General features: G+C 41.6%; 1 protein-coding gene across 1 annotated transcript; it reads left to right on the top strand.

Annotated features, from left to right (window-relative positions):
* Window positions 1-54,819: 54,819 nt before the first annotated feature.
* On the top strand, window positions 54,820-140,895 carry lepr (leptin receptor). Its single transcript, XM_078408014.1, has 18 exons — window positions 54,820-54,879; window positions 65,562-65,843; window positions 79,027-79,150; window positions 82,335-82,516; window positions 88,527-88,672; window positions 97,560-97,701; window positions 105,461-105,748; window positions 107,750-107,867; window positions 109,187-109,386; window positions 112,064-112,212; window positions 122,025-122,178; window positions 123,369-123,451; window positions 125,521-125,737; window positions 125,938-126,129; window positions 131,118-131,219; window positions 133,590-133,695; window positions 136,382-136,457; window positions 139,605-140,895. The coding sequence occupies exons 1-18, from the start codon at window positions 54,840-54,842 to the stop codon at window positions 140,463-140,465; spliced, it is 3,462 nt and encodes a 1,153-aa protein (XP_078264140.1). The 5' UTR covers window positions 54,820-54,839; the 3' UTR covers window positions 140,466-140,895.
* Window positions 140,896-144,179: the final 3,284 nt, after the last annotated feature.

Here is a 144,179-nt window from a genome sequence, read left to right as displayed (position 1 = left end):
ATGTAGATGCTGAAATCTGTAACAAACAAAGAGTGGGGAACTCAGTAATCAGGCATCACCTGTGGTGGGAAATGAAAAGTTGGGGTTTTAGGTTGAAACTCTTCATCTGGACCAAATGAAGGGTTTCAACCTGAAATATTCACTGTCTACTCCCCTCCACAGTTGTCTGACACACTGACTTCCTCCAGTAGTTTGCCTTTTGCTCTAGATTTCAGCATCTGCATCTCACTCCCTCCATGAGTTAACCAGGGTTTGGTGCTCAAAGAATTTCTGATCTAAAACATTAACTATGTTCCTCTTGCCACTGATGCTGTGTTTTCCAAGTATATTCAGATTTTATTTCAGATATTATACCTAATATCAATATCACATTTTAAAAAGTATTCAAGAAATCTCTTAAACTTCTGAGCAGATTCCCATTGCAATCTGACGTTGGTGACACATCTCCAAGTGTCTGATGGATGCATTGGTGATCATTTTCCAGTGTTCAATAGATTCAGGATCAGTTCCTGTGGATTGGAGGGTAGCTAATGTTATCCCACTTTTCCCACAGAAAGGAGCGAGAGAGAAAATGGGGAATTATAGACCAGTTAGCCTGACATCAGTGGTGGGGAAGATACCTGAGTCAATTATTAAAGAGTAATAACGGCGCATTTGAATAGCGGTAAAAGGATTGGCCCAAGTCAGCATGGATTTATGAAGGGGAAATCCTGCTTGACTAATCTTCTGGAATTTTTTGAAGATGTGACAAGTAAAATGAATGAAGGAGAGCCAGTGGATGTGGTGTATCTAGACTTTCAGGAAGCCTTTGATAAGGTCCAACACGGGAGGTTGGTGAGCAAAATTTGGGCACATGGTATTGGGGGTAGGGTATTGACATGGCTAGAGAATTGGTTTTTGCAGACAGGAAGCAAAGAGTAGGAATAAACAGGTCCTTTTCAGAATTGCAGGCAGTGGCGAGTGGAGTGCCGCAAGGCTCGGTGCTAGGGCTGCAACTATTTACAATATATATTAATGATTTGGATGATGGAATTAGAAGTAACACTAGCAAGTTTGCAGATGACACAAAGCTGGGTGGCAGTGTGAATTGCGAAGAAGATGTTAGGAGGTTGCAGGGTGACTTGGACAGATTGAGTGAGTGGGCAGATGCATGGCAGATGCAGTATAATGTAGATAAATTTGAGGTTATCCACTTTGGTGGCAAAAACAAGGAGGCAGATTATTATCTCATTGGTGTCAGATTAGGTAAAGGGGATGTGCAACGAGACCTTGTTGTCCTTGTACACCAGGCACTGAAAGTAAGCGTGCAGGCACAGCAGGCAGTGAAGAAAGCTAATGGCATGTTGGCCTTCATAACGAGAGGATTTGAGTATAGGAGCAAAGAGGTCCTGCAGTTATATAGGGCCCTGGTGAGACCACATCTGGAGTATTGTGTGCAGTTTTGGTCTCCTAATTTGAGGAAGGACATCCTTGTAATTGAGGCAGTAGGTCCACGAGATTGATCCCTGGGATGGCGGGACTGTCATATGAGGAAAGATTGAAAAGACTAGGCTTGTATTCACTGGAGTTTAGAAGGATGAGAGGGGATCTTATAGAGACATATAAAATTATAAAAGGACTGGACAAGCTAGATGCAGGAAAAATGTTCCCATTGTTGGTGGAGTTCAGAAGCAGGGGCCACAGTCTTAAGAATAAAGGGGAGGCCATTTAAAACTGAGGTGAGGAGAAACTTTTTCATCCAGAGAGTTGTGAATTTGTGGAATTCTCTGCCACGGAAGGCAGTGGAGGTCAATTCACGGGATGAATTTAAAAGAGAGTTAGATAGAGCTCTAGGGGCTAGTGGAATCAAGGGATATGGGTAGAAGGCAGTCGCGGGTTACTGATTGTAGATGATCAGCCATGATCACAATGAATGGCGGTGCTGGCTCGATGGGCCAAATGGCCTCCTGCACCTATTTTCTATGTTTCTATATTCAGCAATTTTTCAGATTTTTTTGATATTCAACATTTACACTTGCTTCTGTACTCTTTAACCTTTTTATACAATGCTGTATATTCACCTGTATATCATTATAGTACTCTGCATTTGACAGAATTAATGCTAGATAGTGCAGATGTTTGCTGAACAGAGGCACGTTCACTGGCACATTAGCTGAGGAGCTCTATAATGGTGAAGAAACATTGATTGAAAGGTGGAAATCTCTATTCTATTAAAAAACAAACTCGAAAAAGTTAATCTCACACCATTCACAATTTGAGATTGGGAAAGAAAAATGTTCAGTATTGAAAGAGGGTCTAAACCCAAAACTTCACTTCTCCATGATTATACTCAAGTATGTTGTAGGAAGGAACTGCAGATGCTGGTTTAAACTGAAGATAGACACAAAACGCTGGAGTAACTCAGCGGGACATGCAGCATATCTGGATAGAAGGAAAGGGTGACATTTCGGGTCTGAAGAAAGGTCTCGACCCGAAACATAACCCATTCCTTCTAACCAGAGATGCTGCCTGTCCCACTGAGTTTTACTGCAGCATTTTGTGCCAATACTCAAGTATGGTTGATTTGCCTAGTTTTTCACTCTATCTTGGCACATGTGACAATAATAATAAACTAAATAATTAGGTTCCTTTCCTCATCCATGAACCTCCAGGACACTGAAGGCATAGAAAACCTCAAGAGATTATGGCTTCTTAGTTAAGTAGTAAAATTGGCATAATTTGTGACATGTGGATTAATTGTCACATTCTGGCTGTCAGCACCTGGCTTGCTCTGTTTAAAAACCCAATGGGGTTAAAATTAACATGATTAGTGAATATGTGCTTTTTCACTTCGATTGTGTTTAGTGTGATTAAGGTGGAAACCAAAGTTACAGTTCAGTATAATAACTTAAGTATAGCTTTCAGCTCACCCGTGGATGAATATGGCCATTCTCTGTCAATTAGAACACCGGGAAACTGCAGTGCTGATTATAAACCACATGAACCCTTTGAATGTTGTTGGAGAAAGAATGTTCCAAAGGAAAATAAGATTAGACTCCACAGAAAACCATTAAGTCATTTGAAATTTCACATAATCATGAGTGTACATTAGTCAAAATTGAATATGACAAATTGAAGATAATTTATATTCAGATATGTTTATTAAAGTTACAATGTTTGATTATGATTGTGCATGAACTGGACTGAACATGGCCTTGGGCTGAAGTAATATTTGGTTCCTTTGGCATGCAGGTGAAGAAATACATTTTGTTTTTTGTCTGACACAATGTTAGAGTTTTTATGCTCAGTATTTCTTCATGTTCAGAGACATTGGAAGCTCCCATTAAGAGTTTTTAAATCGCCTATGAATTCAGTGCACATTTTACTGATTAAAGGTAATCAAATGATACATTTTGTATAGTGTAAATCATTTTAACAGTAATTAAATAATAACTAATAATGCGTATTGTAATAAAAATCTGGGTACTTTCTACTGAATAATGCCCCATTTGTGATCTTTGTGCAAAGTAGATTGAAGTCACTGTGGTCCTGATCCCTCTCAAATCCTCCATTATTTACAAGGTACATTAACAAAGATAAACATTCTAAGATGCATCACAGCGAAAGAATAAAAGCACTAAACAAATTGTGCGTATCTGTTACTTTAAACAGAATACAAAATTAAGGGGCCCACTTTAAATTTTGACAAGGGCATTATACATGTATGGAAGTTTAATGAATGAATTTTAGACTTCAGCCCTTATCACGATGGATGGGTTAAATTAATGGATGTGAAAGAATTATGAATTTGAGTACAGTATATATAAATAGTTATGGGTCTCACATAGCGAGATACAGGGGTAAAGCGATGGAAGTATTAAAAGCAACAATGAGCTTTTTAATTTTATTTGCTACTCGTATTCTTGCTGCCAGAATGGGTCACTTCTCAATTCTGTTACAAAACCTATCTTTCATGTGTATGGAGCAGAAAGTGCGGAAATGTGAGGTTATCCGTATTAGTAGGAAGGATAGCAAAAAAGAATATTGCTTAAATGTAGAGAGACTAGAACGTTGCAGGATAGAGAGAGATATGTGCTCCTGCGTGGAGCAAAGAAAAGTAGCATGTTTAGGGTGTTTGGCACATGAATGGAAATGCAAATTGAATATTGGTGTTTATTGTACAAAGGCAGAGAAAGCTTACTACATCTATAGATGGGATTAGACAATAGGTGCAGGAGTAGGCCGTTCGGCCCTTTGCACCAGCACCGCCATTCAATGTGATCATGGCTGATCTTCCGCAATCAGAACCCCATTCCTGCCTTCTCCCCATATCCCCTGACTGCTATCTTTAAGAGCTCTAACTAACTCTCTTGAATGCATCCAGAGAATTGGTCTCCACTGCCTTCTGAGGCAGAGAATTCCACAGATTCACAACTCTGGGTGAAAAAGATTTTCCTCGTCTCCGTTCTAAATGGCCTAACCCTTATTCTTAAACTGTGGCCCCTGGTTCTGGACTCCCCCAACATTGGGAACATGTTTCCTGCCTCAAGCCTGCCCAATCCCTTAATAATCCCTCAATTTGATCCCCTCTCATCCTTCTAAATTCCAGTGTATACAAGCCCAGTCGCTCCATTCTTTCAACATATGACAGTCCTGCGATCCCAGGAATTAACCTTGTGAACCTACACTGCACTACCTCAATAGCAAGAATTTCCGACTTCAAATTTGGAGACCAAAACTGCAGATTGGTGAAATCACACCCTCGAGTACTGCGTATAGGTTCGTGTCCTTGGTCGAGGAGAATACATTTGCATTGGAATTGGCTCAGATAAGATTTATTTGCTCAAAACCAGGTGCTGGAAGAATTCAGCAGTTCAGGCAGCATCTATGGAAGTAATGGACGGGTGGCATTTTGTTGTCGGGATCCTTCTTCAGACTTGAGTCTGAGGAAGAGTCCCGATCAAAATGTTGTCTGTCCATTCCCTCCACAGATGCTACTTGACTCACTGAGTTCCTCCAACACTGTATTGCTCAAGATTCCAGTATCTGAAGTTCTGTGTGTCTCTAAGATTTAGTTGATTCCTGGGATGTCTTTTGAAGCAATTTTGATCTGATTGGGCTTCTACTCTCTGAACATGAGAAAGACGAAAGATGATCTTATTGAAACTTAAAAGATTCTGAAGGTTGGCAAGTTAGATGCTGAGGGAGTGTTCCCCTTGTGGAATAATGTAAAACTAGGGAGCAGAGTTTCAGATTAAGGGGTCACCCATTTAAGACAGAGAACAGGAGTAATTTATTTTCCTAGAGGGTCATGAATCTCCCCAGAGAACTGTTAATGCTGAATCAATGGATGTATGAGATTTTGCTGTAAAAGATAATCACAGGATATGGGGTATAGGCAAAAAAGTAGAGTTGAGGCCCACATCAGATCAACCAGGGTCTTTTTGAATGGTAGACCAGACATGAGGGGTCATACTCCAGTTCCTATTTCTTACGTTACATTCTGACCATTTCATCGATCTAAGCGATCCTGATGTTACTATTCACCTTATGCCAGAACACATGAAATATGAGACAAGCAGATTTTGTTGTCCCATTCAAAAAGATCACGGCCGTTCTGATGTTAGTTTAATTTAGTCTCAACGATACAATAAAAGAAACAAGTGTTTCAATCATGTAATGCGATTCAGGATTATTATTAATGGTGGAAATAGAGTTTTGAAATGTTACATTCAGATGTAACATTTAAATGGAGGAAGGAGAGAAACAGGAGCAGGAACAATGCGATGCTGGTGAGTTTAGTTTGCCAGGATAGAAACGGCCGTCCATTACTTCCCTTTTGGATTCAGCCTTCATCATTGTTTCAGTAGCAAAAGTTGCACTCTTATAACCTGCTGCAAAACTGTTTTACTTTCCATTTTCTTTGTTTCTTTAACTACTTAAAAAATCCCATTTAACAATTAACAGTAGAACTAGTACTTTTCTTCTTTTACTATAAAAGTAAAAATAGGGCGGCACAGTGGAAAAGCTGGTACATCTGCTGCTTCATAGCACTGGAGACCCAGGTTAGATCAGGACCTCGAGTGTTGCCCGCATTGAGTTTGCACCTTCTCCCCGTGACTGTGTGAGCTTCCTCCACATGCTCCAGTTTCCTCATACGTCCCAAAGACGTGTGGGTTTGTAGGTTAATTGGTCTCTGTAAAATTCCCCCGTGGTGGAAGTGGGTGCCAAAGTGGAACAACAAAGAACTAGTGTGAAAGGATGATCGATAGTTAGCATGGATGGTGGGCTGAAGCGCCCGTTTCCATGCTGTATCTTACAATAAATCATTCGAAAGGCACTTATAATTTGAGTATGAATTAGATCTCTGATTATCGTTTTTGTAATTGGAGGCTAATATTTCCTCTTTCTCTTTATTCCCATTACCATTCACAATCTCTTGTACCATTATGGCCACATTTATATTTAAATACAGTGGGGACAACTGCACCTTTGCAAGGCCTCTCAGTTGGAGAGTAGATCAGTGGGAGAGTATTTTTTAAATTGGAGTAAAGAAGAAATTGTACGAATGGGTGATTGAATGATGTGCAATGTCATTTGGAACCTGATGTGTCATGAAAAATCAAGATCAACTCAAGTAACATGAGGTTTGAAAGAAGGAATAATTTGGATCATCCCGAGCTGAAGTAATTCACTTTATTCTGAAATTATCTTTCTATATTTCTCTCCTAAATCCCCCACTCTCTTTTGCCATGACAAGTGGATATGTAAACTAGCCTCATGGTATTTGCTTCCACTTAGTGCTGGATGGTGTGCATTGCCTCATTTAGTGGAAGATCGAATTGTAGTTTGACAACCACTTATGGCTGTGTGAACATTATGGCTGAATCAGGTGTGGTTCATTTGGATGTTAAGGTGAAATGCCGTTCCTCTGAAATTGTTTAATTCAGTCATGAATCTGAATGGTTTTAAAATACTCACACAGGAAGATGAGATTCTGTTCCATGAGCTTACATTTGGACAAAGGGGACACATAGACACATGGGCCAGTGTAGAATGTCAAAGACAGAGGTCAGAATGAGGGTGGAATGGCGAATTGAAACGACAGAAAACTGAAAACTTGCAGAGTCAGACTTGCAGATTAAACATAGGCCTTTCTGCAAAACTATTTCTCAACATGCATTTGGTATCCTCATAATGACCACCTAGTGAAGTTTCCTAGTTGGAAAACATACAAGTGAATCATTTCTTTGCTTGGAAAGAGTTTGATTAGATACCTGCAGGAAGAATTAAAGACTCAAGCATTGCATCTCTGATGGAGGTTTGACAAGAGCAATAAGAATGAGAGTGTATCCAGATAGAGATGGAACAGTTCAAATGGAAAGCTGAAAGGGAAGCGTAGGGAAGATGGATCTTGTGGTAGCATTGGAGGTGTTAGGAATTACAGGTTGCATAGAAAGAGAGGACAAGGGGAACTTTCTGTTGGGTGGGAGGTCTGGTTTAATTTATATTTTAATATTGCTATGAAATTCTTGATGAGTTTAACTCCTAGAGTGAGGTAATCTACCTAGAAAATTAGGTCAAGGAACATTACTTGAAATATTTGATGAATTTGCTCATTTCATGGGATATGTATTTGATAAACCAGCAGTTCTAGCATCTTTAATGTTGGAAGTATTTGCTTCTAGATGTGTTCAATGGTGGGAGAAGAGATTGACCAATTAGACAATGTGGTCATCATAGAGTTCACATCAAAATTGAATATTTTTAAGATTGTTTTTTTTTTAGCAAATCAGCAAGCCAATCTTTAACAAAATTGCGAGCAGGGGAGTAGTCAGCCTTTCTCTGCTTTTCTCCACATAAAATAGTTGGCAGCGTGAGACAGGAAGATCTTGTTTTCTTAGTTTGGTCCCTGTTGGTGAAAAGATTATTAATATGCTCCCAGAATGACAGTAGTTTGCAGTGATTGTTAATTCAATGATGCACGGAACAATAAACAGAAGATTTATTTGACCAAGGGCTGGAATCACTCCATTTATATATTTTATTTCAAATAAATCCATTTGCTGGCTGATGATTCAGTCTACCTACTGAGAAGATAGGATAAATCACACAGTGGCAAAGACAAAATTATACCATCATCGTCCATAATGGAGAAATGTTACAGTCTTCCTTACACTTGTTAAATAGATTTCGGGTAGTTAAAAAAAAAAAAATCCAGTTTATAAGGATTGTGAACTGTTCAGGGAGTGACTGACAAAGGAGGTGCAGTCCTCCTTTTAAGCTGAAACGGTTCTTTAGTAATTTGTCAGTTTCTTTGTTGAACTAAATTAAGGAGCATGTTGCAATCAAAAGCACTTGAACAATTGGTTGGGCAGAAAGCCAAACTGTAAGAACGAGGACTGCGCCTCCTTTTAAGCTGAGAAACTGTCTGTGCAAATCTAAAATTTTTAATAATGTTCAGTCTTCCATTTGCTATATTTGACCTATTCAATTGTAGACTCTCTTGAGGAAAGATATTATAATTTCACTTCAAGGCAAAAAAAATAACATTATTCACATTTTGACGGTTTCTTTCTATGCGTGACATTTCCTTGGATCACAAAATATTTTTCTTCTGATGCTCCACATTTAACCTTTAGGTCAGGAAAAAAAATAATTCTTTAGGTCTTTTTCAAAAGAATTAATCATCATCCACATCTTTTGAATGGGATTTAGCTCCAATCTACAAATGTCTCTGCAACACAAGATTTTTCACATGGTATTAGGGTAGCAATAGATAATTAAAAAATGAAATTTTGAGACTGAAATATGCAGTTTTTAGCAAAATACCTCTTAAGCACGTACTTGTAATCTTTATTACCAGTTAATATAACTTACTCTGATGACTGAGCAAAATGAACAGACTATTTTCTGTTCCATGAGGTGCGATAAAAGCCAACGAAAATACTATACTAGACTATAATCAGTAAAGTGTTTAAGTTGTTCAAGAACAACTTTTTGTAGCAGTTTAGACTTTAAGGATTCTTAGCAGAGCTCATTTAAAAAAAATAAGTATAATTGTAAAACATAATTAAAATACAAATAATAAATAAACAAGAAAAGACCCAAAGTACTGGAGTAACTTGGTGGGTGAGGCAGCATCTCTGGAGAACATGGATACTTAATGTTTTGAGTTGATCCTTCAGCACTTATCTGACCCGTGTTCAAGAATAGTGGGGCAGGCAAATATGTCAGAACTAGGATGCAACCATCACTTAGTTCGGATGTCATAATTACGGACATTTTTGAAGTCTTTGAACCCTGCTTTTTGTAGCACTTTTTCTCCGTTTCTCTAAATTTTCTCTCACTCTGCCTTTGTCTTTCACTTTTTTTTCTCTGTTTCATCACTCTGACTCCTTAAGTTTTTCATTTAAATTTTTTCATTTCATTCATTTATGTTAGTCTTTCACTTCTGCATTTAACTGACTACCTCTCTCTCTCTCTCTCTCTCTCTCTCTCTCTCTCTCTCTCTCTCTCTCTCTCTCTCTCTCTCTCTCTCTCTCTCTCTCTCTCTCTCTCTCTCTCCCTCTCTCCCTCTCCCCCTCTCCCCCTCTCCCCCTCTCCCCCTCTCCCCCTCTCCCCCTCTCCCCCTCTCCCCCTCTCCCCCTCTCCCCCTCTCCCCCTCTCCCCCTCCCCCCCTCTCCCCCTCTCCCCCTCTCCCCCTCTCCCCCTCTCCCCCTCTCCCCCTCTCCCCCTCTCCCCCTCTCCCTCTCCCCCTCTCCCTCTCCCCCTCTCCCTCTCTCTCCCCCCCTCTCCCCCCTCCCCCCCCCTCTCCCCCCCTCTCCCCCCCTCCCCCTCTCTCTCCCTCCCCCTCTCTCTCCCTCCCCCTCTCTCTCCCTCCCCCTCTCTCTCCCTCCCGCTCTCTCTCCCTCCCCCTCTCTCTCCCTCCCCATCTCTCTCCCTCCCCATCTCTCTCCCTCCCCATCTCTCTCCCTCCCCATCTCTCTCCCTCCCCATCTCTCTCCCTCCCCATCTCTCTCCCTCCCCATCTCTCCCCCTCCCCATCTCTCCCCCTCCCCATCTCTCCCCCTCCCCATCTCTCCCCCTCCCCATCTCTCTCCCTCCCCATCTCTCTCCCTCCCCCATCTCTCTCCCTCCCCCATCTCTCTCCCCCCCCCCCTCATCTCTCCCCCCCCCCCCCATAGGTCCTGATAAGAATTGCATGGCACCATCAGATATTAGTGCAGCTCTTAACATTTCTCAGTAGCCTCTTGATATTCAAACAGGGATATTGTTTCACAAAATTTACAGCCATAATTTTGAAAGTTTGTTATAAAAATAATCATCTGCTGCATATCTGGCATTACTATTCCAACTAGAAGGTATGTCAGGACTTGGAGCAAACAATCTATTTTACAGAAAAGTATACATATTCACCAGACTGAAAAGCAAACATTTAGACTATACAGAGTTTATTTAGAAGGAAACCAAAAAGGTCTGTGAACTGCAGCAAATAGGTCTTGAGACCAAAGTTGTAATAAAAATAGTAAAACATAGTAAATGAAGGGAAATTGCATATTATGTTGCACATTTTGCATAGATTTATTATGGAGGGGGAATTGCTGAATTAATTTTGGCCTAGAAAAATGGAGTCACTGGTGACAACTATTATTGTTATCCTGCTTGTGCATAATCACAACACTGCAATGTATGATGTGTTCGATTCTCTAAGCCATGAAGATCATCAATCCCTTTAGACTACAGTTCATATCTAGCATTGGACAGCAAATTCTGCAAGGCTCCAGACCTTCATTGCATATCAAAGTTTTCCGTGAAGTGAAAAATCTAATCTTAAAGACGGTGGAGATTTAGATCAAAGTAGGAAATTAAAATAAATTGTCAGTGATTTTGTATTTCAGTTTGCTCATTTTAACTTTTCCAAACTTTTTGGCTGTGTTAATGGTCTAGTAATCCAGATAAATGAAATAAAAAATGAGAGTTGCTTATTTAAATCCCACCACAGCAACTGTGGAATTTAAATTCACGTAATAATCTGGAAATTGGGATTAACCACAAAAATGATGAGGACTAAAAAAATGCCAGATAGCCATAACAATCTATTTGTTCACTAATACCCTTTAGGGAAGGAAGCTCTCCATCCTTGTCCAGTCAGCCCGATGTGTACATGCAGAACCCCATGTGGTTAACTCTTCAATGCCTGATGAAAGGCACTCAGCAAGCCAAGCAGGCCACTCCATTGCATCATTATTGTTGCATTCAAACAGAGAAAGAACAAAACCCAGCAGACCACTTGATACTGAGCTAGGCACTGAATTCCAACATGGCAAACTTGCTCTTTACATGAAGACCTTCCAAAGTTTTCCTCGCAATACAGGTGAGAATAAGTAAGCCTTAGAGCCCTCAATATTGACTCTAGACTCCATGCAATGCCCTGGCATCAGGTCAAATGAGCAAGGATTTGTCCTCTTGATTCCTCAACGATATCCCAACTGTAGGGCTGAAGACTAGTGCTCCAGAACTTGTAATATCGATAACTTTACCATTTTAGTATATTACAATGCTGGCAGCTACCGATTATTGTGGGAAAATTGCACGGATTTGGCCTTATCACAAAAAGCAACACAAATTAAATCTGGCTAATTAGTACCCGAACAATTTTTCTTTCATTCATCAGCGAAATGATAGAGGTGCCATTGACAGTGATAGCAAGTGGCATTGACTCAGCAGTAATCTGTCACTTGTACCCATTTTGGGTTTTGCTAGGGCCTTTGGCTTTAGTCCTCGTTACTACTTTGGTTTTAGGATGGACCAAAGAATGTAAGACATGTGGCGAGAGTGACCGCACTTAGTAACAGGGTGGTATCTGCCTAGGTGTGACATCAAGGAGACTGTTAAAATGAATGTTGATGATCACGAAGAGGAACACTCCAATAGTTGGAGTCATACCTTGGTGGAAAAGAATGATCTTCCCTCCACAGAAGTGGAGATTTTCTCTAGATATTGCATGATGTTCAATTCCATTCACAATTCCAAAGTAATTCCCTTGACTGCCTGCAACAAAATCTAGACAATGTTCAAGTATGATCTGATGAATGGCAAGTGACACTTGTATCACAGAAAGTTGAAGACTACAATTGCCTGCAACTAGAAAAGATCTGATCACTTCTTTCTTGACATTCAATGGCGTAACCCATTTCAAGATCCTCACTGGGGCCATCCCGTCAATTTTGGGCATCTCAGTCCCCAGCTTAAAATCTTTATTGCTCTTGCATTTAAGAAATTATTTGATAAATATATGAATGACAAAGAAACAGAATTAAATGTTTGGGGATCATTTAGAGTATAAATGGAAGCAATGACCAGTTGGGTTGAATGGCCATTTTCTGTTCTGTAAATATTTTATAATTTGTTTCACTTATTAAGTGGAATGTTATTAATTTTCCTACTCCCTTTTCACCTTCAGATTAGTTTCTTCACATTTTCCAGTGATCCCCAGTCTCTGAAAATGTTTGGCTCGAATATTGTTCATGTTCCATAATTCCTTCATGTGAAACGATAAAAAAAGTTAAGGACAGATTTAAAAGGGCGTGGGGAATTATGAGGGATTTTTGTGAATAACAAGAAGCAGTTTCCAGGGCAGGAGTATTATCCATCAATTTAAAATAGAAGATAAAGGAGTCAGAAGGGAGATGAGAATTTTGCAGTGAAAACTTGCAGTGGTTTTCCTGAAAGGATAGTGAAAGCTGGATTCTATCAGATTTTGAGAGAATTGCATCTGCACTTGAGCAAATTCATCCTGGGTGATTTTAATCACTGCTCAGCTGACAAATCGTTTAAAGGTCTTTATCAGTATGTCACATGCACCACCCGCCTGAGAAAGACACTGGATAAATGCTATGGTTCAGTCCCAGATGCATACAGATCCGTCACTCTCTCCCCCCCTCCCCCTCCTTTCACTAAACTCTCTTAGTTTGAAACAAACATCAACATTTCTATTTTCAAATTAGAATGTTGAATGATAGAAATCCTGTTTGTTTTGTTGCGCATTGGCTGGTGTGTAGAGAGGTCATTATTGCAGTATTGCACTGTAAGGAGTTTGTACGTTCTCCCCGTGACCTGCGTGGGTTTTCTCCGAGATCTTCGGTTTCCTCCCACACTCCAAAGACGTACAGGTATGTAGGTTAATTGGCTGGGTAAATGTAAAAAATTGTCCCTAGTGGGTGTAGGATAGTGTTAATGTATGGGGATCACTGGGCGGCACGGACTTGGAGGGCCGAAAAGGCCTGTTTCCGGCTGTATATATATGATATGATATGATATATATGAATTAAGTCAGGCAAGAACAGCTTTTTATGTATCATTCTATGTGATAATTGATACTTGTGCAATGACCTTGGTATTGTGTCATTGTTAATAATTTTAGACTATGATTATTCAACAGAGCACAAAGTGCATAAGACCATTCAGGAGTAGGAAAATGAAAATTTGAACCCCATAGACTAATGTCAGAAAAATTATTATAATCTGATCTAGATGCATTGGGAAATGGTTCCTCATCTGGTGGATGAGATTCAAAGTGAATAAATGTATTGTTACATGGGCAGGATTAACAAGGATGCGTTTATGATACTGCACAGTAAATTGTCATGAATAAAGGAGACTAATTTTATGGTAGAAATGGAAATACATTTCTTAAAGACTCTAAACCTTGTATTTCTCTATCTGAGGCACCGGATACTCAGTAAATGACTATGTGTTGGGTGGACAGTTTGTGTAACTGGTAGAGCTGCTGTCTCACAGTGCTGGAGACCCAGTTTTGGTCATCACCTCAGGTACTGTCGGTATGGAGTTTGCACGTTCTCCCTGTGACCTTGTTGGCTACTTCCATGTGCTCCGGTTTTCTCCCAAATCACCAACACATGCGGGTTTGTAGGTTAATTGGTCTCTGTAAATTGCTCCTAGTGTGTAGTGAGTGGATGAGGAAGTGGGATAACATAGAACTAGTGTGATTGATAGTCGACGTGGACTTGGTGAGTTGAAGGGCCTGTTACCATGCTGTACTCTAAACTAAACTAAATATGAGGGAATCAGAACAAATGGCGATATGGTGGGAAAGTGGATGGAGCACAGAATCGACTATAGTCATTTGAATACCGAAGCAACTTGAAAAGCTGTGTGACTTCCTGCTAATTCAGTCTCTTAATGGCAGCTCTGTCATTAGATGAATCTTTAAAGACCCAGAGCCTGTATTTAGAAAAAAAATATTATGATGCATTGCTAAGACAATTAAAGATCACACAAAAAAAGCACTTCTGCCAGTGTTGATACCTAGTTTTGGGTTACTGATAGTTTGCCTTTGTTTGGGCATTGTTTTTATATTTGCACAATATTGATTTTGTTTTTATATTTTTGTTGTTTTTTGTGATGTCTATAAAGTACTATGTTTACTTATCTGATGTTTTGCTGCAAGTAAGAATTTCATTGTTCCATTTTGGGACATAAAACAATTACACTCTTGACATCAGTTGTAATCTCCGTCCATTGCCGGTTTGAAAGAGTACCATTGAAATATATCAGGAATTGGATTTTTTTATTCCAGTAAACAATTATACTTCAGATAAAAAAATTAAAGTGATGAGTAATTAGGTTTAATCCATGTGAAAAGATTATTTCAACATAAAGATTTACATTATATATGTAATTATATAACTAGAACCACGTTAGATAACATTGATCTTTGGAACAAGTTGCTGGCTCGTGCAATGAGTGCATATTTGCTGAAACTGTTCATAGAAAAACTGGATGAGTTCCTGGAGAAGACTGTTATAGTGTGAAATAAAACAGGCAGAATATAGGGCGAGGTGCTTTGTAGTCATTGTTATATTTTGAACTTGTTTTTGATTTGCTTCAAATACAATAAGAATGTGTTTTTTTTCCTCTCCAGAATTCCCCAACATTGTTAGATCTGTTTTATTTGCCTGCTGGTGGGTAGACAGCATTAGAGCTCATGTTGCAAGTTGTAACATGACACAAGCTGGGTGGCAATGTGAACTGCGAAGAGGATGTTAGGAGGTTGCAGGGTGACCTGGACAGGTTGAGTGAGTGGGCAGATGCGTGGCAGATGCAGTATAATGTAGTGGGTGCGGTCACCGCGGAAATCAGGCCAGACGCCAGGTGAGTAGTAGATATACTTTATTTCCTAAGGCACACAAACACCGCACTCAAGAACTCGTGAGTCGACACACCCAAAACCTTTTATAGTCCCAGACCACCTGACCCAAGGGAACTGACCCAGGAAGTGACCTAATCCCTCCCGTCCACTGAGTGCCGAGTGGAATGACCAAGGGAGTGGCCTAGCCCCCGGGCGCCGCCACAATAATATAGATAAATGTGAGGTTATCCACTTTGGTGGCAAAAACAAGGAGGCAGATTATTATCTCAATGGTGTCAGGTTATGCAAGGGGGAAGTGCAGCGAGACCTGGGTTCCTTGTGCACCAGTCACTGAAAGTTGGCGTGCAGGTACAGCAGGCAGTGAAGAAAGCTAATGGCATGTTGGCCTTCATAACGAGAGGATTTCAGTATAGGAGTAAAGAGGTTCTTCTGCAGTTGTATAGGGCCCTGGTAAGACCACATCTGGAGTATTGTGTACAGTTTTGGTCTCCTAATTTGAGGAAGGACATCCTTGTAATTGAGGCAGTGCAGCGTAGGTCCACGAGATTGATCCCTGGGATGGCGGGACTGTCATATGAGGAAAGATTGAAAAGACTAGGCTTGTATTCACTGGAGTTTAGAAGGATGAGAGGGGATCTTATAGAGACATATAAAATTATAAAAAGACTGGAGAAGCTAGATGCAGGAAAAATGTTCCCAATGTTGGGCGAGTCCAGAACCAGGGGCCACAGTCTTAGAATAAAGGGGAGGCTATTTAAAACTGAGGTGAGAAGGAGCTTTTTCACCCAGAGAGTTGTGAATTTGTGTAATTATCTGCCACAGAGGGCAGTGGAAGCCAAATCACTGGATGAATTTAAGAGAGAGTTAGATAGAGCTCTGGGGGCTAGCGGAATCAATGGATATGGGGAGTAGTTGTGCACCGGTTACTGATTGTGGATGATCAGCCATGATCACAATGAATGGCGGTGCTGGCTCGAAGGGCCGAATGGTCTCCTCCACCTATTTTCTATGTTTCTATGTAAATGAAGTAAACTCAACAGATCACCCTCTTTTTTGCCTAATTACAAATGCCAAACATAAAAACTACACATCTGGAAACTTGTCTCTGCGTCACATTGCATTTCATTGTTCAGGTACTGAATTGGTTCCAGTTGTGATGACGGACATTTGGGTGTATATTTGTTGAATAGACGTAAAGCCGCTTATGTTTGCTGTAAGTATAAAGTGTAAGCAGACAAAGACGTCTAGGATCCATTTGTGTTTACCAGCTGTCTTAGCATATATTATTTTGTATCCTGCTGTATTATTTTTGGGCACTTGGGGGTTGTTGTGAGATGAATACTGGGCACATATATATGGGCATATGTGCATATATGGACTGGAAGTAGCCAGGGGAACAGCCAGAATTATGAGTATAATAATTGGGAAGACAGTGACGTTATGCGTTAGACACGAGAGGAGCTGTGGTGGGATACAATTCTTACCAAGTCAATGACTAGAGATATACTAATTTGTTTGTATTACTACTTCAATAAACGACTAATTAAACTGAAACATCATGAAGATCTCTCTGCTGTTTGCATAAAGAATGTTCACTCCACTCCTTTTGTGAAAATGGTAAGCTTAAGGAATTTATTGGGAAGGACTAAGTTGCCGCTACATTGTAAGAACTTACCTCAGCCGGAGTGAATAGATCAAGAGCTATCCTTGGTGAGTGAAGATAAACTAAACCTGTCTCTAAGAGTCATTTAAAGTTATAACTGGTTCTATGAGTGGAACTGGAGCTTGTGTAGCGACTGACGGAACAAGGATTGTTTTATTACAAAAGCCTTGAAGTCGAAACAGACTGATAAGAGTCACCATCTGCGTTAATCTGACTACGGAGACTGGAAACTTCAAAAGCCAATGAATAGCATTAAGCTTTATTGGAAAAGCTGTTTTTCAGAAGTTGTATTGGAAAGCTACGACTGGAAAACTTAGGAATGCTGAGAACAAAGAAACGACCTTGATCGTTGCAAGATATCAGTTTTGTTTTGAATACCTTTGAAGATATGACTTTACGTCCACACGTCTTAAAGGGATAGCCAGCAGTATGTCTGTGGTTAAATCTGATGTTCAGTCACAAGGTGGCGACATCAGAAAAGATTCTGAGAAGGTGGAAAAAAGGATTAGCAAGCTCACATCCAAAGGCTGTGAATTGCTCTTTGAGAAGCACGAGAAGAAAAAGAAAAGAAGATATAAACAAGCTGGCATGTTAATGGAAGACACAAAAGAGCTAATGAAATCAAGTGAAAATGTAGATGAGGTACGATTCAACTTGATTCATTTTAACCATTTCAATGATGAAATCAATGAAGAATATGAAGCATTGAAAGAGTTATCACTGCCTGGAGATGAACTTGAAAAGCAAGATCAATGGATGCACCGAACAAGGGACGCTTTCAATGAGTTCACACTAGATACTGATGCGTGGTCATCAAACTATACATTCCATTGCAGGAGTGCTTCACAACAGAGTAGTGTAAACGTAGATACCATTAGACCTGAAGATAGTGCTACTCACCAGCCAAGAGATTTTGGAGACTAAGGGTTTCATCCAGATCTTAATTGAAAGCAGAAATTGGTTAGTGAAAGTATTGAGTCTTTGTGGCTTTGCCAGCATACACCTTGGGTCTTTAATGCAAATGGCTGGTTTATCACCCAGAACAATCAGAAGAAAGTATGTGACCCAGAGGACAAGTTTGCGGTGTAATTTGACGTCGTACTGCTACTGGGCACTGGGTACCTATGGAGTGCACTTTCACATTCAGGTAAGGATCAGGATCCAGTGAAGCTAGAACAAAGGAAGTCTAAGCTCCACATGTGAGGCTTGCAGAAGAACTCCTGTTTTTCACATCCCATTTTAGCCTTGACTCTTCTTTCCATTGATGATCTGGTGAGAAAACCCATGGACAATATTCTCTTCGAGCCCACAGTTAAAGCAGCATTGGGTTGCTAATGAAAAAACTAGAGGCTGATCCAATATTTAAAGAAGAATCTCTTTAAATAATTGTAGGTCAATTATTAAGAAGAACAGGTTGTTTGGAGTGGGACATTAATGGGTGAGTCCCACAAGAAATTTTATCTGATTTACTAATTTTAACTATCCATTCACCTACTCTCTGGACGAGTGAAAATTGCACATGTTATCTTGCTTTGACCAAGTGTAGAAAATATAGTGTACAGTTGGCATTCATTATGTACAGATGTTTTCCAGATGTATTTCTTAATTTAAAATTGAGTGAGAGAAAGATAAGCCAGAAGATTTGTTTTTTTTAAGACATTATAGGCAATGGATATGGGTCAAGAGTTGGTTTGCCTTTTATTATGTGGCCCATATTTGGATGAGTGCTTTTGGAACAAATATTATGAGCACAATTTCAGAATTTATTGGCTTATGTTTATCTTAAAGAAAAGTCACCGTCTTGCAATACTATCATCAGCTTAAAGTTTCCTCTGAGGTCCCTCTTAAATTGCTCCCATCTTACGTTAAGCCTGTGCCCTTTAGTTTTAGAATCCTCTACCCTGGGAAAGGGACTAAAAGCATTCATTTTATCCATGTTTCTCATGATGTCCAGACTCAGTAATAACTTCTTCCCAACAACTATCGGGCTATTGAACACTATGAACCACAACTAGACTCCAAAATACGAACTGCCTTGGTTTCACTCGGGTTGTGAGATGAACTGACCAAGAGTGCTTCTGTTTTGTGTGTTTAACCTGACTCGCCAATTTCAGGGAACCATACACAAGTGCTTTTGTGTCCTACACTAATATTCATAATGAATATTACCACCCTCTTTACTTACTGCTATGCTAATCTACTGTGCCACCTTTCAGAATTTGTGCATTTCCTCTTTCCCCAGGTTTGTTATTTTACTTGCACCCCTTCAAAATGGTTCCATTCATCTTGTATTGTCCCTCCTCACTCTTTCCATCCCAATATGTTTTGCATTGAACCTCAACTGCTAAATGTCTGCACATTTCACAGACAGTCTATTTCCATTTAAAGTTTCTCATCGTCTTTCTTTATTATTGAATTTGTTGTCTTAAGGCTTATAAAGGAAAAGGTTATGGAATTAGTGTGCACATGAAGAGCTTTTATAGAGTTTTGTACACTTGCCCAAATTCTTGGAATCTTTTCCACCTTCCTCGCCCTTCTTATTGACAAAGAATATCCTCTAAATTATTAAATTATAAATATAAATTTTAAAATTTAAGCTGTAATTTTAAACGAACAGAATAGATTTAGAGACACAAGACACTGCAGATGCTGAAATCTAGCGCAAAAAAACAAACCGTTAGAGGAACTCAGTGGGTCAGGCAGCGCCTGTGAAGGGAAGACAACATTTTGGGTCGAGACCCTTTTACAGACTGATGTGGCGATAGAAAACTGGAAAAGAGAGGCAAAGTCGGGCAAATGATTGGTGGATGAGGGGATGAGGGGAGATTAGCTGATAGATTTGGATATAGTTTAGAAAAGTAGTTTATTAAGTGCATCAGGGAAAGTTACTCCCCTGTTCTTTTGAGTCTGAAGAAGGCTCCCGACACAAAACCTCGTCTGTCCAATTCCCTCCACAGCTGCTGCCTGACCTGTTGAGTTCCTCCAGCACATTGTTCTTTGTTCAAGATTCTAGCATCTGCAGTTTCTTGTGTCCCCTGTCCTTCCATATACGGGGCCTGATTTTGAAACTAGATTATACTGATCAGACATGAGGTTAAATGAAAACCACATCTTCTCTTAAAGTTTAAAAATTCTGACTATGTAAATGGCTGAGTGTTCTGCCAATATTTATCCATCAACTAATATTGCTTAAATAAATTTGCTGAACACTTTCACACAACTGGGTTTTCTCCGAGATCTTCGGTTTCCTCCCACACTCCAAAGACGTACAGGTATGTAGGTTAATTGGCTGGGTAAATGTAAAAATTGTCCCTAGTGGGTGTAGGATAGTGTTAATGTACGGGGATCGCTGGGCGGCACGGACTTGGTGGGCCGAAAAGGCCTGTTTCCGGCTGTATATATATGATATATGATATAACTAATTGGGGAATTTTGCTGTGTGCCGTTTGGTTGCTGCAGATCCAACACAACAACCCTTCTTGTGTCAATATTTATGTCAATCGGTCAATTGAGTCTAAAATACTTTGAAGAATGCTAAAAGGGACATAGAAGACACTGTAAAAGGCAACTCTTCTCTCTATAATGTAGGGAAATATTTTAAGTTCAGTCCCCTTCTGAGTAGGTATGTCTCCTCAGCACAAAGCTTCTATAAGTATTGTTGTGTGTCTTGTCTTTTATGTAGTTGTGTGTCTTGTTGTTTTTTTGGTATGACAGTATGGCAAATCAAATTCCTTGTTTGTTTTTACATACTTGGCTGATAAATTAATTACAATGCAATACGTTGGAGCTTAGTGTGGCTATTATGAACATTTTCAAGATTCTGACAGTAATATTGAACCACACCTCGAAAGGTCTTAAAATAATAAACGACAAATAATAATCATAAATCATTTAAAATGATGAGTAAGAAGAGGAAGTGCCTTGGAGTTTTTTTATTCACAGGGAAGGTAGTTTTGTTGCATAAATGTCTTTAAATTATGTCTCCTATATTTGTGTGATCTTTTTGACTTTTATATTAGCCCCTGTATACAAATGCTTGTCCTTTAGAGATACAGCGTGGAAACAGGCCCTTCGGCCCACCGAGTCCGCGCCGCCCAGCGATCCCCGCACACTAACACTATCCTACACACACTAGGGACAATTTTTCCATTTACCCAGTCAATTAACCTACATACGTCTTTGGAGTGTGGGAAGAAACCGAAGATCTCGGAGAAAACCCACGCAGGTCACGGGGGAGAACGTCCAAACTCCGTACAGACGGCGCCCGTAGTCAGAATCGAACCTGAGTCTCCGGCGCTGCATTCGCTGTAAGGCAGCAACTCTACCACTGCGCCACCGTGCCGCCGGATCATCAATGGTACATAGGTAGGTGTTGTGGATGGAATTAAGCATTACAATTAGGCCAGACATGATGTTCTGCACACACAAGTTTGTACTGGCCTTGGAGGGAGTGCACCTTGCCCTATCTGAATAATAGCTGAACTCTTTAAGATAAATTATGAGAACAAATCATACAAACTCGGTTGTTTATTTGGAATTTAAATGTTAAGGAATTTGATCAAAGCTTTCAAAGATGTTAACGGGAACCGAAGCTCTAGGTTTAAGGTGAGAGAAAAGAGTTTCAGGATGTTTTTCAAATCATTTATTTATTTATTTATGTATTCTGTGTTTTTTTACACAATCGTTTCTATCTTGAACTCACAGTCAGAGTAGGTGATGAGGTCATGTAAATTACAGTGTTTAAGAGACCCTGAGGTAGACATTTAAATGGGCAAGCATAAAAGGATACGGACAAAAGGCATTTGTGTAGATGGGCAAAATGGTCAACATGGAAGTGGTGGCCTGAGGGGTCCTATTTCTGTGCTGTACAGCACTGCAATGTATAAATGCACATGTAAGAACATTTAGCTGAACCTCCTGAGTTCTGGCATCTGCCAATTTTCTCAGTGTGTGACATAATTAAGCCCATGGTTAAAATGAAATGCTCAATTCAATGTCAGTAAATTCTTTACTTTAAGAAGCATGTGCTAAGGATTTGTGTAAAATAACAAAAATTAACACATCTGTTTGTTATTTAATTAAGTAGTAAGGATTCAAAGTATTAATACCACAAATTTATTCAATCAGTCAGGAATGTCTTAGTCTGACTCTTACTCAGCTATTTTACATTCCTTCCCCATACATGCTCATTATGTTGAAGTGACACCTATCTCACTCTCCAAAATCCAAACTCTTTTTTGTCATTCTCCTGACCCCATAATTCCAAAATAAAATGCGTGCTGTGGTTGAAAATGGGCTTAACTCGGGGTGGAGCGATTTTGTACACCTTTCTGGGAGACATTGACCCAGCAGCAAATGGTTTTCCTGATTTTTCATCAACATTTTTCCTTGCCCAGCCCTTAAATCTTCTTTCTTACATGGAACTCCCTCAAATGCTGTCAAATGTAGTGCAATACCCAAGCTCCAGTGCATTTCATACATGTGTTCATCTGAAAAAGTTTATTTTATTTTCATAACAATACCACCAGGTTTTACTGAAACTGTTTTCCTCAAAATCATGCCAGTTAATAGGCAGGCACTCAGGTTCCAGTCTTTGCACTCACTGAGATCTATGCCCTCTTGCTGCCTTGAATACAACTTCATACTGTCCTTTCCAATGGAGGTGCAGGCCAAGTGTCACTCTGACACCATGCTCAGCCCCCTAGCTTCAGGTTATTTCCAGACTGTTACTGCTCATCACTGCTGCATCTCACACTTCCGCTGCACTTTGCTGTAAGAGGAATTCATTTCTAGTACTCCGAGAGAAGACTTTATTTCCCTTTCCTTCAGCCAAAAGGGGCAGATGGATCAAATAGGAGAATTGCCTGAATTGGACTTCCCCAAGTTGTGAATATTTGTACGATCACATTTCCTCGTAACGCAAAAGGAGGGTCTTTAGCTCACCAATTTCTGTTTTAAGTTCCCACATTCACATGAACTTCTTCCAGATTCTATACACTTGGGACAATTTGCAGTAGCCAATTAACTTACCAACTCATCCATCTTTGGGATCTGGGTGAAAACTGGAGCATCCGGAGGAAACCCAGGGGTTTAAAGGGAGAAAGTGCAAACTCCTCTCTGACACCATTGGAGGTGAGAATTAAACCTAGATTACTGGAACTACGAGGCAGTAGCTGCATCGCTATGACTCATCAAATAGACTGTATTTACATAATATTAGTTCTTCAACACCCACCCCTGGCAGTCTCCTGCCAGGAGTTTTCAGTTGCAGTCCTGGAGGGTCTCCATCACCCCAAGCATCCTGCAATCACAGTTCACCAGCATGGCCCAGTACGTTTTACCCCTGTGAGCACTCTCTTAGTGCCTATTTCATTACTGACACATCCATTCATTCAGTCGCAATAGTGCCCTATAACTGGAGGAGCGGTAGGATACTGTGATATACTGGAAACCTAAGGAAATGCAGATGCTGGAATCATGAGTAAAGCACCGTGCTGCAGTAACCCAGCAGGTCGGGCAGCATATGTGGAGGATATGGATCAGTCTGAAGAAGGGTTCCAATTTGAAATGTCGTGTATCCATGTTCTCCAGAGATGCTGCCTGACTCACTGAGTTAATCCAGCATTTTGTGTTTTACTTTATATTGTGGTGTGTCCCTTTAAGAGTTAGCTGCGGAGATCATAACTGTGAGGCTAAACACTGGCGGTTGTGAATGCTTGCATTGGAGCAATGGAATGCACAGCACTAACACAGTGAATGTGAAATGCAACAGCACTGCTCTGTGGAGGATCCCAATCATTTTAGGACATTCGCAATTAGCTTTACGGTGTCCGATAACATTGTTTTACCACCATTCAGCAATTTTGCAGCTTTAAACTTGAGATGGCCTGCTGAGCACTATTGCCAGCTCTCACAGAGTAACTGCCCAACTCAACACATTTTACCAGCTACTCCTATTGTAAAAATGTATTTGTTAATATTTTTTATTGACATTTTGCATGGAGATTCAAAGAAGCAGCAAGTTAATCAGGCATTTTCGACACATTTTTATGTTTAGAACCACATGATGAAGATGTAATGCATGATGAGGATGAGGATGGAATACAGTTCTTCACTTGTATTAATGTCATTCTGAAAAGATAAATAGCCTTGGCTTCGTGAATGAATGAGTCATGCGAGTCATTTGAGTTAGAATAAGGCAGATTCAGGTTCAAGCAGCAATCTAGTGTTGTCAGATGATCTGATCTAAAATATGCTTCAATGTCCTGAGGCCACAGTTTCTATTTGCTTTGGTTACCCAGCCACCTCCATGTAAAACCATGAGTAAAGATAGGAATCTACTCAACCGCGATGTCGCAGTAGAAGGACCAGGCTGCTAATGCTCAGCTTGTTGGCAGCTTTATTGCAGTGGAATTTTCCCTTGTTTGACTGATGTGGTGCTGATTCCAGCTAATTCCAGGAATTAACCTATTTTTAATTTTACTGATGGGCATCCAGCAAAGTTTCTGATGGAAAATTCCTGCTGCTGGCCTTTGACATCTCCCACAGCTGTCTTGCTTGAATACACATTTTCCATAATGTGCCAGTAAAGAAGTGAAAATTGTCAATCTTGCGATCAAATGAATATCTTGGATGTAATTTTAATTATTTTTAAAAATGTCATTTCTGCTGTGCTAATTCATAACACATTTTTTGCATACAGGTATTCTTTGCATTGAGCATTGGGTGATAATAAATATCATTGTGCTGTAATGATATCTTGTAGTGTACGTTTCCTGGATCTTGGAAATAATGATCAAAAATGGATATATTAAATCAAATGTCATAATGACATTTGATTCTTTCAGTTTATTTGATTTAATAATCTCATATTGGATAGTTATTTCCATAATCTAGGAAAATGACACCAGAAGATTGCTTTGGGAGCGGAAATATGCAGAACTCTGGCATGGTGAGTCCTTCGTCAGCTTGCTGCCCCCACCCCACTGCACAGAAACCAATAGGGAAGAACGTCCACCCTTGAATCTTGAGGCTTCGACGTGAAGAATGCACATTTGGGCAAGGTCCAGGAAGCCTTCTGGCAATTCAGAAAACATATTCCAGCAAGCATCACAGCCTTCAAAAACAGAAAAGATAAATTTCTAAGAAGAAAATGTACTCTATTTTTATTCTCATGGTACAAACATGAATACGATGCATTTAGTTTGTGGACCAATTACAATAAATCTGCTTATGATAATTAACTCTTTTACAATGTAAATGAGAATTTAATCTTACTTGAGTGTAAAATCGTGAGAAATAGGAGCAGAACTAGGGCACTTGGCCCATCGTTCATTAAGATTGTGGCTGATTGTTTACCTCAGTAATACCACTTTCCTGAACTAATCCTTTGGTTCCCCTAATATTCAGACATTTGTGCATTTTGGATGGAACATGTTTTGTGACTAAAACTCTGCAGGCCTTTTGAATGAAGAATTCCAAAGATTTATCTGTCTTTGGGTGAAGAAATTTCCTCTCATTTCAGCCCTGAATAGCTGACTTCTTATTTTGAGCTTATGCTTTGTAGTTCCAGACATCTGAACCAGGGGAAACATCATCTCTGAATCTACCCTTTTGGTAAGATATTTTTTCTTTCAAACTCAGATCCTCTTGCACAACTGTGACAGGTTTATCAGACACAATTATTTTCTAACTGGCCATAACTAAACCTCTCTGTTATCATGCTCTAGATAATAGATTTTACCAATTTTCCATTACCAATACCAGGCTAGCTATTGAAATAGTTCACTATTTCCACACTCTCTCCTTTCTTAAATTGTGGGGTTGTGTTTACTGATTCTAATTTATGGGAAATGTTCAAGAACTGGTGGAATTTTAGAAGACGACAACTAGCACATCCACTAGTGTTTCAAAACCTTCTGATGCAGGACATTGTGCCCAGGGGATTGATGGGATTTTAAACCTAAATAATTTCTTCAATATTTCTTCAATATTATTTTTATAGTTATTAATTATTTCAGCTCCTCGTTCTACATTTGCCGTTCACAATTTCTCAGATTTTTTATGTCTTCTGTCAAGACTGATGGGCTACGAAAAGGAAATAGCATAGAAATGAATGATTGCCACTTTTTACAGTTTGTTTTTATGTTTATAGATTACTTTGGTATTCTACCTTCTCTTTCTGCATCAAAATCTTGGTTCCCCTCGCTTAAATCTAGTTTTTTCAATCCACTTATTTATAAGCCTTCACCTTTGATCTAATACTCTCTAACTTCTCTTGTTACCCATGATTGGGCTGCATTTTGTGTTTGAGTTTTTATGCCGAGATATATACATATGTTATAAACAACGTATTTTTAAAATGTCAGCCTTTACGTATTTACTGTAGATTCCTAACGTATCTTAACTAACTTAAGCCTTTTGTCTTTGTGGCTGACTTTGTTTATATGCCGAGATTACTTTGGATCAGTTCCTGTGGACTGGAGGGTAGCCAATGTAACTCCACTTTTTAAGAAAGGAGGGAGAGGGAAAACGGGGAATTATAGACCACTTAGCCTTACATTGGTAGTGGGGAGATGCTTGAGTCGATTGTTAAAGATGTTATGGCAGTGCATTTGGAAAGCAGTGACAGGATCGGTCAAAGCCCACATGAATTTATGAAGGGGAAGTTATGCTTGACTAATCTGGAATTTTTCGAGGATGTGACAAGTAGAATGGATAAGGGAGAGGTAGAGGATGTGGTGTATCTGGACTTTCGAAAAGCCTTTGACAAGGTCCAACACAAGAGATTAGTGTGCAAAATTAGAGCACATGGTATTGACGGTAGGGTATTGAGTAGAAAGCAAAGAGTAGGAATTAACAGGCCCTTTTCAGAATGGCAGCCAGTGACTGGTGAGGTGCCGCAAGGCTTGGTGCTGGGACCCCAGTTATTTCCAATATATATTAACGATTTAGACGAGGGAATTAAATGTGACACCTCCAAGTTTGTGGATGACACAAAGCTGGGTGACAGTGTGACCTGCGAGGAGCAGAAACGGGGTCCTGATTTTAGATGATCAGCCATGATCATATTGAATGGCGGTGCTGGCTCGAAGGGCTGAATGGCCTACTCCGGCACCTATTCTTCAATGTTTATATGTTTATACTTAAGATCGGTTTCAAATTTATATAAATCTCAGTCTTTGTGTGCAATTTAATCCAGCCAAACTGATTTGACCTACTGAGTTTCGGGGTGGAGATCGTTTCTCTCCAGCCTTTATTCCATACTTTATTGATAGGACTACTCATTCTCCTCTTCCATTTTGTCTATCTCTGGTAAAAGTGAAGTATTCTTGGATATTTGGTAATTTTGTAACCAAGACACAACCGTAGTGGGATGGATACCAAATAATGATGAGATAGAGTACAGAAAGAAGATTGAGAACCTCGTAACCTGGTGCCAAGATGACAACCTCTCCCTCAATGTCAGCAAGACAAAGGAGATTGTGATTGACTTCAGGAAGTGAAGCAATATCCACACCCAGGTATACATTGAGCGCGCCAAAGTAAAGATGATTGAAATGAAAGCTTAAAAATAAATCTAACAATAAATCTACCTAAGACTAATTGTGATCGTTCCTTATGGTAAGTAGTGATGCCCTGGATTAGTGATGGGAACTGGAAACCTGGACTGTTAGTCTTTCATTTAAAAAAACTAAAGTATTTACTGATTGTATTGTGGACTATTTGACATTAGGAAATGCAGTTCAAAATGCAGGTCAAAGTTTCAACCTTTTGATTAGTATGGCTTGATATAGCTCTTGTTTCTATCTATCAGTTAAAAAATGGAAATCATGAGGGTCCTGGTTGTTGCAAAGGTAAATTTAATTCCTTCGAGTTTTTGTTTTATTTTACAAATATTAATGAGATCAAACACAAACTGGACATTTGTGTAAAATAAATGTGTAGGTTAGCACCATGTAATGCAGCAGTTTCTGCCTCAACGGAAACCATGTCACCTTTTGTGGTAATTTCAAAGATGGACAAAAGAAAGGTATAATTTTTAAATAAGACAGCAGGAGATAATTAGATGTTGGCCTGCACTTGCTGGGAGAAGCCAAGAGGTCTACATCAAACAGATGACATTTACGTACAATTCCCCTGTCAAACATCAGCAAGTTCAAGACTCACCCAGGAACGCAAATGTCCCAAACGTGCTGGTCAGGTTCCTCCAGTGGTTTCCCGGTTGCACTCCCAGAGTCCCTCAGTGAGGCACAAACATACTAAATTCCTCAAAACACGCTGGGAATCCAGCTGCTGAACATGAGCTTCAATAGACATTGAACAAGAACAATGAGTCCATTTATGAAGTCCATTTATATTTATTAAGAATGAGGAGGAGATAAGACTTTTCTTTGCCTTCCATCATAGTGAGGGTGTGCCTGGAGCAATCACTGTGATGGTTGTTTGTGTTCAATTGTAATTGTGTGTCTTGTGTTCTTTATTGTTTACTGCCGGACCCTGACGTGAGAGGACGCTGGCGCTATTTGTTCGCCGCTTCTCCGTCAGGACAAATCCTTTGTTTGTTTGTTTGTTTTTATGTCTTGTTTGCTTTGTAAAGTGTCTGAGTATCTTGAAAAGCGTTATATAAAATAAATGTATTATTATTATTATTATTATTATTTATGTGAATGAACAGGATCAGGTGTGAGGCAGAAGGGTTGATTTAAGCTTCAGACTTTACTTTGGACTTTAGAGATACAGCACAGAAACAGGCCCTTCGGCTTACAGAGTCTGCGCCGACCATCCTAACACTATCCTGTGCACAAGTGAAAATTTACAATTTTAGCCAATTAACCTAGAAACCTGTACTTCTTTGGAGTGTGGGAGGAAGCCTGAAGAAAACCCACATGGTCACAGGGAGAATGTACAAACTCCATACAGACAGCACCCATAGTCAAGATTGAACTTGGGTCTGTTGCGCTGTGAGGCAGCAGCTCTACCGCTATGCCACTGTGCGCTAATTTAAATGTAAACATTTTTAATGTTTTTCATTATTAAGAACTATTTCAAATGATTTGTGGTCACAAATGCAAGATGTCAATAATGTTGTATGTATACTGTAAATACCAGTTTAAAATTGCTTCTTGTTTTGGTGAGAAGTCAGTACTCAAAATTATATTATTCACAAAATGCTGGAGTAACTCAGCAGGTCAGGCAGCATCTCGGGAGAGAAGGAATGGAGATGCTGCCCGACCTGCTGAGTTACTCCAGCATTTTGTGAATAAATCGATTTGTACCAGCATCTGCAGTTATTTTCTTATACTCAAAATTATATTGCTGGGTTGCTTTACAAAACCCTTACTTGGGTGAAGCAGCGATTCTGTGTGCGCATTTAAATGTCTTCTTTGGAAACCCCTTGGGATTGAGGATGATTCGCCTTCATTTAGGAGTGCTTTCTTTTAATAGGATAGCTATTCCACATCAGTTATCACAGTGGATGTTTTCTTGGGCAGCTCACAACCCAGCGGTATGAATCTTGATTTCTCTAACTTCAAGTAACCCTTGCTTTCCCTCTCTCTCCGTCCCTCCCCACCCTAGTTCTCCGACTAGTTTTACTGTCCTCCTGATTAATTTTACTGTTTGTCTGCCTCGTTGTCACCTTCCCCTCAGCCAACAATGAACCATTGTACATTTCTTTGTTCACTGTCTGCTTTGATCTGTCCTTTTCACACATAGAAACATAGAAAATAGGTGCAGGAGGAGGCCATTTGGCCCTTTGTGCCAGTACTGCCATTCATTGTGATCATGGCTGATCATCTACAATCAGTAACCTGTGCCTGCCTTCTCCCCATATTCCTTGATTCCACTAGCCCCGAGAGCTCCATCTAACTCAAGTTCATCCAGTGAATTGGCTTCCACAGCCTTCTGAGGCAGAGAATTCCACAGCTTCACAACTCTCTGAGTGAAAAGGTTTTTCCTCATCTCCGTTCTAAATGGCCGACCCTTTATTCTTAAACTGTGGCCCCTGGTTCGGGACTCCCCCAACATCGGGAACATGTTTCTTGTCTCTAGCGTGTCCAATCCCTTAATAATCTTGTATGTTTCAATAAGATCCCCTCTCATCCTTCTAAATCCCAGAGTATACAAGCCCAGTCGCTCCAGTCTTTCAACATACGACAGTCCCGCCATTCCGGGAATTAACCTTGTGAACCTATGCTGCACTCCCTCAATAGCAAGAATTTCCTTCCTCAAATTAGGAGACCAAAACTGTACACAATACTCCAGACTCCAGAGTCTCACCAAGGCCCCATTCAACTGCAGAAGGACTTCTTTGTTCCTGTACTCAAATCCTCTCATTTTTGAAGGCCAACATGCCATTAGCTTTCTTCACTGCCTGCTGTACCTGCACGCTTACTTTCAATGACTGGTGTACAAGGACACCTTACATTTTCTTTGTACCCCTCCGTATTTCTAGTTTCCCTCTCCCCTGACTCACAGTCTGAAGAAGGGTTTCGACCCGAAACATCACCCATTCCTCTTCCGAGATACTGCCTGTCCCGCTGAGTTACTCCAGTACTTTGTATCTATCTTTGGTTTAAACCAGCATCTGCAGTTCCTTCCTACTCATTTGATTCAATCACTTTTTCTCTCCTCTCTGACCCAGGTTCACTGATATTAGCCAATGGACTCTTTAGAATTTGGTTCTAACATTGAAGATAAAGGGATTCAATCTTTCATAGCCAACTAGGCTATTATTTTTTTTTTAAAGATGTAAAGTGCTGGAGTAACTCAGTGGGTCAGGCAGCAACTCTGGAGAGCATGAATAGGTGATGTTCAGGTTGGGACCCTTCTTCAGACTGATTGTGATGGTGGGTGGGGGGGTGGTGGGGGATGCTATAAGAGAGAAAGGGTGGGACAAAGCCTGGCAAGCTAGAGATGATACAGGTGTGGGAGGTTGGGAGATACAGCTGTGCAAGTTGTAGGTGAGACTGCAGTTGGACTATTGCAGTTCTGGTCACCCAGCAATAGAAAGGATGTCATTAAGTAGAAAAGGGTGCAGAACTTGGTGGTCATGGACAAGGTGTATAAAGGGGCCTGTTCCTTTGCAGAACTGCTCTACAAATCTATACTTTTTAACTCTACATTGAATTATGGAAGTTTTTGCTTTATGGATTTTTAAACAGATTGAAAAGGAAACTCTTCAAAAATCCATGACTCTGGGTGCAGTCTGTACGGAGTTTGTACGTTCTCCCTGTGACCTCATGGATTTTCTCTGGGTGTTCCTCCAACACTCCAAAAAGATGTACAGATTTGTAAGTTAATTGGCTTTGGCAAAATTGTAAAGTGTCCCTAGTGTGTAGGATAGTGTTAGTGTACAGGGTGATCGCTGGTCGGCGTAGACTCGGTGGGTTGAAAGGCCTGTTTTCATGCTATCGCTAAAGTCTAAAATCTTTTGAATATGGGTCGATAGATTGCCACAGATGCAAGCCATCCTACTAAAAGAAGAACTGCTTGGCATGAAATATTAAATAGTATTTAACCATGAAATAAATAATTGTTCATCTAAGATTTTGGTAGGTGATGAAATAATGGTTGATACCCAAAATAAAGCAATTGCAATCATGTGTAAAAAAAACCTGAAGTCCATTGAATAATTGTCTCGTTGTGATTTGCTACGATTATCCCTCCAGGAGATTAGGGAAATTATTATGTTTTATGAACCCTTGTTGCAAGAGGGTAGCATGGGGAACCTAGGCAGATTGGTGGGCGATCTTGGTTTTGTGAACCTTGAGTATAAGGCTTCTCCTCTTCTCCTATGCTTCTGTGTGTGAGTTGGCAACACAGTTTATTGGAGCTTTGACTCCCACTCCCTTGAGACACAAACACAAGTGCTATCCGCAGTCTGCGGTTCAACCACTGACGTTTGGGTGATCTTGGTTCTGGAGTGCTGCTCTCATCAGATGAACAATTTACCATCATTTCTGAAACTACTTCAACTCCCCCAGGACATTTACTGATGGGGCAATATTGTGGTGAGGAAGATTGAGGGAATCGTTTGACTGGACCCCTCTCCACTTTAAGAAGTGACAACATTTTAACTGCATCCTCTTTATTGTGTAAATAGGTATATTCATATGATTGTAGGGGTGTGAGTATATATGTAGTTATATATGTATTTTAGGTATTAGTTATTATAGATAATACTTGATAAATATTTATTATGAATGGGGGTAGGATTAAATAAATTCACACTTCTTCCTACTCCTTTTCGCACATGTAAAGACGTTAAGTAATGGATGAAATTCTTTGTATTTCTTTTGTTTTTTTTGTTTATTTTGTTTTTTAATTGATGTCTTTTAACATGTACGAAATAAAATGATAGATAAGATTAAGATTAAGATTTTATATGTGATAATCTTAACTTACTTTTTTACTGCCTCCACTCTACTTGTACATTGACAAGAGAGACTTGTACTTGTACATTGTTTCAGAGAGACCAAATGCACATACTTATATAGCTTCACTGCTGCACTATCTGCCCCCACAAGATAACTCCTTTTTGGTTCCTATTGCCGATAATGGATTGAAGATTTTCTCTAAAATATATGTTACAGACTTGCAAAATCTAATCTGCACAAAAGCATTAATGATCTTAATCACATTGCAAACAGGATGTTCTCTTCTCTGAACATTAATTACATGTGAGGCTCCAGTAACATTGTCCTCATATTTCTTTGGCATTAATTTCATGATTCTGCAGAATAGTGGAAAAATTAAATAAAATAAATTACTTTCTTATGTGGAATTAATTTAATTCTTCCAGCCATCTTGATTGTGGTTTTACCTTGAAACATTGACAGTCCTTGCCAAGTTTAAAGCTAATCTCTAACTAATTTAAAGCCATTTAAAAACGTTGTTCACATTTCTAAAATCATGATAGAAAGCAGAGGGACGCAAAAATAATATAAGCAAATGATTAAAAAGTTAATTCTTGCAGAGATTGGGAGTCGGCCTAGGTTGGATTTGATCAGATGCAGCAATGAAGAAAGGCTCCAACGTAAATGGGAGAAATTTGATTAACCTGGCAAATAAAATTAAAGTTTAGTTTTTGTCAGGTTTAGTTTGGTTTATTATTGTCATGTGGTACAGTGGTACAGTGCAAATCTTTTGTTTACATGCTAGTTAAATGTGATTAATCTTTTAAAATGTACAAAGGAGGAAGCTATAATTTTATGTCCCAGATGCTGAAGTGTGTGGTGAATGAGCAGCAATTGTTGTTAAGTTTACTAACATGTTTTACAAAAAGATATGTTGTTCTCTTGGTCCTTTTTGTTAAAAGTCTGAAGAACGGTTCAACCCGAAACGTCACCCATTCCTTTTCTCCAGTGATGCTGTCTGACCCGCTGAGTTATGCCAGCTTTCTGTGTCTAACTGCAGTTTTAGAATTTTTGATTTCCTACAATATGCTGAGGACCCTGACCAAGACTGGGTTCTGGTGCTGGAATTCCCGTGGAAGCAGAGCAACTGAGAGATCTGGGAGTTCACCGTGCGTGTGTGGAAGTCAGGATATGCAGGATAATGCAAGGGACAATGGACGGGTAGTGGCAATATTGATTACATGCTGAGAGAAAAAGGATGTCTTGGAATGATCAAGGACAAATTATTTGTGCTTAATGCCTCCTCTAATTTCACAATGGGGAAGACTTGAACTAGAAATGGTTGCCTTCATGTTAAGGTGTGCATCCATTGATTTTCAAATGCATCTTACTCATATAATTCAGATGCAAATAAGTTTAGATTTTACGCAAAGGTGGCTTTGAGCAAGATGTAACTTTGAGCAAGATCCAGCAACTAATTCCGGACTGTTCTATGGATAGAGTATATTTAGTCTGTGAAGTTTCTTGAACATAGGTTTAAGGTAAGGGGAGAAATTGAATAATATTCATTTAGACGTGCAACATTATCAAGTACCTGTTTGACTGAGTTTAACTGTAAAATAAATTTTTATTCAATTTACACACACACACACACACACACACACACACACACACACACACACACACACACACACACACACACACACACACACACACACACACACACACACACACACACACACACACACACACACACACACACACACACAAAAAAATATATGTGTGTACAAATACACTAAGCAAGAAATTCTCCATACTATGGAGACCATAAGAGCTAGGTATAAATTGGAATCGCATATATGCACACAAAGAAGAAAGAAATTAAGAGTGTCAGGGCGGCACAGTTCAGCAGTGGTAGAGTTGCTGCACTACAGTACCAGAGACCCAGTTTTGATCCTGACTACAGTTGCTGTTTGTATGGAGTTTGTATATTCTACCTGTGACTGCGTGGGTTTTCTCTGGGTGCTCATGTTTCCTCCAACACTCCAAAGACACAGGTTTGTAGGCTTCAATAAAAATTGTAAATTGTCCCTAGTGTATCTGCTCGTGTACGGGGATAGCTGGTTGGCGGGGACTAGGTGGGCCGAAGGGCCTATTTCCATGCTGTATCTCTAAACTAAACTAATCTCTTGGATTGCCTCATGGCCTAGATTTTACTGCAGTAGGGCATGTGTTGTCCATTGAACGTTGGTATTTTCACAATATATTGTGACTGATTACGGAAAGTGTGAGTTGATAATGGTGTAGTTGGGGTCGGCAAATGTTTATCTCTTAATTTTATTGGATTGCAGGTTTGAGAAATGCACTGAAAGAATTGTAAACCAGAGTGGGTGGATTCAATATCAAATCAGATGCTGAAAAAATAAAAGGAAAATACTAATTTAAGCAAAAGAATAAAAGAACACAAGAAAAAATGAAGATTTAAAAAAAAATCTAAAGCGCAGCACTAATTAATAACTGAAGAAACAAGCCTCCAATCTATTTAATTTGCAGTGATGAGGATTTTGATTGCCAATAATTAACAATCATCTCTTCATTAAAAGATACTTTTGTGCAGTGAGTTTTGTTCAAATGCAAATAACAGCAACCACATGATTGAAAGCATTTCCACAGCAAGACAAGTAAGATATTGTTTCACAGAGGTAATCATGGAATGGTGTAATTTGATAGCAGATTTCATATGTTGGCATTTAGCCACACATATGCCCTTCAGTTGAAGCTGCTGTACAATTTTTCCATACATTTTAAAGAGTGCCATTGTTGCCACTGATATCAGCACAGCAAATGCTGAATCAATGGAACACGTACCTTCCAGCCTCAGTAAATGTTTGCAGATAATTTCATTAAAGTGATAACAACAATTTGTTGTGTGCAAAATGTAACTCTGATAGAAGGGAGTAAATGTAGAACACTTTGATGGGGAAATGCTGGGGGAACACAACAGGCCTGGCTACATTGGGGAAAGAGAAATAGAATTAATGTTTCGGATTGAAGACCCTACCTCAGAACTTAAAGATTATCTGGTTGTATTTCAGATTTTCAGAATCTAGTTTTCCCCCCCCCAATTCTTTGGAAGGGAGTTGCAGGAGTGGGGGAGGGGGGTGGTGGCTGTGGAAGCAGAAAGGCAGACTGGTGCACATAATATATTTTACTGCTGTGCTCCTTATGCGGGCCTTTGTTCTAATTAAAACTAATACAGTATTCAGGCAGATGGAAGAGTGTTTCGTCTCCATCCGATTATTGGGTGTCACACTTTGAACATATCAGGATAACTAAAATGCTCAAGCATCGTTCCATCGACACGGCGAACAATGGAAAAGTAAAACCTTTAGGAGAAGTATATGGAAATGAATTGTTGATAGCGTTAAGGGGACACAAGAGAATCCAGATGTTGAAACGCGGAACAAAAACAAAACTGCTGGAAGAACTCAATAGGTCGAACAACATCAGTGGAGATAAAGGGACGATCGATATTTCAGGTCAAGATCCTATATCAGGACTGGGTATTCGGAGTTGATATTGTTAAGATGTAAGCGAAGGTTTTCAGCAGCACATTTTATTTTCACGTTTCAACATTTATACTTTCCTTCCATTGCCTCCCAGTACATCTGCTGTCTGACTACTTTAACAGCTGCTTTTATGATTTAAATATCCTCGCTGGGATACGGCACACATTCTCCAAAAGTGTTATGTTCTTTCTAACTTTCTTCCTAATTCACGCGCAGAGTTCCATGGAAGAGTCGCTTGTCCTCCGCCTTCTAGTTTTGATGAAGAATCTACACGTCCAAACTTCAACCCGCCTTCTCGTAAAAATACTGCGACAGCTGTTGTCTATTCCCAGCAGTTTGTTTTAGTTTCACATTTCCAGTACTCGTAGTTTATTTATTTTACCTGAATGTGTTTTGAAATAAGACCAGGAAAGTTGTTAATGCATCAGTGGAGTAAATCCCTCAAGGAAAACAACGTCTGATTCCGCATATTTTGAACAGATTTAAGACATTATGGATATTTCAGCATATGGCACATCTGCCACTCATACCCAAATATCCCTGTATCCCGGCCCAAATGCCATGGATTGCATTGACTGCAAAACAGGCAGGGGTAAGACTGGCTGTTCCAACAGTGAATACCTAAGGTTAATGATTTTTACTCTAACAGCCTGTAGTTTCTGACATTTCTTGTAACGTCAGCGTGATGAACTTTTTCTTTGAGGAGAAAATATTTGGGAATAAGAATAGAGCGAGAGATTACGGTGGTGTACGTTAACCCTTAAGTAATGGTTGTTAAACAGCTGCACAGTGGATTTTTCTTTCTCTGTTACTTCAAAGTTCGCCAAAGTTGCATTTATGTCGCACGCCTTTTGAGAAGCCGTGGTAAGTCTGCAGATATATAAAAATTATATAAAATGATTATAATCTGTATTTAGTTCTTCTCGAAACAATAAGTAAAGGATACTGCCTCGATGTTGGTATTTACGTGTTATTCCGTTGCTCGCTCTCGACCAGTGGGATGAGCAGCCGTGTATCGATTGTTATTGAGTGTGATAGATGAGGGTATGAATGTCGGTGTGATCTCTGGAGACGATTAGTTTCTTACAAGCTTGAGTTTCATTTCAGAACCTGGCTCGTCAGCTTCTATTTTTTTTTTGGAAGATAGACACAAAAAGTTGGAGTAACTCAGCGGGACAGGTAGCATCTCTGGAGAGAAGGAATGGGTGACATTTCGGGTCGAGACCCTTCAGACTAGTTAGGGTAAAGGGAAACGAGAGATACAGACGATGATGTGGAGAGATAAAGAACAATGAAGGAAAGATATGCAAAAAAAAGTAACGATGGTAAAAGAAACAGGCCATTGTTGACTGTTTTTTGGGGTGAAAACGAGAAGCTGGTACGATTTGGGTGGGGGAGGGATCGAGAGAGAGAGGGAATGCCGGGGTTACTTGAAATTAGAGATATCAATATTCAAACTTCTATTTTATTTTGTTCCGCTAATACTTGCTATGTACTTCTCTGGATCTAGGGAATTTCGCTTTGCAAACATGCACCATTCCGGCAAAATTTCGAGTGCATTTGGAATGTAAGTTTTAATTAGATTTGCTCAAACCAATACATCTGATCACACGGGTATAGCTGTTCATTTAATAGGTACTTTAACATGAATATTTATTCTCCTCCATGTTTTTCGAGCCTTGTTTTAGATACTAATTTGTTTACTTTTTTTAGCCTTGGCCTTTATCAGGTGAATTATATACGTGATATTTATTAGTGGAGGTATTGTTCAAAAATAAGTCTATTTCAGTCAGGATTTGTGGGTTGGTTGATCTTTTTGATTGTTATGAGTCAATCTCAGTTGTACTTGTAAATATAATTAACTTGTTGCCAAACGCTCTTTTTATTCTCCGTTCCGAAGAGAGTTTCTATACCCCCCCCATCGTTTTGGGAGATTAGCTATCTGCTAAATTATTTTGCACCAAGAAAATTGACGAGTATTGCAATTAGTGAAACAATTGCCACTGAGCTATATCGTTTCATTTAACTCAGTGGGCCAGACAGAATCTGTGGAAGGAATGGACAGGTGATCTATCGAGTCTGAAGAAGGGTCCCGACCGAAACGTCTTACATCCATTCCCTCCGCAGATGCTGCTTGACCCGCTGAGTTCCTCCAGCACTTTGTGTTTTGCACACATGATGTTAGACTGGCTTCAGGCCTTGGGAAGATGGTTGATGGCACACTTGTTGGCACTTCTACATACACAAGTCGGGAGCTCAAGTGGAGATCGATCCTATTCAGAGATGCAGCTAACGGTAGAAATATGAACTTGGATTATTAACTGGAAGCCAGGGCTCTTGGAGTTCTCTTTGCTGCTCCCATCGTTAGGCCTAGGTTTTAGTGGCCTCGGTTTTAGTGGCTGGATGGGAGAACTTACTTTTGCCAAACCTCGAATCTTAATATTTCCTTCCTTAACACCCCGACCTTCCTCTCTTTCACTCACTTTTAAAATACACTTTGAAACTTACATCTAAGAAAGCTTAACAATATGTTTGTATGATATGGGAAACCATATCAGCCACTGGAGACTATGCTGGTTGATGGAACATTGTGGACAGATTGCTATACAGGACTGCCACGGTGCCGAGGGCTTAGATGGTGTGGAATTGGCCAAGTATATTCAGGAAAGTTCACTCAGGCGAATGTAGAGGGCCCAATAAAGGAGAAGGCAAAGCTTGACCTATTATTTGGGACTGCAGTATCAAATCGAGGCCGGTGAGTGGGCTTACTTCCTGTGACTATTTACCGAATAGTGAAAGGAATTTCACCGCATTGCCCATCAATAGTCGCCTTGGAGCCTTTTACAGCCAGGAGACTTTGATGAGGTCATGAGAGTCATAGTGTCAATGGTAAATTTCATCCACTGTCACCGCGTTATATAGAAGAAATTAATATACGGTGCAGCAAATTGCTCTCCTATGATGGCGTTTAGTGGCTCAGTGGTGACAGAGTATTCCCAAGGTTTTTGGAACTGTGCTTTGAAATGTGGATATTGATGACTGAGAATGACTGGGGTCTGTGAAAGAACTTTGTGATACCCAATAGCCATGGAAGCTTCCTGTTTTGAACTGACCGGAGCCAGCATGTTGTAGAAAGAGAGTCATCGAGTCATACAGCATGGAAACAGGACCTTCGGCCCAACTTGCCCATGCTGACCAACATGATCAACTACACGTTTGCGATTGGCCCATATCCCTCTAAACTTATCCTATCCAAGTACTTACCTGAATGTTTATTAAACATTGTGATAGTACCTGCCTCAAATATCTCCTCTGGTAGTTCATTCCATACACCAACTACCCTTTGTGTGAAAAATGTATCCTCGAGTTCATATTAAATTCCCCCCTCCCCCCTCCCCGCCCCCGCACTTTAAACCTATGTCCTCTGGTACTCGACCGTACTCTAGGTAAAAGACTGTGCATTTATTTACCCTATCAATTCCTCACATGATCTTATACACCTCTATATGATTCCTCCTGCATTCCAAGTAATAATTTCCTGGACCTGCTCAACCTCTCCCTATAGCTCAGGCCCTCTAGTACTGGCAACATCCTCATCAATCTTTTCTGCACTTTTTCCAGCTAAACAATATCTTTCCTATACCAGGGTGACAAAAGCTGAACACAATACTCTAAATATGGCCTCACCAATGTCTCATACAATGATCTCAACGTTAAAGTTCAACGCAAAGGGAAGCAAAGCTGTAATTTACAAAGCTATGATCCAGGGCTCGAATTAAAGCTGCAATAGTTCAAACCTGGTCATTTCCCATCAGCTTGTGCAGCTCTCAAATTGAGTCAAACTTGAAGAATGGAATTTCTAAGGAACATGAATGTGCATAAGTTTGCATTGCTACAAGAACAGTGTTGTAGAAGATTCATAGATTTCCACCAAGAGCTCTGTTGAAAATCTGTTTGCTAACAGTGGTGATGCAGCCCCAAAATCTTCCACAAGTGGAACTTGTCAACTCCAGACTAATAAAGTTTTGAAACAAGTACAATGGTGATTTGATTGCATTCACCAAGCACCACCCAAGTGACAAGTTTTCATGTGTTAAAAAATCGTATGGGGCTTCTTTACCTTGTTTGGCAGCATGTGGATTTGTGAACAGGTATTTTCACAGTTGAGGTTTGAAAAAATCAGGAGTTTCTGAGTACCTTGACTGTGCATTGCTTTCTCCAATAGACACCAGCCACTTGGTCAATGAAAAGCAAGCATGTAAATTGCACTGTCAAAGAATCATTCCCCCATCAGAAGAAGGAGGGTGAGTACATTTTTGTTAATAGCACTTTTTAAAAAAAGTTTGGGAATCCCTGTTGTAAATGGCAGGTTTGCTTACTGAGGTAGATTACAGCCATGTGTATAATATATCTTTCAGATCTGTCTCAAAGGTGTTAGATATTTGTAAATGATCAGGCTCCATCTAAATATGACAAGGTGAATATATAATTGCCAACAGCAAAACAGCTCATATCTAATAACATTACCTAGATGGAAAGTAACAGTGAAATCCCTTTGTTGCTTAAGATAAATGCTGATCTTTCCAAAGGAAGCACCAGGCACTTTGTATTCAGAGAACAGGCATTAAACTGTGTAGGAAAGAACTGCAGATGCTGGTTTAAATCGAAGGTACAAACAAACTGCTGGAGTAACTCAGCGGGACAGGCATCATCTCTGGAGAGAAGGAATGGGTGACGTTTTGGGTCGAGACCCTTCTTCAGACTGATGTCAGGGGAGTGGGTGGTACAAAGATAAAATAGTTGGAGACAATAAGACTGGTAGGAGAACTGGGAAGGAGAGGGGATGGAGAGTGAGGGAAAACAAGGGCTACTTGAAGTTAGAGGTCAATGTTCATACTGCTGGGATGCAAACTGCCCAAGCGAAATATGAGGTGCTGTTGGCATTAAACCTTTCAACTTTACACAAAAAGGGTGAAATCACTGAGAAATGATTGTAATCAATATTTTTTAAATGCAGAAAAATGTATGCTTTAAATGCCATGTTGATCTCTGGTTAGCTTTTTTTTAAATCATGACTGACTTTCCAATTGAGTTAATCTAATGAAATTCCCCTCAACAGACCAGATATCTTTCCAAACATTGGCCTCCTATTGCAGCAAGAGCAGGTCATAGAGTCATACAGCACGGAAACAGGCCGTTCAGCCCAACTAACCCATGCCGACCATATACCCCATCCAAGCTAGTCCCATTTCACTACATTGAAATATATAGATTTTGAGCTGAAGTTTAAATAGGGCGTCTTTTGTTGTTGTGTTAAGGATGAATGAGAACCATTCTGGCTCATGAATCCATGATGTCACAGCTGACACAATGCAGAAATTCCATTCATCATTTTGGCTCCTTTTACTTCATTAAACATAAATAAAACTTGTCATTTGTCTTGCAACTATTTATTTTAAAATGAGTATGGCTGAGACTCAATATGCAATCCTGCTGTTGAATGAAGTAATGTTGAAAAATCATGAATGGATTAATGCATTTGACTACTCTTTCACTGGCTACCCTAGTAATGCCACGAAATATATCCAGTACACAGGTGGCATGGATAAAGTAGACAATTTCTATTTGAATGAAATAGACAGTGACTAAACGGTTTGCCTCTCATGCTATTATTTTCTTTGTAGAATCATCTCTTCCCTTGTACACATTTATTAAGAAGCACAACTACTACAGTGAAGTAGGCAGTTCAATCTCTTGTAAGTCCAATGTTATTGATTTTGTTTTCAAGGTGTAATTCTTTTAAGCTAAATGATAACAAGCTTCAATCTCTATTTTTTTAAGGTTTCTCAGAGAATATGTAACAGGATGGGTCAGCCTATATTTGTTTGAAATTTTGCTAAATGGAAAATTTAGGCCACTATCTCTACTTTCTACTGTATCCCATTGCACACATCAGCAGATTCACATTATTGAAAGAAAATTCATTGGGTTGTGAATGGTGCCATATTAATGCAATATCTTTCATTCGTGTTTCCTACTTGTAGATTATTATGTCAATCCCTTGATTCTTTTGGCAAACCCTGGTCTTAAGTGAAAGAAGACTGATTGGAGAAAAATCTAGAGTGAAATCAGTACTTATGAATTGTGATAAAAAGAAATGTTAAGTCTGATTATGGGAAAATATTTACAAGTCCCTCTGCAATAGATTCAAGAGGATCGGCCACCAACAATAACTGATTTTAAATTTGTGTTTTCATGGTTAACTAAGAACAAAGCAACTATTTTTTGTATTTTTAAGAGTATTCAAATCATTAAACTAATATCCTATTCCTATTTTCCAGAAAGTTAAAAGTGATTTACATGGTGTGTTTCAATGGTTTGGATGGTGCTCTTCCACTTTGAAGAGATGCTTTTCTTGAAGCTCTTAATGTCTTGAAGAGTGGAAGGGAGAAAAATCAGCATACAAACTATATAAAAACAAAACGTCATTCATGTAGTGCCTTTTATGACCTTGACAGAAAATTCAGAAATATTCAATGGCTCAAGCAGTAGCTATGAAAAGGAAAACAGAGTTAGCATTTCATCAGAACTGAAAAAGAATGATAAACAAGGTACTTTTGTCTGTTCATGTGTCTGTCCAAATGCCTTTTAAATGTCACTCGCATATCTGCATCAATGACCTCCCTTGGCAGTGCGTACTGACAACTTACGATTTATATGTTTGCAAATCTCCTTTAATCCTTTGCCCTTTCATCTCAAAGCCATGCCTTCTAGTACATGACCTTTCTGCACCAGGAAAAGGCTTTGACTATTCACCCCATCTACAGCTCTCGTACTTTTATATATTTCTTTTAGGTCGCCCCTCAATCTTCAATGATAAGTCTGGCCTCATTCATTGACTGATATTTACTCAGTCCTTTCAATCCCAACCACCAATTCTCTGTGACTTAAATCCACATTTAAAAAAAATCTTTCCGCATTCTGAATAGGGTCTCTTGCCTGAAATGCTAATTATTTTTCTCTTTCCACAATTGCGGTCTGATCTGTTAAGTATTTCCACTATATTCTGTTTTTATTTCAGATTTCCAGCATCTGCATTTAAAAACAAAAACATTTTATGACGAATGGCTGCTCTGAAGTAATTTAAAAACTTGAAAAGTGTAATTACTATTAAAATATAGGAAACATGATAGCCTGGTTGTGCCCAGCAAGGTCCAAAAACCACAGAGTGATTGAATGACAAATATTATAATTATAAAAACATTTTATTATTGAAAGAATAGGATGATATGATAAATCTTGATAACGTATTGGCTAAGTCGAGGTAGTGTTCAATTTTGGACACCACAATACAGGAAAAAAGAGTGTCAAAAGAGAGTGCAAATATCTTCCAAGATTGGTATCAAGTTATGAAACAATCATCAGTGAAGAGGAAAGACTGGACAAGTCTCAATAGTTGTTGTTAAAATAGGGTAGGTTTAGAGATTTCAAGTCACGAATGGATTTATTAAAGCAACAAGAATCTCCAGCATGCTTGGAAGCTAAAAGACAAAATCTTGCAATGTTTAAATTAAATGCAATAGTTCTGATTTTGGATGGTGTACCTTAAAGGCCAATGAAAACAACCTTATTAATGTAAGGGAAAGGTTTGCAGTTAATGGCAAAATCCTTAACAGCAGTGATGTGCAGAGGGATGACTGGGCCCAATTCCATAACAACCTGAAGGTGGCAACATAAGGAGTTGGAGTTGTAAAGAAAGCGCATGGTCTGCTTGCCTTCATCGGTCAGGAGGTCAGGTTGCAGTTGCAGAGCTTTAGTTAGGCTGCATTTGGAGTATTGTGTGCAGTTCTGGTCGCCCCATTACAGGAAGGATGCGGAGGCTTTGGAGGCAGTGCAGAAGTGGCTTACCAGAATGGTGCCTGGATTGGAGGGTATCAGCTATAAGGAGAGGTTGGACAAATGTGGATTGTTTTCTCAGGAGAGTCGGAGGCTGAATGGAGACTTGATAGAAGTAGATAAAATTATGAGGGGCATAGATGGGGTAGACAATCAGAAGCTTCTTCCCAGAGTGGAAATGCCAAAGAGTGGGCCTAGTTTTAAAGACTGAGGGGGGAACTTATTGAAACATATAAAATTCTTAAGGGGGTTGGAGAGGCTAGATGCGGGAAGATTGTTCCCGATGTTGGGGAAGTCCAGAACCAGGGGTCACAGCTTAAGGATAAGGGGAAAGTCTTTTAGGACCGAGATGAGAAAACATTTCTTCACACAGAGTGGTGAGTCTGTGGAATTCTCTGCCACAGAAGGTAGTTGAGGCCAGTTCATTGGCTATATTTAAGAGGGAGTTAGATGTGGCCCTTGTGGCTAAAGGGATCAGGGGGTATGGAGAGAAGGCAGGTACAGGTTACTGAGCTGGATGATCAGCCATGATCATATTGAATGGCGGTGCAGGCTCGAAGGGCCGAATGGCCTACTCCTGCACCTATTTTCTATGTTCTATGTTCTAAAGAAAGAAGCTGTGTATGGCAGGTTTTTTTACACAGAGTGGTGGGTGTCTAGAACACACTGTCAGGGGTGGTCGTGGAGGCAGATATGATAGTGGTATCTAAGAGGTTTTTTAGATAGGCAAATGAATATGCAGGGAATGGAGGGATATTATTCATATGCAGGCAGAGGAGATTAATTCAATCAGACATCAGGTTTGGCAGAAACATTGTGGGCTGAAGGGCCTGTTCCTGTGCTGTACTGTTTTAAGTGCTATGTTCTACTAATGCTCAATACTTTGCAGGGAAAACAAATACTGGGCTCTGGGAGAAAGAGCATAGGAGTGGGATTATACAGATGTTTTTTTTTACATAACAGGCACAATGGCCTTCTCTTGTGCCCATATCATTTTGTAATTCGATGGCACAGTACCAACTGAGGGAGGCCCCCTTTTCCTTTTTTTTAATAACTAAGATTGCATTCAGACTCTTGAAAGGAGATGGAAAGTGCCAATTTCTTCATATTCCTGAAACTTGTCAGCACTAAATCCTTGTTTCATGATGTATCAGTATTGTGTCAATGAAAAGTAGCAATTTTCTGAACGCTACATACAAAGAAATTAGAAAAGATTATTGCCATGTCTTGGGGACATTTAGCAACGTGAAAATTGCAAATGATTGTGGAAGAAAGTTTTGGTAATTGGAATCAGATGTGTGTCTAACATGAATATAAACAGCATTTATCAAACTAGTATTTTTCAAATAAGTGGACCAAAGTACCTACTGATATTAATAAATATATTTAAAAGTGCCGAATGTAAAATAAAACGCTCCGTTGGGAATCGTGGTGGAAACGTTGTTCCTGTAATAAACTCGGGTTTATTCGGGTGAGCTTTTGCTATTAGAAAATTGTCTCACAAACATAAGCTTTTTGAAAGTGCTCAAAACTCCTGATGTCAGAATTTTGTGCAACCTTCTGATCCGTTATGTAGTCATTTTGCTCCGAATCCGAGCTATAACTGGTTGCACAAAATGCTGGAGAAACTCAACGGGATAGGCAGCATCTCTGGAGAGAAGGAATGGGTGACGTTTCGTGTCGAGACCCTTCAGCCTGATGTCAGGGAAGTCTTGTCTATAACTAGTTGCATTTGTGTCTTTTCCACCCCATTTTATGGGCGAATGCTGACCAAATTACTCGCAGGATTTCTGTGATCTCTTTACTTCTGCACCTGCAATATTTATGACTTGTGTCTGTTGCGCTTCACTGCGTAAATTCATTCTTTTGACGATTTTCTAAAATAATTAAGTTCAATATCGGTTGTGTGAATATCCCAGGCGCAGGTGCCCAATTGATGCTTGCGATCAAGGCAGGCTCAAAATGCTGCAGTAACTCAGCGGGTCGGGCAGCATCTCTGGAGAGAAGGAACAGGTGACGTTTCGGATCCAGGACCTTCTTCAGCCTCAAAGAAGGGTCTGTTTGAAGAAGGGTATGTCACTTCCAGTCTGAAGAAGGGTCTCGACCCGAAACGTCTCCCATTCCTTTTCTGCTGCCTGACCCACTGAGTTACTCCAGCTTTTTTGGGGTCTATCTTCGGTGTAAACCAGCATCTGAAGTTCCTTCCTACACACGGATTACAGAAAATTCTGTCATCAGGAGTTTTGAGCACTTTCTAAAAGCCTATGTGTTTTTGTGACACAATTTTCTTTCTTACACGCTCGTTGAGTTTCTTGCCTTGACACTGACAGACTTTGGTTGACCAGCTCCTGCCTATTTCTTCTCATCCCTTCCAAGTTGGTCTCCTTCATCCTTTGACTCACCCTGTTATCTGCCCGAGGACGTCTCAGTGCCCCAATGCCAGCTGCTCGCCTGTGCCCCGAATGTCTGCGCTTGTTTGCACGTCGTCCTTCCCAAAGGGGGTGTTGGACTCACGCACTTGCCCACCTCTGGCCCCTCTGTGTGACGCCGCCGCTGCCCTCCCCCCTCGCTATATTACTCAGCGCCCACCTTCCCATCCCTGTGATAACCGAGGCTGCTTGGTGCGTGGGATGAGGTTATCGTGGAGCAGCAGCAGCAGCAGCAGCAGCAGCCACGTGTGAAGTAACGTCAGTGAGCAGGCACCACGGGCAGGCAGGCAGGCTGCGGGCGGCCAGTGGCCAGTCACGGGCTGGGCTGGGCTGCCGTGAGGTAAGAGCAAAGGCTCACTGCCTTTCTCCACAGTCCAGGGGCAGAGTAACGCCAGCCGCCCGGACCAGACCAGACCAGACCAGACCAGACCAGACCATCCGACACTTGCAGAGCCAGTGCCAGGCATGGGCATCTGGCACAGATGTCATTATGTTTGCAGAGTGACTCTTGCAATGAAACTGCCTGTAAAGCTTTGACAGAAGTTGGGATAAGGGCTGCGGCATGTAAGTTTGTTTAGAGACTGCTCCCCGTTTACATTCGGAGAGAGTTGTATCGGTAGGGAGGGAGCGAGTGGACGAAATCTGCTCAGACGTGTGAAATTGTGAAATACCATTAGCCGGTGCTTGAAGGGAAAGGTGAAATCGGAAAGTTTACTTGTTGCGAAACTAGCCGGGATTACATTGAGCTGATTAATCCGGTGAGGATTCTGGTTTAGACACAAAATGCTGGAGTTTTGCCGGAGCGGGGCCGGGCAGCATCTCTGGAGAGAAGGAATGGGTGACGTTTCGGAGAATCTAGTTTGGTCTTCCAAAATAAAAAAGAAAGTCGGCGCGGCTTTCTGTCTGTTAATGCCAAAATGTAAGTACGTGCGGTGTTTGGAGAAGTTTACATTTCGAGGAACACCGATTGCAGGGAAATGGATGGCACAACCCGCTTGTTTCTCTGCCCACGGGGCAAGGGCCAAGACATCTGCTAGCCACTGCAAGGTTGCCCCTTCCACGCTCCCCATGGCATGCCAGTCCCGCTATTGTATGTTCGCAGACACAAGTTTAGCCGAATACTTTGACTAATAGATCCCGCCCGCTTTAAATGGAAACATCATTAGCAGGGCACAAGCGGTCAAAACAAACTCGAGACTAAAGCACACACGTGGTTTTAATTTATTTGCAGTAGTTGAAAATCAGTTTTAGTGCATTTTCAGCGGTAGATGACCGAATGCAAATCCGGATCTTGAAGGAGACGAAACGCCTGACTGGGAGTGTTGCAGAAGATAGCACGTACATGCCAACTCCCAACGCTGGAAAAAGTTGAGCAAATATTTCCAAGCAAGTTGATAACTCGGCCTGCCTTCACAACGAAGAAAGAATGACCCCGAGAGTGATGGGGAGAGGAGTTCAAGTGTAGAGTGTGCTTTCAGATTGAAGTTTGGGCATACTTAAGCGAGAGAAATTGGTTCTTATCAGTACTACCCTTTTGTTGAGGGTATTTCATTGGTATTAACATATAAAGTTATTGTCAGATTGAAAGTCAATGAATTCCCTGTCTCCTGCAGTTGGACAGAAACGCAAGAAGTTGTCCTTGGACTGATCCTTGGAGTCTTTTATATATTAATCCCTGTGCTCCTGGCCACTGTTGGCCCTCTCCTCATCCCATCACTCTCCCAAAGACCTCCCTGGTTCGGGCTGGGTTTAGCTGAATTTTCCAATGGGAATGGCCGTGAATAGCGTATTGATGTTATGTTAATAAGGTCTAAGGCTGGATGTTCAGTAAACCATGGGCTGGCTGAAATCTTGAGGATTGCAATCCAGCCCCTATACTACTTTTCATTTTTGCATAAATTTCTTGCCACGTCCTTCCCATCTTCGCTGGATAAACTGCGAGAGCTTGAAGATGGAGTTTATCTGTTAAATGATGCGGTAGGTGAGGGGGGTTACATTAGATACCGATTTTGATACGTGTTGCAATTTTCAGCTGTTTGGAATCTATTATGAAGATATTTTTCCACCAGTAACATGAGATGATCAGTTACTGAGGCTGGGGCAGTTAAGAGTGGCGTTCAAACAATCCATCTAGGTGTGTAAAAGTTCTTAATCATGGACATTCTAATTTTCAATTTTACCCACTGCTTCTATACAACTCCCATGTCAAATCATGATGTGCTTGTCCTTAATTTCCATCTGAACGCACAAAAAATGGTACATCTGTTTCTACTTGATTTTCAATTTCATTGGAAATATTTACATTGAATGAGATTTGGTTTTCAGACAAACCACGAGATCGTTGCTTCCCTAAAATACATTAGAACAGTTGCTCCCAGTTTTTAACTTTTCTTTCTTTCTGGTGGTACTTCATTTCCTTCACATTCTGCAAGTAATGGCATGGAACCTCTCCAGTTCTCCACACAATTGGCTTCTGTCAGTCTGTCTGTCTGCCTCGCTCCTCAACTGCCTATCCCATTCTTAAAACATCTCTCTGATCACAACCTCTCTCGTTCCCCCAAACAACCATTCCATCCTCAAAACGTATTTCTCTCCTCTCTATCCTCAAAATATTTATCTCATAACATTCTTGCTTTGTTCTCCCACTTCTCTTTGATGAAGCTGCCAATACTTTCCCTGAAATCCAGACACTCCTTCCTTCATATCTCCCTCTTTTTCAGTTTTATTACTATCCTAAGTTTTCAACTAGATGAGTTTCAGTCCCTGAAAATCCAGCTGGGGGCACACCCCACTTCTTCCTTCTTTTATGTCTGCTTTTGGGGGAAGTCTATCTGAAGTTTTACGCAGCAAATCTTCTCTTGTGTTCTGATTAATGTGCCTATCTAATTTTGAAACTTTCATCACTGGTACTGTCCCATAATCTTGTGAATGTGGGATATACGCCACCGAATATCATGCATGTGCTGTGTACGAGTATGTTTTGTAAATGTAGAAATGGATTGGAAGTAATGTTTTATAAAGCCTGAAGAATAATAATTATTATTAAATACTTAGAGACTGAAATCAAGAACTAGAAAATTAAAGTTTGCTTGGACATTTATTTGCTTCAAAATCCTAGTCATCAGGTTTCAATGATTTCAGTATTAGCAGCAATGTTTTAGTGTGAGCTGTTTAATGTCAAACTTTGAATATATACTTGACAATGCAATAATAATTAAATTGTTACTCAATGTAACACAACATCTGGTTCAGCGAAAATGTTGTTCACGATCGTGCTTTTGTTTGCAGGAGAAACAAAAGACTGTTGGTCTTGACCTTGATTTTCTTTTCACATAAAGCATAGTGATTAGGGAAGTTATGTAGTTATAAGAGATTTTATAAGAATAGAATGTCAATCAGTCATGATGATTACACATTGGACGTGAGAAATAACAGTAGACTTCAGGTTCTACACTTTCACCACCTACTGATTCTTCGATGAGATTGTAACTAGCTACATGCAAATTTATTCGCACTGAGGCAGTAAAAAGGTAGTGACCCACAAGAGTCAAAACAAATACATATCACAAACCCTGCAGCGATTTTTGTCGCACTCTCAAATATACCCTGACCCAGAACTTCTTTCAGAAAAATCGTATCAACTGGTTCCTGAAGGCGCATTGGGCGGATACTTTAAAATTAGACAATATATAATGTATTGGACACAGGACTGCTTCAAAATAGCCACGTTGGAATGTTTGAAGTTGATTCCTGGGAATAATGCAGAGGTTGCAGGATCAATTTATTCCAAAGAGGTGGAAAGACTCTAAGGGGAGTAAGAGACACCTGTGGCTGACAAGGGAAGTCAGGGACAGCATAAAAATTAAGGAGAGGAAGTATAACATAGCAAAGAAGAGTGGGAAGACAGAGGATTGGGACTCTTTTAAAGAGCAACAAAAGTTAACTAAAAAGGCAATACGGGGAGAAAAGATGAGGTACGAGGGTAAACTAGCCAATAATATAAAGGAGGATAGCAAAAGTTTTTTTAGGTACGTGAAGAGGAAAAAAATAGTCAAGACAAATGTGGGTCCCTTGAAGACAGAAGCAGGGGAATTTATTATGGGGAACAAAGAAATGGCAGACGAGTTAAACCGTTACTTTGGATCTGTCTTCACTGAGGAAGATACACACAATCTCCCAAATGTTCTAGGGGCCGGAGAACCTAGGGTGATGGAGGAACTGAAGGAAATCCACATTAGGCAGGAAATGGTTTTGGGTAGACTGATGGGACTGAAGGCTGATAAATCCCCAGGGCCTGATGGTCTGCATCCCAGGGTACTTAAGGAGGTGGCTCTAGAAATAGTGGAAGCATTGGAGATCATTTTTCAATGTTCTATAGATTCAGGATCAGTTCCTGTGGATTGGAGGATAGAAAATGTTATCCCACTTTTTAAGAAAGGAGGGAGAGAGAAAACGGGTAATTATAGACCAGTTAGTCTGACATCAGTGGTGGGGAAGATGCTGGAGTCAATTATAAAAGATGAAATTGCTGAGCATTTGGATAGCAGTAACAGGATCATTCCGAGTCAGCATGGATTTACGAAGGGGAAATCATGCTTGACAAATCTACTGGAATTTTTTGAGGATGTAACTAGGAAAATTGACAGGGGAGAGTCAGTGGATGTGGTGTACCTCGACTTTCAGAAAGCCTTCGACAAGGTCCCACATAGGAGATTAGTGGGCAAAATTAGGGCACATGGTATTGGGGGTAGGGTACTGACATGGATAGAAAATTGGTTGACAGACAGAAAGCAAAGAGTGGGGATAAATGGGTCCCTTTCGGAATGGCAGGCAGTGACCAGTGGGGTACCGCAAGGTTTGGTGCTGGGACCCCAGCTATTTATGATATACATTAATGACTTAGACGAAGGGATTAAAAGTACCATTAGCAAATTTGCAGATGATACAAAGCTGGGGGGTAGTGTGAATTGTGAGGAAGATGCAATAAGGCTGCAGGGTGACTTGGACAGGTTGTGTGAGTGGGCGGATACATGGCAGATGCAGTTTAATGTAGATAAGTGTGAGGTTATTCACTTTGGAAGTAAGAATAGAAAGGCAGATTATTATCTGAATGGTGTCAAGTTAGGAGGGGGAGTTCAACGAGATCTGGGTGTCCTAGTGCATCAGTCAATGAAAGGAAGCATGCAGGTACAGCAGGCAGTGAAGAAAGCCAATGGAATGTTGGCCTTCATAACAAGAGGAGTTGAGTATAGGAGCAAAGAGGTCCTTCTACAGTTGTACCGGGCCCTGGTGAGACCGCACCTGGAGTATTGCGTGCAGTTTTGGTCTCCAAATTTGAGGAAGGATATTCTTGCTATGGAGGGCGTGCAGCGTAGGTTCACTAGGTTAATTCCCGGAATGGCGGGACTGTCGTACGTTGAAAGGCTGGAGTGATTGGGCTTGTGTACACTGGAATTTAGAAGGATGAGGGGGGATCTTATTGAAACATATAAGATAATTAGGGGATTGGACACATTAGAGGCAGGAAACATGTTCCCAATGTTGGGGGAGTCCAGAACAAGGGGCCACAGTTTAAGAATAAGGGGTAGGCCATTTAGAACGGAGATGAGGAAGAACTTTTTCAGTCAGAGAGTGGAGAAGGTGTGGAATTCTCTGCCTCAGAAGGCAGTGGAGGCCAGTTCGTTAGATGCTTTCAAGAGAGAGCTGGATAGAGCTCTTAAGGATAGCGGAGTGAGGGGGTATGGGGAGAAGGCAGGAACGGGGTACTGATTGAGAGTGATCAGCCATGATCGCATTGAATGGCGGTGCTGGCTCGAAGGGCTGAATGGCCTACTCCTGCACCTATTGTCTATTGTCTATTGATTCAACAGCCAAACAATGTGTGCTTAAAATAATTTGTTGAAGGTATTAAATATTGTAAATTATGTTACTTTGCGAGCAATTCAAATGGTGCAACTGTGCTGTTACTTTCAGCTGGTAATTTCTGTGCAGTTTGATAATGGAGAAAAATGTTTGTTACAAAATCGTACTGCCAAAATTTGACAGGTAGAGAGCCAGCATTATTATCGAATGGAGGTACACATTTTTTGTGTTATTTTGCTTGGTTGCTTGCAGTCTCTAATCATACTCTGCACTCATGAACTAGAGATAATTGCACTAACAACAGATAAGGGTTTCAAACCAGAAAAATAAAATTGTGAGCTTGTGTCCAATTACTATATGCAAATGCTTGTATAAAATATTATAATGAATGTTGTAAAAAGATGTTAGGACATTTCTAAACTCTTTAGCTTAGAATTGTAGCTCGAGACCAGAATTTAAATCGGTGGTGATGGTTTAATGCAAAACGTAAAACCTCGGAAAGGCACTCCTGTGGTGAAGAATTCTTTGAGTTGACTTGTTCTATTGAGTCCAGCTCTAAGATGCAGCATCGGGGGTGGGGTGTGGGGTGATGTAGTTAGGCAGATCTTGTTTGTTATCTGATTATGGCCAGCAGACCTCCTCAGTAATCACTTGTTTTACACTGCACTGGCAGAGATCTTGCACGAGCGTGTCAACCCTCACAAAACCGATATTTTTAGAATTACCATAGATAATTAGAGGAAATGATGCATGTCTTTTCTCTCTGCTTCAGTTGTCAACAGACAGAGATCACAGCAACACCTATGGAGCAAACGGGAATTCTGTTTGTTAACTAAGGCTTAAAGAATTAATAATAATAATAATAATCCATTTATTTTATATAGCGCCTTATCGCATGCTCAAAGCGCTTTACAAAAACAATTAACATAGAAACAAACAGACAAACTATCCTGACGGAAAAGCGGCGAATACACAACGCCAGCGTCCTCTCACGTCAGGGTCCGGCAGTAGACATTAAAAAACACAAGACACACAGATATAATTTTTTACACAAAACAGCCATCACAGTGATTGCTCCAGGCATACCCTCACTGTGATGGAAGGCAAAGTCTTATCTCCTCCTCATTCTTCTCCCGTGGTGCCACGAGGTGATCGAGGCTCCCAACTTTTTGAAGCCCCCACCGGGCGATGGAAAGTCCCAGGGCCGAGCCGAGCCGAGCAGGCCGATGAAAGTCCTGAGCCCCCAGTGGGCGATGGAAAGTCCTGAGCTCCCACCGGGCGATGGAAAGTGCTGCGGCCAGGCCACGCAGGGCGATGAAGGGCCTGCGAGCGGGTTGATCGTACCTCGCGCTTCGGGGCGGTCGAAGCTGCTACGGCTGGAGCTCCCGAAAGCCGGTCGCCAGCCAGGGACCTGCGAACTCCCGATGTTGCGGTCTGCAGGGCCCACGGCCGAAGCCTCCGAGATGGTAAGTCCAGGCCCTGCGAACGGAGTCTTTGAGGTCGATCCCAGCTGGAGGCCGCCGACTCCACGATGTTAGGCCGTAGCGCGAACGGAGATACGACACGGTGAAGGTCGCATCTCCGTTGAGGAGGAGATTTGAAAAAAGGTTTCCCCCAACCCCCCCACCACCCCCCTACATACACAGAATTAAAAATAAAACAAAACGTACATTTAACAACGACAATGACAAAAAACCCCAAAAAAACAGAGAGACTGCCGGTGAGCCGCAGCTGCAGAACACAGCCACGCCCCCTTTTGCATATAATACTGGGTCCCCTGCAATTTTAAAATTATTGGACAGAAAATCTCGCTTTAGTACTTCTGGCTGAATTGTCCTATCTATTTTACACTGAGGCAATTCCTGGAAACATAATTACATTCCCCTAGGATTATTTTGAAGCTGGTAAGAATAATAAGGTACAGGTTGTCCCCAGCATATGAATGGTCGACTTACGTCCAGCCTGTACGTATGAGTGAGTGTTTGATAGACTGCTGGATGGAGGCAACCTCTCTTGACACTTGCTGGAATGTTGCCACATTGAACCCAGGAAGAATACATTCTTGTTAACATGTTAATGTCCATCCTGCAAACCCTATCCAGAGTCCAGACCAGCAGCAGTGTATTTTTTAAAGCAGTCACTAGTATTTAAAACCTCATCTGCAGTAACATCTTTCAAAGGAATATCATTATAAGCCCAAAAGAGACTCGGGCTAAATTTGTTTACATTAGCTTTTCCATTAAAAAGGGCCAAACAAAATTTTAAATGTTTCTCCAGGCTATCTATTCCTTTGCAACAACCCATCTCTACAGACATCCTCTTCCATGTGGTAACTCGGTTTGTGACTACATTTCCAAAATGTAAACTGTTCTGGATACAGAAGTTCTCTGGACCTGAACCCTGCCATAACCCAGGGAGAACTAGTGTTGACATCAGCACTGGATTTGCAGTGACTTTGTTTGATGTGCTTGAAGGTCAGATCTTTGCCCACTGATTTCGGTGTCCAAGGAATATCAACCATTACAACTCAACATAATTGAGGAAGAGACAACAACATTGAGCAGCATCTATGGGTGGGGAGGAATGGGGGGGGGGGGAAGGAAAGGAATTGTTGAAGTTTTGGGTCAACACTCTGCATCAGGGCTCATTGTCGGCTTATTGACATAGTGCAGAAAATGAAACAGCTCTGCAGATTGGTCAAAAATCAATGGAGAAAGATGTAAGAGGCTTTGAGTGAATCCGTTCACCATCTTTGCTGATTTTCTTTTCTGGTTGTACATATTATTCCCCCTTCTAGTACATTATATTATTCAGCTGAATTTTACTGACATTTATTTTTTAATTAATAGCAGCATGCAAACTGAACTGTCTTTTTTTTGTCCATTTTAGGCTCCCTCCAGCTAAGAAATGATGTTGCTACAACTTGTGACTGCAGCCTTGTGCCTGGGTAAGTCAAAGGTTAAACTACTTGCAGTAGCCCTTTCAACACATGGGAGATTAGTCTACAAATAGTCCACAAATATTTCTATTCTTGGCTGCTATGTCAACAAAACAAACAGCTGTGGTAGCAAGGAAACATGTCTGGCCTGTGATGATATCCATGCTAGTTTGTTATTCATGTTGTCTGGTACAGAACATAGAATTTTATTTCTAGGTGACTATTTCAAAGCAAATTGTTCATCTTCTCCTCCATTGAAAGGAAAATTGTTCATTTATTTTTCCTCACTACTTTTGGAAGATGACACAAACTTGCTGCACTGTGTAGCACTATGATCATTATATACAATGCACCCCCATTCAAAAGTCAAGAGTGTTTTAATGTCATATGTCCCAGATAGAACAATGAAATTCTTACATGCTGCAGCACAACTGAATATGTAAACATAGAACACTGTAAACAATATAATAAACAAGAAAAAAACGTTGGTGTGGATATATACACATCCTCGCACACACACGTATATACATGTTCCTCCAAGCTCCCATCCCCTTCCCCGTTCACCCTTTCCCATCCTCTTCCACCTATATCCCTTTCTCTATCCTCACATTTTACCTCTTTTCTCTCCTTAACTGACAACTCCCCCCATTACCTCTATCCACCTATCACTTTGCCAGGTTTTGTCTCATCCTGACCTATTTTCCTTTCTCTACAGTCATACCTAATTCCTCTATGATCCTGAAATAGGGTCCCAACCCAAAAATCAACACTCCATATCCTACAGAGATGCTGCCTGTCCTGCTGAGTTACTTTGGCCCTTTGTGCTTTTTTTTGTAAACCAGCATCGTTATTGTGGGGTCAATGGTAGAGTCGAGAGGTGCTCCGACAGCAGGAAGGCCTTGGTTTGTGTTGGTGACCCAAACACAAATACTCAATGGTTATTGTAAAATAGAAACATCAGTAAAGCTGCATGGACTTGGAGCTACCTACTGTAGCGCATATGGTCACACACCAGGTGGACATTGAAGGAATGGATTTGGACAGCTAGATGAACATGTGCCACAGAATGATATGCAGCCGTTTGGAAGCATAATGCAGAAGCCTTAACTCCTCACAAAGACTGTATGTGTGGCTCAAGACACAAGAGACTGGAGATGCTGGAATCTTGAACAAAAACCTGTTGAAGGAATTCAGCATCTATGGAAGAAAATAGACAGACAAGGATTCGGGTCAGGACACTTCTACAGCAGTGTAGAGATGCTTCCTGACCCTCTCTGCTCCTCCAGCAGTTTGTGTTTTGCAGTGTGTGGTGGGCCTCTCTCAATAGGGGTAATCATCGACCACATCTTTGTAATAGTTAATGGCAAAAAGCCAGATGTCTGCAGCTCCAACCTGTTGGATGCCAGATTTATGGAAGGTAATGGCCAACATCTCATTGAGTGCAAATGGCACTGTTGTCCTCATCTTGCCCCTGCCCCTGTGACTGGAGCAGATGTTAGACTTTAGTGAGGACCTCGTAATTGAACTGCCATCCTGACTGAGGTGCAGCATGGAAAACTGCTTCTTGAGCAACTCTTGTGGATGTGGCCTATTGCTAGAAGTTTTGCCCCCCCCTCCCCCTCCCCCTCCCCCTCCCCCTCCCCCTCCCCCTCCCCCTCCCCCTCCCCCTCCCCCCATCCCTCCCCCCATCCCTCCCCCTCCTCCTGCCTCCTCCCCACAATCTCCCCTACCCTGACTGGTATCTGCTCATTCCCATTTACACTGTACTGGGGAATCTTTACTAATGAACTACTGTCTTGGATAAATTAGCTGTGTAGACGGCTTTAAGTCAACCTTAAAGCTTCCAGCACTTGGCACTCAAGCCGTTGTATACCTTGGCAGCCGTAAAACAATTTTAGCACAATTTAAATACTTCTGGAATCAGAGTAGAAACTGGTAACTTTCAATCAGCCACCAGCTGCAATTAAGTTTGCTACTTTAAACAGGATTGGTAGGATTGGGGTGGGGGAGGGAGATCCTTGGTGTGCAGAAACAAGTTTTGAACAGTGTCAGGTCAAGGGAGGTCATTAGCGGAAGCGCGGAACTCTAATTTGCCAGTGTTGGCATCAAGTCAGCATTGAATGCTGATTTATTTGATGATCTGCCATTCTGGATACCTCTGGCAGGCATTGACTGCCCTGAACAACATAGCACCAGGTGTGACTTGTGCCACAAGTATGCATGGTTACATTGATCAGCATGTTGGAATTAATTTAACACCCATAGCCCCCCTAAGCAGGGGCTGGGGAGCCACATGTTGCTGTAATGAAATTCTTTAAATATTTTTCTTTTGAATAAGTGCACATTGTAAATTTTACTGTGCAAGGAAGAAAAATATTTTTAATATTTTAAGCTGTTAGTTGACCACCACCTTTGTAAAATATACAAATATATAAAATATACACTTTCAGTGATACAACGTTTAAGGTAAGATTATATACAATTTTATGTACAAGAAATAAGCAAAATATAGTGCTTTGATAAGATAATGGCAGGAAAGTGCCAGCTTCTGTGGTGTACTGTCATCTTAACTATCCTACGTTGCTTTCTGTGAATTTGTTGACATGTGGTTAGTCACTTTTCACTTAAAAATTGGCACATATCTGAGACTTGTGTCGTGCACGAGACCACAAACTTTAGCAAAGGAGGAAAAATAAAAAATACTTTTTGATATTGTCTTACTGCAAACCAAATTTTCTTTCTTTACCTTATTGGTTGCTTGGAATTTTTGGATTTAGACTAATGTTCCCCTTTGCAATCTTTCTCTTCTCGAACCTCTTTTATTCTTTTCAAACCTTTTTCCTCTCCTTAATAGTGATTACATTTCTGAGTTTTATCCTGGTATTTTCTTCATTCTCGTCTGTTAAAATGTTTTACTCCTTTTTCTTTTAATCCACAGGCATTTTCCCCATGCAATAGGGTTATCTGCCTGTTAAAGCATTAGGCTTTTTGAGCAAGGGGTGTACGTCCAAAGTGTAAGCTGCTGTATTCTATCCAGACATGCTGCTGGATTGTGTTTCCAATATTTTTTTTATCTGTGGTGCCTATTAGTTTATCCAGGGATTCTATTTTGAAGGGTTTCAGTTATTTCTGTCATGTTGAGAGAAAAATAAATGTGCTGCCTCCTCTTTACAATTAATTGCTTGAATCTTCAACACATTGACTGTTGTACTTGAGCTGAAAAGGGACGAATGTCTTGTTAAAAAATGCCAATTGGGAAGATTTAAGCAAAAGCATCTGTTAGAGAAAAGTCCTGCTGACAATATTGAGCTAGACATCTTGAGAACATAACAGGAATCAAATTGTCTTTCTTTAATGCAATGAGATCTAAATTTATAAAAAGGACCATTTGTCAATATTGTCAATGTATCGGGATGGTTCCGACAAGGATGGTTTCAGAGGAACAAAGGGAGTTAATCTTATTCGTTAGCAAACATGCTTAGTAGAGAAATGGGCTTTTGCATGCCAAACAGGGCAAGCATGGTGCAAAGCAATTGGTGATGTCTTCATGGGAAAAGCTGGGGCCTCAATTTACACCAATTTTATAATTATCTGGCATCAAACAATGTAGAGTGATATGACAGAGTTTGGCACAAATCTAATTGGCAGAGTAAAAGGGAGCAAACAGTTTAGTTTTAGTTTAGAGATACAGCGCGGAAATAGGCCCTTTGGCCCACTGAGACCGCATCGACTAATCCCTGCACATTAACACTACCTACACACACTAGGGACAATTTACACTTACACCAAGCCAATTAACCTGCAAACCTGCATGTCTTTGGAGTGTGGGAGGAAACCGAAGATCTCGGCGAAAACCCACGCGGTCACGGGGAGAACACACAAATTCTGTACAGACAGCACCCGTAGTCAGGATTGGACCTGGGTCTCCGGTGCTGCAAGCGCTGTAAGGCAGCAACTCTATCGCTGTGCCACGTGGCTGCCCTTACAAAGGAATTTTGGATGAATGGTAAAACTATGGTTTCTGGGAGTTGAGTTTGGAGAAGTGTTTGAGATCCTGGAAATTCCACATTTGTTCATGAGGTCATAAGTGATAAGAGCAGAATTAGGCCATTCGGCCCATCAAATCTACTCTGCCATTCAATCATGGCTGATCTATCTCTCCCGCTTAACCCCATTCTCCTGCCTTCTCCCCATAATCCCTGACACCCGTACTAATCAAGAATCTATCTATTTCTGCCTTAAGTAAATCCACTGACTTGGCCTCCACAGCCTTCTGTGGCAAAGAATCCCATAGAATCACCACCCTCTGACTAAAGAAATTCCTCCTCATCTCATTCCTAAAAGACGTCCTGTAATTCTGAGGCTATGACCTCTAGTCCTCGACTCTCCCACTGGTGGAAACATCCTCTCCACAACCACTCTATCCAAGCCTTTCACTATTCTGTACATTTTAACGAGGTCCCCCCTCATTCTTCTAAACTTCAGCGAGTACAGACCCAGTGCCGACAAATGCTCATAATATGTTAACCTACCTATTTAATATGTTAAATGTCTGAGTGTTGTATGATTTGCTACATGAAAATTCCTGGAAATTCTTGTACGATTTGCTACATGATGCAGGACTGGATTGACTAGAGAAACTCTAAAGTTACACCATTCATTAAAAGCGCAAAATATAATTTAAAAGTAAATATTAATAGGAGGAGCATGGCCATTTATTTCAGGTGTGTTGGATGACAATGGATGGAAGGTGCACAAGATTCTGATTAGTCCTCATCTGCTTTTATTTATTTTATTTATTTATTTATTTTTATATTTTATTTTTATTAGCAAGGAAGAAAGAGAATTACAAATATAAATATAAAGGGAAAGAGAATTACAAATATAAAGGTTATGGGGATAGATCTGCTTTTAAGTCTGGGTATTCTGCCCTGGGAAAGATATATAGATTTTTTTTTTTAGATTTAGATTTAGAGATACAGCGCAGAAACAGGCCCTTTGGCCCACCGGGTCCGCGCCGCCCAGCGATCCCCACACACTAACACTATCCTACACCCACTAGGGACAATTTTTACATTTGCCCAGCCAATTAGCCTACAAACCTGTACGTCTTTGGAGTGTGGGAGGAAACCGAAGATCTCGGAGAAAACCCACGCAGGTCACGGGGAGAACATACAAACTCCGTACAGACGGCGCCCGTAGTCAGGATCGAACCTGAGTCTCCGGCGCTGCATTCGCTGTAAGGCAGCAACTCTACTGCTGCGCCACCGTGCCACCCTATTAACTTAGGTGGAATGTAGCACAGAAGAACTTGAGTGATAACAGGCTAATAAGATTAACTTACAGGCAGTTGTCATTGCTATGTTTTCCTGGGCGAGGTATTTAATGTGGGAGGGATTTAGGCTGATGATGTAGGTCGATAATGTAGATAAAAAGATCTTTCCATCTGAAAGTGTAGTCGAGAACAAGGGGACATGAACTTAAAAGTAAAACTTGCTATTCAGACATGTGGTTAGAGGAAACATACTTTTTAATATTGCCTTTCCCAGAAAAAGTGGTTGTAGCTGGCATACGTAAAACAAATCCACTACGGATATTGATTTTGGAGGGCTTTTATATTAATGATCACAGAAGTAAGGCAGACGGATGTTAAAAAACATAGATATGTCTTTTTCAAAAAGATGAATGCCATAGAGGTTTAAATGGCTGAACCAACTAATCTTGTTACTTTCACGAAGAACTAAATGATTCAGTCTATTGGAGATTAAGGTATTTCATAGTAACTATTTCTTGTTTTATTGCATAGATGACGGTAGTTTTTGATGAAATGATTGTTCATTTACTTCATAAAATGATTAGTCAAAGTCATCTGTCTGCAGTTTTCCAAATGACCTTTGAAATAATGGGAGATTTCCTCAGACACTCAAATTGGCAGTGGGTGAATAATGACCTGGGAAGAGTTCACAATCGAGGATAGTCCATTTCTTTTGTAGGTTTCTGTCAATCTCCTGCTGAGAGTGTGGCAGATGGTTGGTACATCTTCCCCGACAGCTGTTGTGTGAATGACTATATAAAATATTGATTGGTTCTTTTCATTGCATTCTACTGGAACACTCACTTGGAATTGATGAAGAAAGAGCAGTACAAATAAACACATGCCATACCCAGGGTTTGTGGTGCGAAATCCGAGGTTTATGTTATTGAGCTATTCATATTGGAATAACTCGATTCTTTGAGACAACTGGAAAAGTGTTTCTAGTTCAAGCAGCAAAGTCAAATATTTTGACCTATTGTGTTCGAAGGCTGAGAAAGAAACTAACAACTCAATTTCCACCATGTTAATCTTGAAAGTTTCAATTGATTGATTGAAAGATTTATTATCCAAAGAAAATAAATCTAATTATTGTGTAGTGATCCAGAGATTAAGAAATTTAATCTATCCGCAAGGCTTTTTTTCCCCAAAATGAAAATTCCTGTAACCTAGAACCATCTGTATAGAGTGTTTTCCAGAGAGAGTTAGTTTTAACTCTTAGGGCTAAGGGAATCAAGGGATATGGGGAAAAAGCCGGAACGGGGGACTAATTTTGGAATGATCAGCCATGATCATATTGAATGGCGCTGCTGGCTCGAAGGGCCGAATGGCCTACTCCTGCACCTATTTTCTATGTTTATTTACTTTGAGGTAAGATTTTGGAACTGGTTTTATATATGAATAAGTTTGAAATATTTTGCACTTTTCTCACTTTTTGTTTTCCTGCAAAGATTTCAGTGGATTTTTGGAGAAGGATAAAGAGAGATCTTGTTCACAAAATGCTGGAGAAGGGTCTCGACCCGAAACGTCGCCCATTCCTTCTCTCCTGAAATGCTGCCTGACCTGCTGAGTTACTCCAGCATTTTGTGAACAAGATCTCTCTTTATCCTTCTCCAAAAATCCACTGAAATCTTTGCAGGAAAACAAAAAGTGAGAAATGTGCAAAATATTTCAAACTTATTCATATATAAAACCAGTTCCAAAATCTTACCTCAAAGTAATATGCCAGACTGAAGAAGGGTCTCGACCCGAAACGTCGTCCATTCCTTCTCTCCCGAGATGCTGCCTGACCTGCTGAGTTACTCCAGCATTTTGTGAATAAATACCTTCGATTTGTACCAGCATCTGCAGTTATTTTCTTATACTAAGAGAGATCTTGTGGTTGAATGTGTGCACGGTTTTGCCTATTTGTTAAATGGGCTGTTGTAAATGACCAGTGGTGTTTGAGACGTCTTTCTTGTAGAAGGTGGAGTAGTAAAAGAGATTTAATATGATGAGTTACACAAAGCCACAGGAACTGCATAATGTGTCGATGATGAAAGGATGCTGTGAAGCCTATGCTAATGAATTACTTGTTCTTATTAACTTTGTCTGAAAAATATGCCAGTTAAGAAGTTAGATGTACACTTGGATTAATTTGGTATCTTTGGCTTTATGTATGGGATGATTCAGACTTAGTGTGTGTCAGACTTGGTGAAGCAGAGCAGTGCTGTATTTATTGACGTCATTGACATGGTGCAATGCAGTAAATGATACTAATGACCCGTTACCTAATGGCACTTGCAGCCAGATGCAATTTGGTGGAAAGGCAACAAATATCCAATAAGAAAACCCTCCCAGGGAGGCAGTTTGAATATTCATGGTATTCTCCCTGACAACCACAAATCTTTTAGATTACCTACATTGCACAAAGCGTGGCAGTTAAGGACACATAGGGTGTATAACTGCAAAAGTGGTTTCTACTTTTGAGTGGAGTGTTTCTGGGCATTACAGAGTGATCCAATCTATTGAGTGCACAAAGTCGTAAGATGAATGGAATGGAATACTTTGTCACATGTGACAAGGCACAGTGAAATTCTTTGCTTGCATACCCAAGGTATACAAATAGCGGCCACCTACGGTGCTGACAAAGTTACAAAGTACGCCGGCTCCTCCTTTGTTCTCCCCCACCCTCCCCCACAGCGGTCCGCCCACGCCGGGTCCTCCACTGTTCTTCCCCCTCTCTCTTGGCAGTCCCCCCACACTCTTATCGATCGCTGACCGCGGGTCGACCCGCGAGGTTTCACTGCCACCGCTGAGGCCCCATCGCTGCCGCCGCGGTCCCACCATTGCCGAGGCCCTACTTCAGGTATCCGTCTCGCACATCGGTCGGCGCCATCATCGGCCACTGCACCGACCTCTCCACAATGCTGCCGAGTCCTCTCCTGAAGCCTCTGTGGTGCCGACCCGGGCCTCGGCCGTCGGCTGCTCCGCTGACCTGGGCTCCAACCCATGAGGCGAGGCTCCTGACCGGACCCCTGACTGGGCTCCTGAGTGATAACAAAATGGAAACTGAGAGCTGATGTTAACTCAATCTGGATTCTGAATCTTAGGTTTTGCATCAAATTTAAACACAGTTCAATCTCAGCAATTTACCACTGCCATTTATTTTCTCCAAGCCATTTGCCTCAGTGGTTTTTCCTTCCACAGCCATTTTGTTCCCCAATATATCTGCACTGAAACAATAATTTAAATTTCAGTATTGAATGCAATGTCATTCAACATTAATCTTATAATCTCTATTGATTTGTAGTTTATTGAAATCCATGCATATCAAAGTAAAGGAACTTGTGCTTCTATATCCATTAAATTATGTTTCTGTGGAGAAAATATTGCTTGCTTGCTTTGTCTGGTGAATGCTGGCGAGGTTCCAAGTCATTTGATTGCCAAAATGCAGGAGGAGCGAGGAGAAAAAAAGTTAAATCAGACCTACATTCCACATTCAGATTGGTTCCAAGTTGATGTCATTAATAATGCAGTGATGAGATTCACATGGACACTGAGATTCACTAATTAGTACTACATTAGTACTGGAAGATACAAAAGTCTGAATTATGTTACTATCTTGTAAAGATAAAAGTTGACATTGGAATGAAATAAGTGTTCCACTTTATGCAGTGGACTGAGTGTGCCACTTTATATTTATGTGTCTATCGTAGTCGCAATGGCGATGGAAGCAAATGATGCATAAGGTGCCCGGGGAGAAGAACCCCGGGGTGGGGGGGTCTTACCTGTGCCCTCAAAGTCGGCTGCGGAAGGAGACCCCTGGGGACATGGACTGAGAGGGCCAGGCATCGGATCATGGGACGACCACAATGGAGGCGACGACTTCAAAGGGCCTTTGTTACCAGCTGCAGCTGTGACTGTAAAAATGGTGCTAAAATGGCACCTCTCAAGAGGGCGGTTCTGTACTAACTGGGGCGTTTATACTTATGCACGAGGATACTAGAAGATAACTGCAGATGCTGGTGCAAATCGAAGGTATTTATTCACAAAATGCTGGAGTAACTCAGCAGGTCAGGCAGCATCTCGGGAGAGAAGGAATGGGTGACGTTTCGGGTCGAGACCCTTCTTCAGACTGATGTCAGGGGGACGGGACAAAGGAAGGATATAGGTGGAGACAGGAAGATAGAGGGAGATCTGGGAAGGAGATGGGGATGGGAGGGACAGAGGAACTATCTAAAGTTGGAGAAGTCGATGTACGAGGATAGTCTTGCTGAGCTATATGCAAAAGAATGTATTTCACTTTACCTGGTACATGTGACAATTAAGAAACCATTGAACCAATAATGCATTTGGAAGGATTTCAAATGCAATAATGCATTTGACTGAAGCCTATCCATTAAACTTATTTGTTGTAAACATTCATTTTACCTTGTCTGAAAATTAATTCACGTCATATAAGAGAAAGTTGAGGATAAAGTTCAAAGGATAACTCTTCTGACTTAGTGATGACTCAGCCATGCATTGAAAGCTCATATTTTATTTCTGACGTAAGTGACATTATTTTAAACATGTATTTGGTCATGTGCAATAGCACAGTTACTCTCCAGTTTACGTTAGTGCCTCACAAAAATCAATAGCCTGATAGACTAGCCAATTCAGGACATTTTGGGCTGAAGGGCCTGTTCCTATTGTTTTATGTTTAATATTTGCCATCATGGCACATTTGAAAATCAAACATTCATAATTTATTTTAGCCCACTGCACTCAACTCTCACCACCTGTCATAAAGGATCTGTGTGTTCAATGTTAGCTTTGCAATGGATTAGTTGCTAATTTACTAGAGATCAGGGACCTTAATGCAAGGAATTGGGTATAGTAAGACACATCTACTGGCTTTTAGAAGGCCATTTATACCATTCAACAAAGGACACACAATGTGCTGGAATAACTCAGTGGGTCAGGCAGCATCTCTGGAGAACGGGAATAGGCGATGTTTCAAGTTGGGATCCTTCTTCAGAAGAAGGGCCCTGACCAGAAATGCCACCTATCCATGTTCCCCAGAGATGCTGCCTGACCCACTGAGTTACTCCAGCACTTTGTGTCCATTTTTGTACACCGGCATCTGCAGTTGCTTGTTTATACCATTCATCAATTAGGGGGAGCACACGAAAAAGAGGGAAGTTCAGGGAAACAATGAGCACAATAAGATTGGCAAAGTTATATTGTTAAAGGGTGGGAAAATAAATGCTGATGAGTTTTTCTAATATTTACTGTTTTTATTGTAATGGGTGGGATAGGATTGGGTGAGGAGAAGGCTTTTGTTTGGGTTTGTATTTTGACTGTGTGTAGTTCACAATTAACAATCCAAACTTCAGTTCTCTCTCTTTCTTTGCAGGAATGTCCGTTTCAGTTTCCGCACCTGGTCCAGAAAAAGCCTTTGAGATTCCACCATGGAATTTTACGATGTTTTGCACGAGGCAGAAGCATGGAGCTACTGAAAAACACAGGAGCTGGCAGCCTCAAGACCACAGGAATTCAAGCAGTCTCCACTCTTCACATAGCGAGCATATGAGAAATGCAAATATATCATGTTCAAAGGACCAAGATGGCTTTGGTTGCTGCCTCTGGAAGGAAGCTGATACACATTGGCCTGTTCAGCTCATCAATAGAGAGAACAGTAAGAATCAATTTCTTGGGTTGTTCTGTCATTCCGGCTGCTTTGTGCTCTTAAAGAACCTTAAAAACCTACAGTTTGTGTAAACACGTTAAATCCGTGTACAAAAGTCTCTGAGGATTAAGCCAATTGCAGTAAAATATAACTGATAACAGATATTTATAGCTTTGAATTTATAATATATAATAATATGCTTGAAATTTTAATTCCCTTGATGGCATCGTTATTAACTGGTGGCTTTTATAAAAGGATAAGCAAATGCTAACAGACATCATGAAATAATAATAATAATAATAATAATGCATTACATTTATATAGCGCTTTTCATATACTCAAAGACGCTTTACAGGGATTTAAAGAACATAGGGAAGTGAATAAATAGATAAATAAGTAAACGAACAGAGAAAGGAGACAGAAGGTGAGGTGATCTTCAGTGGTTGAAGGCAGTACTGAACAGGTGAGACTTCAGTGATGTTTTGAATGTGGTGAGTGAGGAGGAGTCTCTGACGGTTTGGGGTAGTGAGTTCCATAGGGTGGGAGCAGCGATGGAGAAAGCCCTGTCCCCCCAGGATCTGAGTTTGGTCCGGATGTGGGGGGATAGGAGATTGGCAGCAGCAGAGCGGAGGGTGCAGGTGGGAGTGTGCCTGTGGAGGAGGTCGGTCAGGTAGGATGGGGCCAGGTTATGGAGGGCTTTGTAGGTCATGAAGAGGATTTTGTACTGGATTCTCTGGGGGATGGGGAGCCAGTGGAGTTTGTAAAGGACAGGGGTGATATGGTCACAGATCGGGGTGTGGGTGAGTAGACGGGCAGCGGAGTTTTGAATGTATTGAAGTTTACTGATGATTTTTGAGGGTGCACCATAGAGGAGGCTGTTGCAGTAGTCCAGACGGGAGGTGATGAAGGCGTGGATGAGGGTTTCTGCAGCTGTGGAGGAGAGGGATGGACGGAGACGGGCAATGTTTTTGAGGTGGAAGAAGGCTGTCTTTGTGATGTGTTTGATGTGTTTGTCGAAGGAGAGGGTTTGATCAAAGATGATTCCAAGATTCCGGATGTGAGGGGAGGTGGATACTGGGAGACCATCAATATTGAGGATGAAGTTTTGGGTGGATTTGGTGAGCGTTTTTGGACCAATGATGATGATTTCAGATTTGTTGCAGTTGAGTTTGAGGAAATTTGATTGAAGCCAAGATTTTATTTCAGTGATGCAGTTTGTCAGTGTAGAGTGTGTGGTGGTGGAGATTGACTTGGTGGAGATGAGGAGCTGGATATCATCGGCGAAGCAGTGGAAGTTGAGACCATGACGGCGGATTAATTGACCAAGGGGGAACAGGTAGAGGATGAAGAGGAGGGGGCCAAGGACTGAGCCTTGGGGGACACTTTGGGGGAGGGGAGCGGTGGGGGATTTACAGTTGTTAATGGAGATGACCTGGTGCCTGTCAGAGAGGTAAGATTTGAACCAGGATAGGGCTGTGCCGGTGATGTTAAAGGAGGTTTCAAGTCGGGTGAGGAGAATGGAGTGATTTATGGTGTCAAAGGCGGCGCTGAGGTCAAGTAGGATGAGGATGTTGAGGTTGCCAGTGTGTCGTGAGGTTCTGTTTGCACAGAATTCATTTAAAACAAAAAAGCTCGTTCTTTTTCATTAAATTGATTCATGGGTCTGTCCTTTCATGCTCTGAGTGTAAATCTATCCCATTGTAGTTGATAGGAACGCTTTGATTCTGGCACTCTAAAGTGCCTGTCCCACTTCGGCGATTTTTCAGGCGTCTGCTGGCGACTGTCAAAGTCGTAGCAGATCGCCGAAAAACTTTTGATTTTTTTTAACCCTATGACAATGACCACAACAATGCCTACGGCAAGCTACGACAACCTACCAGCTAGGCAACGGTAAGCTATGATAACCGGCGACCCACGATAAGAAAATGGTACCAGTCAGTAGATCTATCTCACAAAAAAGGCACGAGGATTGTAGGAGAAAACACAGTTCCCATTTCACACAATATTCATCCATTTGACAATTGTGGGCAGATAGAATTATCACTCGGATGCAGCATGTCTTTGTTTCATTTCCCGAGGGCGGATATATGCCAAGATCATCTAGAATCGACCATTACACACCTACACAAGTGACTGCCATGCTCTGCTCGGCCGTTTTGTGTGACAAACACGCATGAGAAAAAACTATTCGACAGCACACTATTCGATCCACACAAGGTGCTCATTCGCGATACTTTCCTGACCCATGAATGAATGGAGATTTCCCGCTTTACGCAAAGTGGTCATTTTGGGACAAGTAGACTTCAGAGATACAGTGTGGAAACAGACCCTTCGGCTCACGGAGTCTGCGCTGACCAGCGATCATCCCATACACGAGCATTATCCTCCATACTAGGGACAATTTACAATTTTACTGAAGCCAATTAACCTATACATCTGAGACAGACATAAAAGCTGGAGTAATTCAACGCGCCAGGCGGCATCTCTGGAGAAAAGGAATCGGTGGCGTTTCGGTTCGAGACCCTTCTTCAAAAGTCACCTATTCCTTTTCCCCAGAGATGCTGCCTGACCCGCTGCCTGACTACAGCATTTTGTGTCTGTCTTCGGTTTAACCAGCATCTGAAATTAAATTAATTGATTTTATTTTATTTTGTTTTATTTTGTTTTATTGGTCAAAATAAATGAAATTAAAATATTTGAAAGAGGTGCCATGAGAAACTACTCTGAAATACAATAACTTCAAATATCAATCTTTGGTCAAAATGTCCAAAATGTACTTTATTCAAACAAACAAAATTCTTATAAAAGTTGGATCAGCACTGGCAACAACCAAATTCACCTGGCGACGACCTACGACAGAGCCCACGACAGGATACGACAAGCTATGATCATTGGCGTCAAGCCAGCTGTCACCGAAAAATTTCGAACAGAATAAAATTTCCGCGACGGCCCCAGAACTGCTACGTCCCATTGGAGACGATTCACGACCACGCCCGTGACACCCCGCGACACACCGGCGAACGTGCGGCGACAGCCTAGTCGCCGACAGTCGCCTTAGAAATCACCGAACTGGGACAGGCCCTTATGTGACCTTTCATAAAATATAGACTGGCACCAAACAGTAAATTTTACTTGGACAGCTGAATTCTTGTAGACACAGCAGGATTATGGGGGAAAGAGGGGATTGTCAAGGGATAGTGCTTAGCATTGGTAATATTCCTTTATCTGAGTGGTGAGATCTTTAGAAAAGAGGGACTGCAGATGCTGGTTTACAGAAAAGGACACAAAGTGCTGGAGTAACTCAGCAAGTCCAGCAGTATCTCTAGAGAACATGGTTAGGTGATGTTTTGTATCAGAACTGTTCTTCAGACTTCTGGTTCGAAGAAGGATCCCGACCTGAAATGTCACCTATCCATGTTCTCTAGAGATGCTGCCTGATCTGCTGTGTTCCTCCAGGACTTTTTTTGTCTTTTTTTGGTGATATCTTTAGATTAGTATGATTAGAAATGCATGTCCACCATCAAATTTGATGTTGGACCTCATTTTTCCAGCACGCACGTCCCTAACTGAATGTGAAATTAAAAATGTAACCTTAAATCTTTGGGTCTGGCTTTAAAATCTGAGATCTGTTGGACCACTGTGCTCCTTGATTTCGTATCATTCCAACTGGAGAGTATGTTTCACACCTGGCAACATGGTGTTCTATGACAGGAAAGTAGTGCAGAGATTGGCAGTGTGGTGGAGGGGGGGATGGGGCTTATGTCACGGAATGGTGAGTAAGGTAGTGGCCAGGTTTGTAGGATTGGGGACATGGGAATGAGGAGACAATGGGGATGGCACGTGCAGAGGGTGATGGTGGCACACACCAGGAATAATTGGTGGTGTTGCCTAGCAAAAATGTTGGTGGTGTACACAGTGTATGGAAATCTATGTCCCTGGACAGGGTGGGAGAGGGTGGAGGGGGGTGGTGGGAGGGGCAAAGAGATGTGGGAGTAGGATTTTCTGAATGAAGTTTTGTTAGGGAATGAGTGTACAGGGTCGGTGACAGGAATTAAACCCCCATGTCCGGCAGAAGTGCGGCACGGTGGCGCAGCGGTGGAGTTGCTGCCTTACAGCGATTGCAGCGCCGGAGACTCAGGTTCGATCCTGACTACGGGCGCCGTCTGTACGGAGTTTGTACGTTCTCCCCGTGACCTGCGTGGGTTTTCTCCGAGATCTTTGGTTTCCTCCCACACTCCAAAGACGTAGAGGTATGTAGGTTAATTGGCTGGGCAAATGTAAAAATTGTCTCTAGTGTGTGTAGGATAGTGTTAGTGTGCGGGGATCGCTGGGCGGCGCGGACCCAGTTGGCCGAAGGGCCTGTTTCTGCGCTGTATCTCTAAATCTAAAAAAGAAGCATGAACCCTTTTTTCATGGGTTTTGCTCTACTTTTGAACAAGTACACTTTAATACAATGGTCAAAACAACTTGTAAAATAGTCTCTCATTACCTCTCGTTAGGTAACGTGCAGGTCTTGGGGATAGCCAGGTTTGTGATAAGGGCATCAAAATGGATTTGGGCATCTTTTCATGTAATGGGCAACCTGTGTCAGGCATGGCTACTATTCACTGGTGAACTTCTGAATCAAAATGAGTATGTGTTTCCTGTCTTCCTTATTTACAGTCAGAAGGGGCTGTTGTGTAACTCCAAACTCTCAGGAATGTTGGAATTTAACTTTCCTTCAATATCCTCAAGGGTCCTCTGATCTCTGAGGAAACAGCAGTTAACCTGACCGTACCCCACAAAATCAGGACGCGTTGATGCACCAGTCAACAAAGAAACTTACCTTTGGCACAGGTGTTTAAATTTGACCTTAATCTGGCGATGATAGTGTTGTGTAAATTTTATTTTGGACATGCAGTACAAGTCCCAGGTTTAAGAATGTTCAGCATCCAGTAAATGGTTTGAGCTGCTGAGAAGTAAATTTGCTTCCTGTAACTGTTGTTCAATGTCTTGTCATCTGATCACCTCCCTTTCAGATTCAGCACCTCTCCGACTGATTTCCATCCATCTCTGGGCCCTGCACTGGGCATTCTGGTCCCTCACTGAGATGTCATAACATTGTAACTTGTGCCTTTGTGCATGGAGCTTAGTACATATTTGATTTAAGGCCCTTGTTTTAAAATTTTGATAATCTGTAATGTACAGCCAAGTGTCATTTGCCCAGTGGGTAATTTTTCATGGAGAAAATGTATAACTGCAGACACACAAGCACGATAGGGAAGTAGAATGGCATTCAGTCCTTTTTGGGTGGCCAACCTGTCCAAGTCCTTCTGCAGAGTCCCTGCTTTCTCTGCAATATTTGCCCTTCCAAGATCGACACAAAACGCTGGAGTAACTCAGCGGGTCAGCCAGCATCTCAGGAGAGAAGAAATGGGTGACTTTTCGGGTCGAGACCCTTCTTCAGACTGACCCCTGCTGAACTTCGCCAGTCACTGGCAGCCAACCAGAAGAAGCCACTCTTTGCCTTCAGCCATCCAGCCAACCCGCTATCCATGCTAGTATCTGCCCTTTGATACCATGGGCTCTATCTTCCTTCGCAGCCTCATGTGTGGCGCTGTATCAAAGGCTTTTTGAAAATCTAGGTAAACAACATCCACTGACTCTCCTTTGTCTGTCCTACTACTTACTTCAAAGAAGGTTGAGCAATCACATCACCAATTGCCAGTTATTAGATATCTGATACTGTGGGCAAAGCTAAACCCAGTGCTCCAGGTGGGATACAACCAGAGCCCTGTGCAGGTGTACACCTTCCGGTTTAGAGGTTTACTTTCCAATAGCTTTTTTTGGTCTCTTTCCACTAGCTTTCAGTTATTTCAGTGCATGAACATCAAAAGGCAGAATTCTCTAAAATGAATGCTGCAGTGTCTCAATAGTCTTTAAAGGAATGGAACCACAGAACTATAACCACTTCATTTCAGCTAAGTTGCATCTTGGCCAAGTCTGAAGCAGGTAAATTGTCCAAAATATCTGGTTGGTATTTGAGTAGTACCTTAGCTGCTCATTTATTAGATATTAGAAAATCTTCCTTTAAAAAAAAGTGCACATATTTAAGGATTAAGCAAACCATTTTCTTATGATAAGTGCTGAGATGTTTTAAATGTTTCCATCTTGTATGTGTTTTGTGGTGAATTTAAGATGATCAATGCAAAATGGATCTATTTGAAATGGAATTATTCAGTTTATTTTTATTTAGTATATTTTATTGTCACGTGTACCGAGATACAGTGAAAAGCTTTTTGTTGTGTACTAACCAGTCGGCAGACAACAATACATGATTACAATCGAGCCGATCATAGTGTACAGATGCATGATAAAGGGAATAACGTGCAAGGTAAAGTCCAATCAAGTTCGATGGTCTCCATTGAGGTAGGTAGTACATCAGAACTGCTCTCTAGTTGTTGATAGGATGGTTCAGTTGCCTGATAACCGCTGTGAAGAAACAGTTCCTGAATCTGGAGGTATGTATTTTCAGACTTCTGTGCCTCGTGCCTGGTAGGAGAGGCGAGAAGATGGAGTAAACGGGATGAGACTCATTTTTGATTATGCTGGTGGGATGCTGCTTGTGTGAAGTGTAGATGGAGTCCATGGAAAGAGGTTTGGTTTGTGTGATAGTCTGGGCAGCATCCACAATTCCCTGCAATTTCCTGAGGTCTTGGATGGAACTGTTAATGAGGGAGGCATGTTGCACCATCTCTGAATACTTGAAAGTACTGAACTAATCTGCAAGCTATTTGGAACAAAGCTTTGATCACTTGAAAACAGATGGGCACGATTTTTAATGTTCTCTTGGTTTTGACCTGTTCCACATGTGAATTGGTGTTACCAGAAATGAATTCATAGTTGTTCAAAGCACAAATTTCTCAAAGGCAAGAATGACCTCAATCTGGCTAGATGTGTGCTGAAGTAGAAACTTCATTTTCTTCCTTCTAATCAAGTCTTAGCATTATACACCACCGTAGTCAGCCCTTCTTCCCAACTCACCCATGCCAAATAAGATGGCTATCTGAGCTGGTGCTATTTGCCTTTGTTTGGCCCATATCCCTCTAAACCAGACATGTCCAAAGTCCGGCCCGGGGGCCAATCGCGGCCCGAGGTCAGGATTTATACGGCCCGCAGCTTCCGTCTTAAAATGTATTATTTATGGCCCGCCCCGGCGGTCAGCGCTGCCTGAACTCCCCCCCCCTGCCCCCCGCCCCGAGCGGGAGAGGCGACGGCGACTACACTTCCCGGCGGCGGGGTTGAGGGCGTGCGGGGGGGGGCAGCAGCTGAGCTCTCGTCACCCCGCACGCTCATTGGCAGGCGCTCCCGTCAGTCGGGCGGATGCCGCATCCCCCCCCAGCGGGAGAGACGACGGCAACTACACCTCCTACACCTCCCTGTGGTCAGCGCTGCCCGATCTGCGGATTGTCAGACGCGAGGTCCGGGGGGGGGGGGGGGGGGAGGGGGAGCGCATTAGTTGAAGGTCGGGGGGGGGGGGGGGAGAGGGGGGAGCGCATTAGCTAAAGGTCCGGGGGGGGGGGGGGGGGGGGGGGAGAGGGGGGAGCGCATTAGCTAAAGGTCCGGGGGGGGGGGGGGGGGGGGGGGGGGGGGCATTGGCCCTTGGGTATTTTCACATTATCAAATCTGGCCCTCTTTGAAAAAAGTTTGGACACCACTACTCTAAACCTTTTCTATTCATGAACTTGTCCAAATGTCTTTTAAGCTTTGTAATTATTCCCCTCTGACTTTAAATATATGCCCTCTAGTTTTAGACTGCCGTCCCTGGGAACAACACTATGACCTTCCATCTTGTCTATGCCATACAGGATTTTACATACCTCCATAAGGTTACCCCTCAACCTCCTCTCCAGGGAAAAAGCTCCCAGCCTATCCATTTTCTCCTTATAACTTAACCCCACAAGCCCAGGTAAATGCCTCATGAATCATTTTTGCACCTTATCCAGCTTAATCATTTCTTTCATTTTGTACCTCACATGTGGCTAAAGTTGTTGCAAATATCCCTGCCAAATTCTCTCTTATCTTTCTGCAATGTCATAGGATAAACTTGATCAGACCCAAAGGATCTAACTACGTTAATATGCTTTACGACCTCCAGCACCTCTTGTTTTATAGTGTGGATATGTTCTAATACATAGCTATTCATTGCCCTTAATTCCTTAGCTTTGATGATTTCTCCACGGTAAATACAGATGAGAAATATACATATTCATTAAATATTTCTTTAACATCTCGTCCATCTCATAAGGTTATAAGGAATCGGAGTAGAATTAGGCCCATCAAGTCTACTACGCCATCCGCCATCTCTCCCTCCTAACCCCATTCTCCTGCCTTCTCCCCATAACTTCTAACACCTGTACTAATCAAGAATCTACTTATCTCTGCCTTAAAAATATCCACTGACCTGTCCTCCACAGCCTTCTGTGGCAAAGAATTCCACAGATTCACCACCCTCTGACTACAGAAATTTCTCCTCATCTCCTTCCTAAAAGAACGTTCTTTATTTCTGAGGCTATGACCTCAGGTTCTTTAGTAATTTGTCAGTTTCTTTGTTGAACTAAATTAAGGCGCATGTTGCAATCAAAAGCGCTTGAACAATTGGTTGGGCAGAAAGCCAAACTGTAAGAAAGAGGACTGCGCTTTCTTTTCAAGAGCAGCCAACTCTTGTACGGTCGGTGCCAAAGCATCAACATGACCCTTATACGTGCCACCTCCGGTTGCTCTTTTCTGTCCTTAAACTACTTTGCCATCAAAGTCATCCACTGGAATTTTTAGGTCAGGTTCAACATGAGAGTTGATGACATTCAAGTGCTCTTCAATTTCAGTCAACAACTGCATTTCATTGTTCCATCCTCTCCACATCCACTCCATCCAAGCTTTTCACTGTTCTGTATGTTTTTAATGAGGTCCCCCCTCATTCTTCTAAACTCCAGCGAGTACAGGCCCAGTGCCGACAAACACTCATCATAGGTTAACCTTCTCTTCTCCTGTGGCTCCACATATGACATGACCACATTAATCTTAAAGGGGACCTCTTTAGTTGCCCTTTTGCTCTTAATATTCTTGTAGTCACTTAGAATTCTTGTTTACTTCATCTATAAAAGCGATATCATTTTCTCTTTTTGCACTTGTCTTTTTGCGATGTCTATTCATCATTATTTTTCATATTTTTAACAAGTCCTGTATTTTTCTATCAAAGATGCCTGCTTTTCATTCTACATGAAATGTGAAATGAGTTCCAGAATATAAAACATTCAAGAGAGTTGCAAATACTTTAATTGACATGGGACAATAGGTATTTATTCACAAAATGCTGGAGTAACTCAGCAGGTCAGGCAGCATCTCGGGAGAGAAGGAATGGGTGACGTTTCGGGTCGAGACCCTTCTTCAGACTGATGTCAGGAGGGCGGGACAAAGGAAGATTATAGGTGGAGACATAAACTCTCGTCGAAGAGAGGAGGAGAAATTCTTCAAAGTGGACATACCTAAGTGGACAATAGGTAGACTTGCTATCATTTTATTCAAACTCTCTATAAAAGCAACCTTTAATTAAAAAAAACCCTTTATAACAATAATAATATTTATTGAATCCTTATAACACCTAATTTAATAAATAGATTAGGAGGAAGAATTGACAAAAATGTCCAGAATATTCTCATTTCTACAACTTGAACCACTGAAACATTTATTCATACTCAGATTTTTAATTGGAAAAATAACTTGTGTTTATACAGCAGCTTTCATTTATCATTACATTACAAATCCCTGAAGTAATGAAAAACAGTTGCATTATAGTTATTACGTAGCATAACACGTTATATCAATAAATGGTGTTTTGTGATATTGGATGAGGAATCGTATTAGCAAGGAGAGTGGAAGAACTCCCCTGTTCTTAAAATGTTGCCACGGTGTCTTCTGCATCCACTTTAAAGTACCATCTAAAATTATACACTAAATTACGTGTCTATTTCCCTATACTGGTAGTTCTGCTATAACGTCTGAAGAAGGGTCTCGACCCGAAATGTCACCCATTCCTTCTCTCCAGAGATGCTGCCTGACCCGCTGAGTTACTCCAGCATTTTGTGTCTACCCCCGTTCTGCTATAACGACCAGTTGTGTTCCTAAGAAGCCTTGTGTTTTCTAAAATCTCTGTGTCTGTGTCTGTGTCTGTGTCTGTGTCTGTGTCTGTGTCTGTGTCTGTGTCTGTGTCTGTGTCTGTGTCTGGTGGAGGGGATGGAGTGGGTGAGTGGGGAGGAGTGCCGGAGAACCGCTGGGGGGGGAGTGCCGGAGAAGACTGGAGAGGGGGGCGTGAGGAGGGGGGTAAGGGGGGATGGTGGGTAAGGGGGGGTGGGGCGAAAAGGGGGGTGGAGTGGGTGAGTGTGGGGGATGGGAAGGTGGGGAGTCGGGGAGTGGAGGGTGCTATACCAATCCAGGAGAGCTTTGGACCCAACGGATGTCCGCCATATCAGCGTGTGCGCGGTTCGGGGAGGGTTGCCATGTTCTTTTCAGCTCCGGCACGTACGCAGTTGGGAGAGGGTGGTCATTTTATGTTCTGCTCCGACCACATGCTCGACACCCAATTGGTCTGGCATCCGACCTTGGGGGAGCGCCGGTGGTCGGTCGCCGCGCATCGTGATTTGCTCCTGCCGCTCACCCCCACGTGGGGTCCATTGATTGGCTACGACCTCCCGCTCGACTCCCGATTGTCCCGGGTCCCCACGTGGGGGGAGCCCCAATGCTCCCCGCTTTGATTGCTCGCCGGCGCATCCTGATTTGCTCCTGCTGCTCACCCCCAAGTGGGGTCCCTTGATTGGCTACGACCTCCCGCTCGACGCCCAATTGGCGTGCAGCCCTGAATGGTGGCGACGGCCATCTTGTTAGACCCTCTGGTGCTGCGCTGCACCACGGGAGGAAGGTCAGGCGTGAGTCATGCCAGGACAGGCAGCGGTCCTCCCGCTGGTCCTCCGGGGGTGGTGGGAGAGGGAGCGCATTTGTTAAAGTCAGTCCTGCCCCCCCCACCTCATTGGCCGCCACTCCCATCTATCTGGCGGGTCCCACCCCCGGTGGTCATTGTGGCCCCCCCCTCCCTCATTGGCTGTCACTCCCTCCACTCGGGCGGGTGCCATTGCGACGTCAACGATAAACACGGGCAACGTAAGTGAAAAAGTGAATTTTTAAACATTATTACTGCGCAGGTGCCAGAGCTGAACTGGCAAACCTTGATCATATCAACGGGTCCCAAATGCACAGGCGCGGACTCGGACTTCCCATTGTGATGTCATACGCGGGTGATAACTAATGGGAGAAAATTTTGATTTTTTAAACTTTAAAAAGGGATTTTGAAAGATTAAAAATTGATTAAAAAAAAATATAACATTTATTCCAACCCCAGGACAATGGTGAGTAAGGTGGGCATAAATTGTTGCGCTATCGTGTACCGTTTTGGCTGTGCCAAGCCCCCAAAAATGGACAATTAATAAAACACACAAACAAACAGAGAGTTTTAGTCATATACTAGACCAAGTGGACCCGTTGGGCCCATTCCTTGTAGCGTTTCCATTGCGACTTGGGAAAATTGGGTTTTTTCTTTAAAATAAATTGTTTTTTGAAAAGAAAATTAAATAAATCTCAGCCAGAGCAAGCTGTGGACCCAAAGCCTCTCCTGCATCAGTGTGGCACCCTCCCCTCCCCCACCCCGCTCCCCTCCCCCCATCCCAACTCCCCCCACACCCCCCCCTGCTGCCCCCCCACCCCTCCCCCTCCCCTACCATCCTCACTGTGTTGTGCATATGTGACAATAAATCTCCCCGGTGTGGGATGAATAAAGGAATATATAAAAGAACCATTGAACCATATTAATGGCACCATTGTAACTTCATAATAGTTTCTTGGTTGCTCAGAGTGACTTGACAATTAAGGTGGCATATTGGCAAATTTTAACCTCTACGGTACTTCTAGAACTTTCTTAGGGAGGAAGAAGGTAGTTTATCTGTTTTGAATTTTGGGATTTTAACTTCAGAGTCCAGGTTCTTGAAGTGCTGTAGTCCATGAGAGTTTCTAGCGGCTGAGATGGGAGCTTTACTTTGAGGGACAGCGATTTTCTTTTCCTGAAAAACAGTGGTGAACCAGTTGGAATTTTAATAACATTTTGAGTTGAGTCCAGTGGAGTTTATTGTCATATGAACAAATAAGTGGGGGAGACGTATCATGAAAAATCTTGTTTGCATTCTGGTGCAAACTGATGATGCCATCACTCAGCCAGATACCACGCTGCATCATATGAATTTGACTTTACTTGATCAGCAAAACCAAGGTCTTAAAACAAACAAATATCAATCTGTAAACACTCAGCGGCAAAGGAATTATCTGCAGTTAACATTTCTGGCATTTGCTCATTTTCAAACCTAACAATTTATTTGTGGTTAAGGTGATTTCAGGCCATCTCTGGGAAATGAACACCCAATTTATACACACGCTCCCTATATGAACACACTCCCATTATATTAATAAATTCAAAATTCTGACATACATGCATGCGTTTGTTCCGACTAACTGCAGAAGTAGTTTTCCGTCTCTCCACTTTTAGTAATTGTTCTTTCTAATCAGTCTTGTGTGTTTTTGATGGCGTTCATTACAATGTGGTAGAGGTATTGTCACCTTATTGAGTGAATTTTATGTATAATATGGACAAAAAGGATATCTGTATAAACAAAGGTAGACACAAAATGCTGGAGTAACTCAGCGGGTCAGGCAGCATCTCGGGAGAGAAGGAATGGGTGACGTTTCAGGTCGAGACCCTTCTTCAGACTATAAAAACAAAACCGTTCATTACCCTGGGACAGCCTGTATATTCCTGAGATGATTCTGATAGTTACCACAGGGGTCAGTAGCACATTAATGAGAGCTGTTTTTTAATGGCCCTTTTAATTGAAGGAGGACTGAGTCAATATATGTCCAGCCGAGGCCATTAGTGAAGAAAGTTGGGTTGCTCTCACTCAACACGTATGAATTTCGATTACTGGGTACTTTTATACACAAGACTATTGTAGTGTATGAGTTAAATCATCTTGCAAACTCTTTAACATTATTCTTTCATGAACTTGTTTCGTTCTGTGGTTTTTTAAGATTTTTGTTAATCGTTTAATCTTCTCAGGTATCAGAATGGACATCAGGTGTTGGGCAGATGAAGACCTGACACTGTTTATCTGTACTTTGAACCCACACGATTGGAAGATGAACATGTTTGCAAAGTACAGAATGAAGCATCGGGACCTGCTGTAAGTAAATGGATCTGAATAACCTGGTGATTTAATCCAGCCAAAGAAAATTCCCTGAAGCCTAGAAACTTGACCAAGGTTAGTCTTGTTCCCAGCAGTGTGATAGTGTCATTACGTGAAGGCCCTTCTCCAAGCTAGTTGAATCTGATGTGCAGCAGGGTTAGATGATATGGATCAACCCCTCAAATTCCATTCATGGTGACCTGAGTTACAATTGCATAATTACAGTTGAAATCGCTGCCTCCTAATAACGCTACAGTATGTTCTGTTATTGGAGAATAACAGAAAATGAAAGAACAACATTGACTGTTAACTAAGGCACCATTGCACAGCAAAGTGGGCTGTGAATTGATGGGATGAAGCATGTCTATCAAGGATCAGGTAAAACTGAAGCGGGCTGTCTCACAATTGGCTGTGTACGTGATGCTTTTTTCAAGGATCAGAGACTTTTTTTTTTTTTGGCAACTTCTCATCTACTTAGCAACCAAATTCAGTTGCTTCATCAACGGCCTTCCAGCATAAAGTCAGAAGCAGAGATGTATGATAATGATTATAAAATGTTCAATTCCATGAGCAATTCCCCAGTGAATGAAGCAGTCCGCGCTGGTATCCGACACGATCTCGAGACCCGTCCGAAGAAGGGTTTTGGACTGAAATTTCACCAATTCCTTTTTCCCAGAGATGTTGCCTGACCCGCTGTTACTCCAACATTTTGTGTCTATCTTCAAGATCTTGAGAATGTTGGGGTGTAGGCTGTTAAGTCAAGTAACATTTGTGCCATGAAAATATCTAATCTCCATTTAGAGACAGTCTACCCACCCAGTCTGACCACTCGTGTGCCATTCAAGGATATTACCATTAATGAGTAACACATCATTAACACGGTCACCATTAACCAGAATTTAACTGAATTAACTAGATGAACACCATGTTTACAAGAGCTATGGTAGGTATCCTAAGGCAAGTGACTTACCTCCTGACAAGCCAAAGGCTTTCCACCATCTAAAAGATATGATTTGAGAGTGTTATGGAATGCTCTCTGCTAGCATGGATGAGTGTAGCTCCAACAAGTCTGAAAAAGCTTGACACCAGCTAAGACAACCATGGAGCACCTCGAATATTCATTTATGTACCATCGTTCTACAGTGTGAACTATCTATAAACACCACTGCAGTTGCTTGCCCAACTACTACAGTGGCACAGCGGTAGAGTTGCTGCCTTACAGCGAATGCAACGCCAGAGACTCAGGTTCGATCCTGACTATGGGTGCTGTACTGTATGGAGTTTGTACGTTCTCCCCGTGACCTGCGTGGATTTTCTCCGAGATCTTCGGTTTCCTCCCACACTCCAAAGACGTACAGGTTTGTAGGTTAATTGCCTGAGCAAATGTAAAAATTGTCCCTAGTGGGTGTAGGATTGTGTTAGTGTGCGGGGATCGCTGGGCGGCGCAGACCCGGTGGGCCGAAGGGCCTGTTTCTGCGCTGTATCTCTAAAATCTAAAACATATTGCCCTTTACCACCACGAAGGACAAGGTTTGCAGGCTCAAGTGTCCCCTGCAACCTGCACGCTATCCCGACTTGAAGATAGATTGTTGATCCTTTATTCACAAAATGCTGGAGTAACTCAGCAGGTCAGGCAGCATCTCGGGAGAGAAGGAATGGGTGACGTTTCGGGTCGAGACCCTTCTTCAGACTGATGTCGGGGGTGGGACAAAGGAAGGATATAGGTGGAGACAGGAAGATCCTTTATTGTTGTTGGGTCTAAATCCTGAAACTCTCGAACCAAAACATGGTTTAAAGTACTTTCACCAGAAAAACTGCTTCAGTTCCAGAAGGCAATTCACCAAAACCTTCTCAAGGGCAGTTAGTGATGGGCTATAAATGTTGGCCTTGTAAGAATGCCCAGATCTTGAAGAATAACTTAAAAAACAAACAAACAAACAAACATTTGCCCCCCTTTGTGATATTGGGACTCTGTAAGGAGGCCTGGGCTATAATGTGCCAGATAGTTGTGGACTAAATCTGCTATTGGACCCATGGTTGGTGGATTTGGTTGCCTGGGTATTTCCTGGAAGAGGAGGGCTGAATGAGCTGACCTTCTGGCCCTGAGCAGCAGTTAAGTGGCACTGGTTAGTGGTGATTGAGCCTCATGAGGTTCTTCGAGGCCTTAAAATAAATATTAAAAAGCTCATCAAGAAGATCTAAATGTTAAAATGTAAAGTTCAATCAATGAAACATAAATAAACTGCATTCCCTGATGTAAAGCTGTGGATGGCTTGGTGACGCAGTGGAGTTTGTACATTCTCCTCGTGACCGCGTGGGTTTACTCTGAGATCTTCGGTTTCCTCTCACACTCCAAAGACATACAGCTTTGTAGGTTAATTGACTTGGTATAAATTTAAAATTGTCCCTAGTGTGTGTAGATAGTGTTAATGTGCGGGGATCGCTGGTCGGTGCGGGCTCGGTGTCCCGAAGGGCCTGTTTCCGCGCTGTATCTCTAAAACTAAAAACTAAAACTAAAATTTAATCTTTGTTTTAAAAGTCATCAAGGATCATGTTGTTTGCATATTCGGGTGAGGATAGATTGGACTCAGCTGTTTGTGCTTTTTAATGGAGGTAGTTACAATATTTCTAGTAACAATCCACAATATACTTCTGGGAATAAAAATCTGATAAATTTTAAATAACATCAACTTTAAAAAAAATCTTCATGTAGGTTTATTTTTGTTAGCTCCTTTGTGCTCCTTTGAAAATCTTTCAGAATGGGTTTAAACTTGGCTCTGAATACCCTCCCATCAAGAGGCAATCATGCTTTATTGACGCATCATCCTATTCCTGTTTTGTTTTTCTAAGAGTGCTGCTTCAAGATGGAGAACAGTTCCACAGCTTCTGACCATCTGCTCGTACTTCAGCCAACCATTATTGTTGATCCATGAATGTAACTTCAGAATTGTCTTAGTACAATGAGCTTACAAAAATAAATGATTGGGTTTGAAATAAGAGCCCGGGACCAGGACACCAGGACCGTTAACTGCCGTTATTACCTCGTGTGCTGAGTGTTTACAGCTTTGTGTTTGTTTTAAGATGCTGTGTTTGCTGATCTTGAAGAATGAAGGCCTTCTATGACTTCCCCATTCTGTTCAGGGTTGGTCTTTGAACTGTACTTTGCTTCTGTTATTTGCAGGTATTTTGACCAGAAGGAAAGCAATGTTTCGACTTGCGTTAGTAATTGTCTACAGCAGCATGTAATTAAATGCACCGTATCTGCCCTTGATCTGAATCGCAAGTATTTCATTTGGATAGAGCTGATTACCGATTCAGGATCCTTACAGTCACCTATGATGTTGGTCACTCCAATAAATGTAGGTGAGTCTGGAGACAATTTTGCTCTCGCAATGTTAAATGTTATAAACCTCTTTGTATACACCGATCAGCCAAAACATTATGACCACTGGCAGACAAAGTGAATAACATTGATTATCTTTTTACAATGGCTCCTGTCAAGGGGTGGGATATATTAGGCAGCAAATGAACTGTCAGTTCTTGAAGTTGATGTGTTGGATGCAGGAGAAATGGGCAGGTGTAAAGACCTGAGCGACTTTGACAAGGGCCAAATTGTTATGCCCAGACGACTGGGTCAGAGCATCTCTGAAACGGCAAGGCTTGTGGGGTGTCAGCAGTGGTGAGTACCTACCAACAGTGGTCCGAGGAGGGACAAACCACAAACCGGCCACAGGGTGTTGGGCGCCCAAGGCTCATCAACGCGCGAGGGCAATGAAAGCTATCCCATCTGGTCCAAACGACAGAAGGTCTACTGTGGCATCAGTCACAGAACATTTTAATGGTGGTCATGGGAGGAATGTGTCACAATACACAGTGCATCGCACCCTGCTGCGTCTGGGGCTAAACACGGAGGACCAACTGCATACTAGGCAGGTGATCATAATGTTTTGGCTGATCGGTGTATAATTTCATGAAGGCTGAAATGGAAAGCAGCGAAAAAGTGATACATCCTTTTAAAGGCAGTTGATTGTGGGGAAAAAAAAGTAAGTGAATAAGTTCAAGGAAAGTAACAAGACTGTTGATTCTGTCTGTTCATTTCTTTTGCATGATTGAACATTTTGGAAGTTGTGAGGTAACTAAGATTTTGGATGGAGCACACTTAGGGCAGTCTGAGAGTAAATGTGTTCAACAATAGGTGCAGGAGTAGGCCATTCGGCCTTTCGAGCCAGCACCGCCATTCACCGTGATCATGGCTGATCATCCACAATCAGTACCCCGTTCCTGCCTTCTCCCCATATCCCTTGACTCTGCTATCATTAAGAGCTCTATCTAAAGGGCCTGTCCCACTTAGGTGATTTTAAGGCGATTGCCAGCGACTAGGCTGTCGCCGACAGTTCGCCGGGGTGTTGTGGGTATGATCGTGAGGAGTCTTCAAAAGATCTCGGCGCGTCGCTGAGAAATCAACCAGTATGAAATTTCTCGGCGACAGCTGGCTTGTCGCCAGGTATTGTTGCTTATTGCGGGCTCTGTCGCATGCTGTCCCCAGGTTCTCTTAGCTACATTCAGAAGTACATAATATTAAATTAAGTAAAGTAATTTCAAGATACAATAAAATACTTGTGTTTAACCAAATTATTTACCGTCAGGACATTTGACAGGTAGATTGGAGGCGACAGTTTGATGGTCAGGTAAGCATGGGAATTTTCACGATGTTTATGGCCATCAGCGGTTACATTTAAAGTAGGCTCCCAACCCAGATATGCAACCCAAAAACCAGATATGCATCTCCCGTACATTTTCAAAGAATGCCCACACTCCGCACAAAAATCCATTTAACTACTTTTAAAATTACATTTCTTAATACTGCTATTATTAAACTGGAAGTCAATCCAGTTTATGCCTTGTTACCGTGAAGCTTGGTTTTCAAGTAACCCGGGCAAGATGTTACATTTCAAAACTCTCAAGTACTTACCGACTTGTCAGTGATTTCAGTGAAAATTAGGACGCCGGAGAAGCATTGACAGCGTGGGAATTTCGCGATGTTTCCGAAGACGGTGTAATTTCGACCTGACTCGTCATTGTCGTCGTCATTGTCGTCGGATAAAAGAAAATTTCGGTGATCTGCTACGACTTTGACAGTTGCCGGCAGTCGCCTAAAAAATCGCCTAAGTGGGACAGGCCCTTAACTCTCTCTTGAAAACATCCAGAGAATTGGCCTCCACTGCCTTCTGAGGCAGAGAATTCCACAGCTTCACAACTCTCTGAGTGAAAAGGTTTTTCCTCATCTCCGTTCTAAATGGCCTACCCTTTATTCTTAAACTGTGGCCCCTGGTTCGGGACTCCCCCAACATCGGGAACATGTTTCCTGTCTCTAGCGTGTCCAATCCCTTAATAATCTTGTATGTTTCAATAAGATTCCCTCTCATCCTTCTAAATTCCAGAGTATACAAGCCCAGCCGCTCCAGTCTTTCACATACGACAGTCCCGCCATTCCGGGAATTAACCTCGTGAACCTACGCTGCACTCCCTCAATAGCAAGAATGTTCTTCCTCAAATTTGGAGACCAAAACTGCACACAGTACTCCAGGTGCGGTCTCACTAGGGCCCTGTACAACTGCAGAAGGACCTCTTTGTTCCTATACTCAACTCCTCTTGTTATGAAGGCCAACATTCCATTGGGTTTCTTCACTGCCTGCTGTACCTGCATGCTTCCTTTCAGTGACTGATGGACTAGGACACCCAGATCTCGTTGTATTTCCCCATTTCCTAACTTGACATCATTCAGATAATAATCTGCCTTCCCGTTCTTACCACTAAAGTGGATAACCTCACATTTATCCACATTAAACTGCATCTGACATGCATCTGCTCACTCACACAACCTGTCCAAGTCACACTGCAACCTTATAGCATCCTCCTTACAGTTCACACTACCACCCAGCTTTGTGTCATCTGAAAATTTGCTAATGTTACTTTTAATCCCTTCATCCAAGTCATTAATGTATATTGTAAATAGCTGCTAATCTCCTATGTGGGACTTTGTTGAAGGCTTTCTGAAAGACCAGGTACACTCCATCCACTGGCTCTCTCCTGTCCATATTCCTAGTTACATCCTCAAAACATTCCAGAAGATTTGTCAAGCATGATTTCCCCTTCGTAAATCCATGCTGACTCGGAACGATCCTGTTTCTGCTATCCAAATGCTCCGCAATTTCTTCTTTTATAATTGACTCCACCATCTCCCCCACCACCGATGTCAGATTAACTGGCCTATAATTTCCTGTTTTCTCTCTCCCTTCTTTCTTAAAAAGTGGAATAACATTAGCTACCTTCCAATCCACAGGAACTGATCCTGACTCTATAGAACGTTGGAAAATGATCACCAATGCGTCCACGATTTCTAGAGCCACCTCCTTAAGTACCCTGGGATGCAGACCATCAGGCCCTGGGGATTTATCAGCCTTCAGTCCCATCAGTATACCCAACACCATTTCCTGCCTAATGTGAATTTCCTTCAGCTCCTCCGCCACCCTAGGACCTCTGGCCACTGGAACATCTGGGAGATTGTTTGCACCTTCCATAGTGAAGACAGATCCAAAGTACCGGTTCAACTCGTCTGCCATTTCCTTGTTCCCCATTATAAATTCACCTGCTTCTGTCTTCAAGTGACCCACATTTTCACTTAAAATGAGGAGAGTAAAATCAAGAACAGTTTCTGCAAAAAATACAGTACCTTTGAAAAATATTTAAAGTCAGCCATTCCATATTGCAGCCTAATTATGTGGCATTTCTGGTTAATAGGGAATATTACACTTTGCTAGATTATTCATGGATCTCCTGCAAGGTGGAGGGAAATTGATGAGGTAAACTCTCAATACCATTTTTCCAGTATTATTGTTGGCTGCCTGCTGCCACAGCCAACTTCCAGTTCAACTCGAGACACCTGGTTTAGTGTAGAGTTTGAGATTTCGTAAAATGTTTGGACCTCTATGGATCCAAACTCTTTTTCAGTGAATTCAAATACCCAGCTTCCAGACTCTCACACATCCCAAGAATTTACAGACGGGAGGTTTGTGTGGAATCAATATTTTCAATTTACTGCAGTTGGGCACCTCAAAATATTGTTCTTAGGAAGTCAGAGGTTATCCAACAAAGGTAGGAAAGAAAGTATTTTTTTGGAGAGTTGTATTTTTTTAACAAATATCCATTTGCCACTGTTTGAACAAACCTTTCAACAGATGAATTGCAGCTTGCAGATGTAACTGGATATTCTTCCCTTGCCCATTCCTTTTCACTCATGGGGCTGGTAGATTGCAAGCTAATCACTAGGTAAACTGGGGTCTGGTTGAGGGAGTTGACATTGGCGGCATGGCAACTTTAGCTGGAGGAAACCCAGTTTTCCCAAAACAGGGATTTATTCTCCTGGCACGTTGCAGCTGTGCCCACATTAGATAAAAAACATAAAACAGGCCTTTTGGCAAGCATGATGCCAAGTTAAACTAATCTCATCTGCCTGCAGGTAATTCAGACCCTTTAATTTCCTGCAAATTCATGTTCCCCTCTAAACACCTCTTCAGACAGTGGGGGCCAATTCACAATGTTTTCAAGAGAGAGTTAGATTTAGCTCTCAGGGCTAATGGAATCCAGGGATATGGGGAAAAAAGCAGGAACGGCTACTAATTTTGGATGATCAGCTTTGATTATATTGAATGGCGGTGCTGGCTCGAAGGACCGAATGGCACTCCTGCACCTATGTGAAATGCCACTATCATGCCTGCCTTCACCACCATCCCTGGAGTTCCTGGTACCCATCACCCTCTGTGTGTACTAAAAATAGCTTGCCCTGCACATCTTTTTTAAACATTGGCCATTGTTTGACCCAGGCTGGCTTCTCATTGCCCCTTTCTTCAAAACAGCTCATTCATAATTTTGGTATTTTCTATCCTCACTCCCATTACTTGCTCCCCCATTTTATTGGGTGCTAATTCCTTCTACTTCTGATGGGTGGCGCCGTCAGCGATGGCAGCCTCGCCTACAGTATGTCTGTCCTTTCGTATTTTTTGTTATTTTTAATGTGTTTTATGTTCTCTGGTTTGTTTTATGAGGGGGTCGGGGGAAACTTTTTTCAATCTCTTACCTTGCTGGAGATGAGAATGTTTTCCAGATCGTATCTCCGGTCGCTCTGCGGCCTAACATTATGGAGCTGGCGGCCTTGCTCAAGATTGACTTTGAGCCCCACCGCGGAGCCGTGGACTTACCATTGGAGCCCTTGCCTGGGATCGATGTTCCAACCGCAGCCTGCGGAATTCAACATCGAGGAGCTCACAGTCTCAGGTAGAGACTGATGTCGGGAAGCTCCAAGCCGCAGGATGTTCGACCAGCCCCGACCCGGGGTCTGATCACCCCGGGGGAGCTGAGATCCCCCCCGATGCGGGAGCTTGATCACCCTGACGCGGAGGGCTCGACTGCCGGCTGCAGGAACCAAGATCGCCCCGACCACGGAAGGTTCGAGTGCCCCGACCATGGGAGAACAAAGAAGGGAAGAAGATTGAACTGTTTTTGCCTTCCATCACAGTGAGGAATGTGGGGAGTCACTGTGGTGGATGTTCATGTTCAAAAATTCTTTGGGTGTCTTGTTGTTCTTTATTGGTATGACTGTATGGCAAATCAAATTCCTCGTATGTTGCAAAAAATACTTGGCTAATAAAGTACTATTATGATTATGATTATGATTCTCAGCAAATGCAGCATTGACCTTTTTATTGACCAGATATACATTTGCAATCTAAAACTCTGGAATGATTGTTGCCTGATTTTACCTAATGCAACCGAATGAGCTGCCAGCATTACACAGGGAATGAGAAAAAAGCGAGGAAATTAAACTTTAATTTAATGTTTGAATCTCTCAGTAGCACGAAGTGGACTGCAATCGGCAAAGTGCTCAGGGAAGGCAATGTGAGTGTGTTGGCTACAGTTGGCAGGCAGCATACGAAGGAAAATCAAGTCTACCCAAAAGAAATAAATAAATGGACCTCCTTGATGATCCAGTGTTAATGTCTATGTTGGCTGTGGGACACCACAACTACAGATTATTTGTGGTTTATTGACTTTTTTTCTAATAAGTGTAAAGTTAAGATTTTCACAGCATAATGTGGGCCACAGTGTCCTATTATTTCTCATTTTCTACTAAGCTTAGCATTAGGATTAGTGGAACCTCAGAACCGAGCGCCTTCTGTGTGAGAAAATATTTCATTGGTGGTGTGGGAACGAAAATACTGAAACCAGCTAATTTTTGAAATTTGATCAGTGCATTAGCTCTCTGTATAATGACAGCTTAATTGTACCAGTGCTTTTTAAACTTTTTATTTTGCAGTTAAGGCAAATCCTCCCCTTAATCTACGGACGGAAATGACGGTTGAAGGAATTTTCAATCTTAGCTGGTCAAGCCCAAGCTCTGAAGCATTCCTGCTCCAGTATGAAGTGCAATACTCCACAGGCATCCCAGAGCGAGTCTGGAAGGTATGGTGGCTTTTTTTGTGAAAAAATATTTCCCCCTTTTCTCTCTTTTCCTGCCCCATGGCATAAATCCCCATGGCGTAAGTGGACATGTTAGCAATTCCCCAAAATCTTTGTGCACCCAGCTTTGAACAGAGTCTGCTGTTGTTTCATATGTAGGAGCTGACCAGCTAAAGGAGTGTGATGTTAGTTCCAGGTGGAATGATCTCACACTGGTTACTACTGGGAAGCCCAAAGTAGTTGTTCTTGTTGGTCATCCCACTTCGCCCATATCACTGTTGATCTCCTCTATGATCATCCCTACGGCCGACTGGCCCTGACCAAGATCTGATTGGCTCTCCAATTTTCGACCACAATCTGACGCCTTACTCCAGCCCCAACCCAATCTCCACGACGATTACCCAACACACCCCAATCCCCATCCCTCAGAAGGCAGTGGAGGCCAATTCTCTGAATGCATTCAAGAGAGAGCTAGATAGAGCTCTTAAGGATAGCGGAGTCAGGGGGTATGGGGAGAAGGCAGGAACGGGGTACTGATTGAGAATAATCAGCCATGATCACATTGAATGGTGGTGCTGGCTCGAAGGGCCGAATGCCCTCCTCCTGCACCTATTGTCTATCCATCGATCTAATCCACTTCTCTTGAACCATCCCATTTCTTGGATTTTTTTCTTTCCAATCCTTTGACAACATATTTCTTCTACATCACTTCAGTGCTCTATATATATAATATTTATAGTAAGTGAGAAAGGGGAAGATTATCTTAAAATTAACTTATTTTAGAGTATAGGAAAGAAAACTGCGGGTGCTGGTTTAAATCAGTAGACATAAAATGCAGGAGTAACTCAGCGGGTCAGGCAGCATCTCTGGAGAGAAGGAATGGGTGGCTTTTCGGGTCGAGACCCTTCTTCAGACTGATGTCAGGGGAGGGGGCAGGACAAAGATAGGATGTAGCAGAAGACAGGAAGACTGGTGGGAGAACTGGGAATTAGTTCCCTCCTGACCTCCCCCTTTCTGATACCGAACGGTCTATCCTCCGCAGAGGCCTCACCTTTGTTCACCTCCGCCCCCACCTCAACGAGTTCCGGGTCCACCACGATGTGGAGCTCTTCTTTCGTCGTCTCCGCCTCCGAGCATTTTTCCATGGGAATGAGTCCTCACCACCCTGTGATGACCCCCTCTCCCATCTCCACCCGGCTGGCCATCAACGTTCACTAGGCCTTTACATTTCTAACTGCCGGTGGGATATCAACCGCCTCAAATTTTCCACTCCCCTGACTTACTCTAACCTCTCCCCTCCTGAATGTACAACCCTCCGCTCACTCTGCAGCAACCCCAACTTAGCTATCAAACCCGCTGACATGGGAGGTGCCGTGGTAGTCTGACACGCTGACCTCTACCGGACTGAGGCCAGACGACAACTCTCAGACACCTCCTCCTACTTATCCTTTGACCATGACCCCACTGACGAGTACCAGACCTTAATCTCTAACACTATCACTGATCTCACCACTTCCGGCTCTCTGCCCCCTAATGCCTCCAACCTTATCGCTCCCCAGCCCCACACGACCTGTTTTTACCTTCTCCCTAAAATTCACAAACAGAACTGTCCTGGCAGACCCATTGTTTCTGCCTGTTCATATCATATCATATATCATATATATACAGCCGGAAACAGGCCCTTCGGCCCACCAAGTCCGTGCCGCCCAGCGATCCCCGTACATTAACACTATCCTACACCCACTAGGGACAATTTTTACATTTTACCCAGCCAATTAACCTACATACCTGTACGTCTTTGGAGTGTGGGAGGAAACCGAAGATCTCGGAGAAAACCCACGCAGGTCACGGGGAGAACGTACAAACTCCTTACAGTGCAGCACCCGTAGTCAGGATCGAACCTGAGTCTCCGGTTCATGTCCCACCAAATTAATTTCCATCTACCTCGACTCCATCCTATCCCCCCTGGTCCAATCCCTCCCTACCTATGTCTAAGACACCTCATATGCTCTCCGTCTCCTCAATAACTTCCAGTTTCCAGGCCCCCACTCTCTCATCTTTACTGTGGATGTCCAGTCACTCTACACCTCCATCCCCCACCAGGATGGTCTTAAAGCTCTCCGTTTCTTCCTCGACCGCAGAACCAGCCAATCTCCATCTACCAATACTCTCCTCCGCCTAGCAGAGCTGGTCTTTACCCTCAACTACTTCTCCTTTGACTCCTCCCACTTCCTCCAAACCAGAGGCGTAGCTAGGGGAACTCTTTGTCGGGTACGTCGAACAATCCCTGTTCCAGGCGTACACTGGCCCCATCCCCGAACTCTACCTCTGCTCCATTGGCGACTGCATTGGTGCTATCTCTTGTACCCGCGCAGAACTCACTGACCATAATTTTCACCACTAATTTCCATCCTGCTCTTAAATATACTTGGACCATCTCCGACATCTCCCTACCGTTTCTGGATCTCACCATCTCCATCCCAGGAGACAGACCAGTGACCGACATCTACTACAAACCTACTAACTCCCATAGCTATCTTGACTACATTTTTACCACCCTATTTCCTGTAAAAATTCTATCCCCTACTCCCAATTCTTCCGCCGCCGCCGCATCTGCGCCCAGGATGAGTTGTTTCATACTAGGGCATCAGAGATGTCCTCATTCTTTCGGAAACGGGGGTTCCCCTCTTCCATTATAGATGAGGCTCTCACTAGGGTCTCCTCTATATCCCGCAGCTCCGCTCTTGCTCCCCCTCTCTCCATTCGTAACAAGGATAGAGTCCTCCTTGTCCTCACCTTCCACCCAATCAGCTGTCGTTTACAACAAATTATCCTCCAAATTATTTCTGCCACCTTCAACTGGATCCCACTACTGGCCACATCTTCCAATCTCCATCTCTTTCTGCTTTCTGCAGAGACCGTTCCCTCCGTAACTCCCTGGTCCACTCGTTCCTTCCCACCCAAACCACCCCCTCCCCAGGTACTTTCCCCAGCTACCGCAGGAGATGCAACACCTATCCCTTTACCTCCCCCCTCGACTCCATCCAAGGTCCCAAACAGCCTTTCCAGGTGAGGCAGAGGTTCACCTGCACCTCCTCCAACCTCATGTTTTGTATCAGCTGTTCCAGATGTCAACATCTCTGCATTGGAGAGATCAAGCGCAGGCTCGGCGATCGTTTCGCTCAACACCTTCGCTCAGTCCACCTTAACCAACCTGATTTCCCGGTGGCTCAGCACTTCAACTCCTCCTCCCATTCCCAATCTGTCCTTTCTGTCCTGGGCCTCCTCCATTGTCATAGTGAGGCCCAGCGCAAATTGGAGGAACAGCATCTCATATTTTGCTTGGGCAGTTTACACCCCAGCGTATGAACATTGACTTCTCTAACTTCAGATAGTTCCTCTGTCCCTCTCTTTCCCCTCCCCCTTCCCAGTTCTCCCACTAGTCTTCCTGTCTCATACTACATCCTATCTTTGTCCCGCCCCCTCCCCTGAAATCAGTCTGAAGAAGAGTCCCGACCCGAAACGTCACCCATCCCTTCTCTCCAGAGAAATGTGCTGCCTGACCCGCTGAGTTACTCCAGCATTTTGTGTCTACCATATTTTACAGTATATTTGTCATCCAATTACAGCATCTTTCTGAGTGGGTCTTTAAAAGTAGTTTTGACAAATGGATAGTGGATTGGACTCCTCCAGAAGCACATATGTAGTCTTGGTTTATTTGTCTGGATTAAATGCAAGTTTTTGCATTTGTTTTAAGGGTGATTTAGAATAGAATAGTTCCTTTATTGTCATTGTAACATGAGCCATGTACAACGAAATTGTAAAATGTCAGCCAGTCAGTGCACCATTCAAACATTTCTAAAAGCTAACGATACATACAAGGTAAAATATTTTAAAAAAGATAAACAACTAAAATAAATATCATGAAAATAGCACGCATAAACACCCAACCCTACATCCTTCTGTCGATTTCACAGTCTCTTATTATGTATCGCCCCTGCGTTCCTTGGCGGCTACATTTAGTGCCTTTATAGCAGTGGGGTAAAAACTATTTTTAAGTCTGTTTGTCCTTGTCCTTGTAGATCTGTACCGTCTGCCTGACGGTAACAGTTCAAACAGGGAGTGTCCGGGGTGGGAAATGTCCTTTATAATACTCTGGGATTTTTTGATGCAGCGGGAACTGTGTAAGTCCTCCAAGGTAAGTAGAGGGCAGCCGACAATCCTCTGGGCGTTGTCAATGGCCCTCTGGAGCGCTTTCCTCTGAGCCGCTGTGCAGCTGGTGTACCATACGCATACACAGTATGTTAGGATGCTCTCAATGTAGCACCGATAAAAGGACAACAGCAGTCTCTGAGTGATGTTATTCTTCCTGAGCACCCTCAGGAAGTGCAGTCTCTGCTGGACCTTTTTCAGCAGCGCAGAGGTGTTCACGCTCCACGTCAGGTCCTCCTCAATATGGATTCCCAGGAAGCGGAAATCCGCCACCCTCTCCACACAGTCCCCTCTGATAGTTAATGGTACCATGTCCGTTTTATTCTTTCTGAAGTCTATTATTATTTCCTTTGTCTTTAAGGTGTTGAGGAGCAGGTTATTTTCTCCACACCACACTGTCAGCTGCTCCGCCTCATCCCGGTAGGCGTACTCGTCCCCCCCGGTGATGAGTCCCACCACCGTAGTGTCATCCGCAAATTTGACAATGGTGTTGCTGTGGTGGGCGGGGGTGCAGTCATGTGTATAGATGGTGTAGAGCAGGGGGCTCAGCACGCAGCCCTGTGGAGAGCCGGTACTGAGGCTGAGGGCCGTGGATGTGTGATGGCCCACTCTGACTCTCTGGCTGCGAGCTGACAGGAAGCTATTTATCCACATGCAGGTGGAGTGTGGAAGTCCCAAGTCCCCCAGTTTGTCCACCAGTTTATGGGGAAGGATGGTATTAAAGGCAGAGCTGTAGTCCACAAAGAGCATCCGCACGTAGCTCCCCGGCTGCTCCAGGTGGAACAGTGCAGCATGGAGGGCTGTGGCTATAGCGTCCTCTGTGGATCTATTCGCTCTGTACGCAAACTGGTGGGGGTCAAAGCTTCGGGGCAGGAGTGATGTGATATGACCCCGGACCAGTTTTTCAAAACACTTCATCACCACTGGTGTGAGTGCGACTGGCCGGTAGTCGTTGAGGCTGGAAATGTGGGGTTTTTTGGGCAAGGGGACTATGATTGCGGACTTCAGACAGGATGGAACAGTGGACTGGGCCAGAGACTGGTTGAAAATCCTCGTACAGACTCCAGCCAGCTGGTCAGCGCAGTCCTTCAGCACGCGTCCAGAGACGCCGTCGGGTCCAGTAGCCTTCCTTGGATTGATGGCCCGCAGCGTGCGCCTCACCTCATGCTCCTCTATCTTGAGGGTTAGGCTGCTGTGGACCATGTGGTGTGATATGGCTGTCTCGGGTGGCTCCACTTCAAAGCGAGCAAAGAAGAGGTTCAGCTCCTCTGCCAACGAGGCGTCACCTTCAGCAGCTCCAAGGTTGGTCTTATAGTTGGTTAGATACTGGATCCCCTGCCACACCTGCCTGCTGTTGTTACTGTCCAGGTGGTCCTCTATCTTCCTCCTGTAGTCTAATTTGGCCTCTCTGATGCCTCTCTTCAGGTTAGCTCGGGCCATGCTGTATAAAGCCCTATCGCCAGACCTAAAAGCAGTGTTCCTCTCTTTTAACAGCCGCTGGACCTCCCGGGTCATCCAGGGCTTCTGGTTGGGGTAGACCCGGATGCGTTTGTCCACTGTGACAGTGTCCATGCAGTTTTTAATGTAACATAGTACACTGTCTGTGAACACCTCCAGGTCCCGGTGTTCAAACACATCCCAGTTGGTCCTGTCGAAGCAGTCCTGCAGCTGCTGAGATGCACCATCAGGCCAAGTTGTGATGGTCTTTGTGATGGTAGGAGCGGTTTTCCTGAGGGGGGCATATGCAGGAATTAAAAACAGGGACATATGGTCCGACTGACCCAGGTGTGGTAGTTGTCTAGCCCTGTAGCCCAGCTTGATGTTGGAGTAGACCTTGTCCAGTGTGTTAGCTCCTCTTGTAGCACATTTAACATGCTGATAGAATTTGGGGAGCATTTTCTTCAAGTCCGCGTGGTTAAAGTCCCCTGCTATGATGTGAACACCGTCAGGATATATGCTCTGTTGACTGCTAGTGCTACCATACAAATATCCGATAGCCGAGTTAGCATTAGCATCCGGTGGTATGTACACAGCAGTTATCATGACAACAGTAAACTCTCTAGGGAGATAAATGGGCCTGCATTTAACAGTCACATACTCCAGGTCCGGGGAGCAGTGACTGTCTACAATCACTGTGTTTGTACACCAGGTGTTGTTCACGTACACACAGAGCCCTCCACCTCTGCTCTTACCAGAGTCTCTTGTCCTGTCATGACGCTGTGCTGTGTAGCCTGCTAGCTCGATAGCAGAGTCCGGAATGAAAGAATGAAGCCAGGTCTCCGTGATCAACAGGATACAGCTGTCCTTCACGGCGTTGTTAGCTGCAGTCTGCAGCCTAAGTTCATCCATCTTGTTAGCGAGGGATCTGGCGTTCGTTAGAAACAGGCTGGGAAGCGGTGGTTTCAGTGGCTGCCTCCGTAGCCTGACCAGAGCGCCGGCCCTGCCGCCTCGCTTTTGCCTTCTCTCTCTGCGCCGCCTTCGCCTCCTCCCCGCGGGGATGGTGATCCACGGAGAGTCGGGGCTCCTCGCTATGTCCGCCGGGATCTTGTATGAGCGGACAAACTCGGCGGTAACCCCCCATTCGCGACCGGCTCCAATCCTAAGAAGATCCTGCCGGCCGTAGACGTTGTTCGCCCGACAGTAAGTACACAGGGCACAAAACAACACGCACACATACACACACACATACACAAAAAACACGAGCACTGACCGGGAGGACATCGAGCCGCTGCAACTGTGTGCGCCGCCATTACATCTGTTTAGCAAGTCCTGGTGCTCACTTTTTAAAATATTATTTGGATAGACATAGGTTTTCCACAAAATATAATGCTCAAATATTATCATTGTTGTAAATGCACACATGAATATATTAAAGCAGTTTCCGAATGTTTTATTATTTGCTATTTGTAAGCTGTGATGAGGAACCTATCACGATTAATATCACGGGGAAAATGTATTGGGCTAGTTAACGGGCTGAGGGCTGACAAATTCCATAGATTTGATGGCTTCTTTCTCAAGATGTTAAATAGATGGCTACATAGTTAGTGGATGAATTGGTTATCATCGTGTAAAGTTCACTAGATTCCCAAAAGCTTTCACCAGACTGGAAAATAGTAGATGCAGCACTCCTCTTCTGGGAAGCAGAGCTAGAGAAAACAGGGAACCATAACATAATTGGTGAAAATACTAAAATCCATTGTAAAGGAAGTGATAAATGCCTACTTTAAAAATGTGTCATGTGGTTTTATGAACAGAAATGTTGTATGTTACATTAATTTGAATTCTTTAAATTTATGAACAGCAGGATAGGTGAAAGAGAACCAACAGATGTAATGTATTTGCATTTGCATGAAAAGGGCTTGTGGAGTTGGAGATAATGTCTCAGGATAGACATGTTTGGTTAACAAGTAAAAAATGAAGGTTAAGGATAAGGAATCCAATTTTAGGTTTTTAGGTTTTTAAGGTCGTGGGTTGCTTCAGGGATCAGTACTGGGTCTCAGCTGATTCCAATCCATTTAAATGGTGTAAATGAATGAATTGAGCATAATCTATTCAAGTCTGCAGTTGAGTCAAAGATAGGAAGATAAGTTGCGAGGTGCATGCAATGTGTCTGCAGAAGAATATAGACACGTTTAGTGAATGGGCAAAATAGTGGCAGATGGAGTATAATGTGGAGGAATGTTTTGTCCACTTTAGTAGGAAGAATAGAAACAGCTCATTGTTTAAGCGCGAGAATATTTAATATTAGTGTTAATAGAGATTATTTAGTTGTCCTCATACAAGAAACACACAGAATGCAAGTGCTCCAACTAATTAAGAAGGGCTTTGGAACAACAGCCTTAATTGCATGTAACGTGGTAACAAGTAAGGAATCTTAGTCTAGTTGCATGGAGTTCTGTTTAGATTGCAACTGGAGTACTGCACACAAGGTGTAGCTCTTCATTCATGGAAGTGGATACTTTCTGATTGATGCCGTGGCAATAGATCCTTGGATGACTGGGGTATCTGATGAGGAAAAATGAAGAGAATGAGTATACCTGGGTTGGGACTCAAAGGAGCAAGATGATGCTAAAATATATGGAATTGGCAAGATGTTTACCCATGGAAAATGGCTTGAACCATTGTAGGTTGGCCATTTAAAGCTGAGATAAGGAGCAATTTCTTCTGAAGGTTGTGAATCGTATGAATGCTCAACCCGTGAGAACAGTGGATGTTCATGTTCATAAGTTCCAGGGGCAGAATTAGGCCATTCGGCCCATCAAGTCTACTCTGCCATTCAATCATGGTTGATCTATTTTTCCTTGTAACCCCATTCTCCTGCCTTCTCCTCATAACCCCTGACAACCTTGTTAATCAAGAATCTGTCAATCTTCGTCTTAAAAATATCCATTGACTTGGCCTTCACAGTTGAGCCACTAAGGATGCTTGAGTGTAAGATAGACAACTGAACTGTTAGGGATCCATGTAAATCGAGACCAGGCAGGGGAGTGGGATGAGATCTGAGATTAAATTAATTGCGACCATGTTGAAAGCTGATTATTCACAAAATGCTGGAGTAACTCAGCAGGTCAGGCAGCATCTTGGGAGAGAAGGAATGGGCTGAGCAGGATTGATAGTGTCTCTCACCTATCCCTGCTCCTAATTCTAATATTTTTATGTTATTAATCCTACGCAATAGATTAAGGATGTCTGGCAAAGCTCTTTGATGCTTCACAATTTGGAGAGTGACCTTTCTTATCTTGTTGTCATTCGCTGTAAACGTCGCGATGGCCCGGGATTTTGGAGTGATTGGAGTGAACCTCTGCACGTGAACGTACAGGGTAAGTATCGATTTTCTGTAGCAAATACGTAGAAGGGAATAGAAGATTTTTAAAAAGTGTTTTGTTCATATGAAATTGTGAAATTGAACTCGAACAAAGATGTGACTGTTCAGATTGCAGTGTTAATACATGGCCTGCCTGCTGGTAACATTCTTTTCCTTGAGGACTCAACTCTTTCTTAGTGAAGAATGTCATGCTTATTCCTTGGCCTTGCTGTGAAAGTAACAACTTATTCCATGTTGAAGGTTTTTATTCACAAAATGCTGGAGTAACTCAGCAGGTCAGGCAGCATCTCAGGAGAGAAGGAATGGGTGACGTTTCGGGTCGAGACCCTTCAGACTGATGTCAGGGGGCGGGACAAAGGAAGGGTATAGGTGGAGACAGGAAGATAGAGGGAGATCTGGGAAGGAGGAGGGGAAGAGAGGGACAGAGGAACTATCTAAAGTTGGAGAAGTCGATGTTCATACCACTGGGCTGCAAGATTCCCAGGCGAAATATGAGGTGCTGTTCCTCCAATTTCCGGTGGGCCTCACTATGGCACTGGAGGAGGCCCATGACAGAAAGGTCAGACTGGGAATGGGAGGGGGAGTTGAAGTGCTCGGCCAACGGGAGATCAGTTTGGCCAACGCAGACCTAGCGCAGGTGTTGAAGGTTTATCATCTCATGAGAAACCTTGAGCCGAGGAAAACATACCTGGATGCTGCCAATTGTATTTTTCATGGATGTGCGGAGGTTCATCAGCTTCACTGATTACCAAATAGTACAAAGAGACAAAAGGAAGACCTTTATTGAATGAATATATTCATTTATAAACCATATTGCAGGTTTTCTGGCTAAGAAAGGGACACTGGGCACCCTTATCTGGGCTTGGTAGGAGGCAAAGTTGGACTCAAAATGAAGTCTCACGAGTTTCTTCTGCTACCAACCAAGCAATGCATTTCACAACCTGATACTCACTGGTTTAAAAGAAGACTTTCCTCATGTAACCTTTTGTTCTTTTATCAATCTCCTTCGATCCGGTAAAAAATAGATTTTCCACAAGTAATTTTTAGTTATTTTATCACTCACTTTCCTTTTTTTTGCGCCTCGAATTCTTGACCCCTCAACATATTCACTCTATCTGTTCTGCCGAAACCGTGCTTAATTTTAAATACCTTCTTCAGATACACTCGCATCCTTCCACTTTTCCAAGGAGAGCCTCTCCAGTTTCTCCTGCCTGTCCTCATGGCTGAAGTCAATCATCCCTGTATTCATTTTAGAAAATCTCAGTGCACTCTCTCAGGTTTTTTCATCTTTCCTGTGATTTGGTTGTGCCATAATGTCTAATTGTGGCAGTACGGAAAACAATAAATTGTAAAATGGAAGAACCATACCCAAGTGTTACACAGCCTCTTTAGAATTGAAACAGATAGATGCAAAGGTGGAAGGTGTCACAGTTTTACCTTGAGTCAAAGGTTGTGCAATTGTGCTGCAAAACCAAGGCACTTCTGCAAAACTAAACATTTATTTGAGCCATGATTTCTTTTTGCAGCCTGCTGCTGCCTGACTGATTTGATGTATTCCATAGTTAAAGCCTGACTCTATGAATAACAAGGTTTGTCAACACTTCTACAGCTGTGTATCTTCCTGTGGAAATGGACACATGCGACCTTTAAAATCTTTGATCAGCTGGAAGCTGCTAAGCAATCCTCATTTAATATTCCTGCCACCTGCTTCAGCAGGGGCACAGCCTGGCAGGAGGCTGCCTTGAACGCTTAACACTGCTCTGCTATTTTTGGTTGTCTATTAATGCCTGTTCAAGATGTCAACTTCTCTACATCGGCGAGACCAAACGCAGGTTCGGCGATCGTTTCGCTCTACACCTTCGCTCAGTCCGCTTTAACCAACCTGATCTCCCAGTGGCTCAGCACCTCAATTCCCCCTCCTATTCCCAGTCTGACCTTTCTGTCATTCCTCCATTGTCATAGTGAGGCCCAGTGCAAATTGGAGGAACAGCACCTCATATTTCGCTTGTGCAGTTTACACCTGAGCGGTATGAACATTGACTTCTCCAACTTCAGATAGTTCCTCTGTCCCTCTCTTTCCCCTCCCCCTTTTCAGCTCTCCCACTTTCTTCCTGTGTCCTACCACATCCTATCTTTGTCCCACCCCCTCCCCTGACATCAGTCTGAAGAAGGCTCTCGACCCGAAACGTCACCCATTCCTTCTCTCCTGAGATGCTGCCTGACCTTCTGAGTTACTCCAGCATTTTGTGAATGCCTGTCAATAGGTAAGCTTGTCATGCGATCATGAAACAACAGCAGAAAACAATGCAAGTCGAGCAACTTCTTTAAAGAACGGAAAGTCTAGTGTCCAGTTTGTAGCTCTAGTCAGATAAAAAACAACGTACAAAGTGCTAGAGGAACACTAGCATCTGTGGCCTGGCAGCATCTGTGGAGGTAAATGGACAGACAACGTTGGGACCCTTCTTCAAATGTCATCTGTTCATTTCCTTCCATAGATGCAGCCTGGCCTGCTGACTTCTTCCAGCACTTTTGTTTTGCTCCAGATTCCAGCATCTGCAGCCTCTGGTGTCTCCAGCTAAATTGCAAGCTGAGTTTGGTGTCTTGCTTCAACTCTGATTCCTCTGACTTTTTTTCTGGTACTGGTTCCCGTTTCTAAAGTCCATTGGGTTGATGCTCTGGCATCTACCTCCAGGAATTTGAGTTGAATTTATCTATTGCTTTCTCACTGGATATTCCCAGGCAGCCCTTTGCACACAATGCACGTTCTTCCAGGAAACCTATAGCTCCTTTCCACAAGATTTGACGCTCTTGTTTTTGGGCCATCCTGGAATCTCTCCATGAAACTAGGTAGGTTGAGACTCGGAGAGAAAAAAATCTTAAATGTGATTTTTAACCAATTGTGAACAATGGAGATGTAGGCCTTTGGAAAATGCCACGTGAAGCGATTTCAGATGAAACTGTCTGCAGACAGACTAGTATGATGTTAATTACCATTCACTCCCAATTTTCTATCAGAATTTCTCAATCCTCTACTCAAGGACCAAACCATGAAAAGTCACAGTGCTTATTGCAGCCTGAATTAGGAGATGTGGAAGATATGGTCCAGGCTTGGATTTGGAAGGTTGCTGTATGTTAGTTGTGGTGAAGCTCACTAGCTTCATTAATCCAGGATAATTTGGTTCCACATATAAACTGCAAATGTGTTTGCACTCCGGTAGACCAGTAAATGAATAATCTTTACAGGATCCAAACAAGAGCAAATTTATATGATAATAACTGAAAAATTATCAATACAAATTCTAATTCATTAAGTGGTGGTATTTACAGTGTATCTCCCAGCTAGAAATGCACTACTTCAATCCCGCTTTTGCGGTTGCAGCTCCTAGACTGTGGAACAGCATCCCTCTCCCCATCAGAACTGCCCCCTCCATCGACTCCTTTAAGTCCAGGCTCAAAACATATTTCTACTCCCTAGCGTTTGAGGCTCATTGAGGAGGCGCTGTGAACTGTTTGCGTGCTACTGTATGTTTTCATTTTTTTTTTTTTCTATTGGAACCTAATCAAATGTACAGCACTTTGGTCAACGTGGGTTGTTTTTAAATGTGCTATACAAATAAAATTGACTTGACTTGACTTGACTTGACTATTATGGGACCTTGAACAGGTAACACAGGGGATGCTGTTCCATCATAGGTGCTGCTTTGAAGGTGAGATGTTAAATCAAGGCATTGTCTGTCATGAATCTTGAAATAATTCATCTGAAGAAAAGTTGAGGAACTTCACCTGTTCTGGTCAAAATTCATCCTTTAACCAATACATGATCTGATCAATAAATTCCTTGTGGTGCACAGATTTACAGCCATGACAATTTCTGCTTTTTTCGTATACTGAAATAACTATTCATTAACTGATGTACAATGCATGTAGACTTTGCAAGTGTTATGTGGAGCTGAATGTTCTCATTCAAAACGTGAGAGATGGTGTAGGATGTTCTAAAAGGACATACCTGTTACTATCCATGAATGTTTGTAATGTGATTTCCTCTATTTTCTAGAAATCATGGCACTGGAGTGGAGAACCTCTCTCCCTCCCCTCCAATTTACACAGACCCCAACCTGGCACAGGCTGATCTATGCCTTGAAAAGGGCTTCCCTGGGTAAATCCATTGGTTTCATCCAGTCCTTGCCCCACCGCACTTCCTCTCTTGCATCTGGTCTTTCTCTCCTTGTGTAGTCTTTTTCCATTTCTGTCTGCAATTCATTTTGATTCTCTGCCATTCTTTCCAGCTTCCTTGCACTAATGGTTTCACTTTTACCCTGGGTGCCGAAACCCCCTGCATCTCCATGCTTAAGGTGGATCTGGATGCAGAGTCTGGGCATCCATGGTCCATGTGTAGATGGTTCATGCATCTGCCACCCCCCCCCCACTACTTAAAATGGTTCCCCTGTTGTAGAAGCTTTGGTGTTGACTCGATTCAATTCTCTGACCAAGAAATGTTGTTGTGGGATCTCATAATGGTCTTAGCAGCATTTAAAACGAAAACTTTCCAAAGAGTGCCGTCAATATTCTGATGATACTACATTATTGAAGCAATAGAACATTTTCAAAGAATGCCCACACACTTTTCACAAAAATCCATTGAACCACTTTTTAATTTTTTTTTTTAATACAGCTATTAGTAAACTGGAAGTAAATCCGGTTTATGCCTTGTTACAGTGAAGCTTGGTTTTTAAGTAACCCATACAAGGTGTCATAGTTCAAAATTCTCGTACTTACCGACTTATCAGTGATTTCAGTGAAAATTAGGACGCCGGAGAAGCATTGACAGCATGGGAATTTTCGCAATGTTTTTGGCCTCAGCCATTACATTTAAAGTGAGCTCCAAACCCAGATATGCAATCCAGAAACCAGATATGCATCTCCCTTACATTTTCAAAGAACGCCCACACACTTTTCACAAAAATCCACTTAACCACTTAAATTATTATTATTTTTTAATACAGCTTATAAGTAAACTGGAAGTAAATCCTGTTTATTCCTTGTTAAGGTGAAGCTTGGTTTTTAAGTAACCCATACAAGGTGTTATAGTTCAAAACTCTCAAGTACTTACCGACTTGTCAGTGATTTCAGCAAAAACCAGGACGCCGGAGAAGCATTGACAGTGTGGGAATTTTCGAGATGTTTCAGAAGATGCTGTAAACTCGACCTGACTCGGCATTGTCGTGGTCATTGTCGTCGGGTACAAGAAAAGTTCGGCGATCTGCTACGAATTTGACAGTTGCCGGCAGTCGCCAAAAAGATCACCTAAGTGGGACAGGCCCTTAAGTCCATGTTTATTTTAATGGTTAATGAATTATATGCTTGTTGTCTATTCTTTCCTTCAGTTCAAGTCAATTGACATGGCAGAGGATATCATTTTTCCCATCAGTATTTAATCATATTATCCCTCACCTAAACCAATGACTCTGGCATGGATGAATCTCTGGTTTATTTTGGAAGTTGCTCATGATATTCCAGTTTCAATGGAAAAAAAGAGAAAAGTGAGCTGCGAACCTGGGCAGCATGCAGCTTGTAGAGTTGCTGCCTCACAGTCGCAGTGACTTGATTTCATTTCTCTCTGCTGGTGCTGTCTGTCTGTAGTTTGCAAGTTCTCCATGTCACTATGTGACTTCCTCCCAGGTGCTTCAGTTTCCTTGTGAGTGTGTGTGAGTGTGTGTTAGTTAGTGAGTGTGTTAGTTAGTGACTGTGTTAGTTAGTGAGTGAGTGAGTGAGTGAATGAGTGAGTCACTAAATTACTCCCAGTGATCGAATCTGCAGTGGAAATGCGAGGACAATACACTGGGATTAGCGGAGTTTTAGGGTCAACTAGACAAGTGGACCCATTGGGCCCATTCCTCGTAGAGGGGGGACAGGGAAGGGGAGAGGGTGCCACTCACCTCGGCCCCGTGGCGCCAGCGCAGCAGCCAGAGCGAGCCGTGGACCCGGTGATGGTGCGGGGCGCTGGGACCGGGGGGAGCGGGGACTCGACGGCGCCGTCGGTTGAAGTGGGCGCTGGAGGAGACAGAGATGAACGATGAGACGACTGGGACAATGACCATCTGCCTGCTGCTTGAAGTCCCCCGGGACCAGGTGCAGGCGAAAGGGGAGAGGGAGCGACTCACCTTGCCTTCTTGCCGGGGAGGAAGGGCAGGGGCGAGGCATGCGGGGGGGGGGGGGGGGGGGGGGGGGGGGAGCGCATTTGTTAATGTCAGCTTATTGGCCGCGACTCCCTGCCCCCCCCCTCTTATTGGCTCGCACTCGTGCGGGTTCCATTGTGACGTCACACGCTGAAGATCATAATTAAATCGGTTTAAAAGGTAATTTTTAAACTTTAAAGTGTCTCGCTAACTTGAAAAATATAACACAATTTTGAATGAAACTTGTTTTAAAGGGTCCCCAGGACAATGGTGAGTAAGGTAGGCCTAAAATTGTTGCACTATCGTGTACCGTTTTGGCTGTGTAGAGGGCATGGTACATACATTAACATATAAACATATACACACAAACAAACCGAGAGGTTAAGAAATATACTAGACCAAATGGACCCGTTGGGCTCATTCCTCATAGAGGGGGGGAAGGGGAGGGGGTGCCAATCACCTCGGCCCCGTGATGCCAGCATTGGTCCAGCACCCTCGCCCCCCCACTCAATCCCCTTTATCCCCCCCCCACTCAATCCCCCTTTTCTCCCTTATACCCCCTCCTTCCCCCCCACTCACCCACTCCATGCCACCTACCCCACCCGCACTCCCCCCTCCCTTCCCCCCCCACTCCCCCCTCCCTTCCCCCCCCACTCCCCCCTCCCTTCCCCCCCACTCCCCCCTCCCCTTCCCCCCACTCCCCCTCCCCTTCCCCCCACTACCCCTCCCCTTCCCCCCACTCCCCCCTCCCCTTCCCCCCACTCCCCTCTCCCCTTCCCCCCACTCCCCCCTCCCCTTCCCCCCACTCCCCCCTCCCCTTCCCCCACATCCATTTCCCCCACCCCCACTCCTCCCACCATCCCCACTCCCCCCTGATAACTTTCACCAAGATGAAATAACTGCAATCAGTAGAATGGATTTTGGATTTTTATTGAAGCATGTTGAGTTAATTCAATGCAGCTGCTACTTGTCTCAAGATTCACTTGCAGTGCTTTTGAAAGTCTTTACATCAATTATGTTAATGTTTTACATGCTCCAACTGCATTGTATCTCTTTCTTCATCAGTGAAGAGAGCTATTTAAGAACAGGATGGATTAATTAAGAGTGGGTTACAAGCCTTACGATTGAAGCGTGTGCCACAGTGAAATTCTCAGCAGGGAAGGGAGAGGAGTTACTTCCTTGTATAAAGTGAATTTAAATAATTCCAAAAATAATGTGTGGGTTTAAATAGTTTAGTTGAGAGATACAGCGCAGAAACAGGTTGTTCGGCCCGTCGAGTCCATGCCGACCAGAGATCCCCGTGCACTAACACTATCCTACACACTAGGGACAATTTACAATTTTACCAAAGCCAATTAATCTACCAACCTGTACGTCTTTGGAGTATGGGATGAAACAGGAGCTCCCGGAGAAAACCCATCTGGTCATGGAGAGGACGTCTAAACTCCATACGGGCAGCACCCGTAGTCAGGATTGAACTCGGGTCTCTGGTGCTGTAAGACAGCAACTCAATCGCTGTGCCATCTTAATATGCAAATATTAAGTAACATTTTTATTTAACACATTTTGTTTTGACAGAAATTACATATTACCCATCTCAAGTGCTGACAACTATTGGCTCGGATGTTACTGTACGATGCGTTTTCTACAATCAAACTCTGACCAATCATAATGTTGTCTGGTGGTTAAACATGAATGAAAAAATTCCAGAAGATCATTATTCTTTAATCAATAATCATGAAACCAGTGTTACTCTCTTCAATATAACATCAAATGGACAGTCTCAATTCAACATATTGCAGTGTTGCCTTCAAAATGAAGAAAGGAGTATTTGTAACTTTCGCTATGCTGAAATAGTTATATTGGGTATGATTTTTTTAAAATCAAGGAGCATGCATTCTGATGGCATAAAAGAAATGTTCAGTCTCTTAGATTGTTTTCAATCGATCAATATCATTTTGAGTCTGAAGTACTGTCTGACGAAGGGTCCCAACCCAAAACATCATCTATCCATTTTCTCTAGGGATGTGGCTTAGTTACACCCGCACTTTGTGTCATTATTTGTAAACCAGCATCCGAATTTCCCTGTCTCTACAATGTAATTTTATTCCTGCTTTAAAGAAATTATGCTCCTCCCTGGTACTGCTGTGTTACACATCTTACAATATAAAAAAATATAATTTTCTACCCAAAATCTCCATCATCCGTTTGCCTCTATCGATGCTGCTCGATTTGCTAAGTTCCTCCAGCAGTTTGTTTTGCTCCAGATTCTGCAGTCTCCTGTGCTGTGGAAGGTTGCACATGGCTGCCCTGCCGCTCCCCTCCCCAGTCGAGCCTCACTTATCAGAGGCGGATCTTCTAGTGACAAATTCCTGAAGAAAGGCAGTCCCAATGCAAGCACCAAGGCTCATCCAAGCGCTGGGCCTGTCAGTCTTGGATAGCAACAGCTGGTGAGGTGTGAAGAAGAGGTGTTTTGCCAGTTGATTAAGCCACGCACTAATGCTCTGACATGTGCAAACATTCAAAAGCTATAAAAACATTAATCATTTTAAAAAAAATGAAAACAAAGTTTTAAAGAATAAAATAGAACACTTAAAAAGCTTCTAAATTACAAAGTATTCAGTTGAAATAGTTGGAAAAAAAATTCCGTGAACTGGGGATAGCGTAATTAATCAGCATCACTGTTGTTGAGCTGGAAATGATTGAGAGCTTTCAGTTCCTAAGAGTAAATATTACTAACATTCTGCCGTGGACAAACCACATTGAAGCGACAGCCAACACTTTACTTCCTGAGGAAATTGAGGAAATTCAGCGTGTCTCCTACAACTTACAAACATAGAAACATAGAAGATTGGTGCAGGAATAGGCAATTTGGCCCTTCGAGCCAGCACCGCCATTCAATATGATTATGGCTGATCATCCAAAATCTATATCCCGTTCCTGCTTCCTCACCATATCCCTTGATTCTTTTACCCTAAGAGCTATTTCTAAATCACTCTTGAATACATCCAGTGAATTGGCCACCCCTGCCTTCTGTGGCAGAGAATTCCACAGATTCACAACTGTCTGGGTGAAAAAGTTTTTCCTCATCTCAGTCCTAAATGGCCTACCCCTTATTCTTAAGCTGTGACCCCTGGTTCTGGACTCCCTAACATCGGGAACTATTTTCCTGCATCTAGCCTGTTCAATCCCTTACGAATCCCTTAAGAAATGCTACCGATGCACCATAGAAACCATACTGTCGGGTTGCATCACAGCTTGGTTTGGTTCATCACATAAATTAGACTCCCCACCATTGACTAGATCTACGTTTCATGCTGCCTTAGGAACATAATCAAACGCATTCCCCATCCTTCTCAATCCTGTTGAACAGAAGACACAGAAACTTGAAAGTAGATAGTTATTTAAGTGATTAAAAACAAGAAATGCGGGAAATATTCAGCAGGTCAGGCAGCATCTGTGGAAAGAGATGTTGATTCATCATTTTAGTCAAACACCCTTATAAAGGTGCTAATAAAAGAATTTTACCCTAAAACACTAACCCGGTTTCTCACGTAAATTATTTCTCGGATTTTCAGTTTTATTACATATTTCCAACATTTGCAGGTTTTTGATTTTCAATTAATTTTTCAATTAAATAAACAAAGTCATGAGTGGCACATAAGTAGATGTAGATTGTGTGGGTGACTTGATGTAGTGCTGTTAATCGTATACAGTTCTTTTAAAATTATTTTTATCCTTAATCCTTTATTTCATTTAATTAACTTTACTGATTTAATTATGCATATGATGCAAAATATCATCTTCCCACATCTTTATTAAAATAATAATAATTTATATCATTCCTCTACATTGATATTTTTATAGATACAAAGATTAATATTTCATGCGAGACCGATGGTGCATTGGAAAGAATGATCTGCAGATGGCACTCAAGTCTGTGGAAACCAGAAGCAGTCAGCAATTACAAGTTAAAATATTACATGCAAGTATAATGTCTTTATTGTTACTTATGAGCTAGGGTTAGGAATAGGGGGAATAACTTCTAGCTGTTCATTGGTGAAGGTGCTATGCTGTTAGAATGTCCTTCAGACTTGAAAGTGGCCTCACAGGTAGATTCCTTTGAAGTACTGTCACAGGTAGATAAGGTGGTCAAGAAGGCTTTCATCAGTCTTTGGTCTTTGGTCTTCATCGGCCAGAGTCTTGAATATAGCAGTTGGGAGGTCATGTTGCAGTTGTACGAGACATTGGTGAGGCCACATTTAGAGTATTTTGTTCAGTTTCGGCCACCTTGTTATAGGAAATGTGTTGGTAAGCTGGAAAGGGTGCAGAGAAGATTTACGAGGATGTTGCCAAGACTCGAGGCACTGAGCTATACGGAGAGGTTGAGCAGGTTAGGACTTTATTCCTCAGAACACAGGAGGATGAGGGGTGATCTTATAGAGGTGTAAAAAATCATGAGAGGAATAGATAGGGTGCATGCACAGCCTTTTACCCAGAGTAGGGGAATCAAGAACCAGAGGACATGGGCTTAGGTGAGGGGGGAAAAGATTTAATAAGGACCTGAGGGTCAACTTTTTTACATAAAGGGTGGTGGGTATATGGAACGTGCTGCTGATGGAGGTAGTTGAGGCAGGTACTATCTCAATGTTTAAGAAACAGTTAGACAGGTGCATGGATAGGTCGAGAGGGATATGGGACAAACACAGGCAGGTGGGACTAGTAGGACATAGTGTAGATGGGACATGTTGGTCGGTATGGACAAATTGGGTCGAAGGGCTTGTTTCCACACTTTATGACCCCATGAGACTTGTTCAATATCTTCCATCCACATCCCCTATCAGTTCCACAGCAGGTTCACTCGCACAGCAGTCAGTTACGTATATTAAGTCCGCTTTGGTAAAAGATTACATTGAGAATGCTTTATGAAAATACAAATTGAAGCTCTGTGTATTTCATCGCAACATTACTTCCAAAGTATAAAGTTAATTCCTGATTATAGTTTTGCCCCATTTCCAGGTTTAGCCATTTAAGTGAGTGCCCGAGTGACAGAGAATTTGTCATGATATCAGATCTATAGGATGCCACATACACAATTGGCTGACTTTGTTCCTGACAAAATATATAATGGTATATATACCATTTCTTAAGACCCAACAGGAAGACTTTAACCAGTCAAATTAGATATCGAAATGAAAGGATAAAGTAATATTTCCCCATGTTGTCAGATTTTCTAGCATGTCATATTATTTGATTTAATTATACCAAAGTGTATTTTGTCTTTGATTTTGTTTCCTTTAAAAGTGAAGAGTCTTGGTGTGATAACCTGGAAATTGAAAACAATAATGTTCATATTCAAGAATGCCCAGTGCTGAGGAATGAATTTGGCCCCTGTCATATCAAGCCCATTAACCTCACTTTTGGCCACATCATGTGGATGGAATTCCAATTTCATGAGACAACGTTCAAATCTGCACCAACCTGTGTCATTCCCATGGACGTGGGTAAGTTCAGCTTTATTGATGTCACCAAGGGCTCATAGTCCAGGTGATTTCATTTACTTTTCTGCTCTGCACAATGATCAAAAAAGATGGAAATTCAGCTTCCTCATCATTGTTTCAAAAAGCAATCTTTAACTTGTTTGCGAATCTACTGAATATCATTTGCATGCGATGCCAAAGTGCAAGAGGTTCATTTAGAGAATGCATTCTTCTGAATAATCACCGAGCCATAGAGTAGTATAGCAGGGAAACAGGCCTTTTGGCTGAACTCGTTTGTGTTGGCCAATATGTCCCCATCTAAGCTACTCCTATTTACCCATGTTTGACCCATATTCCTCTAAACTTTTCCTATCTATTAAAGTAACTTTTAAATGTTGTTACTGTACCTGCATCAACTTCTTCCTCTGGCAGCTCATTCCATATACCCACCACCCTCTGTGCAAAACGAGTTGTCCCTCATGTTCCTATTAAATCTTTCCCCTCTCATCTTAAAGTTCTGCTCTCTGGTTCTTGATTTCCCTACCCTGGGCAAAAGACTCAAAGCCCTCATGATTTTATACACCTCCATAATATCATACGATGTAACTGACATGCCAGTATGTACTTGAATTCCTAGATTACTCAACTTTGCAACTCTCTCCAGGGCCCTACTGTCCACTGTGAAGGTTCTGTCCTGGTTTGACTTCCCAAAATACATCTCACACTTACCTGAATTAAACACCATTAGTCATTTCTCAGTCCACTTGCCCAGCTGATCAAGATACTACTGTAAATCACGATAATTATCATCGCCGTCTACAATTCCACCAATTTTACCACCGACGATACCATATCCATTAGATTAAACGGGAAATTCCGGGTGAAAGTCCCTTTCATTGAAGGGGTTCTACCTTATTTTGAGCCTGCATGTGATGAAATGGGAGAATTTTTTACTTGAACTTTTTCACCGCACAAACATTCCACCTTTTGATGGTGACATAATGGACCAAAATGTCACACTCAGGTTCATCAGGCTGTTAGCTATGAGTGATTGGGCAAATGAATTGTTTTTGCTGGAGCGTTGCAGGCTGAAGGTCGACCTGATAGAAGTATATAAAGTATATAAAGTCAGAGCTTTTTAGATAGTCAGAGCTTTTTGTTTCCCAGGATAGAAATGCCAAATACTAGAGAGCATAGATTTAAAGTGAAGGGGAAAAGTTTAGAAGAGATTTCCAAGGCAAATCTTTTACAAAGAGTGATTGGTGGCTGGAAAGTATTGCCAGGGAAAGTGTTGGAAACAGATATGATAGCAACATTTAAGTCATTTAGACAGGTACAAGAAAATGCAGAAATTGGAGGGATATGAACAATGGGCAGGTTGGTGGGTTTAGTTTAAATTGGTATAATGGTTAGCACAGACATCGTGGGTCGAAGGACATGGTCATTTGCTGTACTGTTCTGTGTTCTATATTCTATCACACCAGCCTGTCCATAGCGATTGCCAGAGATGTTTCCTTGTAGCTCACTTCATCTCTGACTTATCCATTTGCACAAAGAAACATTTTTTTCCAAAAAGAATCTTTATTCAGAATTTAAAATGTGCAAAAAAGCTCTTCAGACACTCTCAGCATCTATGCATTCATTAGTGTCATACTCAGTATTGCAACTATCTTTAAACAAAACAAAATGTTCTTCCCACTCGTGGCTCCCTGGGGTGATATCCCTTCCCTCGCTTGAGAGGTGTCTCCACTGAAATCTGCTCCCCACTGTCCAGCAGCGGAAGGACCTTGAACAATCAAACTTTTCTTTTTCAAAAATAAATTTTATTCAGAATAATAAAAAATATATAACCAAATACAAACCAAGACCAGTGCAAAAACTCTCACATTCTTAGCGTCTATGCATTCATTAGCGTTACTTTCGGTAGTGTTCACAAACTATCCTTGTATCAAGCACCCTTGTCATTCATGTGGCCCTCTGAGTGGATTTCCTTTCTCTTGTTTGAGGGAACATGATAGCCATAAATGAGCTGGGCATCCATTGTGCTGAGTTCAGCGATAAACCACAAACATCATGAGTAGAGGCTGCCAGCTTTGGGTCAGAATGAGCTGGCTTAACAAGCACAGCACATTCATAATTTATTGTTAATATTATTTATCTTTCTTATTAGCTGAGCAATTTAAAATAGTTAAAAGCCTTCGTCAATAGTGAGCCTTCATAAGAGTATCAGGGTCTCGTGGAGCAGGACTTCAAGGATCACCTACTTGTCCCTTGTGACCTGTTTTGCTTCACTAGGGGACTGTGGCTTCAGGAACTTGGTCCACTCCATCTCCAGTGGAACACAAGTTGTAAGCGTGACTGTAAGAAGATCATGGGGGTTGGCGTGGGTGTGTGATGGTGATGGAAAGATTGTAGATGGATGCAAACCACATCAAGCACTGTCTGATCCAATGAATCAGGAGATCATTACACCCCATTCATCATGTTATTTACCCAGGTTATTTCTCCCCATTTTAAACAGATTATAAGCAAAGGTTTCTTATCCTTTCTCCTCTCTCAGCTTCAGTCTTCTTTACTGTTTTCAAAAAAATGCTACTTCATTTTAACTTGACTATGTAAACTTACATATGGAACATAAACTCCATATTATCTAAGCACTTAAATAACCATCAATGTTTCTTTCTTTTTTTCATATTTTTAGTGAAACCTTTGGCACCCTCCAATGTCGAGGCAGAAATCATCTTAAATGGACGTTATTTAAATATCAGTTGGGAAAAACCATTTCTTCCACCCTATGCACTTCTGTTTGAAATTCAGTACTCCGAGGATGGAATCAAGAGTAACTGGAAGGTAGGTTGATCTGCTAAAACTTTGCAAAACTTGCACTAACTGATATAGCGATGACAGCAAGGTGTACTGATTTACATGTACGTACACCAAACAATCACAATATCTCCTTGTTGTCATATTGTGTCAAGTGAGCGGAATTATAATAGTCATTGAGTCATACAGTCTTATAGCGTGGAAACAGGCCCTTTGGCCCAAATTGCCTACAGCCGACAAAATGTCCCATCTACACTAGTACCACCTGCCTGTTTTTGGCCCATATCCTTCTAAACCTGCCCTATCCATGTACCTGTCTAAATATTTCTTAAACATTGTGATAGTACCTGCCTCAACTACCTTCTCTGGCAGTTTGTTCCATACAGCCACCACTCTTTGTGTGGAAAATGTTACCTCTCGGATTCCTATTAAATCTTTCCCCCCCTCACCTTAAACCGATGTCCTTTGGTTCTCGACTCCTCTCCTAAGGGGCAAGAAGCTCTGTGCATCTACCTGATCTAATGGAAGAGCAATGTCCCTTGCCTGCCTTCTACCACCCATTTCAGGATAGCATTTATGATATTACCTAAGGATGTATTGTGCTTGTCATGGAAAATGACATGAATAAACCTTCCAGCCAGCTTCATGTGCACCTTTGTGATTGGTCACAAGAAAATATGAAAGAAAGTTGTAGGAATATCACTCTTTATCGCTCTGCAGAAACTTTTGATTGGCTCTAATTCGCTGCTGACCGATAAATTAGGTGCCCGATTCTGCAAGGAACTCACCTGCATTTCTTCACCCTGGCATATCTTCATATATTTATGTTTGCTTTGATCTCTTTTTTAAACATGATTAAATTGAGGTTATGACAAATATAGCTCAGATTTAGTTTTCACAGTTTGGGAAAAGAAGATTGCAGAAAAAAAATCTCACTGAGGCACTTGGAGATTGTGACTCAAAGGTTGATGCAGATTGGAAAGCACAGCTTGCTGGTTGGAAGAACTTGGAACTGCCGTAGAGGTACCCTCATTAACATTAACGTATTTCAAGCTTTTCAAATAAACACAAGAAAAATAATGATTGCTGGAAAGAAATAAAAAAAGAATAAAGAAGATCCTTCAGCAACAATATTTGAACTTGTTCAGCTTTCCAACTATATTCAGTACTTCATGTACAATATTGTGTCCTTCTGCAACCATCTGATTTGATCTGGTTGATACATGTTTAATACAATGCTAAAAGTGTGTTTGGTTTGGTTTTTAATCATTATTTTGCACCTGTGATGGTAATGGAAGGAACAGGTCTTCTCGCAGTATTTTGAATCTCAATAGACAATAGGTGCAGGAATAGGCCATTCGGCCCTTCACGCCAGCACTGCCACTCACTGTGATCATGGCTGATCATCCACAATCAGTACCCCGTTCCTGCCTTCTCCCCATATCCCTTGACTCCGCTGTCTTTAAGAGCTCAATCTAACTCCCAATCCCTAAATAATCTTATATGTTTCAATAAGACTCCCTCTCAATAATCTAAATTCCAGTGTATACAAACCCATTCGCTCCATTCTTTCAACGTACGACAGTCCCGCCATCCTGGAAATTGACCTGGTGAACCTACGCTACACTCCCTCAATAGCAAGAATGTCCTTCCTCAAGTTTGGAGGACATGCACACTGCACACAATACTCCAGGTGCGGTCTCACTAGGGCCCCGTACAACTGCAGAAGGACCTCTTTGCTCCTATAGTCAACTCCTCTTGTTATGAAGGCCAACATGCCATTAGCTTTCTTCACTGCCTGCTGTACCTGCGTGCTTACTTTCAGTGACTGATCTCAGCATGAAATACGATATGATACGATAGAACCTTATTTAACCCAGGAGGGAAATTGATCTGCCAACAATCATAAAACACAAGATACATGAAACATGAAATGAAAGTGACGAGTGGAAAGGATTGTGGATGTGCAAAGATTGGGGAGGGGGGTGGGGGGTGTCAGTATGATAGTATATAATAGTATCTTGTTCATAAATGCAAATATTTTCTTTCTGGAGGGTTGCATAACACATCACGGGAAGTAATATGACTCATCGCGGATACTGATTTGTATGCATCAGCTGCCTACTGGTACCGCCTCTGCAGCCCTTGTAAAGACAGAGAGGATCATTTCAATTTGACCTCATAGGTAGAAATTGCATCAGCATAAAAATTAGACGCTGCCATGGCCAGCATCGTACCGTCGTATACTTTTCCTCATTACCATTAAGCCTGGAGATGACTGACTCAACAGGGACGTAAAAGTGTGCATCTAGATTATCAGACATGCATTATATTAAAGATATAAAAAGCTGGAGTAACTCAGCGGGTCAGCAGCATCCCTAAAGAAAAGGAACAGGTGACGTTTCAGGTCGAGACTGGGAGAAAGGGCAAAGGGAAACGAGAGATATAGATGGTAAATGGAACAAATGAATGAAAGATATGCAAAATGCAACGATGATCAAGGAAAGGTAGGGCCCATAATGGTCCATTGTTAGCTGTGGGGTAGGTGGTAACGAGTTATACAGACAGTGAAACTCAACAGGACGATAGTGAAACTAGTGCAACAACTAGGGTTGGGGAGGGATGGAGAGAGAGAGGGGGGATGCAAGGGTTACTTGAAGTTAGAGTGATCAATAAACATACTGCTGAATTGTGAACTGCCCAAGCGAATTATGAGGTGCTGTTCCTCCAATTGCATTTGACCTCACTCTGACAGTGGAGAAGGCTCAGGACAGAAAGTTCATTAAGGTCAAATCAGAGATCGATAGATCTTGAAATATTAAGACAAGGGAGATGGTGCTCGTGCAGTGGTACTGAGGTAAAAGCTCAACCATTTGCTTGTTGAATGATGGAACAGACACATGGGAAACACCCATGCTTGATTTTATTTTACGTGTGCCATGCACACGTCCACCAATCTTGGACAAGGACTGTCTTCTGGCTCTGAGAGTGGTAACAACCTCGGCATGGGACAATACCATGGATGGATTGTCGCTGCAGAAAGTACAATGTTTGCTGCTGAATCCGTTTCCTCCCCATGAAATGAAGCAGTAACTGTCATTAAGGCCACATACTCATTAATAACATGTATGCTGCTATTCACTTTGGGCCAGAACCACTTAGTTTAGAGATACAGTGTGGAAACAGAACCTTCGGCCCAACAAGTCCGTGCCGACCAGCGATCCCCCACACACTAACACTATCCATCACACACTAGGGATAATTTACAATTCTATCAAGCCAATTAACCCTACAAACCTGCATGTTTTTGGAGTGTGGGAGGAAACCGGAGATCCCAGCAAAAACCCACGCTGGCCACGGGGAGAACGTACAAACTCCATACAGACAGCACCCGCAGTTAGGATCCAACCCAGGTCTCTGGCATTATAAGGCAGCAGCTCTACCCTCTGCACCACTATGCCATACAGAATGCATCATTGTCTTTATTGGGGCATAGACCCAGGAGGTAAAAGTAGTTGCCATTCAAAGTGGGATCTTGTGCTCCAATTTGGCGTACAACAACCCAAGCAAAAATTGCTGTTTATTGGGATCAAGATCAAACTGTTCAGTAGGTAAAGATATATACCATGTAGATCAACACCGTAGAGAGACATTCCTGAAGAGAAGTGCCTTGGACCAACTATATAAGCAGCTTCCCAATCAACAATTGCTCAAGCCAAGAATGCAGTGGAAGTTGCCAAGGTTACATCACTCACAAGAATGAGTGCTGCCATCCATACAGCTCTCTGAATGTACCTGGATTCCATACCCACACCCTCAATCTCTGCTGCAGATACATTGTGGCTGCAAAAATGTATGTTTATATGATGCATGGAAGCAAAATGGCTCCTGCTCCCCACCCTGTAATCACTGCCACAAAGAGCAGGAAATCCAATGGAGCAATATCCTCCAGGAAGGAACTGCAGATGCTGGTTTACCCAGAAGATAAACACAATATGCTGGAATAACTCATTGGGACAGGCAGCATCTATGGATAGAAGGAATGGGTGACATTTTGGGTCGAGACCCTTCATATCATCTTCATATTCCTCCCAAGTTATACGAGTTTGTACATCAGTTGCTGTTTCTTCATCCTTCTGGATATAAATCCCAGATTTCTGTTATTTGCATTAGGCTTGTAAATCTTCAGATTTTAGACTTCAATTTACCATCCAAAAATACATTGAAACGTTGCAGTTACGCATATGTCTTGTGTTGACAACTTTTTAAAAAAACATTGTAATTTTCTAGCTAAGTGATTTATGGAGGGCATTTGGATAGATTTCCATCAATGATATGAAAGAAAATGATTGAGTGGGAGTGAGAACAACAACATAATCCCATTGAAGAGTTCCTATGATGATATAAACAGAAATAGCAAAGCTTGAGTGGTTTATCTTTATCTGAATCTCTGTGAGACAACTACTTCCATTGCATTTATTACTACCCACACGTTGTGTTTCATAAGATTGGAAATGAAACTATTATACTGTAGCTAATCCCTGGCTGAAGTGCAAATGATAATGGGTTAGAAAGTTACCTTTGTTCAATTTTGCCAACACTGTGAGTTTGGATAGGGTTACAGCAAATGCAATGCTCTACACACTGTTTCAGTTCAGAAGGAGTAGAGGCTTCACATTTCAGTTTCTAAAGCTTATTGATTAAAGCTAACAGGTTCCCAGCGGGTCTTCTAAAGGGTTGTACTGTAAAGGCCTCCCCAGATTACAACAGGGTTCCGTGCCTGAGAACTATTCATAACCTGAGCAGTTTGTAAGTCAGATAAGAACAAAAACATCACGTGAGAGACGCTCACAAAAACAGCTATGAGGAGAGGGTGGGCAGGTATAAGGAAGAGAGGCTGCCAGCTCACTGACTGAGTGGGTGGGTTTGGTCAGCACTCCTGTGCCGGCTTGGCTTGCTTGTTGCCACTCGATGTGGGTGAACATGAGGGGGAGGATGGGGAGTGGGTGAAGAAGGCACTCGGATATGTTCCATTTCCAGTTGACGGAAGATGTCTGTGGCTCTGCATGGAAATCCATACTGTTGGTCGCCCAGTCATTCATGCACATGGTATTGGGGGTAGGGTACAGACATGGATAGAAAATTGGTTGGCAGACAGGAAACAAAAAGTAGGGATTAACGGGTTCCTTTCAGAATGGCAGGCAGTGACTAGTGGGGTACCGCAAGGCTCGGTGCTGGGACCGCAGCTATTTATAATATACATTAATGACTTAGGTGAAGGGATTAAAAGTAACATTAGCAAATTTGCGGATGACACAAAGCTGGGTGGCAGTGTGAACTGTGAGGAGGATGCTAGGAGGATGCAGGGTGACTTGGACAGGTTGTGTGAGTGCGCAGATGCATGACAGATGCAGTTTAATGTGGATAAATGTGAGGTTATCCACTTTGTTGGTAAGAACAGGAAGGCAGATTATTATCTGAATGGTGTCAAGTTAGGAAATGGGGAAGTACAAAGAGATCTGGGTGTCCTTGTTCATCAGTCACTTAAAGTTAGCATGCAGGTACAGCAGGCAGTGAAGAAAGCTAATGCATGTTGGCATTTATGACAAGAGGAGTTGAGTATAGGAGCAAAGAGGTCCTTCTGCAGTTGTACAGGGCCCGAGTGAGACCACACCTGGAGTACTGCGTGCAGGTTTGGTCTCCAAATTTGAGGAAGGACATTCTTGCTATTGAGGGAGTGCAGCGTAGGTTCACTAGGTTAATTCCTGGAATGGCGGGACTGTCGTATGTTGAAAAACTGGAGCGACTAGGCTTGTATACACTGGAATTTAGAAGGATGAGAGGGGAAAGAGGGGATCTTATTAAAACGTATAAGTGGTGGCTCTAGAGATAGTGGAAGCTATGGAGATCATTTTTCAATGTTCTATAGATTCAGGATCAGTTCCTGTGGATTGGAGGATAGCAAATGTTATCCGACTTTTTAAGAAAGGAGGGAGAGAGAAAATGGGTAATTATAGACCAGTTAGTCTGACATCAGTGGTGGGGAAGATGCTGGAGTCAATTATAAAAGACGAAATTGCTGAGCATTTGGATAGCAGTAACAGGATCATTCCGAGTCAGCATGGATTTACGAAGGGGAAATGATGCTTGACAAATCTACCTGAATTTTTTGAGGATGTAACTAGGAAAATTGACAGGGGAGAGTCAGTGGATGTGGTGTACCTCGACTTTCAGAAAGCCTTCGACAAGGTCCCACATAGGAGATTAGTGGGCAAAATTAGAGCACATGGTATTGGGGGTAGGGTACTGACATGGATAGAAAATTAGTATAAGAAAATAACAGCAGATGCTGGTACAAATCGATTTATTCACAAAAAGCTGGAGTAACTCAGCAGGTCAGGTCAGGTCAGGCAGCATCTCGGTAGAGAAATGACCCGAAACGTCACCCATTCCTTCTCTCCCGAGATGCTGCCTGACCTGCTGAGTTACTCCAGCTTTTTGTGAATGGATAGAAAATTGGTTGACAGACAGAAAGCAAAGAGTGGGGATAAATGGGTCCCTTTCGGAATGGCAGGCAGTGACCAGTGGGGTACCGCAAGGTTCGGTGCTATTTACAATATACATTAATGACTTAGATGAAGGGATTAAAAGTACCATTAGCAAATTTGCAGATGATACTAAGCTGGGGGGTAGTGTGAATTGTGAGGAAGATGCAATAAGGCTGCAGGGTGACTTGGACAGGTTGTGTGAGTGGGCGGATACATGGCAGATGCAGTTTAATGTAGATAAGTGTGAGGTTATTCACTTTGGAAGTAAGAATAGAAAGGCAGATTATTATCTGAATGGTGTCAAGTTAGGAAGAGGGGATGTTCAATGAGATCTGGGTGTCCTAGTGCATCAGTCACTGAAAGGAAGCATGCAGGTACAGCAGGCAGTGAAGAAAGCCAATGGAATGTTGGCCTTCATAACAAGAGGAGTTGAGTATAGGAGCAAAGAGGTCCTTCTACAGTTGTACCGGGCCCTGGTGAGACCGCACCTGGAGTACTGTGTGCAGTTTTGGTCTCCAAATTTGAGGAAGGATATTCTTGCTATTGAGGGCATGCAGCGTAGGTTCACTAGGTTAATTCCCGGAATGGCGGGACTGTCGTATGTTGAAAGGCTGGAGCAATTAGGCTTGTATACACTGGAATTTAGAAGGATGAGGGGGGATCTTATTGAAACATATAAGATAATTAGGGGATTGGACACATTAGAGGCAGGAAACATGTTCCCAATGTTGGGGGAGTCCAGAACAAGGGGCCACAGTTTAAGAATAAGGGGTAGGCCATTTAGAACGGAGATGAGGAAGAACTTTTTCAGTCAGAGAGTGGTGAAGGTGTGGAATTCTCTGCCTCAGAAGGCAGTGGAGGCCAGTTCGTTGGATGCTTTCAAGAGAGAGCTGGATAGAGCTCTTAAGGATAGCAGAGTGAGGGGGTATGGGGAGAAGGCAGGAACGGGGTACTGTTTGAGAGTGATCAGCCATGATCACATTGAATGGCGGTGCTGGCTCGAAGGGCTGAATGGCCTACTCCTGCACCTATTGTCTATTGTCTATTGTCTATTGTCTATTGTCTATTAAGGAATTGGACAAGCTAGAGGCAGGAAACATGTTCCCAATGTTGGGGAAGTCCAGAACCAGGGGACACAGTTTAAGAATAAAGGGTAGGCCATTTAGAACGGAGATGAGGAAAACCTTTTTCACTCAAGAGAGTTGTAAATCTGTGGAATTCTCTGCGTCAGAAGGCAGTGGAGGCCAATTCTCTGGATGCTTTCAAAAGAGAGTTAGATAGAGCTCTAAATGATAGCGGAGTCATAGGGTATGGGGAGAAGGCAGGAACAGGGTTCTGATTGTGAATGATCAGCCATGATCACATTGAATGGTGGTGCTGGCTCGAAGGGCCGAATGGCCTATTCCTGCACCTATAGTCTATTGTTTGTACAGGCTGTCCATAAGATGCTGTTAGTAACCTGGGGCGGGCCTGTACAGCCCCTGAGTGTAGACAGCACCAATTGACCAAAGAATAACCAATTTAGCAGTGAGCTTGATTAGCCATTCCATTCCCTGACGTAAATCTAAACGAACTCGTGACATGGGCTCTGAATTCATTTTTAATGCTGTTCTGAGTCTCTTTTCTCCATTTTAGATGAGACATTTTGACAAAGTGATGGAGAAGGGAGCATGTTGTGATGGTTGCAGAGTGGAGAACACATCCAGCCAAGGATGTGAAGAATGAGGAAGAGAGGGAGGGCAAGAACACAGTGTTTGGATTCCTGAAGGCAGTCAGGAGCCGGGTTTAGATTTTTAGATTTTAATTTTTTTTAGATTTAGAGATACAGCGCAGAAACAGGCCCTTCAGCCCACCGTGTCCGCGCCGCCCAGCGATCCCCGTACACTAACACTATCCTACACCCACTAGGGACAATTTTTACATTTGCTCAGCCAATTTACCTACATACCTCTACGTCTTTGGAGTGTGGGAGGAAACCGAAGATCTCGGAGAAAACCCACGCAGGTCACGGGGAGAACGTACAAACTCCGTACAGACGGCGCCCGTAGTCAGGATCGAACCTGAGTCTCCGGCGCTGCATACGCTGTAAGGCAGCAACTCTACCGCTGCGTCACAGTAAGGACCCAGGTTTAATGCTTGAAGCTAGTTGACATATTCAAAACATGGCGTGGCTAGATTGAAGATGGTAAAGATTAGATTTACAAGGAAACGCTTGAGCAGACTCTCGTCACGCTGCCTCAGCAAGGCCAGCAGCAAAATCAAGGATGGGTCTTATCCCGGACATTCCCTCTTCTCCCCTCTCCCATCAGGCAAGAGGTACAGAAGTGTGAGAATGGATACCTCCAGATTCAGTAACAGTTTATTCCCAGCTGTTATCAGGCAACTGAACCATCCTATCACCAACTGGAGAGCAGTACTGGGATACCATCTACCTTATTGAGAGACCCTTCATATCATATCATATATATACAGCCGGAAACAGGCCTTTTCGGCCCACCAAGTCCGTGCCGCCCAGCGATCCCCGTACATTAACACTATCCTACACCCACTAGGGACAATTTTTACATTTTTACATTTACCCAGCCAATTAACCTACATATCTGTACGTCTTTGGACTCTCTTTAACTGAACATTACTTGACTTTATCTTGCACTAAACATTATTTCCTGTATCCTGTATCTGCACATTATGGATGGCATGATTGTAATCACATATAGTCTTTCTGCTGACTGGATAGCATGCAACAAAAAGTTTTTCACTGTACCTCGGTACACGAGACAATGAATCAATAAACAAAAAAAAGCTAGAACTAAACTGTTACTGGGGGGTAACTGAAGTCTGGAGTAGGATCCCGACCAGAAATGTCACCTATCCATTTTCTCCAGGGGTGCTACCTGACCCGCTGAGTTACTCCAGCAGTTTGTGTCCTTGCGTGTTGGTGTTACATCTGTTATATTTAACGTGGAATTAACTGAATTGGTCGGGGACTGGCTTCTGTGACGATGACAATTTTGGGAGGAGGCTGAAATAGGCCATCCACTCGGCACCTGTGGCTGAGAATGTTTGTGAATGATTCAGCCTTGTTATTAGCACTGGCCTGCTGTCCCATCACCAGTGAAGATCAGATATTATTGGAGCCACCTCCTCCTGATAACTCAATATTTCGACCGTAATGTCTGCGGGGAACGCCATGCACCTCTTTTCTTCATCTTGCTTATTAGAGCAAATGGTGCGAGATATGTATTTTCCGATTGTTTTTGCAATGCTCAAAATACCTCTTTCTCTTTGCAGACGTTATTTTCTGTCAATGAAACATTCGTCATCACTGAAGTGGCTGACCCTTGTGTGATATATATAGCCCGCGTACGTTGTATGAGGTTTGAAGGGCCAGGATACAAGAGCGAGTGGAGCAGTTTAATCAATACAAATCTCGCAGATGTCCAGGGTAATTTTTTTAATCTAATTTTTTAGACAGAAACCAATAAAGTACCTCATATAATTCTGTGAAAAAATAGATTAAAATCTATTATGTAACCTTATATGTGTGGTGCATCAAAACCATTTAAGTTAAAAAAAGATGGGGTTTTTTTCAAACAAGAAATGTTCAGTTTAATTATCCATTTTATTAGTTCCATGTTGTTTCCTCCTTCATTTATGTTCTGCCCTCTTCCGCCGGCCGTTTCGTCTCATCATTGGGCTTAATTGCAGACCTGTTAACCCTGCAGATCAGTGGCAGAAATTTGCTTTGTGCCAACTGTTATTTATGGGAGAGAAAGACAATTGTAAACGTGTCATCTTTTTAATTAGAAATGATTCAATGTGCAGGGCAAGTGACTTCAATGTGCAGTGGTGATTAATGATTTCAATGTTTTTTTCAAAGTGAATCACTTCACATAGTGGTAACTTATCGCTGCAGCTTGTAACTGGATTCAAGCCGTGTTACATTAAGCAGATACAAACATTTGTGGTTGTTAAGGTGGGAAATTCTTGGGCAGTGACTTGGAAGTCAATTCTCATGTATCCCCGATGTCAACATCAAAGTTTTTTTTAATGCAGCCAGACTAAAGCAACTGCAGTTAACCTACAATCTCAAGTGAGGACTTATTTAAAACTTCATTTTACATGACATCCTTCAATGTGACACTGAGTTACTGCTGAAATATTTAGTGCTGTGGCAGGAGCCTTGATGCTGCATGTAATGACTGACTTAATAATGGTAATGAGTGCAATACAATGAAAAATTGTTTCAGTTGTGACATTGGTGTAAAGGTTAAATATTTTTTTTTGTTACATTTTCCCATGATTCATATTGTGCCACAGGCATTCTTTGGAATGGGTAATGAAAAGACTATGTCTGTGATCTCTGGAGTACATACAGCAGTATATTTGTTTTTTAGTCATAAATATAAAATAAACTTGCATCTATGAGTGTTGCTGCAACAGTGTACCTGATGTAATAATCTATCTTTCTCTTTCATTTTGCTGATGTCGACTACTTAATACTTTCTTTGTTTGTTTCTCTTCCTCTTTTTATTTTTTAAATTTCCACACAGAATATTTCAATTGATGAGTTATAATTACTTTGAGTCTTCTACCTTGAAAATCTAAGTACCATTTTAACATTTCCGTCTACAGCTCCGACCATGGGGCCAGACTGTTGGCGATTTATTGACAATGATCCCTTGACCAAGAAGTCAATTATCACTCTGGTGTGGAAGGTAATTAAATTAACTTTAAAATAAAAGATTTTTGACGAACAAAATATTTGGTGGTGGGAGAGAGAGATGGGGCAGCAACAGGTGGTGCCATGGTTAGTTAATTCCATTCATTCCATCTCACTAAACTGCTTATCTTAATCAGTCTGTTTAGAAGGTCATCGTGTGTGCTTCAGGCATAGATAAAGTGGATAAACTGACCTGGGTCATTGCTTTGAATGTTACAAGGAATCTTACTGTTTTTTAATACCCTTTCTTCATCTGCCCTGGAACATTACCTAAATATGCACTCTTGGCTGAGAGAGATGGAAGCGAACAGGCAAAAATAGTGAAAAAAATTACGATGAACATGCATTAAAACCAACATTTTGCATACTTGTTTGCTGAATTTACTGATCTTTATTTAAAGAAAGCTTTAAAATACCGTTATTTGATTGAATTTGGGGATGTTGTACAGTTTGCTGAATTTACTGATCTTTTTTTAAAGAAAGCGTTCTATTCCTTTATTTAAATGAATTCAGGGATGTGGTATGTTTGCTCATGTGATTATATAGTGAACTTTCTGTCACCAACTGGGGGATGAATTTCCAGGCACATGTTTTGGTTTTTTTTGCTTACACACATCAGGAAATTTCCAGGAAATGAGTCTTATGCACCCATATTAGAATGGCTGAACAGTCAGATGTTGTGATTTTGGAAGACTGTTGGAAAACCCATTTTAGGAAGTAACCAACATTTCCATCCTTATTCTGCCAATGTTATGATAACCAATCAGGAGAATTTCCAGAAGATTCCTGGTATCTGTCAGGGAAATCCAGAAACTGCTTTTGCTGTGTTACTCACTATGTAGATTTTTTCAAAAACAAAATTAGGCATTTTATCTGAGTTGTTTTTAAAATGGGTTGATTATCAAATGGCCATTAATTTAGAAAGCCGACTCTGTGAACCTGCCAAAAATGGAGCAATGACAGATGACAAATGTCTTTCAGCATAGCGGGGGCATAGCTAGTAGATCTGCTGCTTCACACCTCCAGCGACCTGGGTTCAATCCTGAGCTCAGCTGATATCAATGTGTATTTGCACATTCTCCCTGTGACTGTCTAATTTCCTCCAACATAAGGTTGGAGGAGGTGACAGAAAGTGTGAAATGGTCGACGAATTTAAAAATAATTATAAAAATTTAACAATCAAGGCCCTGTTTAACCAGAAGCCACTGTGAGCCAGTGTAGGAGAGTGTACACAGTGGTAATGTGTGGAAAGGAACTTGTAAGACAGCGCGTGACCTGATTTTGAATATTCTAAGTTTACGAAGAGTAGAAAAGGAGATCAAAGAGACCAATCAGGAGATATATCAAAATTAGGCAACTAAAGCCAGTGTGTAGATGGCAGGTGGACCAAGTCAGAAGTCGCTTCAGGTGAGGTGGAAATAAGCAAACTTGTGATTTCAAGAATGTGGAACCAAAACACTTCTCAGGGTCAGAGATGCCCAAGGTTGCAAATGGTCTGGTTCCTCTTCCAATATTTAGCATTGGGGAGGATGGGACTGATAGTTCAGGAACAGAATTTGTGATGGACCAAATTACATCTTTCATTGCAAGAATTCGTCACAGATAAGTAAATAGTGATGCGTTATGAAGAAAAGATTTGATTAATTTCCATGAATGAACTATCTTGTTAGCTTTAAGTAGTGTTCTAGTATTGTAATGGTAATTATAAAGAAAATTAATAGAATACGAATCTGAAGTCATTATGACATATGTTTAAGGTGAAGGGAAAGGATTTAATAGGAATCTGAGGGGTAACTTTTTCACACAAAGGCTGGTGGGTGTATGGAACAAGCTGCCAGAGGAGGTAGTTGAAACAGGGACTATCCCAAAATTTAAGAAACATTTAGACAGTTTCATGGATAGGATAGGCTTGGAGGGATATGGACCAAACGCGGGCAGGTGGGACTAGTGTAGCTGGGATATGTTGGCCGGTGTGGGCAATTTGAGCCGAAGGGCCTGTTTCCACACTGTATCACTCGATGACTATGACTCTATGACCTATGTTTGTCTTTGCTTTCAATACAGCCTCTGACAAAACGTGAAGCTTTGTGCAGCGTGAAGGGTTTTACATTGAAGTATCAATCAAAAGAAAACATTACCTGGCTGGAGCATGTTGGAGATGTTACAAGTTACAGCTTTCCTCTGACTAATGAAATTAAAAGTGTCTCTGTGATTGTTTTCAATTCCATTGGTTCTTCTAAAAGGAATTTTAAACTAATCCTATCAAAGGACAGCAGCAAAGGTTGGTGAACTGCAGTTCACTATGCTTATTAATTTTATTTTCAGGGCTTAATAAGGATTCTGTATAAAATTAAACTCCAAGTAACTTATGAATGGATTTATTAACCCTCATGATGAATAGCTTTATTAATTGAGTTATGAGAGCTTTGCAATCATTGTCCTTATCATGTGTAATTTCAAATCACTTTTTTTTTATTACAGCAGAACCTGTTCTTCAATCCCTTCATGCCAGTGTAATAAACTCCAGTTGTGTGCTTCTTTCTTGGAGAGTGCTTCCTCTTAACTGCCAGCCAACATCTTTTGTGATCGAATGGAAAAGCCTAACAAAGAAAGGTGCTGAGGACTTGAAATGGACAAGGGCTTCTGGAAACTCCACCAGCGGCTGTATTCATGGTAGGTTTTGTTTTTTAATTTGCATTGTCAGAATGGTGGGCCTTGTTCATGGGGTATGGATAACTGAATAGGAAAGAACTGAGTAGGAAAGAACTGCAGATGCTGGTTTAAATCGAAGGTATTTACAAAATGCTGGAGTAACTCAGCGGGACAGGCAGCATCACTGGAGAGAAGCAATGGGTGACGTTTCGGGTCGAGACCTTTCTTCAGACTGAATCATTGTTAATGTTAAGTACCTTGGTATTATAATTTTAACAAAGGTACTATATAAATGTCTGCTATTGAAGATATGGAATTGTAGTCTTTTCTATCAGTATTGCTGTCAGTAATCGAATGGTCACAAGTTTATTCCACTTGAAGGAGATTCAGAACTGATATTGAATGCAATCAATGCATTTTTGCCTCATGGTGTTATGGATGGGGAGCTCTTGTAGTTTATTGAATCATTGATGTTTTATTAGCACAACTAGGCCAGTTTGGACAATAAAGGAGCTATTTGTCCTTTATAATAGACAAATAGTTCCTCTTCTCGGCTCCTGGTTTGTAGACTAGCAGTCTCCAGCATTTTGAGTGATCATCTGAGTCCATTTTAAACGCACTGACTGCTTCCTGCCTCTGCCCCCCCCCCCCCCCCCCTTCTCAGCAGCAACTTTCAGAACTTTGTTTTCTGGATGAAAAAAAACCATATTTCCCCAATCTTCTTCTAATCCGCCCCTTGTGCAATTTCACAGCGAAGCCTGATATGGTTTTGCACCAAAGGTGAAGGAAGCAAGAACTTTGTACCAGGGATGGGGCTTTTTATCCATGGATGAAAAATTAAGTTTGGAAGAAGATAGCAAGAATGATGCGGAATTGAGTGCTTGCCTAATCAATGATTGAAAATTCAAGGGAACAGACGGAGAGAATGGGATGAAGATTTACCTGAAGATTTACCTACAGTGTCAACAGGGAATGATGATCTAGGGAAGTTTAAGATTAGTTTCTAAAAGATGATTCATTGTGCAGAGGCTGAGGCAAAGGATTCTTTATGTCCAACTGGTTCAGAAATTTGCAATTGTTATGACACTATTCCCACTAACCTATGACTAGTGGACATTATCCTCACAAATGGTTGCATGACATCATACATCTTTACCGGAGGTTTCACAAAAAGCTGGAGTAACTCAGCGGGTCAGGCAGCATCTCAGGAGAGAAGGAATGGGTGATGTTTCGGGTTCGAGACCCTTCTTCTCTCCCGAGATGCTGCCTGACCCGCTGAGTTACACCAGCTTTTTGTGATACCTCCGATTTGTACCAGCATCTGCAGTTATTTTCCTACCTCATACATCTTTACCTGTAATTTCCACCAGTTATAACCATTGCTCACAGCATTCACTGTAAATATCTGTACTAGTCCCATTGATTAAATCAACCAAGAGATGAAAAGCAGGTTTTATCCCTGCCTCAGGACAAATGGCTGTTTGCAATCTTATCTGGCTATCTATCTGGCTGCATGCTTTGCTTCTGATTAAGTATCTTCTTGCTAGCCATGGATTCTGGCTGAATCTAAATGGATTATTTTCTTCAGAGTGCCATAGACTAGAGGGGATAGCTTTAAGGCCAGAGGGGCAAAGTTTAAAGGAGATGAGCGGGTGGTGGGTGCCTGGAACGAGATGCCAGGGTGGTGCAAGCAGAATCAACTGTGCGACTTAAGTGTCTTTTACATCGGCTCGTGGATATACAGGAAATGGAGGGATATAGATCATGTGCAGGCAGAGATGTTTAACGTGGCATCATATTCGCCAAGGACATTATGCGCTGTGGGACCTGTTCCTATGTTGTACTGTTCTATGTTCTATATTCTATGTATAACACAAATGTCATCTACTGATCCCTTTATAACATGGCCCATCTTTAACTCGACGTCAACCCATCAGCTACTGAAACCCCCAACAATATCTTAGTCCTCTCTCGATGTAACTTTTCTCTCTTTGGTCCTCTCAGCCAACTCTCCAATCTCCATAAACATCAGCTCATCCAAAACTATGTTACATATGTCCTAACTTTATGGTGCAGCAGTGGAGCTGCGGCCTTACAGCGAATGCAGCGCCAGAGACCCGGGTTCAATCCTGACTATGGGTGCTGTCTGTGCGGAGTTTGTACGTTCTCCCTGTGACCTGCGTGGGTTTTCTCCAAGATCTTCGGTTTCCTCCCACACTCCAAAGGCGTACAGGTTTGTAGGTTAATTGGCTTGCTATAAAAATGTAAATTGTCCCTAGTGGGTGTAGGATAGTGTTAGTGTGCGGGGATCGCTGATCGGCGTGGACTCGGTGGGCCAAAGGGCCTGTTTCCGCGCTGTATCTCTAAACTAAAAAAAATCTCTAAACTAAACTTGCAAAGCCTCTAAACTAAAGTTCTGATCTTCATGTTAAAATCTCTTATTGGCTTCCCTGTATGTATGTACCTGCCTGTATCTGTAACTATCTTCTGCAACACAATATTATCCTTCCAGCTCCATCATTTTGTGCTTTCCTCATCCCATTTGTCCAGCATTCGAGCTTCATGGTATGGAATTATACCCAGAATCCATCCACCTTCCTCTCCTCCTCCAAAATCTTAATATTTGACCTGTGACTAAGCTTTTGGCAACTTCTCTTTTTTTCCTTGAAATTAACATAAATTAATGTTTCTCGGAGGTAGTCGCAATGGAATCAAGCTGTTCTACTTGCCACCATTAGTACACGTAGGTGGAAAGAATAAATTGTCTGAGAAGACCCTCTGAGGGGGTAAAAGGCTCCTTTTAAATATAACACCATTCTTTTGTGTGATCCGCACTCCCGACAGGTAACGTTCAAATTGATGACGACTTATTGTCCCTATATCTACACCTCCATGTTACCCTCAATTCCAGTTATTATTTACAATCACACTGTTTAGCACAGTTAATTACATATGAAAGAAACAAATTCTTCAACAACAGAGTTTATTTGATGCTCTGTAATTGTAGTTTATGTTAAATACCCTCGCTGTTATGTTAGAAACTGCAAAAAAGTTGCAAAGAGTGACAACCTCCAACAAGGCGAAATATAATCACCTGATCATGACATGGCCCTAATTGAATTCCCATCAATATCCCAGGGATATCTATTGACCAGAAAGGGAATTGGACCTGCCATACTTAGCATCGGCTCCAAGAGTGGGTCTGTAGCAAGCAACCCACTTCCCAATTCCCAATCGCGCCCACTCCTTCCTACCATCTACAAGTTAGTAATCTACAGTAAGAATACATTTTGCTTTTTTAGCCAGTGTCGTTTTTGGTACACACGAGAAACTTGACACCATCTCGAACAAAGCAGCCCAATTGATAAACATCACATTTTCAACCTACATTCAGTTCATCCTCTTTACATCTCTCTACTTCCTCTTTACATCTACGCTGTCAAAACTACTTAGATCCTTGTGGTTCAATTGACCCCTCTCTTCTGAACTCCAGTGGATACAAACCCAGGCTGTTCACCCATTTTAGGCGTTAGTCTGGTAAACTTTCTCTGACCTGCTTCCATGACATTGAGAGCCATCCTAAACATTGAGATCAATACTGTACAGAACAGTCCATATGTGATCTCAACTGTGCTCTGTATAACTGAAGCATAACCTCATTAGTTTTGTATTCAGTTGCCATTGCAATAAACAATAACATTCTGATAGGTTTCCTGAAAACTTCTAGTACCTACATACAGTGCTTCCTTTTTTAAACTTTCATGCACTTGGACACCTTCTGCTTTCCAGAGTTCTGCAGTGTTTCAAAATTTGGATGAGTTTAAAAAAAACTTCCCAGCAAAATAGACAATTGCAAATTTTCCTCCATTGTGCTTCATCTGTCACCTTTTTGCCCACTGATTTAACTTATCTATGATGCCAGTACCTATCTGTTTTCACCAAGCTGCACACATTTTTGTAACCTGGAAATCCATCTCCATTCCTTCGTCATGACTTGGTCAACATCCAAAGACACCCGATTTATTCACAAAATGCTGGAGTAACTCAGCAGGTCAGGCAGCATCTCGGGAGAGAAGGAATGGGTGACGTTTCGGGTCGAGACCCTTCTTCAGACTGATGTCAGGCGGGCGGGACAAAGGAAGGATATAGGTGGAAACAGGAAGATAGAGGGAGATCTGGGAAGGAGGAGGGGAAGGGAGGGACAGAGAAACTATCTAAAGTTGGAGAAGTCGATGTTCATACCACTGGGCTGCAAACTGCCCAAGCGAAATATGAGGTGCTGTTCCTCCAATTTCCGGTGGGCCTCACTATGGCACTGGAGGAGGTCCATGACAGAAAGGTCAGACTGGGAATGGGAGGGGGAGTTGAACTGCTCGGCCACCGGGAGATCAGTTTGGTTAATGCGGACCGAGCGCAGGTGTTCAGCGAAGCGATCGCCGAGCCTGCGCTTGGTTTCACCGATGTAAATAAGTTGACATCTAGAGCAGCGGATGCAATAGATGAGGTGTCCAAAGACACCCAGTCTATAAGATGTATGACACGATCTTCATTACCAAAACCACAGTGTCGTGAAGAAGAAAACGATACTGCTACAATTTTGAGGAATTTTGTTTCACAACGCATTGGGGACCTTTATTATCATTGTTGACTGTGGAAGTTTCACCTCATTTTCTCACAGATACTATTGAATAATGTGACTGGAGCACCATGTAGTTATGGATAACCTCAAACATCACTAAATATTGTAATCTGAAGAAGGGTCCCAACCCGAAACATTGCCTGGCCATTTTCTCCACAGACGCTGCCTGACCCGGTGTAATCCTCCAGCATTTTGTTTTATGCTCAAGATTCCAGCATCTGCAGTCTCTTCTGTCTCTCTTGCTAAATATTTTGTAATGACCCTGGTAGCTTTGTAAGGATATAATGGTAGAAATGCTGACCCATTGAAATTAAATATTATGAAACAGAACTGATTCAAGCCTAATATTGCTTTTTTTTTCTTTTTACAGACCACTTTTACTTATCTGTTCAGTACCAGCTGACAGTATATCCATTTTTTTCTGAAACGGAAGGACAACCATACAGGATTTATATGACAATTAACCATGAAGGTATTATTTATTATTTTAGTGCAAAGCATTTAATTGGTAACACATACTTACATAGGTGGGAAAGGTGATAATGTAATAAATGTGTATTCCTTCATAAGGTAGGGTACTGTCTGATTCAGCTCTCCCCCATTGAGGACATTGAACTTTGTCCGAGGAACTGATGCACTATAATGCTTTGCAATGCTGAGAGCTATATTCTGCACTCTGTGTCTTCCACTTTGCTCTATCTATTGTAGTTGAGTTTGAACTGATTGTATCAATACATGGTATATCTAATGTGATTGGATAGTATGCAGAACAAAGCTTTTCACCGTACCTTGGTACATGTGACAATAATAAGCCTAAACCAAAACTTTGTGCAAAATAATACATATTTACTCCATTAGATTCCTTTGATGTCAGAAAACATTTTTTTTTAAAGGGACACGAGGCCTCAGGTCTTTTCCTGTTCTTGTGTTATTTGCTACAATAGCCTTCATCCCCCCTCTGATTATTCATCATATTTTTCCACATGTCATTTCCTCAGACACATTTTATCTGCGTTGTCAAGCTATAATTGTTAAACTTTATACTACAAACTTTATTTCTGGTAGTCTTTGGTGTGTATCTGGTATGGTAAATGACATCTGAAGGCGCGGTGCTCAATTCTTTTATTTCTCCCATCCTGGGTTAATTCTCGGTTGTTCTCTTTAGCTTCTGATTTTGAAACGTTATTGACACAAACTTGCAATTCCACCCGGCTCACACTTCCCTCAAGTGTGCGCCGGATGATGCTAGTAGAGTTTCTATCTATTTAAATCTATATACTAAAACTCTTGTTTGTTTGTTTGTTTGTTCCTGAACTACAGCCAAAACGGTACGAGTTGAGATGGATCGTGTTGATACAGGGAAGTGATTAGGATGAGTTGAGATGGATCGTGTTGATGCAGGGAAGTGATTAGGATGAGTTGAGATGGATCATGTTGATGCAGGAAAGTGATTAGGATAAGTTGAGAAGGATCGTGTTGATGCAGGGAAGTGATTTCATTTCTTACCTGGATTGAAACTGGTTGTTAAATTCATCTGCTTACATATTGCGTTTCTCATCATCAATGCCCCAAACCGCTTCACTGCCTTAAAATTACTTCTGAAATATCATCAAGAATGTCTGACCTTCCAATTGCTTCATGCCTTTGTCTGAATGTCTACAATAACATCAATGTCGTTTTATTTTAATGAATACAAAAGTTCACAATAAGCATATCTAGGATTCACTGTTCCCTGCAATTGCAGAGTTCAGTTAGTGTGTTGCAGGGATTTAAATATATCTTTAAGTATGGAGAATGGAGAAAATGAAGTATGATTACCTTACTGACTTCGTCTAGCATTTAAATGACAGTATAGGAATGTACAATTTCGTCAGTGGTGGTGTGGACCATTGTTCTGAATGTTCTTCACTAATATTCTTGGAAGCATTTGGGAGATAGAGGTAGGCGTCAACAAAATTGAAAATTAACAAGAGAACGGAAGAATTCTAGTGTGGGACAAAATTGCCCATTTTGTCACAACATTGTAACCATAGTGACATGATTCATTCCATGGTAATATTTTATTTTCTGTGTCAAATCCTTAAAGCGACGTGACCTTGTGATTCATGGAATGGTATTGTGCATTTTATAGTTTTGCATTGCCTGCTTCTATCTTTCTAAATGTTGCTTTTATTAATGTGTGCTCCTCCATAATGCAGACTCCATTCGGTAACAACGTGAGTCTTTATTAAAAAGACTGTCCTCTCTTTTTTCCCTGCTGTCACGTTGAGTTCCACTGATCTTAGCAATCGTATGATACTTCTCTTCATTCATGTGTGGGACTTGTAATGTCACATTGGGTGACACCACAATGCAGGCTTTTCCTTGGAGCCATAAATGACTGTAGGTTCTGGGGTCTTGAGCAAAAAGTAATCTGTCAGAGGAACTCTGGGTCAGGCAGCATCAGTGAAGGGAAACAGTGGTTCGGTTCGCGACACCACCTCTGGACTGAGGGACACTCTCGACCCAAAATGTCGATTGTCCTTTCCCCTCCATTGAGTTCCTCCAGCAGAAACGAATTTCATCACCCACATTGATTAATAAACACTGATGTCAGATGGGACACTCAGCTGCCACCTTTAGGTGATCATTTAGCTTCAATGTACGCATTAGATTGATCCATAAACCTTTGAGCTGTAAAGGTCAATATTGCACTTAGCCAGCCAAACATTAAAGGAACATTTATGCTGATTTTCATGTCATAATAACAGCCTACTGTCTTAATTACTCTGAGATAGTGTTGTTTCATAGACCTTTTCTTGTAATAATAAAGAATGACATCCAAATGCTATTTCTCTTTCAGGGGAGGTGACAAGAGCCAATAACACTGGAATGCAGAACATTATTTTACCACTTGTATTTTTATCGTCATTTTTATTGATTGGAACCTTTTTGATATGCAAGCAAAGGTATGTTTGTACATCTTTGTTAAATTACATCAGTTTAACTTATTGAAATGGTTTCTTTTCTAATAGTGATACACAAAGTGCTTCAGAGACCACTGTCACATCCTTGTTTTTTTCAAAACATCAACTTGAAAAGAAATAGTTTTGGAAATTGGAGATTTGTAGCAATCAAAATGAAATAATTATTTTTAAACGCTAATTTAACTTTAACATAGTCTGTGTGGAGTTTACACATTCTCAATGTGACTGCGTGGGCTTTCTTGAGGTGCTTTGGCTTCCTTCTAAACAAAGTACAAGGGAGGTGATGAGCAGCAATGAGTGCAGACACTGGCTGAGGCAGATCATATCCCGGTCATGTAAATAAGTCATTCTAATGATGGGACAGTGGAGTGTTTAAAGTTTGTTTTGAAGGTCAAATGTGACACACGTTATGAACAGTTTGACCCTCCGAATTCTTCCAATGATTTTCCTTCCACGAATGTCAGGCTGACTAGCTATAATTTCACTATCCCTTTATTTTTTAACAGCTGTGTAACATTACCAGTTTCCCAGTCATACGGCCAGAGGTTTATTAAATAGCGAGAATTGAAGCTATTTGCTTCATTTTAAGAGCCTGGATATGTCTGGATAAAGACATTTTGGTCAGAGATAGGTGCCAAGAGGCTTCTTAATGGAAGAAAGGACATGTTTGGATGTGGAGAATATTTCGGAGATTAGTGCCGAAGTGGCTGAAATTACAATGCCTGTGAAATTTGTGATGTGCATGAGATGAATTGGAAAATGCTGATTTCTCCAGTGTTGTGGATCCTGGAGGAAATTATAGATGGAGATGCATGAAGTCATTTAAAATCAAGTCGAGAGTTATAGAGTCATAGAGTCGTACAGCATGGAAACAGGCCCTTCAGCCCAATTTGCCCATGGTGACCAACATGTGCCATCTTCACTTGTTCCACCTGCTTGCATTTGGCCCATATCCTTTGAAACCTATCCTAATCATGTCCCTTTCCAAATTTTTTTCAAACATTGTGATAGTACCTCAACTTCCTTCAGGTTGTTCCATATTATGTCCAATTAACTACTTAAGCGGTTAATCCAGCTCAGTGTGAGTTAGAAGTTAAAATGGAATCAGAGAGGTTGACCAGAGACATGTTAGAAAAGAACAGGCACGGCTGAGAATTTCAGCAGCAGGTAGCCACTGCAACTGAATCTTCATATGTACGTGAGTGGTAGAATCTTGGGAGAGCTAAGGAAAATGTGGAGAGAATAAATTTAGTTGATAGTCAACATGGACTCAAGTGGGCTTAAAGGCCTGTTTCTGTGCTGCATAACCCTGTCAATGCTTTAAATATTGAAATAATTGTGATAATTATTTTAAAAAGCAAAATAAGTATTTAGATTGCAATGTATAAGTACATGCAATCATTGTTATGATTACTTAAAACATTAAAGGTTATTACCAGCCATGTGAAGAACATAACTTCAAATATCAAAGAATGTTATTACAAATAAAACTATTAGTCAGTTGCACATAGCAATTTCTATTCCAGTCATTATTTTTGTACTGATTTAATAATAACCAAGAAAGGAAACTGGATTACCTTCTTTACTGAATTACAAGTATTGATATATAATGATACTGTACCTGTGTACAACCAAATACAGCAAATTAATTAGCATCAATTAAAGTTAATATTCAAAAAATGCATTGGCTGTGAAGGTGTAAAATCAATGTCAAGTAAATACCTATATATGCTATAATGGTAAAACCATCAATATCTGAAAGGATGCTTTAAACAGATTAATATTTTACTGTTTAAGGGAAGCAATTTGTCATTCCCACTGTTCAGAACGATATTCATGCTCATCAGCAAAGTATTTCATCGTTATTCCAGCATAACATAACCATATTTTGCATTGATGACACCTTGTTAATTTATAGGTTGGTTAAATTAAACAAATATCACATGAATGGTTAATCTTTTGATGAATCATTTCAATAAATCCCTTCTGAGAGAAAATTTCTACCAAATTGAGTTGTGAATATAGTTTCTATGCTTTATTTTTTACTGGTGTAGATCCTGAATTTTATCCCAATTAATGAACGTTTTGCAGCAGAGAGGGAAAGGTGTCCTCCAGTAATTTTGCTGCACTCTTTAAAGTGTCTCTATCTGTGTTGCAGCTTTATTTAATACTTTCAATAACATTAGAATATTTCAAGTTATTTAAATGAATGGATCATCAGCTCTCTTTGCTTTCTATGTTCAGTTTTGTTTCTCTAGTTGTAGTTAGATGTTAGGCCCTGTCTGTTTTTGCATTTTCTGTTCCTATAATCCAGCTGCTCCCATTTGTTTCTTTGACTGATCTCCAAGTTCACTCTGTTACCATCCCACCATGAGAAGGTTAAGTTGTATTAAGACTTGTTACCATTGAAGCATCTTGCTTTCACATGAATAGTTGACATCCAGCGTTTTTCTGAAGGTTAGGCTAACAATCAACACATCATATGTAAATAAAGATCTACTGAGATGTTCAATTCAACAGAAATATTAAATTTCCCGTGCTTGCTCACGTCGGACAAATTGAAATTTGCCATATAAAGTTGGACTTTAGTTCAATGCTTCTGCATTAAGTATTTAAATACATGTGTCAGAAATGTGGTGAATTAATAGTTAACATTCTTTACAATTAGAATAAGAAGTCTTGTTTGGAAAGATGTCCCTAATCCTAACAAGTGCTCATGGGCTCAAGGAATTAACTTTAAAAAGGTGGGTTTTTAAAACATTATATTCTTTCATTAATTGTGTATTTATGAATAATGAATGTGAGTACTTAATGAATATGTAAGTCAAAATACAAAGATTAATGGGTGATCAAATAGAGTGATGGATATTTGAGGGTGGTTGTGCAGAAATTAGTAAGCGTTTATACACAGTCTGAAGGCTAATAGGGAATAAGGGGGGAAGAATGATGGGGGGGCCTCATTGAAGCGTACCGAATAATGAAAGGCTTGGATAGAATGGATGTGGAGAGGAAGTTTCCACTAGTGGGAGAGTTTTGGACTAGAGGTCATAACCTCAGAATTAAAGGACGTTCCTTTAGGAAGGAGATGAGGAGGAATTTCTTTAGTCAGAGGGCGATGTATCTGTGGAATTCTTTGCCACAGAAGGCTGTGGAGGCCGTCAATGGATATTGCGGCAGAGATAGATAGATTCTTGATAGGTACGGGTATCAAGGGTTATGGGGAGATGGCAGGAGAACAGGGTTAGGAGGGAGAGATAGCTCAGCCATGATTGAATGGCGGAGTAGACTCGATGGGCCAAATGGCCTATTTCTGCACCTATCACATGAATATTGCTCAAAGAAGTGCATTTATGGTGGAGATATTAATGTACACTGGGTTGATAAAATAATTTTATAGTTGAGTTAAGGCTTTATAACTGTACGATAATCAAAACACTGAATTGATTGAAAATCTAATGGATGGAGTTTTATCTGATAAACATCTTGAATATAAACTCATGTGTCACACAAATGTCAGATTAATACAAGTACTAGATCAGGGGTTCCCAACCTTTTTCTGTCCCGTTTACCCCTTTGCAACTTTTCAAACGTAAATTTACCCCCACCCCGTTTTGTTCAGTAATTTGAGTTTACACTTCTACCATAATAAAGCAGCTGACAAAGGGGTAATTTTAAAATACTGTTTTTAACATTATTATTTTAAGTTCAAATAACAATAATAGCACATAACAATGTTATTTCACTTATTTATGAACAACTAATGATGAACAGATACCGGTATACCAGAACCAAACACAGTCAGTCAATATGTACAAATCTAAAATCAACAAATTCACCCCAGGTTGGGAACCCTTGTACTAGATACTCTTGACCAATTATCTTTAAGCTTTGTAATGTTCTTTCCAAGTGACAAATATCAGCTAAATTGCATTTTATAAGTACCTTTCATGCTCTTAAGATGTTCTCCAGTGTTTTGGAGCCAATTAATTACTTTTGAAATGCAATCACCATGGTTAAGTGACAGCAGAAATGTACTCAGCAAGGTTCCCCTCAAGATAATGTGATAATAGGCAGATTATTTGCTTCACTGATGTGGTTGAGGAATTATTAGCCTAGTCACTGGAAAACTCGACTTTCTTGTGAACAAGCATGATAAACTCTTTTGAGTCCAGCTGAGAGGACAGAGGGGTGTGCACCATTTTTAATACAGTAGACTGATCCCCCCACCCCCCCTAGCATTGCTCTGGGTATCAGAGACAAATCTTTATATTAAGACTTCAGGAATAGAACCTGAAACCACAGACTTTTGATTCAGAGACAAGAGTAATATTAAATATCTGGTGATTAAATAAAATGACTTTTCTTCAAGCACCAACCACTGCAATCCTCCTAAAAGAAAAAGGAGGAGCTGTTGGGAAAATAATATCGCTCCTAACTATCTCTAGGTGTGTAGCATTAAGACTAGTGAGCCGTTAACTTCAGAATACCACATGTTGGTCCCATTCCATTGATTTCTGAATCTCCTGCCTATTGTTGTGGTCAGATTTTCAACCCTCCATTCTAGTTGAAACAAACACATAACAATGAAAAATTGCAACAAAACTGTATTTTTGTTTAAGATTCATTGTACTCAGATTGAAAAGCACTCATCATAAACTATGTTAGGCTAAAGACCACAGATAATTGCATGTCCTTTGTTTTTGTTAGTCAGCTTCTGGGAACACTGGAGAGACAGTCGGAAGGAAGCTTGTGGTTTGTTGCAACATTGATGGTACCTCTTTGGACTTGCACAAACTGGAATATCAATGGGACATCCCTCAATATGCCTTCTGAAAAATTGTTTAGTTATTTCTCAGTGCTACATTAACAATGTAAAATAATGATAAAAATAATTTCTAAATGAAGTGCCTGACTACCGGTGTTAGTATCATTGTTATTACTTTGTTCAATTACACAACACATTTAAAATTTCTTGCTTACTTTATTATTGTCATTCTATTTCAAATTAACACAAGAGCAGAAAGTGATACTGGAAGATTAATAAAGTATAATACAGCTAGTTCTGCTATAACCTGTTTCCATAACACAAATTGGACATAACATGAATTACATAACATAACATAACATAACATGAATTAAAGAACGCCATTTGCATTATGCAGTTTGAATTGGTTGTAACATGATTTTGATCGGGAATTAGAGAATCACTTAAAAGTTACTTTGGAAATTGAGAAGCAAAGAAAAAGACAAAAAAGTGCTGGAGTAACTCAGTGGGTCAGGCAGCATCTCTGGACGACATGTATAGGTTATGTTTCAGGTCAGGTCCCTTCATACAACCTTTAGCAGAATAAAGGCTGCCTTAGATTTAATGTAGCCTCCCCACAGTAATTAGACCCCACTGTCTCTTGAGAACACAGCTACTATTTAATGTGGGTGGCCATTGAAATTGACAAGCAATTGCATCTATTGACACTTGTGCAATGATACTCTATTAAACAATGTAACACTTATTCTTTAGTATTTTCAGCTTGCAATAACAAAAATAAACTTGTTACTATTGATATGTACTTTCGAAAATCTTGCAGAAAATACCTTTTTATTATTATGGGTCCGAAATTCTCTAGTCCCTATCCCTTTTACCCGTTGTCTTTAGAACACAATTTTCTATAACACAAGATTTCTTAGGAATGCAATAATTCCATTATAGCAGAATGACTGGTATCTAACCCTACTTACAATTATCAGTGATGTCATTAGTTGCTGTTGAGCTGGTATTTGTAAAACCACTAATATTTGCTACCGATATCTGGAAAGGTTGTTTTTGATGTTTCCCTATCTTACACTTGTGAGCGATCCTAAGACTATATTAAATGTTGTCTTTCTTATTGCAGTCTGATGGTATTGCAAACTTATTTGGGAAACACAATAAAGGTGTTCTGCCTGTTGCCTCGCATCTCGCGGAATCAGAAATATTTGCTGTGGCAATCATAGAAGAGATTGTACAACTTAATGAAGACAAAAGTATAATTGCCATGCATTCTGAAAATGAAGGAGTAACAAAGCAAAATTCAGACACACCTAATATTCAAGTTCTTTGTGAAAGTAATAACTTGAAAGGGAAAATGGAATGCGATGTGGAAGCCATTTGTGCGCAGTCAAACTCTGAATATTCAAAGGTTGTGATAGATGTGGAGATGGATCCACTTTGCAAAAAACACAAGTGCTCCAGCAACTATTCCGACGAAGGTGTGTATTCAGGCAACGAAACGGACACTTCTGGTAATGAAGTTAATCATCTGTGGGAATGTCAAAAACATAGACTCACAGAGCTAATCCAATTTGATGAAACCCAGTCAAATTCTATTACTTCTTCAGAAGGTTTCTTTGAATCTCAAGAAGAAGAAACCAAAGACTTTTTCAATGGCATTGATGAAGGAGTAGACTTTTGCTACTTGGAACAGAATTCACGTAACAACACTGAAAAATGTGACGCAGGAGGACCTGCTGTCCAAGAGCTGCCACCTCTGGAAAAATGTTTATCTCTCAAGTTTCAGAATGCATCTGAAATATATTCAATATCTTACCTGGAATCATTGCTGAAATTCAGCCTGAATTCAGATTACCCTCCTCAGAAGCTGCTCAGGTCATATGTGCCTCAGTTTCAAACAAAAACTTCTAAACACTTAAAAACAAGCAATACAGATGACCAAATATCATCTAACCATCTGAAAGGTTTGCCTGCGATTGACTAAGGTTTTGTGTTCGTCATTACTTTCTATGGTTTTGTGTTCTTTAAATCCATTCCAAACCCAGGATTGGTGTGTTCCTGAGTTGCGGCCTTGTGTATACTGAACACTTCATTCTTGCATCTTTTTATTTCTGTGGCCTGATAACACCAGAAAGATCAGTAAGACAGTGCAATTAATTCATCGAAAGTCACAGAAGAATAAATAAATCAATAATTATTGCTGGGATATAGGAAGGGGCACTGCTGGAATTAAGTTCCGCTCTATTGCTTTAAAATCACTAACTCAGGTACTACAATTTGAAAGCAGTCTGGATTTCAATATGATTACGATGCAGAAGAGAGATGGAAGATGCAAGACAACTACATTTCAGAAGAGGCATTACATCGATGATAATCAATAAACAGAGAGTAAAATTTGTTCAGGGGTTGGAATCTCTAGCTTAAAATCTGTCATAATTTGCTTTGATGATTTATATGGTTGAGCGTTACATTGGAACAATTGAGTACTCTGTTAAATCTCCAAAGATTCCAAAAGCACGTTTGAATGTACAGAACTCTGAGCTGGCATTGTCAATATACCCTGATACCACTTCTGCCTTAACGTGCTACACAAATGGAGGCTCACTATTGACACACCATTACCTTTTCCTTCAAAGGATAAATATATTCAAAATACTCATATTATGAATAAATGTTAAGTACTATTAATTGTATTTAATGCCAAATTCAGCATTTTTGCTTCAAGGACATTTTTTTAAATGGCAATGTGAAATTTTTTTTGAGCCTTGATGAGACTTGAGGGTCAGCCTGGGCATGGCTGTGTCAGCCTGGGCATGGGCTACTTTCTGTGTAAGAGCATATGTATTGCCAATAAGATGGTACATGAGTCGATCAGGAATCTTGAAATGTTAGATGATTTCTACACTTTAGGGCTCCACACTTAACTTTGTTGCATCTGGGCTATCAGAATAAAATCAGCCAGAATTCCTGTAAATGCTTCAATGACATGGTAGACAATGTTTTTGCAGAAAATAAAGACAGGATCTTTTTGAAAGGTAATTCGGAGAATAGTCGGGCATGAAAATAATCTTTAAACTGCTAACAGTATGTGAAATTGTAGTTCACCAATTGCCAGTGTCCTTAGGAGAGAAGAGAATAGAACATATAAGATAGACAAAACATTGCTGAGTAACTCAGCGGGACAGGCAGCATCTCTGGGGAGAAGGAATGGATGTTGTTTCGGGTCGAGACCCTTCTTTTCAGACTGAAGAAGGGTCTTCACCCGAAATGTCACAATTCCTTCTATCCAGAGATTCTGCCTGTCCCGCTGAGTTACTCCAGCAATTGTTATGTCTATCTTCGATGTAAACCAGCATTTGCAGTTCCTTCCCAAACATAGGAGAACATATATATACATACGATAAACAAATACCAGTCAATTGTAGCAAACAAAAATACAGAAAGAGGGTTCTGTTCTTGTTCATCCTCATGCCTCATTTATGCTGCTGCTAGCGAAGTCATATTCTGTCCACCTGGAGCAGCCCATGCAGTTTATTTTGGAGATTGTGCATATATTTGTTTGCCTAAATTGTAGAGCACTGGTGCAAGATGCCATTACACTAGCTGACATTCATTTTCTCTGATATTAGTTGGGATTATAACTTGTTTGCACGTGGAAACAGTGTATTCATCAATGGACTCGTGGCAAATTTGCACTGGATCAGACAGAAAATTCTTAAATTCTTAATTCTTAAACAATTCTTGAGAAATTCCTAAACAAGAGCAGTCAGGAAATTCTTTGCTGATGTCTATTAGGCCAGGGATATTTTATTAGTTTTTTAATAACTTGATTTTCCTGCAATAATATCTGTTCATTTTAATTTCCTTCTGATTATTCGTAAAATCTTGCTGCTGAGACTGGAGTTCTTGCTTATTGTTACAAATGCCAGATAGATTGGTCCAATATTACTGGTTTACCGCTTTACAGATCACTGCCAAATACTGCCAAAGGACAAACTGCGTGCAATGTTTCTGATTGATGCAGTGAAATAGACCCTCCCTGGTATTTTAACTTCCTCTTCCCTTAGTCAAATACAAGCCAAACGTCCATAACATAGCTTAAATAACAATGTTTTATAAAAAATATAGGAAATTAGTATTTCCCATTAAAAAAAATATACATGGAATTATATTGTTATTATTGTGCCTTTTGCAAAATTATACCATATGAAACAAATATTTACATATGAAATGTTTCTTCATGCATTCTTAAAGCTTAAGATATTTATGCGCTATAGTTTTTACTTTTTTCACTAAATGAGACTTGCATTTGTTGAAACATAATAGAGTTTCATTAAAATAAAATGCTCTGTATTTTATTTGGAAATGTAAAAGTGTCCCTTATATCATGGATTTGAGTGCATTGCATTTTGCAGTTATTTTTATTATATTCAGAGAAAAGCATCTTTGTTATGTGTGTGGTGCTAATTGTAATACTTTTCAACAATTTGTGTATATTTGTATTTAATAACCTGTTTGATTCATTGGAACAAGAAATAAAACCAGAGCTGGGTCATTTGGCCCATTTGTGCCCAATCCACTGTTCAATAAGAAAATGGCTACAGTTATTGAATGAAAAGATCGCAATATTCCTGCATCAACCTCGTGTCCCTTGAATCTCTTACAATCCATTAAATTCTTTTATAAATGTCAGTTTTTAAAAATCAAGTATTTCATCTTTTTGTTTCATTTCTGTTTCGGTGCATGCCACAAGTTAAACTTCATCTGAGTTGTCTTTATCTAAATTGTTATTTTGTTTGGAAAACCAGTGAATTGTTTTTATTTTGCATATGGTGGATAGAGTGGCTTTATGATCCAAATTTAAATAACCTATTGTCTATTGCCATCATTGTGCTTTTTGTGGAATATGCCTTTTTACTTCCCTGTGACTGTTTTAATGGCTCACTCTCCATCCAACGATGCCTCAAATTTCCAGCAGCTATATCAATGCAAAAGCTTCTTGGCAGTAAGGCTGATAAGTGAAGTAAGGAGTTACTAGTTCCTTTTATTTCTGTTTTAATAACAATTCTGTTTAAAAAGGAACATTCATAAGTTGGAATGTGAATCGCATTATATCTCAGCAATTTTAGTGTCTTCTGGATGAAGACCATAGCCATCTTACAGCATTATGTTAGTCTCAAATTATCTTACTCCGAAGTGTCAACAGTGCAGCTCCATATGCATTGGTCCTTCCATTCCTCTTATTGCCCCATTATCCTTTATGCTGAACTACCTTTATTCTTACATATGAACACTGTCTGCTCAATGATGCTACAGTGCAGATTTGAATTTTAACTGAACCAACTTTTAATTTCTTGCAGTACTGTGTTCTCGTTTACCTAACCTTCTTTGTGTTATGCAGGGAGGTTTGCTAGTGCTACTCAGGAGGGTTTGATCTGGAGAGGCAGGGGGCTGGGTACCAGAGCAGTAGGTCAGAAATTGGAAGGAGTGATGGGAAAGGAGAGGTCAGGACCGGTAAATCTCAAAGGAAGGACCGACAGGGAGAGGTGAAGGAATATGATGGGTATTGCGGGGAGTACTGCAGGGAAAGCAGATGAACTTAGAGCCTGGACCAGTGCCTGGGACTATTATGTTGTGGAAATGTGGTTGTGAGAGAGACACAACTGGCAGCTCAATGTTCTGGGATTTGGATGCTTCA

The sequence above is a fragment of the Rhinoraja longicauda genome, chromosome 11 (genome assembly GCF_053455715.1).
Source record: "Rhinoraja longicauda isolate Sanriku21f chromosome 11, sRhiLon1.1, whole genome shotgun sequence".
Lineage (NCBI taxonomy): Eukaryota > Metazoa > Chordata > Chondrichthyes > Rajiformes > Arhynchobatidae > Rhinoraja > Rhinoraja longicauda.
Note: the sequence above shows the minus strand (reverse complement) of the source record. Positions and strands in the feature narration are given on the sequence as shown.

What these genes read in the sequence shown, in the direction of transcription:
- lepr (XM_078408014.1), top strand. Translation starts at nt 54,840, where the DNA reads ATGATGTTGCTACAACTTGTGACTGCAGCCTTGTGCCTGG. An exon ending in GCTCATCAATAGAGAGAACA is followed by an intron (nt 65,844 to 79,026) that starts GTAAGAATCAAT and finishes TAATCTTCTCAG; the next exon opens with GTATCAGAATGGACATCAGG. An exon ending in TATGACAATTAACCATGAAG is followed by an intron (nt 131,220 to 133,589) that starts GTATTATTTATT and finishes TTTCTCTTTCAG; the next exon opens with GGGAGGTGACAAGAGCCAAT.